Source organism: Erinaceus europaeus, chromosome 10, assembly GCF_950295315.1.
Source record: "Erinaceus europaeus chromosome 10, mEriEur2.1, whole genome shotgun sequence".
In the NCBI taxonomy this organism is placed as follows: Eukaryota; Metazoa; Chordata; class Mammalia; order Eulipotyphla; family Erinaceidae; genus Erinaceus; species Erinaceus europaeus.
Window position 1 is genome coordinate 33,908,940 of NC_080171.1, and position 144,179 is coordinate 34,053,118.

General features: G+C 40.7%; 1 protein-coding gene and 1 non-coding gene across 13 annotated transcripts; both read left to right on the plus strand.

Moving 5' to 3' along the window:
• The first annotated feature begins 3,088 nt into the window (after positions 1 to 3,088).
• On the plus strand, positions 3,089 to 110,657 carry TLE1 (TLE family member 1, transcriptional corepressor). Of its 12 annotated transcripts, none has more exons than XM_060199514.1 (21): positions 3,089 to 3,230; positions 4,001 to 4,101; positions 5,532 to 5,595; positions 5,710 to 5,754; positions 38,702 to 38,764; positions 40,437 to 40,541; positions 58,369 to 58,573; positions 59,308 to 59,324; positions 59,604 to 59,696; positions 74,380 to 74,496; positions 77,032 to 77,085; positions 77,497 to 77,649; positions 79,569 to 79,713; positions 80,736 to 80,926; positions 82,364 to 82,440; positions 100,429 to 100,678; positions 102,571 to 102,818; positions 107,096 to 107,243; positions 108,545 to 108,695; positions 109,795 to 109,871; positions 110,012 to 110,657. In XM_060199514.1, the coding sequence occupies exons 1-21, from the start codon at positions 3,207 to 3,209 to the stop codon at positions 110,117 to 110,119; spliced, it is 2,436 nt and encodes an 811-aa protein (XP_060055497.1). In that variant the 5' UTR covers positions 3,089 to 3,206; the 3' UTR covers positions 110,120 to 110,657. The 12 variants fall into 12 exon arrangements, with proteins under 12 accessions (XP_060055497.1, XP_060055498.1, XP_060055499.1 ...); XM_060199515.1 differs by having other exon boundaries at positions 80,739 to 80,926; XM_060199516.1 differs by having other exon boundaries at positions 58,372 to 58,573.
• LOC132541136 (small nucleolar RNA SNORA26) lies at positions 54,898 to 55,021 on the plus strand. Its single transcript, XR_009552309.1, has one exon. It is a non-coding gene; the product is annotated as a small nucleolar RNA SNORA26 (small nucleolar RNA).
• Positions 110,658 to 144,179: the final 33,522 nt, after the last annotated feature.

Genomic DNA, 144,179 nt, shown 5'->3' on the forward strand with positions numbered 1-144,179 from the left:
ATAAGGGCAGTGCTTTTTTTCTTTTTCTTTTTTTTTTTTGCATGTCTATGTTAACAAAATGAGTATATGTCTGTCTCCACTTAAAGAAAAACAAAACAAAACACTGCCAAGTCATAATGCCAGCGTGTTCAATAATTTATTGTGGCCTTGTACAGATGGGCTAAAATCACTCCTTTAATTCTTCATTTACAATTGATATTTGGGATTGAAGCAATTAGACAAATCAATATTATACATAAAGAAAACAACTCCAATAGTGAAACACATTATCTTAAATTATTCTTTTTTCTATTTCAATAAAAAAGAGCTTTGTAAAAGCAACAATTTGAATAAGCTGCATTTCTACTTAAATAAATTATTTTCCATTTAAATCTCTTGAAAGTGAAATAATGAGACTGTGGGGGTTATTCATAACCAAGTTTTGTTAAGTAGGCCCCAGAATAAGATGAATGCTTGTCAAAGTTGTGTTTTACTCATGTAAGAATTCACCACATTTTGGCTAAAAGGGCCATTTCACTGACCAATCATACTGGAAATAGGGCATTATTATTATTTTATAATAATATAAAGCAAAAAGTATAATTCTAACAACTCAGAAGATTTTCTATGTACATTGTGGTGCGTTTAGGGAAATAGACAAAAACTGGAGACTTACACAGTATGGCAGTTTACCAATGCTTCTCATTTAGCTTAACCCCAGAGTACCAGTGGAACCATGGGGGTGAGGAGGACAGGACAGGTTTTTCAGGTCTTAAGTGCTGGTTTATCCCACTTTTTCTTTTCCTTTTGTTTTCAGGAAATGGAAGTAGGCTTATTCATGGTCACTTTGCTTGAGAGGTTCCTAAAACTCTTTGGTACCTCCTAACTAACAGTGTGAAGTCCAGATTTTTTAGACCAGGATCCCAAAGACTTGTGCTACTGAGACAAGAGAACCCTATTTTGGCAGTATTTGGGAGCTCCTCCCGCCAAACGAAGCAGACCTACCTTTTGGCAAAATGGATTCACCAAGAAAAGCCAAATCCTACCACCTTGGGTGCAAAGGGGGCGTGGGCAACAAACGACCCCCCCCCCCCCGCGCTGGTATACGTGTACCAGCCTGTGCGTAGCCTACTTACGCATTTCCCACCAAGTGCACAGTGCACTCCTTCCAGTGCTTCAGCGGAAAGGCACCTCAAGGCGGGGAACCTCAGAGAAAAATCTGAATGTGACTTCACTTCAAAAAGAGTAGCATCAAACAAGGCGCCAGCACCGAAAGACGAACTGGGCTCAAACTACTAAAAAAAAAAAAAAAAAGCAAAAAGTCAGCCCTCTCCTCCCATTACCCCGTCTCGTAATAAACTACGCGGTCAGCCTAAGAGTGACTTCCACCGACAGATTTGTAAATTTTAATTGAAGGACAACTGAACAAGTGGCCAGGATCTTGTAAACTCAAGCCCCGGGTATGCGCGGCTGCACACTCGCTGGTTCCGCCCGCCTGCAAACGCGCGCGCGCCCCGCCCGCGCGCTCCCTACTCGGCCCCACGTTACTTTGATTGACAGCCCAGCCGCCGCTCTCCTTCCCACCGACCTTCCCATCCACATTGCCAATCTCCGCATCTAGCCGCTTCCTATTGGCTGGTTTCGGCGTCCCGCGGCTCCTCCAGGAACGGTTCTTCTTCGAGCCTGAGAGGACGCGGCTGGAGGAGGAGGGGTTGGGGTTGGGAGGAGAGACCGGGGAGCTGGCGTAGATGGAAGCGAGTGAGGTGGGAGGGAAGAAGGGGGGGGAGGGACGGCCCGGTCGCTGCCGCGCTGCCATTGGCTCCTTGGAGGCTACACGTAAGCGCCCCACGTTGGACGAGACGCCCGCGATTGGCTGACGGGCCCTCCCAACAGCCCGGACCCACGTCCCCCGCCGGCTGGGCGCTCGCGCCCTCCGCCCGCTCGGGGCTGGGCGGGGCCGGCGCTGGTTAGCTCCGGAGTGTGAAACCGCGTGTTAATGTAACCGGCGCGAGAGGCGCGGGCGGCGGCGGCGGTGGCGGCTGCAGGAGCGGCAGCGGCGGCCGGTATCCTGTGCCCCGCGTCCCCCAGGCAGCCGACTGCGACACCCCTACCCTCGCACGGCCGGGCGGGACCCGCGCCGCCAGCCCTCGGCGACTTCGCTCCCGCCGGCCGCCGCCACCCTCACTCGGGACTCGCCCGCGGAGTTTGCCGGCCGAGGAGGGAGGCCGGGCGGCGGACCGCACTCCACTCCTCGCCTCCATCTCGTGGATATCGTACCCCCGGGTCGAGAGAGAACTTTGCAGCGGGCCGGAACGCCCTTTGCGGGGAGAGAGAGCCGGGAAGGAGAGAAGGGGGACCGAGGAACAAGGGTCCGGAGCGGCCGGGGCGAGTGCACGCGGGGCTGGGCGCCCGGATGCGCCCCCGGCAGGAGGAGCAGCGTGCGGCCGCGGGACTGCCCGCTGCCGAGTAGCCCTGTCCGACCGGCGGGGTTTTGTGCAGCCGCGGCGAACCCCCCAGCCGCCTCCCGGCGCGCCCTCCGCACTTTCCCCGCCTCGCCGTCCGCCCGCGCCCCCCGGCCGGGGCCAAGGCTGCGAAGGCACCGGGCGCGCGCGGAACCTCTGGCGAGGCCCTGCTCTCGCCCCCCCCCCCCCGCCTCCCGGGAGCCGCCGACCGCCCCGCTCCAGACGCCGCTGGGCCCGCGGGGGTCGCCCCGGACGTCGCCGGGTTTGTGTGGGGTGAGCAGCGGGAGGGACGCCGCGCCACCTGCCCCTCGTCCGCGCCGGACGCCGCGGGAGCAACCCGGCGAGGAGGCGCACCGAGGGGACCGAGGGGAAGCGGCCGCCGCCTGGATTTGTGTGCCCGGGACGGGCGCCGCGCACGCGGATCGTTGAGTGGAGCGCGGCGGAACTCTGCGCCCCCGCCTCCCCTCCCGGCGGCCGAGGCCAGCGGCTCGGAGCGCAGCCCCGACGTGGTCGCCGCGCAGGTCGTCGGTGCAGCGGGGCCCGGGCTGCCCCGCGATGTGGCCCTGAGCCGGAGCCCGCGGCGGCGGGACGAGGAGCGGGCGGCCGGGGCGCCTTGGCGGAGCGGAGCGCGCCTGCGTGCGTGGCCAGCGCGCCCCCGGCTTCGGCTGGGGCTTCCCGGCTTAATTGTCCTCGGCGGGATTAAAGTTGGAAATTGAGCGGAGAATTGAGTTGCCCGGGAACAGAGCCGTGGCCACCGCCAGAGTGATGTTCCCGCAGAGCCGGCACCCGGTGAGGCGCGGCCGGGAGGCCGGGGTGTGTGTGTGTGTGTGTGGGTGTGATGGGGGCGCCCCCGGGCCGGAGGGACCTGGGTGGCGGCTGCCGTGGGGGTGCCGGGATGGGGGGCCCGGGGCCTCCCCTCCTGGGTGAAGGGAGTGGGCTGTAACTGCGTTCCCTTCTCCCCTCCCTTCTGGTCCCCCTCCTGCTTGACGTCTAGACAGGGCGGGCGGGGGCGCCCGGGGAGGCTGGGGTTTCGCTCTGACAACCACATCCTCTCCCCTCCCCCCCCTTCCGAGGGGAGGCGGGTAGGGCGCCCCCCACCTTTGTTTCTGGTCTCGCCTATTTACATGTCAATGTGGACCTCTTTCGGGCGCGCCCGGAGGTGGCCCCGGCGTCTCTGGGAACTGGGAGCTCCGGGAGTTGTTTTTCTCCTCCGGTCCCCCGGGTCATTATCGCCACCCCTGGGGGAGGGGGGTGGGGAGTCCCCGTCCTTCCAGTCCGATGACCCGCTGCACTTAGCGCCACCCGCCCGGAGGTTGGAAGCGGTTTTGGCCTTTTTAGAAGCTGGCGGACGCGGTGAAGGGCCACTTTGCCCATCTCCCCAAAGTGAAGTGCGAGCTAGAGTTTGGGGCGGGAGGGTGGCGTCACTTTTCTGCGTCTTCTAACTTTATTAATATTTTGTTTGTTTGTATACCACCCACTCCTCTGCCCTTTGATTTATTGTTGGATCCATCCACCCGCATTCCCTCCCTCGGCCCCCCTTCCTCTCTGGTCGCCCCCAGACGCCGCACCAGGCTGCAGGCCAGCCCTTCAAGTTCACTATCCCAGAGTCCCTGGACCGAATTAAAGAGGAATTCCAGTTCCTGCAGGCCCAGTATCACAGGTGCGTGTCCAGTCTTGCCGATCAATCGTGTGGTCCCCCGGGCAGCCTCTTGCCTCCTGTCGCCCAGGCTAGTGTCGGTGGCTGTACTTAGTACTTGCGTCCAGGCGGTGGCGTGTGGAGTCGCAGTTACCGATCTGTCATTCACCGAACCCCCCTTCCTGGCTCTTACCCGGCCGCCTCCTGTCTTGTGTCTCCTCCTCCATCTCCTCCCCCTCCACCCATTGTTTCTTTTTTGCCCATTAGCTGTTGTTCTGAGAAGGTTTTTTTTCATGTATTTGGTTGATGCATGAGAACCGTCAATATTTGCACTTCGTCTATTTATTTTGCAATAGCCTGAGCTGAAACCTTGGTTTATTTGAAGCCCCAGTCTTGAAGAGCCATGCTCTGGGAGGCAAAGTAGTGTTGAAATTGCTGTTTGCCATACTGGAGAATTGGGTTGTTTGAGGCAAAGTCCATTTTGGAAGGCTACATGCTTTTTTAAATGTGCCGGTTGGTGGTTAGTGGTGGGTAGGTGTGTAGTGTAAGGTAAAGATCCCCTTCCTGGGTGTCCTTCTGGGTGTGTTTGGACAGTACAAGAGATTTGAATCTCATCCATCTTGGTTTCTTAATAAAAAGACACCTACTTTAAAAGATTGATAAGTGAAAACTGTTTGCAAAGTACTGTTCCATTTGTGGGCTTATCAGAAATGGCATTCTACCCTAGGTGCTATGAACTTTTAAGCTGACTAGAGCTAAGAAATAACTGTAATGACAATTATTATTTTTGTTATGCTTGAGAAAAAGCACACAGATGTTTGGGTGTGGAGTTGTCAGGGATTTCTGATTATTGACCTTTTGTCTACTTGACTATAAGCTGTAGAACTGAAGGCATACCTGCTCACACTATATTTACTGAGTCAGGAGTACTTAACTTCACTCTGCTTCGTTGCAGTGGCTACTTAACATATTTTGGCAGGAATTTAAAATCCAAAGATTTTGAGAGGGACCAACAGTTGTAGAAGTAACTTTAAGTATGGTTTCTGTTCAAATCTAGAGCCTGTTTGAGTTGGCAAAATTGGTATACAGCCATCTTGGGTACAGCCCAAGAGTGGTGGTTGTACAAGGGGATTAGGAATGAACTTGAGTTCCTTCCCTAACCAGAATAGTCTTCTGGGTAGATCGTAGATCTTGACAAGACTTTGCATTATTAACATTTGCCCAGGTTATTACTACACACACACACACCCAAGAAAAAAAGTAGTTGAATGGATACCCTTTAGTGTTCACTTTATTTCTTTTCCCTATAAAATGCAAGGACAAAGTTTTAGAGGTTTACCTAGTTTATGACTTTTCCAAATTGGTCTGTTTTTCATTGAAGTGCAAATATGTGAGGCAGATGTTAAAACAAGTGACATAATGTTTACATTAAGTTGCCTGTTTTGTTTTCATAGCCTTAAATTGGAATGTGAGAAACTGGCAAGTGAAAAGACAGAAATGCAGAGGCACTATGTGATGGTAGGTATCAACAATTAGTTTCCTTTTTAACATAGTATTTGTAAATAAATATTCTTAGCAGTATACAACATGGACTAATGAAATGCTTGATTCTTCCCCCTTTTCTTTTTCCAGTATTATGAAATGTCATATGGATTAAACATAGAAATGCATAAACAGGTAAGTGCTAGTTAAATTTCAAGTTGAAAGGAGAGGGCAGTTGCTAGATTTTATAAATCTGGTTTTGTCTTCAGTTTTTTTTTTTTTTTTTTTACTTTGGTATCCCTTCCTGCAAACTGGTGGCATTCTGTGACAAAGGTTTCTTTTTGGCATTTATGGGATCTTTAAATGAGTTAGATGAGAGGTATTTTGGAAGTCTGAGCTAGTTTGTTCATAAGCATAGGGATCAACATCCTTGAGATCCACCCTGAGTTTTGACTTTTTAGCTGGATAGATTTTCTTCTCAAAAGAGCTAGGGATTCCTTAGAGTTTTGAAACAAGAGAATGTTTCTGTCTGATTTGCAAGGAAGGAGGGGGTGGGAAGGAAGATAATTGGGAGTATCTTTAATATGACAAAGTAAGATACATGAAACTGGTGTTCCTATGCTTTGGGGGTACAACAATTAGACTTGGGAAGTCATGGCTTATCAGAAAGCGTATTTTTAAAAAATTCCTCAGCTAGTACAGGTTTGGAGGCGAATAAAGCATCCTTTTGTGGCCACAGCGTATGTTGTGAGTTGCTTTATAGTTCTAGTGGTTTTAAAAGCATGAAAAGATTAGTGACTGGAAAGCTCTAGCTATGACTATGAGTTTGCAAGTTCCCATAAAATTCACACTTATGGCTACTATAATGGTGTATAAAAAGAGTATTGAGCTGGAACAAGGCACTAAGGACCTCATAAGAGAAGAAAAGCTAAATGATTGCTCAGCCCAAAGGACCCTCAATTGAGTAGTCATTGTCTGCCAAAGAAAGCATTAATGGCAGGGTGTAAGTATTCTGGAGATATGCTGACATTCACTTTTTCATCAAGACGCTGGTACAATAAGTCTTTTAGAAATCGATTGCCTCTTAAAAAATTATCATCAGATGAAGTTGCACAGTTGGACACATTTCAAAGTGCAACAATACAATTCTTACTTGATGTATATGTGCTATTTCATCTCAAACCCTTGTTTCATTAAATTAAAGAGCATGGCTGACCGGCTAGGGCACAGTGGAGAAATTGATTAGTTCAGCCTTCAGATCTTCCCTATATTCAAAGACTTTCATTAAGCAACTATGTTTCAGAGTTGAGTTCTGCTTTTGTAACTCTACACTCTTTGATTTTTAATTCATTATAGATTTCATAATGTAAAATTATCATCATGTACATTAGATCTCTGATACGTGCTTGGAAAGAAAGTTTAAGGTGAGGGCCATTCCTTGATAATATAATTGAGCCTTTAAAAATGCTGATTTAAAAAAAATTTTTATCCTGATTTGCAAAGTTAGTAGACTGTTTTATGTTGGATTTATGCCTTTGTTTTTGTGTGTTTAAGTGACTAGTGCCTAACAGAGGCAATTGTAACTTGTTAGCAACTGGTCTTAGATCTATGGTCATTTTAAATTGTGTAAATGAGCTTGCTCCTTGCCTTAAAGTAAGTTATCCTGCAGCCCTCCCCCCTTTTTTTCTTCTAGTGATACTTTGGAAGAGTAAGAGAATTGTTTTCTCTTTGACTCATAAACTCAAAGGTTTATCACTTCACCTACTCTTTACAAGGGCAAACCTCTGCGTGCTGGTGCTTGCTGGTGCTGGATTTATTGGGGAGCAGAAGGTGGTTTGTAATTCTTCTGGGTTCTTGTCATATGGTGGAGTGACCTCTTCTTTATCTGGAAGGAAGGAGGATGAAGAAGTCTTTAAACAGAGCTAGGAGCCCCTGTGGTGTGAAGATAGTTTCTTAATGAATTTCTGTACTCCATCAGCTATTTGTGGGTACATATTATCCAGTCATAAGCCAGTACATCATTAAAATATGATGTGTATAGTTGGCTCTGTAAGTTGAAAAATGTTAAGAACTGAGAGACACCATGTTTTTTATAGAATGGGAGATTAAGCCCCCTGAAATGTAGTTTATATTATAAATGTGGAAAGACCCTTAACTAAAGAGTGGTGTGCAGAGCAGTGCTATAATTCAGTTGAAAGTGGCCTTACATTTGAAAAACATCCTTCTGAATGTCACACATTAATAATAAGTTCTGAGGAGGCATTTGGTGCAGCTAGTAATCATAATTCTTATTAAAACTGGTGACGTTTGGCCCCCAGGGTGTAGCCAGGCTCAAATTGATGCTTTTTGCCGCCTGATCACCAGCATGGCCTAAGTGCTCATTATATTGTAGAGAGGGCCTTTGGAGCTCTCATTAGATTTGACAGGAATTCTCTCTAGGGGGAAACTGGGCATTAGCAAGACTCCTGACAGGCTGAAATTAGTCCTGCTTTATGGCTTATAACCAAATGTTAGCAAGGCATCATCAGGGGACACAAAAAATTGTCATTTCTGACAACATCTTTGTTACTGAGAAAAAAAATGCAGTGATGAGGAAACTTTCCTTGGAGAGAGCTTTAATGCTGTTAAGATTTGTTTCCAGTGTGGTGACCGCTCTCCCTCCCCACCTTTCATCAGGCTTGTCCAAGGAATGGGTTTTAGAGAGTTCAGTGTCATATCTTACCACTGTCTGGAAGCTTTAAAGTGGAAGTGTGTCTAAATCAAGAATGGTATAATTGTGGTTTCCTTACTTGGTTTAGTGCCTGCAGCCCATGTTTATGTTGTGTCAACACTTCCTGATAAGCCTTTCCCTTTCTCTGCTCCCATTTGTGGCTGGTGACCAAAAGGCAGAAGGAATAGGGGTTAGTAATGGATACTTAGATCTTTCATGCACCTTTAATTTTTTTTTTTTTTTTGGTCTTACTTACCTCTTGAGATGAAAACCTCATAAAAAGAGGAAACAGTTTTGATACTACCAACATATTTAGAGTGTGTTTTAAAAAAATAGGTTGCTGTGAGTCTAGTTGATTAGAGGGCTGCAGTGTGTTAGGCAGAGCTGTTTTTATAAAGTTCTTTCTCATTTCAGTGGTTTGCTGTATTATTGCCTCATTTTTTACTTTTTGACCTTTTTATTTAGAGGGAGATGGAGCAACACTGTATCACCAAATCCTGCTCCCAGCACTGTAGCACTTCTTTGGGATGTACTGATGGCTCTAGGTCTTACACATGGCAGAGTAGCCACTCACCCAGGTGAACTATCTGGATTGCCCCATAACAGTTTCCAATATTGATTTGCTTCATCCTGTGAAGTAGCTAAGGACCGATACACTTTCAGAGTCTGGTACTTATCATGAGTGAGCACCCACTAAAGCTTGAGTTTGGGTCACTTATTCCCCAAATCAGTGCTACTTCTCTGTGTCCACTCCTCTGCCATTGGGAGCAAGAAGCCAGAGGCCAAATCACCCTTTGGCCTGGGTATATTGGTGAAGCTGTTCTTCCCATTTTACTATCAACAGATTTAAAGGTATCAGGAATTAGGGTCAGGGAGATAGCATACATAATGGTTGTGCTTTCATGCAGAGACTAAGGTCCCAGGTTCAATGCCCAGCATCACCCACCATAAGCAAAAGTTGAGCTTGTGCTCTAGTGGAGAAAACAAAATACAAACAAAACCAAGTAGGGGCTTGCCATGTGTTTTAAGAATTACAGAAATTAGGCAGACTGGTCTGTGGGGGCTATAGGTAGGTAAAAATCTGTGTCCAGCTAAGCAGTACTTTCTTTAAGTTCAAATATACCTAAGGACAAAAGATTAGAAACCTGTTCTTCACTACTGGTGAGGCCCAGTGATGCAGTAAGCTTGATTGTTCATCCCCCATGTCACTTTGTGGAAGTATTTCTGAACAGCTGAGCACTTGGGGTGAGGAATTAAGTAATGAAACAACAAATTTTAAAAGTGATATATTCTATTGCACCAAAGTAAAAGACTGGGGTGGGTGGGTGGGGAGAATACAGATCCAAGGATGACAGAGGACCTAGTGGTGTAGGTTATTGTTACATGGAAAACTGGGAAATGTTATGCATGTACAAAAACTGTTGTATAATTCTGGCTGCAAAGTAAAAAAGGAGATGAGAAAGAAAAAACTAGTAAGACTCACATTTCTAAGCTCCTTGTGACATTTAAGCAAGCACAGCACCTCATTTTGGAGTAAAACTGCTTTAATTTTTTTTTTTTTTTTTTTTACCAGAGCTGTTTAGCTCTGGCTTATGGCGGTGTGGGGGATTGAACCTGGGACTTGAGAGCCTCAGGCATGAAAGTCTCTTTGCATAACCATTATGCTATACTCCCACCCTAATTTTTTTTTCTTAAAGGAACTAGGGAAACAACATAATGGTTATGCAAAAGACTTTCCTGCCTGAGGCTTTGAGGTCCCATGTTCTATCCCCAGCACCACCTTAAGCCAGAGCTGAGCAGCTGGTTTCTCTCTGTACCTCTTTCATTAAAAGTAGAAATAAAATAGTTTTTATTCTTTTTTTAAAAAGTTTGCTGATATATGTGTGTGTGTGTGTATATATATATATATATATATATATACACACACACACACATATATAGCTTCCAGGGCTGTCACTGGGGTTCAGTGCCTGCACTACAAATCCACTGCTCCTGGAGGTCATTTTTCTCATTTTGTTGCCCTTGTTGTTCTTATTGTTGCCATTGCTGTTGTTGTTGGATAGGACAGGGAGAAATAGAGGAGGGAGAGAAAGATAAGACTCCTGCAGACCTGCTTCACCGTTTGTGAAGTGACACCCCCCACCCCCCAGTTAGGGAGTTGAGGGCTTGAACTGGAATCCTTAAGCTCGTCCTTGCACTTTGCTTCATATGCACTTAACCTGCCCCCAGTTTTTATTCTTTTATTTATTTATTTTATTTTTTCTCCTTTTTGTTGCCCTTGTTGTTTATCGTCGTTGTTGTTATTGTTGCTGTTATTGCTGTCGTTGTTGGATAGATAGAGAAATAAAGAGAGGAGGGGAAGACGAGGGGGAGAGAAAGACACCTGCAGACCTGCTTCACCACCTGTGAAGGGCACCAACTCCCTATAGGTGGGTAGCCGGGTGCTTGAACTGGGATCCTGATGCTGGTCCGAGTGCTTTCTGCCGTATGTGCTTAACCCACTGCTTAACCCGCTGCGCCACCGCCAACTCCTCTAATTTTTATTCTTAAAGAATAAATTATTCTTTACTGGTATTTTACATGTGTTTAGGTAGAACTGTTGAGTTCATCTGTGGGTTAATACTTTAAACATTAAGTCTTAGTGCCGGGTAGTGGTACACCTGGTTAAGCGCACGCACACTACCATGAGCAAGAACCCAAGCTCGAGCCCCGACTCCCCACCTGCCAAGGGGCACTTCATAGGCAGTGAAGCACATCTACAGGTGTCTTTCTTTCTCTCCTCCTCTGTATTTCCTCTCCCTTCTCAATTTCTTTCTGTTCTATCTAGTATAATAGAAAGGCAAAAAAAGAAAAAAAATGGCCATTGGGAGTGGTGAATTCCTAGTATCTCCATCAAGCCCCAGCAGTAACTCTGGTGGTAATAAAAAATAAAACAAAAGTTAAGTCTCACTAGTTGGCAAATTTTATGTATTTTTAACCATGTGTTTTCTGTCTATGGTGTTTCACGCTCAGGCTTTTAAGTCTCAGAATGAAATGTAGCTGGAGCATGTAGGCACTTAGAAGTTAAACACCACCAGGTGTTAATAACCTTTGTACAAAGGGGATAGCTGTCATCAAGATCCCGAGTGGTTTGCAACTTTATTTCCACTAGCCAGGCTTGTCCTTTAAAAGATAAAACTGCTGTGTATTTAGAGACTAGATTCTGAGGTGCAAAATTAGTCTTTGCTGTGCAGATTACTATATACTTACTGGGCACCTGCTTCAACCCTTCACCATTTGATTTAACAGATAACAGTAATTGGGACATTTTGTCCAGTGCTTGGAAGAGGCGAGACCAATGAGCCACTTGCCTTGGGTACAGAATTTAAGGTGTCAAGAATATAATCTCAGGGGCCCAGTGGTGGCATACCTGGTTGAGCACACACATCACAGTGTATAAGGGCCTGGGTTCAAGCCTCCAGGTTCCCATGCAAGGAGGAAGCTTCATCAGTGAGGAGGCAGTGTTGCAGGTACCCTTCTTTCTCTTCTTTTTTATTTATTTATTTTTTTAGAATATCTTTGTTTATTTGATAAATAGAGGTGGCCAGGAAACAAAAGGGAAGGGGGTCATAGAGAGGGGGAGAGACAGAGAGACATTTACAACACTGCTTCACCGCTTGCAGAGCTTTCCCCCTGCAGTGGAGACCAGGGTCTTCAACCCAGGTCCTTGCACACTGTAATATGTGTACACAACCAAGTGTGCCACTGCCTGGTCCCATCTTTCTACTCCCTATCTTCCCCTTCCTTCTCAACTTCTGTCTGTAAATAAACTATATCTATCTATCTATCTATATATATATGGCATAATCTTCAAGGCAGACTATATTTTAAAGTTCAAAGTTAGTACCTAAAACTCCAAGGAACAAAATATCAAGATTTTAATTTTTATTTATTTAACTTTTTTCTTTATTGAGGTGATTAATGGTTTACAGTCAACAGTAAAATACAGTAGTTGGTACATGTGTAATACTTCTCAGCTTTCCACATAACAATCTAAGCCCCTCTAGGTCCTCTGCCATCATGTTCAGGACCTGAACCCTCCACCCCCACCCCAGAGTCTTTTACTTTGGTATAGTATACTACAAAACACCATTTTTTTTAAGTTTCTTTTTTAAAGAATTTTTTGCTATATTTATTTATTGGATAGAGACAGAAATCAAGAGGGAAGGGAGGGTTAGAGAGGGTGAGAGACACCTGCAGCACTGCTTCACTGCTTGTGAAGCTTTCCCCCTGCAGGTGGGGACTGGGGGCTCAAAACTGGGTCCTTGTGTATTATGACGTGTGCTCAACCAAGTGTGCCACCACTTGGCCCCCTAAATACCAAATTTTATAAAGAGAAAATCCTACTGGGTTGGTAACAAGGTGAGGCTGCTCAGGCAGGATTGGGCAAGCATAGGGTCAGATGACTCCCTCACCTTTTTTTTTTTTTTTTTTTTTTTACCTCCAGGGTTATTGGTGGGGTTCAGTGCTTCCACTAAGAATCCACTGCTCCTGGAGGCCATTTTTCCCCATTTTTGGCCCATGTTATTTTTATTGTTGCCATTGCTGTTGTTCGTGCTGGATAGAACAAAGGGAAATGATAGAGGAGAGAAAGATAGAGGGAGAGAGAAAGACACCTGCAAACCTGTTTGACTGCCCATGAAGTGACCCCCTTGCAGGTGGCGCTGGGGCCTCGAACCAGGATCCTTACACTGGTCCTTTGCTTTGTGCCATATGTGCTTAACCTGCTGCACTACTGCCAGGCCCTCACCTTTCCATTCTCTAGCTGGAAGTTGGTTAAGTGATGGAAGGGAATCCAGTTAGGAGCTCTTGGGAGCTTAGGGTCTGCCTTGATGTAACACATAAAAGTTGAGGAATTTCAATTAGTGACTGAGTGAGTCATTAACGAGTCATTAACGAGTTACCTGGCCTTTGTCCTTCTGCTTTTAAGAGGGGCAGGTTTTTTTGTTTTTTTTTTTTAAAGTTTGGTTATGAGAGGAATCAGCCAGCTCTCCACACTGCACCCACACAAGTGTTCAAAACCCAGCACCTTGTGAGTGTCAGTTAAGGAGTGTCATAAACCAAAGGATTTAAGATGTGCTCCAACTCGTGTTTATTGGCTGCAAGGGATGTGACTCAGTGATAGAGCACATACTGTGCATGGTGTCCTGAGTTACATTACTGATGCCTCCTCAGTATACCCCCTCTTACCGCCAGTAAAAGCCCTGTCCCCATCTTTTATAAAATAAGTGTTTTTTTTTTTAATTTTTATTTATTTCACTTTCACGACAGAAATTGAGGTGAGTGGAGGTTGATGGGGGGAGATGAGAGACAGACACCTGCAGCCCTGCTTCCTCACTCTTTCCCCCTGCAGGTGGGGACTGGGGGCTTGTACCCGGGTCCTTTCACACTGCAATGTGTGCTCTTAACCAGGTGCATCACTGCCTCATAAAATAAATGTTTTTAAAAGAAAAATTTAATATTTTATTTATTTTGGATAGACGGAGGTTGAGATAGAAAAGGGAGATTGAGAGGTAGGAGGGAAAGAGAAAAGAGATGTTTTTATAGCACTGCTTTACCACTTGTGAACCTCCTGTGTTGTCACGTGCTCTCTGCCAGGTATGCCATTTTGTGGCCCCTAAAATACATTCTACTAGCAAATACTGAAATCAGCTTGTGTGGCAGTTAAACTAGAGTTAGTTACTAGTTTATGTATGGAACTATTTTAAGTTTGCATAGGCATGAGTCTTCACAGTCCTGTTATATTTTTGTTTCTAGAAGTGTATTAGAGAAAATTGAAATACTAACTGGATTTTTTAGGTTTTAATTGATTACTTCCCTGTGTCCCCCCCCAAGTTCTTATTGTTTATTGTAGCTACCAAGTTTTGAAAATTGAAATTCTTGCAACTTGCTATGATGGGCTTAAATTAAACTTTTGAAAACCCAGTTTCTCTGTTGGCTTATTGACAAGACTAGACATGTTTATGCTGCCAAAACAGTCCTCGCTAATAGGACAGGTGAGTTATGTTTATTTTAGTTTATTTATTACAACTAGGAGTTCCACGTGGGAGAGAGAACCCAGAGCACTTCTGGCATGTGCAGTGTCAGGGATCAAACCGAGAATATTGTGTATTCCTGTCTAGTGTTCTTCTAGGCTAGGCTCTTTACTGGCCACAAAGGCAGGTGAATTTTAAGAAATGTGCTGAAGTATCATTCCATGACTTTGCTTTCAAGGCTTAATCAGAGAGAAGAAGTGTGTGTGAGAGAGATTTTCTTTCTTTCTTTATTTTTGAAAAATTTCTTTTTAAAAAATATTTTATTATCTTTATTTATTGGATAGAGATAATCAGAAACCAAGAAGGAAGGGGGTGATAGAGAGGGAGAGAAACACCTGCAGCCCTGCTTCGCCCTGCAGGTGGGGACTGGGGGCTCGAACCTGTGTCCTAGAACATTGTAATATGTGCACTCAACCAGGTGTGCCACCACCTGGCCCCCTCTTTCTTTTTTTGAGGCATGATTTGATTAAAAAAACTATACTGAAAATTTAACCTGCCAAGCGAAGATAGCATAATGGTTATGCAAACAGACTTTTCATGCCTCAGGCTCCAAAGTCCCAGGTTCAATCCCCCACATCACTATAATACACCAGAGCTGAACAGTGCTGTGGTAAAAAGGAAAAAAAAAATTCTGAAAATTTTAACATTATCAGAGATATTCCTGTTGCTGTATGCTGCTTGGGTTAACAACAGCAACAAGTTTTCTGAAATTGCTGGCAAAACTATTTACAGAGTTGCTCAGTTTGTAAGCTGCCTAGGCAGCATAACACTTTTTTGTGAAGCTCCAAGAAATGTTGCCATAAAGTTTTATTAAATGACCAATGATTTCACAGTTTCATGTTTCCTTATTTTACATTTCAGTATTTTTTTAAAAAAGGTTTTATTTATTGATTAATGGGAAAGATAGGCAGAGAGAAAGAGAGAACGAACCAGACATTACTCTGGTACATGTGCTGTCTGGGATTGAACTCAGGACCCCATGCTTGGAGAGTGCAATGCTTTGCACTGTGCTACCTCCAGGAGCACTCCAGATTTCAATGTTTAATCACTAAATTTAGTTCTGTTACCTGCTCTGGAACAACATTTAAGTATAACTCAGTAAATTGCTTTTTTCCCCCCACATACCTACATTTTAACTAGGTAAAATACATTTTTAAAGCTTCCCCCTCCCCTTTACAATGTTATTTGCTAGTTAATAGTTTTTGATTACAAAATATTTATGCAGAAAAACTGTAAGGGACATTTTAAACATAAGGAAAGATAATCACAAGGAAAAAAGGTTTGGTAATTCTGTCAGTTTCAATGGTTTTCACCTACAAAGTAGAGAAAAAACAAAACAAAAAACTTAACTCTGCATATATATACTGTTTTGCACACTAGGAGGGTTGGTTTGTATATGCAGTCATTTCTGTAAACTAGTGGGTATTTGCTAGGTACTCAGTATTCATTAGATGAGGTAGAGTCTGTTCTTTTTCAGAATGTAGATGGATATGAACTTAGTTGCAAATTATGCCATTTGTCAAACCTCTATAGTACATACAATACTAGCCTGGGTTTGATACTAGTGCCAAGACTGAATCTACTAGTTTGCAACCTGTTCACAAAAAGTTCTAAAACATAACCAGAGTCTAAAACATGTGTTAAATGATGGTTGTATTATCATACTCTATTGTGTGTACTTGGATAGATGGAATTTTTTAAAATTATCTTTTATTTTATTTATTGGATAGAAACAGCCAGAAATCCAGAGGAAAGGGGATGATAGAGAGGGAGAGAGACAGGGAGACACCTGCAACACTGCTTCACCACTTGCAAAGCTTTCCCCTTGAAGGTGGGGACCAGGGGCTCAAACCTGGGTCCTCGCGCCTTGCGACATGTGCGCTCAATCAGGTGCGCCACCACCTGGCCCCCAAGGTGGATGGAATTTTTAAACAGACAGGTTAAAATAAAAGTTCCTGTTCTGAGGGCACCCCATTGGTTTGCCCTTGGTGGTCCCCACCATTCTCCCACTAACCAGTATTTAAAGCCAGTCAGCACAATGGAACTGTAAGCCTGGAAAAGCTGCATTATTAAGGTAGGGAATGTAAAACATCCTCAGGTACTTGAGCCTTGTGGTTTCTAGTATATCTGTTCTTGCCTGCCACTCAGTATTGTCCCCCTCAGCCTCCTCTTTCAGATCCTTTTAATTCAGCCAAATGGGTCTCTTTTTTGTGTCTCAAATGTGTTGTTTTTCTATTATTATCATCATTATTACTACTATTATTATTTAAAAGTCCAGGCTTTTCTGTCAAACTTCAAATGGCTTTCCTCAGTAGAGATACAGTTCAAATAACAGCAGGGCCTGTTTCCCTCAAGGCCTTTCATGCCTGCCCCAACAGGAGGTTGTCACACCACTTACTTTTGCTCTGTTTTCTGTAATAATGGCTTTTCATGTGCTTCTTTTGTACTCCAGCTAGTTTGCAATCTGTTTGATTGCTGTCTGGGTGGTGGTGGCTCCCCCACCCCCTTAATAAGAGATTTGCATTTAATGCTGTTGTTATAAGCAAAGTTATTTCCTTAAGCAAAAATCCCCCTTACTTGACATTTAGAGAGAACATTGAATTTCATAACCATAGTTGCCTTTCCTAATAAAAAAATCTTTAAAAAATTATTGCAATCAACTCCCATAAATCTTTTTTTTTTTTTCACAGTTATGCGTGCTCTGATCTAAGTTAAGGATTAAAAGAAATGCAAACAAGTTTGAGACTTAGATCTACCTTTCCCAGTGGTTTCTGTGAAGTGTAGGTACTTCTTAAGTAAGGTGTTTAATGTAGGCCTTGTGTAGGGTGGTAGTTGTAGTTGTTCTGGATTCTGAACTCTTATTTTTTTTAATATTTATTTATTTATTTTGCCTCCAGGGTTATTGCTAGGGCTCAGTGCCTGCACCATGAATCTACTGCTCCTGGAGGCCCATCTTTTCCCCCTTTTATTGCCCTTGTTGTAGCCTTGTGGTTATTGTTATTCTTAATGTCGTTCGTTGTTGGATAGGACAGAGAGAAATGGAGAGAGGAGGGGAAGACAGAGAGGGAGAGAAAGACAGACACTGCAGACCTGCTTCACCTGTGAAGCGACTCCCCTGCAGGTGGGGAGTTCGGGGCTCGAACTGGGGTCCCTGCGCTTTGCACCACGTGCGCTCAACCCGCTGCGCTATACCGCCCGATCCCCAACTCTTCTTTTTATATTTATATAAATATTTTATATTTTTTCTTATTTTTATATACTCCAGGGTTGTTGCAGGGGCTTTGTGCTGGCACTGTGAATCCACTGTTCCCAGCTACCACTATTTCTCTTTCCTTTTCTTTTTTCTTTCATTCTATTACACTTGATAGAGCAGAGAGAAACTGGATGGGGGAGGGGAGAGAGAGAAAGAGAGAGAAAGATAGATACCTGAAGACCTGTGTTACCTCCTGGCTCCATGATTCTGAAATTTGTGAAAATCAAGTATGCACTACAGTTTCGACCATCTAGGCATGTTAGGGTTCTTCAGCAGATCTATGGCTCTAGATTAAAAAGTTAGAGAGAGAGAGACAGAGATAGAGAACACAAGTATAGTGGCATACTGGATGAAGTATTGAACTCTTATTAAGTCTTGAAGTATTGGACATGAAGTCTTGAGTTAAAATCTTGAGAATCACTTCTAGTCTCAATTTCTGTTTCTGTTATTACTAAAATACATTTAAATTTTTATTTTAGCATTGTAAAATGTATTTTATTAATTTTAATGAAAGAGATGAAGAGAGAAAGAAACAGAGAGAGAAACACCAGAGCATTGTTCAGCTTTAGTTTATGGTGGTGCTGAGGATTGAATCTGAGACCTCAGAGCTTCAGGCACGAAAGTCTTTTGCATAATTTTTGCAGCATTATGCTGTCTCCCCACCTGATTTTTATTTTTATTTATTTTTTAAAGATGGTTTTTAATAATTTTTAATGTTTATTTATTTATTCCCTTTTGTTGCCCTTGTTTCATTGTTGAAGTTGTTGTTGTTATTGGAAAGGACAGAGAGAAACGGAGAGAGTAGGGGAAGACAGGGGGAAGAGAAAGACACCTGCAGACCTGCTTCACAGCCTGTGAAGCGACTCCCCTGCAGGTGAGGAACCGGGGGTTCAAACTGGGATCCTGATGCAGGTCCTTGCGCTACATGCGCTTAACCTGCTGTGCTACCGCCCGACTCCCCTTATTTTTATTTTCTAAGGGTGGAAATGTGAGATCTTGTGCTATAACAGCACAATTTTTTATATTTTGGGAGTCGGGCGGTAGCGCAACTGGTTAAGCGCACATGGCGCAAAACGCAAGGATTGCAGGTGTCTATCTTTCTCTCCTCCTCTGTCTTCCCCTCTCTCCATTTTTCTCTGTCCTATCCAATAACAACATCAATAGACAACAACAATAATAGCTACAACAATAAAAATAACAAGGGGAACAAAGGAATAAATAAGTAAATATAAAATAATAAAAATTTTGAAAAATCTTTTTTTATTTTATAAACTTCATTTCTAAGTCTCATCCAGCATGACATTTTGCTCAGTTTTTAAAAGATGATTTATAGTTCAAGTGTGCACTAAGACTTAATGAGGAATTTAATTATAGTAACATTTGGATTTGTACTAAAATGATAGATAACAGAAGTAGCATGTTGCTGAGGCCTGGTTTCTGTGCATATTGAGTGTGCATGCATCACTGCTTCTATACAAAGAATGACCACTGCCACTAAATTAAGTTGAGGATAAGTTGCTTTAGAAGCTTTTTCTAGGGCATTAAAAGAGACTGAGTCACCAGCTTTCTTAGTAATAATTTTTAAAAATTTCTTTATTGGGGAATTAATGTTTTACATTCGACAATTTATACTACATAATTTATATAGTTACTTTGCCTTTTAAACATTTCTTTATGAAGAATTTCAAATACACAGAAAAGGAGAAAAGTACATAGTGGGTATTTTTACCATACTTGTCTATCAGTATATAATACTAGGAATCTAACTTAACATTGTATAATATTTGTCTGCACGTACCTTACATAAAGTTTTGAAAGAGCTCCTTTTCAAAAACTTCCCTTCTGTTTCCCCTTCCTACCCACCCACCCACTCAGGTAGATAAATAACTCTGGAAAACTTGTAAAGGTTTATTAGTTGACCAAGCCTTTTTTTTTTTTTTTTAACTATTTCTTTTTTAATTTTTTATTTACTGGATAGAGATGGAAAGAAATTGAGAGGGAAGGCGGAGAGAGACACCTGCAGCACTGCTTTACTGCTCATGAAAGTCTCCTGTGGGTGGGGACTGGGGGCTTGAACCCCTTCCTGGGTCTTTTCGCATGGTAATAATGTGCCCTTGGCCAGGTTTGCCACTGCTGGGCCCCCCAGACCTTTTTTTTTAATTTTTAAAGCTACCAACCCTATTTAAATGAAGTATTTTCTCTAAATATGGCTTTTAAATACCATTGTGATATGTGTTAGCAGTTTTCTTCTTTCCATGCCTTTGAATAGTAGTTGATAATTATTAAAAATACTTATTTGATAGGACAGAGACATTCAGAGGGGAAAGGGAGATAGTGGAGGGAGAGAGAAGAAACACTTGTAGCAATGTTTAACTGCTTGTAAAGTTTCCTTCCTGCTGCAGGTGGGGACTGAGGTCTTGAACCCAGTTCCTTGTGCTTGGTAATGTGTGCACTCAACCAAGTGCACCACCCCCCCGCCCCTTAGTAGTTGATCATTAAATCAGAGTTCATAGCATTCTGCTTCGTCATTTTGAGCTTAATGAAAATCTTTGTATTTGCAATTAATTGTTGATTTATTGCAGTAAATTATCCATGTTCTGATCAACCTGTAGCCCTTCTTTTTGAGTGTAACCTTTCTCTCCCTCATCTCTCCCTCTTCCTTTCTTTCTTCCTTCCTGAATGTAACCTTTTATTTTGTAGACATGTTTTTTGTGTTTTTGACATGATTATATTAGGTGATTGACCATTATATTGTGTTGAGGTGTTTACTTGTTCAGCTGCCACCTAAAAGCAGACATTTGTATTTAAACAGAAAAGTGGGACTCACCATTCCCAAGCCCTGTCTTATCTCCTGACTCTTATAATAAACCATTATGATGTGATTAGCATAACCATGGAAGCAAATGGCTTTACTGTTGATTGGTAGGAAATCAGGAAATAATGATTCAAAAGGACTCTGATTTTGAACTTGTAGAGATAGAAATAGTCTTGGTAGGAATTTAAAATTATTCTGCCTGTGGGTGGCACATGGGGTGAGAAGTACCAGAAAACAAAACCTCTTTGAGGACCCCAGTGCATGGAGGAGGCTCTTTAAGGTTCAGGCCTTTAAGAGTGTAGCCTTTGTCTCCTCTCAGAGCCCTCTTGATGCCTTGAGCAAACAGCTGGTCAGAGCCTCTTAAATGTAAGGTGACCAGCCAGTGTATTGACACACAGAGACACAATAGAAAACTGCATTAGGAGGCTAGCCATTGGGATTTGCAGTAAATATATTACAGAACACAAGTGACTTGCCGATACTGCTTGTTTAGCAGTTTGCAAGGGCAGTGGCAGTATATGGATTTTTGAATTAGGAGGGGAGGGCTGTTCTTTCTCTGAGCAGGAACATCTAGTTGATGGCTGGGGAGAAAATTGATTTAGAGAAAATGCAGCTGCCTTTATTTGTGCCATTTGAAAGGCTTCTATGGATTAGTGAGTGAAAATAAAAAGGTTACTTTCAGTTTAGGAAAGGGGGGTTTTAACATTGATCTGCATTGTGGTCTGGTATGGAAAGAATAAAGGATGGGTCACCAGAGTAGGGGATGGGCTCCAAGTCTCAGGCACCCTGTAACTACACGTACTCTCTTGGTTCTTAGTAGTCTTTACCGTGTGTGTGTGTTTGTGTGTCTGTGTGTATGTATGTGTCTGTGTGTGACTTTCAGTAGTCCGTCTCAGGTTTGTTGTTGCAAATCAAGCATATTCAGGTGGTCAAAGATCCCATCTACTCCTGTCCCATGTGATTTAGGGATTGTGCCGTAGGCACACTAAATCCTTTGAGCCTCCTTTTGTGTAGGTCTTCATCATTCCTTTGAAATGAGAAAATGGGTTAGAAGGTTAGGGAGGATAGTTGTACTCACCACATTGGGTACTTGGAGTATATGTATGTCTCCAGGAGCAGTTACTGAGATGCCTGGCACATGAGCACTCTGCAGGATGGCTGATACTGAAATCTAGTATTGGTCCATTTAAAAATGTATTATGATGATGGAATTCTAGGCCATGATCCCATGTGGCTCTTCCAACTCCAGGTTTTTTTCCTCACTACATCTCAAGTTTTTTGCTTCCCTGTGTGATCAGAGCATTTATGTTTAGGCACAAGAGAGAACTTTAAACAAATAAATAAGTAAGTAAATCCCCCTTGGCAGCCTCGGCAGTCTAAGGAATTTAGAGGAGGCAGAAATTACTTATTTAGACCAAACATCAAAACAACCTTAAGTAGTTAGTAGAACCACCAATGAAAATGAAGCTGAGGTTTTTTTTTCTTCACTTAAGGGGATGGATGAACTAGAATTTCACTAATTTTAATGATGTGGGTATTGGCAGCATAAAGGAGAAGCACAGTTCTGATTTTTCCTTTTTGATGTTAAAAAAAAAAACAAAACCCAAGTCTAAAATTGAAGAATTTATCACTCTGAAAAACGAAGAGGTATTGTGCAGAATTAAGTTATTTGGCTAGATCAAGAAAACTTTGAGAACCTTGATGAGGCATGCATATAGGTTTTGACTACAAAAATATGTAAATTGCAGTCAAAATTTGAATAAATTTTGTTATGTTTGTCCTTTTAATCTGTGGGCTGAAGATGTCTGTGGACCATCACATTCACAGCTATTGCTTACATACAGATATTTGGGGAAGCATAAAATAACTGTCATGATGGAGACAAGCAGGACCACTGGGATTGATTTGGACATACATTACTGGGACATTGTGTGCTTTTTTTGCCTTGCATATCGCAGCGGAAATTCCTTCTGTGTTTTTATAAGTTTTGGGGATGAAAGAGGACACAGCTCAGACAAATCCTGCTAGTACCTGGTCTCCTGCTTGCTTATTAAAAGTTTGGCCACGCCGGCTGACTTGGGTTTGCTGAGAAGCTCTACATTGCCTTCTCTTTGTGTGAAGCTTGAGAAGCTGCTCTGGTCTATCTATGGGAAGCACTCAGGACAGCATGAGGTTCTTGACAACCCGCTCCGCCTGCCAGTTGGCCTGGGTTCCAGGGCCTTTTCCTTTTGTAAGCTGGCTGGCACTATAACTGGGCCTGGGCCTTGAGATCCTGCGGAGCCAATCTTCTTGCACAGCTACTGAGAAGATTGGAATTGGACCACTGAAATGTATCCAACTTCTGTACTTTTTAGCTGACCAAAGGCCAAAATCATACCATTCATTCAAGAGGGGGAACTGATGACTTCTGAATCTTACAAGAAATCTCTTCTGCCCTAGGTGCTGTGATACTTGTGAATTAAATGAAGGGGAAGGAGGTGTCAGATTTTCACCATGTGCGGTTCTCTAATGGGCACATGGATTTCTGAGTTGCTTGTTAAATTTGAATTCATTTTTTTTTTCTTGACTAATGTCTTTAAGTATGGCCAGCCTATGTAAAGAGTGCTAGATAAATCAGTCACCATATTCTCAAATCTTAGGCAGTCATTGTTTTGTCACAAAGACAAACTCCTCAGAAGCTGTGCTTTTTATTTTATGTGTTTATTTTTTCTGACTAGCCTGTGGGATTAACATTTGTAGATTTTTCTCAAAGATACGAAATTACTCAAAAGTTTACATAGAATGAATGCCCGTTATTCTCAAATTAACGCAGTTTAAAAGAGAAATAAACAGACTTTACATTGTGAGACTATTGATATTGACACCACTTATAATTTGGAGTATGGTTTGAAGACCAGAGTTTACTGTATGTCGCATACTGGTTAATATGGCTGTAAAGAGGAGATGAATGTGGCTACTTTTCTAAGTCTATTACTCAGGAGGACTGTAAATTTGATTGGCTGTTACAATTCTAGCAGAATCATTCGATTTGAGAGCAATAGAAAGATAAGATATCCAATTACCCAAATGATTTGCAGGACTAGCCAACGTTGTCATGGAGACACGAGTTGGAACAAATTAAATTTTAAGCAATAAAATAATCTTAAAGCCCGTCTGGGAACAAGAAAATTTGGCAGTGGCACTTACCTGAATTGAATCTTAGCTTGATACGATGTTGTTTGACATTGATATACTGTGGGAGCCTAAACTTATATATGGCACAACATTACATAAAGAAGTAGCTTGGCCAAACAAGTAATAGGGAACATTAGTATAAAGTCAGGGAATATTAACATTTATACCATGGCTTAGATGATAATTAGGCTCTGGGTTCCCAAGAATATTTTGTATTTAAGAATTGAAGTGCCTTAATGATTAAAGCAGCATTAATTGGAAACTTGGGGGGGGAGATCTCGGCAGCATGCACCTCTTGGAACTGCTGTCCCTTGTGTGTGTGCACACGCACGTGCGTGCGCAATCATATGCCTACAGGCTGTAGAAGTTTGTGTGGAATTCTTCTGGTGGGGGGGGTGGAGGTGTAAGTGTGCATTTATTTGCATGTACACATAAGGAGATTTTGGCACATGCCTCTGCATTGCAGATGATTCCCTGTGCTAGTTAAAATTTCTACTTTCCAGTCTTGCTTGCAGACTGGAAAATTGCTTTCCAAACTTCAGCTGATGACCTAAAACCTGAATAAGTGTCGGTGTGGGCTAAGAAGGTTCTTTTTTCCTATTAATATGTTGTTTAACTGGATCCTGGCTTGTACTGTGGATTTGAAAACAGCCGTGTAGCCAAGAAAGGAGGAGGGAGGGAGGGTTTTTTTATCCACATGTCTATTAGACAGATGGAGATGAAAATTGGTCTGAGGTCAAGCCATTTGCAGCGTCCTCATAGCCTTCGATTTTTCTCTCATCCTCACCACAGATCATCTCAAATGATTCAGTAATGACCAAAAGTGCAACATTGACCTTTATTCCCTTGTGGATTACTGTGTTTCACAGTCCAAATGGCAGGAAGTCTATTCTGTTCTTCCAGAAGGAGCTCAGCAATATTGAGCCAGCCCAGCCCTGTGGGAACCATGCATGAATGCAGACCACTGTAACACAATACGGGGGTTGAATTTGGTTTCTGGTGCTCTGGGAAACAAGAATTGACATGTCCTGAACCCACATAATTAATGGAAGAATATCTAGGATGCTTTCTAAACACATACACACAAGGATATAAGTTGATCTGTCCACTTGTACAGTAAGTGGTGAATTACTGGAGTGGTACGTTATGGTGGCTTCTAGTTACAAATTGTTCTCATTTTTAGGACCCTTGGTTGGTCTCCCTTTCTTAATAATACTTCACCTGGTTAGGCACACATACTGCTATGAGCAAGGACCTGGGTTCAAGCCCCCACTCCTCACCTGTGTGTGGATGGGGTGGTCACCACTTTCCAAGGGGTGAAAGTAGGTCTACAGGTTCCTTCTTCCTTTCTCCCCCCTTCCCTCTCTCCTATCAAGTATAACAGAAAGAAAAAAGGAGGGGATGACCTCAGGGTTGTGGTGGCTTCATCTTTTCAGCACATCGTAGCCCCAGCGATAACCCTGGAGGCTAAAATAAGACAAAGAATAACCAAAATACTTTAATTAAAAGTATTTTGGGCAGAGAGGTACCTCAGCCTACTAGAACACAGAGGCCTTTGGTACAATCTCCACTGCCATAGTACATACTACCTTATGCCAGAGCTGAGCTGTCTTGTTCCATAGACTTAACCTTTTTTCTTTTTTTAATATTTATTTACTTTTGTTGCTCTTGTTGTTTTTTTGTTGTAGTTATTATTGTGGTCGTCGTTGTTGGATAGGACAGAGAGAAATGGAGAGAGGAGGGGAAGACAGGGGGAGAGAAAGATAAACACCTGCAGATCTGCTTCACCGCTTGTGAAGCGACTCCCCTGCAGGTGGGGAGCTGGGGGCTCGAACTGGGATCCTTACATCGGTCCTTGTGCTTTGGGCCACCTGCACTTAACCCACTGTGCTACCGCCCACCTGCATTGAACCCACTGTGCTACTGCCCGACTCCCCTTAACCTTTTTTCTGAATCCAGCAAATGGTGATGGGGCCGACCGGGAGGTTACCTGCTTTTCAGTACATGTGGCCCAGATTTGAACTGGACCCTACTGATTTGGGGAGAAGCAATTTGGGTGCACTGTGCTGTCTCTGTCTCTTTTACTCTCCCTACCCCCCTTTTTTTTTTCTTGAGAGGGATTGGGGAAGATGGAGAAAGAGAGGCAAAGAGACACACTTGCAGCAATGCTTCACTGCTTTCCCCCTGCAGATGGGGAGCAGTGGCTTGAACAGTGGGGGTCTTTGCACATGGGAATGTATGCGCTCAGGCCGTCTCACCCTCTTCCTCTTTTTGCCTGACCTGGAGTGGTGACCTGCTATTACCAAAAAACAAAAAGAATAGCAATTTTAAGTTGCAATTTTTATTGTCATTTAAATACATTTTTACATTTTATTTATTTTGATCAGAGACAAGTTGAGAGAGAAAGGAAAGAGAGGTGGAGAGAGACATCTGCAGACCTGCTTCACCTCTCCTGAAGCTCCCAACTCTGCAAGTGGGATCTGGGGGCTTAAACCTGGCTCCTTGCTTACTAACGTGTATGCTTAGTCAGGTGTGCCACCTCTCTGCCCCTAAAAGGATAGCAATTTTTTCCTTGTGCTTAGATCATTGATGGATTTTATTGTGAGGGAATAAGTAGTCATTTTTTTTTAAATAAGTAATTTAATTTGCTTTTTAAACATTCCTGTGTGCCTGTACTTACATACCTGAGCCAGTATCTGACTCTTTAATACTTGTGAAATCTTGGACACATTTGGGATTCTTGTACTTAGTAGTCTTTTAAAATTTTTTTAAAAAAGTTTATTTTCCTTTTTGTTGCACTTTTTATTGTTATTGATGTTGTCGTTGTTAGATAGGGCAGAGAGAAATGGAGAGAGAAGGGGGTACAGAGAGGGGGAGAGAAAGACACCTGCAGACCTGCTCCATTGCCTGTGAAGCACCTCCCCTGCAGGTGGGGAGCCGGGGGCTCGAACCGAGATCCTTACTCCTGTCCTTGCTCTTTGCGCCACGTGCACTTAATCAGTTCTTTTTCTACTTCAGTAGTTTTCAACCTTTGGTGCCCCTTGCTGGATTTATCAGTGCTGTGTTTCTAAGACAGAGGTGCCAGCTAGCAGTGGAGTCCCTTCTAAAACCTTTCTTCTGGCTACTGTGTCAATAAGTTTTATCCTGGAGCTCTCCAGGCTTCTAGGTACGTGATGTTGATAGGCTAGGAAGACCCTGGTCTTCCCAATGGGCCACCTCTCTAGCAACTCACTCAGGCGAGAACAGGAATAAGACCCAAGGGTGAACCCTCTCAACTCTGGCTGAGTTTCAGAATCATAAGGCTTTGCCCCTTGGGGCCTTTTACTCCCCCCCCAAACATTCTGCTGTCTTGACAGTGATTGCATTTTCTTCTGATGGTGGAGCAGCTTTCTGTGAGAATGTCCTCTGGAAGGAGAGTGGCAGCTATCACTCATGTATGTTTAGGTCATCGACTGTAGCATGCTTTTAAAATTAGAGAGGTAACTACTGGATTGTGGTCATCTCAGGCAGGGAGTTCCTCTCCCATTAGCGCATTGACTGGAGATTCTAACCTGTTGAGATAGTGATTGAAGACCAATGGTTTAAAGACTGGTTGTTCAGGCAGGTCTAAAAAGGTAACTAGCTAAATTATAGCGAGTGTTTCTAAATTGTTTGCAAAGAAAATAATGGTAGAAATTTTGAACAAAGAACATCTCATACAGCTGGTTTTCAGAGGTTAACCTGACTTTTGCGGTGCAGTCTTTACCTTCTTGTAGGCATATTTTATTTTTGTAATGGTAAATTTAGCCTTCATGCCATGATGATGTAGTTGTTTTTTCCTCCCACTAATCCTGCTATTGTATGATATCTAATTTCTCATGAGCTGCTTAATGACTAAGACCTGTGAAGAGGGTGAAGGGTGTCTGCTTGCCGGGTTAGTTCCAGGAGATACTTGCTTTTTCTCCATTCTGAGAACAATACTGATAACTTAGTGGTAGTGGTCTTCTGTGATTTACCTTGCAGTTTGTCTTGAAAACCTGTGGCATATCAGAGGGCTTATTCTTTTAAGGGCCACTGCAAGCTGTCTCTCCTTTCCATCATGGGACAAGTCAATAGCGCTTTCTGAACTCTATTACAAGGGTTTTTGAATAATGGAAACAATGCAGTCTAGGCACAGAAACAGCTGTGACGCTTTTGTTAAGGATGCATCTTTACCAAAATGACAGATTAAAGCCCAAATGCTCTGCTTGGCAACAGTTGGGTCAAAACATTTAAGTCATTAATTTGAAGAAACTGAAGGGGGAAATTTTACACAAATACACAGCGTTGCAGACTCAGCCTCATCTTGGAAAATGTGACTGAATTCTTTAAAAAAAAAAAAAAAATGAGGGCAGCCCTCAAGTGGAGCCTGCCAAACTTGTCATTTGCAAATAAATCAAAAGACCATCATTGCAGGAAGAAGAACAAATGAATAGAGTTGCTTTGTCATTCTTTGATGGGCCCCACACTCCAGCCTGCTATTAAAAATGAATGCATTCAAGAGGCTCTGCATTAAGAACATAAACAATTAAGGGCACTTGAGTTGCTGTGCTGAGAGCTGGTAGAAGATAGAGAAGATAGGAGGGAGGAGGGCTTTCTCCGGAGATGCAGGAGCTCAAGCAATCTGCTTTGCAGAGCCAGAGAATGGGAGCAATTAGTGTTGCTATCTCTTCCCAGACAGCCTTCTGCAGGTTTTTTTTTTTCTTCCTTTTTTCTTTTAACCCCCTCCTTGTTTTCACAGAAGCTGCAAGTGTATGTAAAGATGAGCAGTGCAGGTATAGAGTGTTTGTGCCCAGTTGGAAAGGATTCAGATTTAGAATGCTGTAGGAGCTGCCAAATGAGGAGAAGATGGAACATAAAAGTTATTATCTACCAGTAATTGGTGACTTATGTTCTGATTAATTGAGCCACTAAGAGACCCGTCATCTGGTACTCTGCTTTGCTTTAGTCACAGGGTTTAGGGAGGGGCGAGGTTTACATTGCCATGGGTGGAGTCACTTGAATATTGTTTGAGGATTCTCACAGTAGGCAGATGTGTACTTACACTCTTGATTTGTGCACACTTCTTGCTCTTGTTTTATTAAAAAAAAACACACACAAAAAAAACTTGTGGTGAGGTGACCATCACATTCTGGCAAGACTTGGGGAAATGCAGGCCTGACCTCTCTTGCCAATTGTTTCTTAACCTGGGCAGGTTGATTTTAACCTTTTTCTTTTTTTAAAATGAACTTTATTCATTTTCCCCTTTTGTTGCCCTTGTTTATCGTCATTGTTGTGGTTATTATTATTGTTTTTATTGCTGTTGTTGTTGGATAGGACAGAGAGAAATCAAGAGAGGAGGGGAAGACAGGAGGAGAGAAAGATAGACACCTGCAGACCTGCTTCATCGCCTGTGAAGTGAGCCCCCTGCAGGTGGGGAGCCAGGGGCTCGAACCAAGATCCTGATGCTGATCTGTGCACTTAGCCTGCGTCTCCCAATTTTAATCTTTCAGTTCATTCTCAGTGGAGACCTGACGTGTTGATATCTATATAGCCTGGCTGGGGGTTTGGAGGCGCATCATTGGTGGTTGGCACTGTGTGGAACTGTGATCCTATAGTTTTGCAAACTGTTATTAAATCATTAAAAATTGAGGGGGAAGGTTAGTTGGTTGTGGTTTGCAAAATATGGCCCCTAGTTAAGCAGCTGCAGATCACCATGTTATAAGTTTAGATTTAGTGTGTGAATTTATTTATGTTTCAACAAGCCTTTTCAGGGATCTTAGTGCCGTCTTCCTTCCCCAAACACAAACATACTTTAATGGGGAGGGTGATTAATGCTTTGCAATAAAGTTATTGGGAATAGGTGTGGTCTGTTGGTGCACTCTTAAATTTGATAACCACTTATAACTTAACTATCATAGCCTCAAAGATAACGCTCGGACAAGTAAAATAACTCACTTGGATAGTGTCCTGTTGAGCCATGTGCACTACCCAGGTTTGAGCCCTATCCTTCTTCCTTGAAGGAAGCTTCAGTCTGTCTCAATCTTTAAAAAAAAAAGATGAAAAGGACTAGGGCCATCTTTTTAAAAAAAATTTTCGTTTGTGTTTACCCAAAAATGTTGAGTTGCTTTACCATTGTAATCATATGCATGTATATATATATATTTATTTATTATTGGATAGAGACAGAAATTGAGAAGGGAGGGGGAGATAGAGAAAGGAGGAGATAGACACCTGCAGCCCTGCTTCACCACTCATGAAACTTTCCTACTGCAGGTGGGGATCAGGGGCTTGAACCTGGGTCCTTGTGCACTGTAATGCTTGCACTTAACCAAGTGTAATGCTTGCACTTGCGCCACCGCCTGGCCCCGTAATCCTATATATGTATGTATGTATGTATTTTTTGATAAGATTGGGAAGGGAGGGAAGAGAGCTAGAGACACCTCCAGCACTGCTTCACTACTCATGAAGCTTCCCTGCTGCAGGTGGAAACCAGGCACTCCAACCCAGGTTTTCATGCGTGGGAATGTGTGCTCTCCACCAGGTGTCCTAGCTTCTCAGATGTTCTTTTCAGGGGCTAGAGACGCCTTAGTGAAAGTGTTGGTATGGATCTTACTGTACCCTTGGTTTAGTTTGTCTGATGTTAGATCTGATGTACTTACTCTTTTTGCCTGTGAAGGAGAGAACTAAAATGACTGCAATTCATTTATTTAAAATAAGCAGTTTATCTGGGAAATGCTACACATGTACAAACCACTATATTTTACTGTTGACTTGTAAGCCATTAATATCCCCAAGAAAGGGGGAAATGCAGTTTATAATTGAAATTTCTTATAAAATGCCTACTTTGTTCTGTAGAGCACTTGCCATTAACTCAGTGGAACTACATCTTGTGGTATTATTGGCTGAGGGAGGACTTGGCCTTGGCCTAGTGCTCCTGAAGTCAGTCCTGTTCAGGCTATACTGTTGTGCAAACAAAGCTGAGTTATCTCAGCTTTGTTTCTGGTCTCCAGTCATGTCCCAGTTTCCTACTTCCTGGAGAAAGGATTAAGCAGAGAATGTGGTTTATAATCTTGCTTTATGATCCATCACTTGTGATTTAGGATTTGCCAATGTTGTGACTTACTACTACTGTCAATCACAGGTGTAGTAGGCCTGACCATTCATCTTTCTTGCCAGTTTAATAATACATTTGAAGAAAGCATCAAGGGCAGTCTGTTCACAAGGTCACTGGAAGAAAGCAAGAAGTCCCTGATAACCTTACCACTCCAGCAAATAATCACTTTTTATTTTGGGTATCATCTTACAGTGCTTGGCTACATGGTTTTTATTATTATTATTTTACCCCCTCTTTCCTTATACAAACCACAGGCACACTAACACCACATCCTTTGTTCCTTTTCCCTTCTGCTTCATTTATTAGTAAATGTGTTGGTCATTTAAGTATCATTATTCATAAATATGACTTAAAGATTAGTGGGTGTGCCTCTGGATTGATTGTACTTAAACCACTCTCTTAGTATTACACAACTGATTTATAGGAGGGCAAATGTTAAGTTTTTCTTTTTAAAAGATTTTATTTATTAATTATTTAAAAGATAAAAGAGAGAGAAAGAACCAGACATTACTCTGTCATGCCGGGGGATTATTCTCAGGACCTCATGCTTGAGAATCCAATGCTTTATCCACTGTGCCACTTCCTGGACCACTATATGTCCTTCCTTCCTCCCTTCCTTCCTTCCCTCCCTCCCTCCCTCCCCTCCCTCCCTCTCTTCCTCCCTTCCCTCCCTCCCTTCCTTCACTCCCTCCCATCCTCCCTCCCTCCCTCCCTCCCTCCCTCCCTCCCTCCCTCCCTCCTTCCTTCCTTCCTTCCTTCCTTCCTTCCTTCCTTCCTTCCTTCCTTCCCTCCCTCCCTCCCTCCCTCCCTCCCTTCTTCCCTCCCCGGTTATTGCTGGGACTTGGTGCTGGTACTCTGAATCCACTGCTCCTCGAGGCCATTTTCTTTTTTCTCTTTTCTTTTCTTTTTAAAATTTATTTTATTTATTCCCTTTTGTTGCCCTTGTTTTATTGTTGTCGTTGTTGGTGGATAGAACAGAGAGAAATGGAGAGAGGAGGGGAAGACAGAGGGGGAGAGAAAGATAGACACTTGCAGACCTGCTTCACCGCTTGCAAAGCAGCCTCCTACAGGTGGGGAGCCCGGGATTGAACCGGGATCCTTAGGCTGGTCCTTGCGCTTCGCCATGTGCGCTTAACCCGCTGTGCTATAGCCCAACTCCTCCCCTCCCCTCTCTATTTTATTGAATAGGACAGAGAACTTGAGAGGGGAGGAGAAGATAGAGGAGAAAGTTTTGACACCTGCAGATCTGCTTCACCACTTGTGAAGTGACCCTCCAGGTGGGGAACCAGGGGCTGGAACCTGGATCCTTGCACAGATCCTTGTGCTTTGTACTATGTGTGCTTAACCCAGTGCACCACTGCCCAGCCCTCAAATGTTAAGTTTTTCAAAAACTCTACAAGTGATGTGTTGTTAACACCTTTAGCTGACACCCCCCTCCACCCCCCCACCCCCCCACCCCCCCACCCCCGCTTTGACTCAGTGCTGCAGTGAAAAGTTCATGAACAGAATGCTTTTCATTTGAACTGTTTCTTAGGACAAATTCTTAGCTGTGGGAAGCCTTACAAAAGGGCTTGAATTATTTCATGTTCCTTAAACACATTCTTTCTAAGACAACTGTATCAGTTATACTCTACCATCAGTAATATATGATTACTTTAGTTTCCTGGAGGATGCATCATTGTTGGGCTATTACAATTAAGTTTTTTTTTTTAACTAACTGGTGCATAATGACCCACCTTACTTACAAATAAGTTTCATTTTGGTTTCTGGCAAAGTTGGATTTCTTTTTTCTTTTTTCTTTTTCCTTTATCTATTGCTACTTTTTATCAGCACTCTACTGTATTTTTCTCTTGGCTTCCTACTTGGTTCAAGGAGACCAAAAAGATCAACTTGTCAGCCCTCAACATAAGCAATGTGTTTTTTTTTCTTTTTCTTTTCCCTTTCTTTCTTTCTTTCTTTTTTTACAATCCATCAATTTGCATCAATTAATGGTGATGGAGTTTCCCCTAAGCTGATTTTGGGCAAAATGCTACTGATTTGCTTTGAGACCTATGACAATTACTCTTAAGTAATCTTTGCCCAGTTTTGAGCCTCAGACACTCATTGTATATCACTGTGTCTGTAGTAAAGTAGTGGGTAGAGATCAGGGCAGGGCCTCTTCAGTCTTACAGTTAGACAAGGCGTAGAGAGTATGAAATTGTGTTAACATCAAGCTTTTAGGATTCATAACATCCTAAAACTACTAAGTTTAGATACCTAGAAGAAAAATGCTTCCGTTTAAGAGCTCTGTAGAGTTTATTGTAGGGTCTGATTCATTGCTAACATTTGAAGTATTTTACCATGTTTGACTCAGTGTACATGTATATGAAGTTTTTCCCTACGGCAGTGTGATTTCTCACTGTAGGGCCACAGAATACTTAGTATTTTGGGTTATGAGGGCTAGCTCTGTTACCACAGGTTAACAGTTAGGGGAGTTAGCTTTATCCAGAAGAATAAAAGATGGATATAGACAGGTAATTTGGGCTTTTGCTTTATGTTGCCTCATTGGGTGGTAGCTGTCTGAAGTCAGGCTTGTTGGTAGGGCCTTTTTAACCCAGTTGGTAGTTTCTGACAAACTAGCATTCCCTGCACATCTGATCTGGGGATAGCTCCTAAATGCTGGCTTAATGTATCATCTTATATGGTGCCAGGAATATAGGTATAGGGAAGGTTGTTTATAAACATGGCTAGTGAGCAGAAGTGAGTACATTTTCAATTTTGGGTAGGGGAATGCTTTCTATATAGAAAATACAGTTAGCCTGCAGTTGTCTAGCTTTCAGAGAAGACAGTCTGAAAAGGTTACAGAACTTTCGTAATACCTGCTTATTAAGCAGGGTCAAATATCCAGTTTAACCTGCTTGCAAACTCTGTGGTCAGGAATAGAAGTACTGGTGGAAAACACTACTGCTTGTTAATTTGTGCTAAATTGAAGGTCTTAGCCAGAATACCCTTGTGTTGAAACAAGAGATAATACTAAAGAATTATTGTTTTTTATGCTGTCATCCAAACTATTTTAAGGGATGAGGAAAACATTCATGAAACTGCCCTGGGGTGGCAGTGATATTTTAGAGCTCTCAAGCACTGTTAGGAAAATATGCACCCTCACACTGTTAGGAGATTGGTATGTTTGTTACTCAGTACAATGAGTCTTGTGATCTTTACTAGATCCTTGGAAACTGTGACTTGAGGCCCCCAACCTCCACCCCAAATCCATAGTGAAAGCAGATCCTCAAATAGTATCATTTCCTTCAACTTGGGCCAAGATCTACTTTTTTTTTTCCTTGTCAACATTAATAACTAGAGGAGGTTGAAAGAAATGACATTCTGAATTCTGTATAGGATGGAGAAGCTAGAGCACTTGAAGGCATATCAGAGGCAAGGCCTTCTGACTCAAAACCAAGCTCTCTTAAGGCTTACAGATCTGTCAGAAGAGAGGAGACAGCTGACAAAAGGTCATCATCTGTTGCTCTTCCGGTTGTTCTCAGAATGGAATCTCTCATTTTGAATTCCCAAGACAGCAAGGAGGGCTTTTAATTTTATTCATGGATTTTAGCTATCTTCATCCCTCTTTTACCCATTTCATTCTTACCTACTTAACTAAAAAATGTTTATGTATTTTTTGGATAGAGACAAATCAGCAAGGAAGGTGAAAATAGAAATAAAGAAAAAAAAAGACACCTGCAGCACTGCTTCACCACTTGTGAAGCTTCCCCCCACAGATGGTGACTGGGGCCTTGAACCTGGGTCCTTGCACATTATATTGTATGCCACCACCCGAGCCAATCTTAACTACTTTAATCCAACTTACGATCTGCTTTTATTTGTATTTTTTATTTTCTTTGTAATAACTGTATAATGAAGCTTTATGAGTTCATTCCACTTAAGCATGCTTTTTATTTTTGATTGAGAGGCCAGAGCTTTAGACTTGGGGCCAAGAGCTTTTCTGCTGATCCACTTCCTCCCCAGAGCTCCCCTGACTGTTCTAATAGTGCTCTGACCAAATTCAGCCCTACATGTAAAACCCTTTATGTAATGACATTTATAATTAGTAGGGAGATCATATTTCTTCTTACACCAGGATAAATCCATCTAGATCAAGTAATTAATCATAAAATGCAGTTGTAGTAGCAGAAGAAGAATTTTAAAGAATTGTTGTGGTCTTGAGGTGTTCTAGTACTGAACCATTAGCCAGAAACAAGGGGAAAAGATCTTTAGTTTGAATATATCAAACAAAAGTTTTTAAAAATATTTATTTATTTATTTATTTATTCTTTTTTGTTGCCCTTGTTTTTATTGTTGTAGTTATTGGTGTCGGCATTGTTGCATAGGACAGAGAGAAATGGAGAGAGGCGGGGAAGACAGAGATGGGGAGAGAAAAATAGACACACCTGCAGATCTGCTTCACTGCTTGTGAAGCAACTCCCCTGCAGGTATCCTTATGCTGGTCCTTGCGCTTTGCGCCACCTGCACTTAACCCGCTGTGCTACTGCCGGACTCCCAATTAAAAGTTTTAAGCAGAAAAGGAACTCAAGTTCGGAAGACAACTGGCATGCTGGAAATACTATGAGAAAGGGTCTTTATCATGTGGAAAGAACTACTACAAATGAAAATAAATATCAATGGAAAAATGGTGTAAGGCAAAGAAACCAGGGGACTTGCACATATATGGAAAGATACCTGACATCAGGAGACTCTGAGAAATGCAAATAAAAAATTAAATTATGTTTTATCTCAGATAGGTAGAGAATTTTTTTTTTTTTTTTTGAAAAGGTCAACAGATCCTAATGTTGGTTCTGGGTCAGAGAGCAAGCATCTTACATACTGGTGATCTCATGTGCATTGTTAAGCTTCTTTGCTGGGTATTTTCTTAGCATGCATTGCAACTTAAGATGTGTAAACACTGACCCAAACAATTTCATTTCCTTGGAATTCCATTTGGAGATCTATGCAGGGTTTTTTTAGGCCCAGACTTTATGATAGAAAATTAGGTGTAAACTAAGTATTCACTGATATCAGGAGTACTTAAATACAGGCATCTTTGTGCAGTGGACTGTGTTGATACTGTATTTATTCATATTTGTACTTACTAAGTAGGAGACTGTCCATGACACATTTTTGAAGTGATATGGCACATGACAGAAATCAATATAATTGAATTGTTTGCTTGTAAAGCCTATGCTGGTATGTGAGATTGAACCTGCAAGCCTCAGGAACGACACTCTTTGCATAACCTTTATGCTGTCTTCCCCACCCTAGCTGTATAGATTTTTAAATATAATTAAAAAAAAAATCCAAGAGAAACAGAAGCCAGCAAACTGAAAGACTTGTGAGAACTATGGTGGTTTCTTTGGGAAGTTGGAGAGGGTGGGGATACAGAACTTTGGTGTGGTGGGTACGGTGTGGAACTATACATTGTAATTTTAAAATCTTGTAACAGACTATTAATAACAAATAAAAATTATTTTACAAAAAAACAAGAATAAAAGTTTGGGGTTCTAGAAAAAGCAAAAAGATTATCTTTTTTTATTATTTCTTTTATTATTTTTGAGAGAGAGATGCAGAGAGAGAGACACAGAGAAACACCAGAGCACTGCTCAGCTCTGGTTTATGGTGGTGCGGGGGATTGAACCTGGGATTTAGGAGCCTCAGGCATGAGAGTGTTTGCATAACGATTATGCCGTCTCCCCCACCAAAAGATTATCTTTTAAAATTAAATTTTAGAGAAGAGGAATATATAAAATGCTACTGGAATGCCTGGTAGTAGGTAATTAAAGAGTATGACCAAGGACCTGTCATAGTCCTTACCTAGAATTTGTCTAGGTATCTGTACCCTTTACATATGCTCAAATACATAGTACATACTCCTGGTACAAAGCAAAGGGAAACCTGTTCATGCTTTCGAGGAGAGCCATGTGACCTTGAGAGTTAGCTTCAGTGGGTGACAGCAGATGGACTGGGTGGGGTTTACTCAATTCTGCCTTTGCACCTGGTACAGCTGCATCCTTTTTACATCCATATCTGTTTTCCTCTTTAGTTAAAACAAGGTCATGGGCTTGCTCTCTCTACCAGCTATTTCCCCTTCCAATTCATTCTTCAGGTCCGTAATCCTGTCTCATTTTGGTGGTCAGAATTGAGTTTGCAGCCTAAATCTAACCCTATAACCAAAGGCCTTTTACTCATAATTGGAATCATCTCAGAAGATAAAATATAGCACCCCCTTTATTAAATAAATATGCTCGTGCAGTTCTTTATATTTCTTTTTTTAAAATCTTCATTCTGTTTTTCAAGTGCATGACTGCATTTCATATTTTTCCCCCTTCTGATCCTGTTCTTTGCCCAACTCATTAAACAGAGGTATTATTAAGCACTGACAGAAAATGATGAAATAGGGAGTCGGGCTGTAGCGCAGCGGGTTAAGCGCAGGTGGCGCTAAGCACAAGGACCAGCATAAGGATCCTGGTTCAAGCCCTGGCTCCCCCCCTGCAGGGGAGTCGCTTCACAGGCGGTGAAACAGGTCTGCAGGTGTCTATCGTTCTCTCCCTCTCTCTGTCTTCCCCCTCCCCTCTCCATTTCTCTCTGTCCTATCCAACAACAATGACAACAATAATAACAACAACAATAAAACAACAAGGGCAACAAAAGGGAATAAATAAATAAAAATAAATATAAAAAAATAAAAAGATGAAATAAACAAGTCAGTGCTGAAATTTTTTTTTTTTGAAAACTAGCTCTTCAGAATGAGTAAAACACAGCTACTTTGCATTACTGGAAGATATTAGAAGCAGGACAAGAGGGTGGTTCCTCTTCTATCTGGACTGGAAAGCACAGTCCATTGAACAGTAGATTTGGAGCTGAGCAGAAATGTTTACTATTTTCTTAGGAATCAGCTGTGCTGAAGATACTTGAGACACATTTTGTTAGGTCTCTTCATCTGTTGCTGCATTATGGTGAAATTTACAAGTACCCAGAACCATTTCTCACCTTGCTTGCCACTCCAACTTGCACTCTTGTTTTGGTAGTGTTTTCTTTACTTGTTTGAAAATTTTAAATTTAATTTTACTTATGTATATATTTTTCTGGATAGAGACAGAGAAATTGAGAGGGAATGGGGAGATAGAAAAGGGAGAAAGAGACAACTGTAGCACTGATTAAGCACTTGTGATGCTTTTCCCTTACAGGTGGGGACTGGGGACTTGAACCTGGTTCCTTGCATATTGTAACATGTGCAGTCCACTGAGTGAACCACAGCCCAGCCTCCATTGTTTGAAATTTTGAGACTTAGAAGGCTACTAGGATTAAAATTTGTTAAATCAAGATCCATAATTATTTCAGTTATTTAAGAGTTTGTATAAGTGGGTGGGAGGACTGTAGGCGTCTTTCTGCACTCTCACCCTACACCTGATCTTGATAGCTAGAGCTCACTGACAGTGCTATCTCCTTTTGTTTTTGACATCAGTTTGAATGCACTTATTAAAACTACATAAGGGACATGATGGAATGAGTATATGAAAGGGTTTGCTATCACCAGGTTAAATGATAATAGTCTTATGCCACATAAGTTTTTTTTTTTTTTAAATCTTTCCATTATCTATTTTATGTTATTTATACTTAATGAAAGAGACAGACCTGGCATTGCTCGGCTCTGGTTTAGGGTGGTGCTGAGGATTCATCTTCAGACCTCAGAGCCTCAGGCATGAAAATCCTTTTGCATAACCACTATGTAGTCTCTCTAGCATCTCCCCCACCCCATTTATCTTAAGTGACCAGCAACACATGCAGTTGTCTTTGCAGATGCAACTAATGTCTACTATACCTACTGTTTATCTCAAGATACAGACATTAGAAATTGGGATATATTATGTTCTGCCACCAAGTGTGAGGTGGTAGGAGGACTAAAGTGATTAGAGTGAATTATTTTACTGGACTGATTATACTAAACAGTTCCTTGACTTTGTCTTTGTAGACTGAAATCGCCAAGAGATTGAACACTATTTGTGCACAAGTCATCCCATTTCTGTCTCAGGAAGTAAGTAAACTGTTCAGCTGTTAAAGTGCAATTATGTTGCTTCTGTTTGCAAATTAGCTAGTTTTAAGATGTTAATTTTATCACAAAGAACAAGTGTGAAGAACATCTGTTACAGCTGAAGTGTGTAAACCCCCTGCTATTCTGTCTAACAGATCTGAGAGTACATTGTAGAATTGGTGACAATAGCTCAACCTCAAATTAGTTTTTTTCTGTGGGAAACTGCAAAGTGACTATCAAATACAGAGTTTTTGTTTTCTTTGATAAGTCGTATAAGCGTGATAGCTACTGATGATTCAAGTGTCCTTGCTATAGAGAGCTTTTCTTACCCAGTATTTAAAAAGAACAGGATTCATTCACCTTGAATCAGGCTTTTTCATTTGTACTTGAACATTCAGTACATGGGATGCACTATTAATGTAAGGAGTATATGCAGATACTTTTAAGGCTAAGGATAAATGTCTTAGACATACACATACATAAACCATTTTATTATGTTGCAAAGTCATAGAAATCTAATCATAGTAATTTGAGAGGGAGAAGTTCTTGTTAGGAGTTATCTGTGAAATTGAAATTGACCTGGAGCTATTATATATCAAAGTTTGTTTTATTTTTTAATACAAGCTAGTAAATGCTAGATAGACTGTACATTCTTCCCTTTTTAGTTCAACTAGAGCACTTTCTCTGGCTGTTGGTGGTCTGTGGACTTGAATCTGCAGCCTCTCACAAGAAAGTCCTGTGTACACTTGCATCATGCTGTCTCCATGGCACCTGTGTTATTTGTTTATTTTAAAAATCTGCTTATTTTCTTAGTACCAAGGACTAAACTGTATTTTAAATGGATGCATGTAGTTTGAGATAGGGAAAGAAGCTTATTGGACTACTTGCTGGAATACTGAAGTCTGTTGTAGTTGGCATTTAGTGCTCGGTGCCTGGATAGCGCCATTTCTGTTATTGTTGTAGCAATACATGGTGTTGCCATTTAAATTTGTTGGCCTTTTGAATCTAGTTGTTAGATTCTAGTAATCCCAATCCCTGCTATCATATCATACCTCCCAAAGCATACATGTGGCTATGTTTATATTTGTGAAGTTTTGAGAAGTGTGCAGAGTGAGTTTCCAGTCTATAAACTTAGGAAGCTAGGGAGCACTCATTCTTTTCTCTGTGTAGGGTGAAAGATTGAAGAGCTAAAGAGAAAAATCCCCAGTTTCCAAAAACCACTCATAGGTTGAGATGTGTTGACCAGAGAAGTGATAGCAGATCTATTGTTAACATGTTAAGTACAGAAGTGAATGTTTTTTAATGACTGCAAACTTTGCCTGTTCAAAGTTAGTGTGACAAACCCCTTTTGTGAACAAGTATGATCTTCCAATCTCCGTATTTATTCTCTGAGGACTCAGGTTCCCATTCCTAATGACCCTCTTGACTTTTCCCTTCCTGAGCTAAAAACCCTCAATGGGAAATTAAATGGCAACTGTTGGTTAGAATAAAGGGAAGCACTGTTATGCTTTTTTTTTGTGTGTGTGCCTATGTTTTGTGAAATAATGTGTGCTCAAGAAACTTTATATTTTAAGTCCTGACTCACTTTGCATTACATGTGGCATTTTTCTTTTGTTGTTGGAGAATACAATGGAATTCTTGAATACCTTGCTAACACTGTTTCTTGTTTTCAAAGCATCAGCAACAGGTGGCCCAAGCTGTCGAACGTGCCAAACAGGTGACCATGGCAGAGTTGAATGCCATCATCGGGGTACGTGGCCTACCAGGTCTACCTCTTACAGTGTGTATAACCAGCTTTCATTACTTATTAATTCGATGGCGTGGTCTTTATCTCTTTCTATAAATGTACATAGATAATTATAATCTAGTTTAATCTTGACCTTTTTGATAAGGGTGTGAGAGTGTGAAAGAGCTTCTGGTACCTCTGGTATATAGTAGGAGAGAAAATAGAAGAGAAACTAGCATAAGAAAGATGATAGGAAAAACTTTTTAGTAGGGAAAGAGAAGCAAGTCTTTATGGGAAAATAAATGTAATTTATGCTGAGTGACAATGAAGACTACACACAATCTACTAGTTAAGCAAAAGCTGTAGGTTAGAGTTCCTCCCCCCGCCCCCTCCCTCTTTACTTCTGTCTTATAGTAACTTTAGATCACAGTGGGGTCAAAGCATGTCAGGAATTATTTCACTGAGTTTTCTTTGCCTATGCCTTGCTTTCTAGTCTGGGGCCTTAGAACCTCTATAACTGCTTGCTCCTGTTTCTTGCACTTCTTTTATGATTTTTTTAAGCGGCACCCCATAGAAAGTATATGAAAGAGCCGATAATTGACTGTCCTAGTGCCCTCTGTCCTTGTACCAGATTTCTCCTCTCCTGTGTTGAGTTTAGTGTTCCTTGCCAGCAACTTGGTTGTCAATCACAAGTCATTTGCTCTGCATTAATGAGCCTGGTGAACTGTATAGTTCATCCCCTGTGTGGGTTCATCCCCCTACTCAGCAAGGATCCGGGACAGTTCTCATGTTTTCTGCCCTTCTAGACTATGCAAAAGAAATAGTTGAAACGAGATGGTCCTTTCTGATTTTATTCATATGTGAGTGCCTTGAGTGAATTCAAATCACTCATTTATCAATTTATGTTAATTGCTTGTGAGAGGATGCCCTGCTGGTCTTTATAGTTCCCTTAGACACTTTGTAATGATAATTAGACATGCTGCTGTACAGATTAAGAGTGCCATAGTCCAGTGGAGGCCACAGACAATGGAACCAGTTAATCCATCAGGGTTTAAAATTACATCCCAACTGGAGATGGGGAAAAAACATAAGAGCCAAGGAGGATTAAAGAATGAGCCTCAGCTTGAAAACTCTCCTTTCATCAGTTTCTCAATTGCAGATCTGCAGTTGGGTTGCCTGTGGTAAGCTATTGGCAGTCAATTAGGTGAAATAAACTGGGAGGGTGACCTTCATTTCCTTTTAATAGCTTTTTCCTCCCTGAAATGGGGAGCTTCAGTGGATTTTCAGCTTAAATTTTATTCAAGCTGCTTTATTACACTTGACAGCTTAGCTCTGCATAAACAATTCTTCCCTCCTCCTTTCCCCCAGACTCAGGCACTGCATTTCTCCCCCTTTGGTATCACATTTTGGACTGTTACTTAGTGGGCTCTCTAATCACATTCAACAAAAAACACAATTACATCTGCATTTGTCTACTGCCTTCTGTACCCTTTTCTTGTATAATGAATTGCTTTATTTCAGAGATCAAATCAAATATTCACTGGTACTTTTGCATGTACCATGTTTGATTAGCAAAGACTAATAGCAAATTGTACTTGTACTCAAGCACAGATTTTTTTTTTTTTTTAAAAAACCCAAATGAATGAGGATAGAAAAGCCTGTTTTGATTAAAGGAAAACATATGCAAAGCAGTTTTCAAGTACCCAGTTAAACTTTGTGGTACATGTTTGTTTTCTGATACGTTCTAAATTTTACATACATTTTCTTGATGGTAAAACTCCTGACTATGGACACTAAAAGACACTGCCCAGTCCTATACTTCCCACACTCCCCAGTCCTGTATTTTAGAAAGGAAGAGTTTATATTAGCCAACTGCTTATAAGGAACACTCATTTTTAGTTAAGTCAAATATATAACTATCAGGCTGTATCAGAAGGGCAGATGAGTTGTCAATTTTATGAATGGCTTTAGTCCAGGAAACATGTTGTTGAGATTATAAAGGCAGATTAGCTTTGATAGCTAGCAACAGTAACCCAAATCTGTGAATTCTTGGGCTCAGCACAAGAATTACTGCCAATTGCATTTCTTCAGCAAACTCGCATGTGCACTTTTTATAATTGTAATTTTTGGATCAGTATATTAATTTGTGTCAGCAGGCTCTTCTAAAGTTTGTGGTAATCGATAATTATCCTGCACCATAAGTTTCATGCTCTGGCATATGCTTGATTTTTGTTTGAAAGAAATTGTGTGCGTCCTGGAAAATCGAAGTAGCATAAAATTGGGTTGACAATTCAGTGGACCTTTGCACCCCTTCATTGAACATGCAGTGTGTCAACCTGTCTCCCCAGAGGGGAGGAGGCATTGGGAGGCTGTCTGTTCCTACAAGCAGCAGCTGCTCTCAGAGTAAATGCAACCCGTTTTGATAGCAGCTGTCAGTATTGTTCAGGGACTGACTTAGGGTAAAGAACAATGGGAGAGGCCATGCTCTTCTTCTGCCTCGACTTTCAGGCAAAGAAAAGAAATAGTAATTTAACGGTTTGGACATCTATTACAAGTGTGAAAGATCATGAAAGAGTACCCTTTAAAATGCAAATGAGCCAAAACATTCTCATTCATGTTAAGGTATAGGAGCTTACTGCTTGTTTGACAGGGCTAAAGATACTTTTTTAAAGCAAACCTGAAAAAAGTTAAACCTTCAAGGACACCAAGTGTAGGTAAACTGAACTTGTATATTAGATGTGTGGATGTTGTTTTAGGAGAAAGAGAGATTATATTGATACTTACACCATTCTTGTTGAGTGATGGCACCCATTTTTTACCAGCTTAGAAAACAGTTATATCTGGCAGAAAACAGTAAGTTTTTTAAACATTCTTCTGCTAGAACTCCTGCCTTCAACTGTTGAAATAGTTCTGCTGTACTTTTTTGAATAGTTATGAGTGATAGCAAATTTGATAATTGGCAGAATAATTCACTGCAAGCTGGTGAATTTTTCTTTTTTTTTTTCCCCCCCGTTACATATGTTATATTCTTGGAGCTGGAGAGATATCATAGTAGGTTATACAAAAAGACTTTGATAGCATAAGACTCTGAGGTCCCAGATTCAATCTTTGGCACCACCATAAGCCAGAGGTAAGTGATGTTCTAATAAGAGATGAAACAAATAGCAAATCAATAGGGGAAAAAATAAATATATGCTATATTTTTATAACAGTAGAAAGTATATATAATAGGGGCTAGGCAGAGATGCATCTAATTAAGTGCACACATTACAGTGTACAAGGGGAATCAGGTTCAGTTCCAGGTTCCCACTTGCAGGAGGAAAGCTTCACAAGTGGTGTGGCTGTCACTTCCCCCTCTTTTTCTCCCCTTCCCTCTCAATTTCTATTTCTAGCCAATAGAAAAGAAAAAAAGAAAGTATATATAATGGAGAATTTTTTTTTTTTTTGCTATTTCTTCCTAATAACAAAAATTATACTCTACAATAATTTCTTTTTCATAGTTCAAAAATAGTATTACAGTGAAATTTAATAAAGTTGTTATTACAAATATTACTGGCATAATTAATTTGTGCCTATCTTTAAAATTTTGATTTGAATGTAGAGATCCTAATACAAGATTTATTTGATTTGACACATTGCTCACTTTTATTTTAGGAAGCAAGCTCATTGTGGAAACAAAATACTCATTTGAGACCTGGATTTTTCATTTCATTTAATTTTCATTTAAAAACATCAGAGTAGTTTTTAAACTTGAGAAACTTTTCCATATAGAATCTTAAAATTTGAGAATTCTTCAATGCTCAAAACAAGCACAGGTGATCTAGTGCTTTATTTGTGGCATAAAGAGTACGGCAACTTGACAAACTTTTGAAGCTCTATACTGTAGGGTTAGGGGGACTTTGAACCAAAAGCTGTCTTCTACTCAGGAAATAATTTAGTTGAGATTGGAATTTATACTAACAGATTAGCTTTTAATTGGGCACATATCATCAGTGTATATATCCCACATGTTTCATTTTTCATATGCAGTATAATTACTATGTACTTAGTTGCCCAAACTCCAAATTTGTAGTTGGGTCACTTGGGAGAGTGAGATGGGAGATTCATGCACTTGGTAAACCATACTTCTTTCACTATAGAGTATATCTATCACTCTGAAAATTCTCTGTCCATTATTTCCCTCACCACCTGAAGAAAGGTGGTTAACCTTCTTACTGGAAAGGTAGTAATGCACTAAAAACATTATTATTTAAGGGAAACAATTGCATTAATGTATCTTTTTTCTTTCGCTTTTGTTGCCCTTGTTTGTTTTTTTTTTTAAATCATTGTTATTATTGTTATTGCTGTCGTTGTTGGATAGGAGAGAGAGAAATCGAGAGAGGAGGGGATAGATAGGGGGAGAGAAAGATAGACACTTGCAGACCTGCTTTACTGCTTGTGAAGCCTCCCACTGCAGTGGGGGCCGAGGCCTCGAACTGGGATCCTTGCGTCAGTCCTTCCACTTTTTGCTTAACCAGCTGTGCTACTGCCTGGCCCCTATTTTTTTTTTTTTCTTTGTCCTAACCAGTCACAAACTGCATAGGCTATGGTATTTGTAGTTTTGTTTTGCTTTTGTTTTCTCAGAGCACTATTCAGCTCTGGTTTATGGTGGTGTTGGGACTGAACTTGAGACAACTGATACCCCAGGCATGAAAGTCTTTTTGCATAACCATTATGCTGTCTCCCCAGCTCAGATGCTTTTTTATTAAAAATATATTTATTTATTTATTTATTATTGGATAGAGACTGAGAGGAATGGAGAGAAGGGGAGATAGAGAGGGAGAGAGACAGAGAGACACCTACAGCCCTGCTTCACCACCACTTATGAGGCTTTCCCCCCCTGCAGGTGGGGACCGGGGGCTTGAACCTAGGTCCTTGCGCACTGTAATGTGACCACTTAACCAGGTGTGCCACAGCCTGGCCCTTGTTTTTAAAATTTTTAAATTATCTTTATTTATTGGTAGACACAGTCAGAAATTGAGAGGGAAGGGGAGATAGATTGGAGAGAGAGAGAAGAGAAGAGAAGAGAAGAGAAGAGAAGAGAAGAGAAGAGAAGAGAAGAGAGAGAAAGATACCTGCAGCACTGCTTTACTACTCTGGAAATGTTCCTCCTACACGTGGCACCGGGGACTTGAACCCAGGTCCTTTAACATATGCGCTCAGCCCAGTGTGCCAACGAGACCTGATGCTCATTGGTTTATGAGAGCATTTACACTATATTATTTTCTACAAATTGTGGACCTAGGGCTAGATGACCTTATTAGGACACTTGGGACTGCCATATTTTTACCATTGTGATCTTGTGCTGATTAGTTAGCTTTCATCAATATCGTTATTTGTAGATGGATACCATCTACCTTGCATGACTTTTGAGGGAATGAGACTTTGACTGGAATCTTTACTTAGAATATTGTGATTCCCTGAACTTTCTGTATGTGCCTGTGGGAGATATTTGGGGTCATTTAATTGAATCCCTGAGAGGAATGTTTGCTCTAAACAGCAGATCACGACCTCCTTGCCTTTTCTTTTTTTCCTTTTTTAATTTCTTTATTGGCAAATTAATGTTTTACATTCAACAGTAAATACAATAGTTTGTACATATATAATGTTTTTTAGTTTTCCATATTATAATACAACCCGCGCTAGGTCCTCTGTCGTCCTTCTTGGACCTGTATTCTCCCCCACCCAGCACTCCAGAGTCTTTTACTTTGGTGCAGTACACCAATTCCACTTCAGGTTCTACTTGTGTTTTCTCTTCTCATCTTGTTTTCAACTTCTGCCTGAGAGTGAGATCATTCCATATTCATGCTTCTGTTTCTGACTTATTTCATTTAACATGAATTTTTCAAGGTCCATCCAAGATTGGCTGAAAACGGTGAAGTCACTATTTTTCATAGCTGAGTAGTATTCTATTGTGTATATATAACACAACTTGCTCAGCCACTCATCTGTTATTGGACACCTGGGTTGCTTCCAGGTTTTGGCTATTACCAGTTGTGCTGCTAGGAACATATGTGTACACAAATCTTTTTGGATGGGTGTGTTGGGTTCCTTAGGATCTATCCCCAGGAGACGAATTGCAGGAATATAGGGTACGTCCGTTTCTAGCCTTCTGAGAGGTTTCCAGACTATTCTCCACTGTGGTTGGACCAGTTGACATTCCCACCAGCAGTGCAGGAGGGTTCCTTTGACCCCACAGCCTCTCCAGCATTTGCTGCTGTTAACTTTTTTTTTTTTTAATAATTTATTTCTTTATTGGGGAATTAATGTTTTACATTCAACAGTAAATACAATAGTTTGTTCATGCATAACATTCCCCATATTCCCATTTAACAATACAACCCCCACTATGTCATTCATCATCTTTCATGGACCAGAGTCTTTTACTTTGGTGTAATACTCCAATTCCATTTCAGGTTCGACTTGTGTTTTCTTTTCTAATCTTGTTTTTCAACTTCGGCCTGAGAGTGAGATCATCCTGTATTCATCCTTCTGTTTCTGACTTATTTCACTCAACATGATTTTTTCAAGGTCCATCCAAGATCGGCTGAAAACGGTGAAGTCACCATTTTTTACAGCTGAGTAGTATTCCATTGTGTATATATACCACAACTTGCTCAGCCACTCATCTGTTGTTGGACACCTGGGTTGCTTCCAGGTTTTGGCTATTACAAATTGTGCTGCCAAGAACATATGTGTAAACAGATCTTTTTGGATCGATGTGTTGGGTTCCTTAGGATATATCCCCAGGAGGGGAATTGCAGGGTCATAGGGTAGGTCCATTTCTAGCCTTCTGAGAGTTTTCCAGACTGTTCTCCACAGAGCTTGGACCAATTGACATTCCCACCAGCAGTGCAGGAGGGTTCCTTTGACCCCACACCCTTTCCAGCATTTGCTGCTGTTACCTTTTCTGATGTGTGACATTCTCACAGGAGTGAAGTGATATCTCATTGTTGTCTTGATTTGCATTTCTCCAACAATCAGAGACTTGGAGCATTTTTTCATGTGTTTCTCGGCCTTTTGGATCTCTTCTGTGGTGAATATTCTGTCCAAGTCCTCCCCCCATTTTTGGATGGGGTTATTTGTTGTCTTGTTGTTGAGTCTGGCAAGCTCTTTATATATATTGGTTATTAAACTCTTATCTGATGTATGGCATGTAAAGATCTTCTCCCATTCTGTGAGGGGTCTCTTGATTTGGGTAGTGGTTTCTTTTGCTGTGAAGAAGCTTTTTAATTTGATGTAGTCCCATAGGTTTATAGTTGCCTTAGTCTTCCTTGTAATTGGATTCGTTTCATTGAAAATGTCTTTAAAATTTATGCGTTAAAAAGTTCTTCCAATAATTTCCTCTAAGTATCTGATAGTTTGTGTGGTCTAACATCCAAGTCCTTGATCCACTTGGAATTTACTTTTGTATTTGGTGAAATACAGTGATTCAGTTTCATTCTTCTGCATGTTTCAACCCATTGTTTCCAACACCATTTGTTGAAGAGACTCTGCTTCCCCCATATAATAGTCTGGGCCCCTTTGTCAAAGATTAGATGTCCATACGTGTGGGGCCTTAAAAGCCTCTTTTGTTCTTTTTCTTCCCTGTAGGATATGGGAGGCTGAGGGCTTTTAAAGTATAAGTAGGCTTCCTAGGTTAATTGTTGACTCCTGACCAAGAGATAAAGCTGGGTGGGTCAGGATAATTTAGTTATTATGCAAAGAGACTTTCACAGCCCCAAGGCTAGATCATCTAGGTATAGATCTTCTGAGTTTCCTGGTTAGTTCTCTGACCCCTGGTGTCAGCACAGGGCTTCCCCACCACTACTGCAGATTCTAAGGGCAGTAACAATGGAGACTCCCAGTTGCTTTTGGTGAGTCTCGGGAGTCCTCTCGTCCCCTTGTTGGTGAAACAGACTAAAGGTGGTGTCTCAATTGGTAAAGCAGGACTGTTCGCCTAGCCACTTATTCTCTCCCTAGTCTCCTGTCTGTCAATGAGCCACACGTCTTTGCACTTACCAGTGATTTGGTGGGTTCCTGAAGTGGTTCTAGTCCTGTCTTGTTGTGGTCCCAGGTGGTCTCCTTTCCTCCTTGACTTTTCTAGTGATTGCATGGATGTGTGTTTTAGATTCTCTGCTCCTGCCATAGACAGCAGTGAAAATGTACTATCTTAACTTTTGATGCTTAAATTGTAAAGTTCTGAACTGGGTTGGGTGGGGATAAGTATTAGGAATAAATGGAGAGAATTGAGGATCAAAAAGGTAAAAACAGTCATGGTTGGCTGGCTTCCGTAGTGAACCCAAAATAAAAAGGGGACAATTCTCTGGTCTCTGAGATGTGGGATTATTTCCATAGATGTTGAAGGAGTGATGGCTTAGAAGTGAGGTGGCCAAATGACCAGTATGGACTTTCCATGCCACAAGATAACAAAATTTTGATAGCTGACTGAATGCTTGTGTGTGAAACTTTTGAGGTTTCCCATAGTAGTGTGTAAGTTCCAGAGTTAAGACATATATTAGCAACCTTGTTTTCTTCCCCTCACTTGCCTTTTTTTAGTCATTTGGATAATCTGACTTATTTTCCACAAATATAACTTATGTTAAAGTCAGTGAGACTTGGCTATTGGTTTTATGTCTTCATTTCTGCTTTGTAAAAGGTGTACTTTTATACCCTAAAACAACTTAGTGTGAAATAGGTGTTTTGTGATTTCTGACTAGGTGTAGGTAGTTGTCTTTGTGTAGGTGTTGGTAGTGAATATAAATTCCTGATGTTTCTGTAGAAGGAGCCTTTCTATCTTCAAGAAATTTAGTTGTAGACCAGAAGGGACTCCCAATTGTTGTTTGAGATGATTGGTTTAAGGATTAGCAAATGCTGGATTATTTTTTTCTCTGGCTATAGCTGTCAGCTATCTAGAAGACTGAAGTGTGTGAAGTTTTAAGAGGTTGAGGTTCATCTCTTGTTCTTAGGAGTATGTAGTTAATCGCTGGAAAGCCCATCAATAACTCAGTTGTACTTTTCTTTATAAAACAAATTCACTCTAGGAGAGTAATACATAGCCTGCTACCAAGGGGAAAAGAAAAAAAAGATAGAGAAGAAAATGATCATAAGAAACATGAACTACCTATACTAACTGTATATATTTATTTAGTGGCATACCCTTCACTTAATTCCAGTAGTTCATCCCTTTTGTTTGTTGATTCCTCTCCCACTCCCACCCCCACAAAACAAAGAAGTTGTTTGCATCCCACTACTTTGGTTAAATTAGGGGTTTTTATTTGTTAGTTTTGTTAACTGACAGTACAATAGATAGATATGTTCCTGACAATCACAGGGCTTGCCTTTGATGTTGGGTTCTTCTAAGATCAATTAACCTGAGAATTATTGTTTACCTTTGAATTTCCCTTTATGTATTTATATGCTTTTTTTACTTGATTCCTTGGAAGAAGGCATTATATTGAGTTGTCTCTATGATTTGCCTTCTTGAGTGTTTCTTACAATAGAATCATAATATGTGGTCTTTTTTGTCTGGCACCAGCCACTTAGCATTACATTTTCAAGGCTTAATCCCCTTATAGCATGAGCATCAATCCTTTTTATTTATTTATTTTTTATCACTATACCATGTTACATCAGTTGAATGGACATTTAAGTTTGTTTTCTTTTTGTCTATTATGAATGATGCTGCTTATGAACATTTATGTACAAGTGTTTGTGTGGATATATTTTCCTTTCTCATAGGCCCTGTGAGTGGAATCATTGGACCATGTGGTAGCTCTTTTTAAGCAGTGCAAATTTGTTTTTAAAGTAGTGAGTTGAATTCTGCCTTTTTTAACCAGAGTACTGTTAAGCTTTTATGGTGGTCATGCTGGGAATTGAACCTGGGACTTCAGAACCTCAGGCATCAAAGTCTTTTTGCATAACCATTATGCTGTTTCCCCAACCTCTAGGCATTCTGATTTCTCTATTTCTCTTTTTCAAAAATTTGGACCTTTATTCTACTGTCTGTCTGTATATAGACCATCCTACATATATGACATGTTTTCTGGGTGGTCTTGCTTTGGAATATAGAGAGCCTTTCAGTGGATTGTTATTTATTATTATTTTAAAACCCCCCCCTTTTTTTTGGATTTTATACTTTTTTATCTTTATTTACTGGACAGAGACAGAAATCAAGAGGGAGGGGGTGATAGAGGGAGAGAGACACCTGCAGCCCTGCTTCACCACTCATAACGCTTTCCCCCTGTAGGTGGGGGCCAGGGGCTTGAACCCAGGTCCTTGTGCATTGTAATACATGTGCTCAACCAGGTGTACCACCACCAAGCCCCCTATTTATTATTATTATTATCTCCCCCTTCTCATTATTGTCTTCAAGTGACTTGAGAATTCTTGGCCCCAAAAAGCAGTTTCTGCCCCCTCTTCTTTAGCATTAAAGATGCTATTTGGGGGGCATAGTTTTAGTTTGGTTTCATTTAGTTTGGGATCTCTGTGACATAGTTTTCTATAATGTTATAAAGTGGGTTACATTTCAGAAACTCAAAGTTGATTCAGTGGCTGGTGGTAATAAACTTAGGCTAGCCACCTAATGCAGAAGAGGTGGGCATTGATCTTCACTTTAATTTTTGAGAATCCTTGGATAGGCAACTCTGTGGCGGTAAATTTCTGTGTCATATCTGTTCTAGAGACACAAATGTAGAAACCACTTCAACTTTACATTAAAGCAATGAATGTAAACAGCAAAGTCAATCTCATTATAGTTGCATAATTGACCCACTAGGTAAAATGTGACTTAAAATTCTAAACAGGTTGCCTGCTGCTGTTTAACATGGATGAGGGTATTTTGTGCCTTGTGGGTTTTCAGCATCATTAACTCAGGTTTGGTGTTTGTTTTACTTGTCTCACTCAGTGTATTCAGATTGCTCGGGTAAGATCAAGTGCATCTATCGTCTTATCTCTCAACCCAAGTTACCTTTGAAGCATAAAATCCACTAGTATGTAAAAGTGCCTGGTGTAACGCTTTGTACAATATGAAGTGTTTGTTTTATTTTGAAGTTGTTGGTGTCAGCTCAGTAAGCAGAGGACCCTTTGGAGTTCTAACAAGGTAGTTGGTGGCATTGAAGGTACAGTGAACTGTTGAATGCTGAGCAATGTTTCTATTTTTTATAAGCAACTATTTAGTAAGTTCATTGGCGTTCAGTAACGTGAATTATATTGTTATAGAACAGAACTGCCGTTAGATTTGGATCCCAGATTTTCAACCTTAGTGTTTATTGACATTTTGGATTTAATAATTCTGTATGGTGGAGAATGCCCTGTGTTGTCTGTAGCCCTCCAGATGCCAGTAGCACTCTTCTCATCTCCCTGATTGTGATAGCCATAGATTGAATGGATATTGCCAGATGTCCTTGGTAGGGTAAAGGGTATATTTAAGAATGACCCAGCCAGATAGATTGTATTTATTAAAACAAACAAAACATTGCTCTTGAAAAGTTACCACTTCTGGACTTTGAAGATAGCACATTAAAGCACAGGATTTTCATACCAGAGGGCCCAGGTTTAATCTCTGTCACCACCATGTGCCAGAGCTGAGCAGTGCTCTGTATTTGGTCTCTGTGTCTCTTCCTCCTCTCACCCCCTATCCCCTAATAAATCTCAGCTGAGAGAGGATATGCCTATTAGAGCATACTTTTTATGTATGAGGACTTGGCCCCCACCTACAGTTGGGAAGCTTCACAAATGGTGGAGCAGTTCTGCAACTATCTCTTTCCCTCGCTTTCTGTGTCTCTCTGTCTTGGCCATATAAACTAAATATTCCTGGGAAAATAAGTCTTTATGAAAAACAGCCTTTCCTGAGCTTTATAATAACTGTTTTGTATGTATGTTCTGTGCTATATAAATCTGTGCGTAGACTTAAAAAATAAAATATGTTAACATAGTATAAATTCATTGGAAGCTGGTTAAATTCCCAAACTTACTGTTTTATATATAGAGGACTGATGCTTATAAATTTCCATAATAGGCAGAACCATTTGGTGTTTTGAGGTTTTGCTGATAATGCACATTTTGATATGTATAATTTTACCTTAATTTATTTTTTATTGACACCAGGGTTATTTCTTGATGCCTGTGTTGTCAAAACTTTAAGTGTCCATAGCCCTCCAGATGCTAGTGCACTCTCCTCATCTCCCAGATTGCGATAGCCATGGATATAGACTGAATGGATTTTACCAGATGTTCTTGGTAGGGTAAAGGGGTTATTTAAGAATGACCCAGCTGCTGGTGGGGACCAGTGGCTTGAACCCAGATCGTTGTGCGTGGGGGAACGTGTTCACTCAACCGGTTGTGCACTGCTTGGCCTCACTGTTGATATTCTTTTTTTTTTTTTTTTTTTTTTTCCTCCAGGGTTATTGCTGGGCTCGGTGCCTGCACCTTGAATCCACCGCTCCTGGAGGCCATTTTTCCCCCTTTTTGTTGTCCTAGTTGTTGCAGCCTCATTGCGGTTATTATTGCCATTGTTGACGTTGCTTTGTTGTTGGATAGGACAGAGAGAAATGGAGAGAGGAGGGGAAGACAGAGAGAGAGGGGAGAGAAAGATAGATACCTGCAGACCTGCTTCACCGCCTGTGAAGCGACTCCCCTGCAGGTGGGGAGCCGGGGGCTCGAACCGGGATCCTTATGCAGGTCCCTGCGCTTTGCGCCACGTGCGCTTAACCCACTGCGCCACCGCCCGACTCCCACTGTTGATATTCTTTAAGGTAGTATTTTAATTTATTTTATAACTGAGCTTGAGAAGACTTGGTTAGGAGCTCTGGCATATGCAGTTGAATAATGAACCTGTATTTCCCCACATGTAAGCCCTGCACTCTACCTTTGCTCACTTCCCTGGCCAATAAAGTGTGTGTGTGTGTGTGTGTGTGTGTGTGTGTGTGTGTGTGTGTGTGTGTGTGTGTGTGTGTGTGTGTGTGTGTGTTTTAAATCTTTTAAGTAATATTCATTATTTGGATAGAGACACATAAACTGACAATGAAGGGGTATGGTGGGGGAGAAAGATGCCTGCTGCACTGCTTCAATACTTGTGAAGTTCCCAGGGACTTGAACCTTGGGTCCTTGTGAGTTTATGTGCATTATTATGTTTTTATAGCATTTATGTTCTTTCCTGTTGATGAAGGCCAACTTTGTTGAGAAAGTATTCTTCATGGTTACATGGGTAGGTATTGTGGATTACCCTTTGTGCATTTAATGTTTCAGTCTCCTGGATGTGGGTCTTTGTTTATTTCAATGAGTGTTTCAGAAGTGATGCTAAGTATCTGTGAAGCATCTTCTAAGAGAAACCAGTGCTATCTCTGTAGGCTTTATTCATTTTTTAAAATATATTTATTTCCCCTTTTATTGCCCTTGTTGTTTTTTGTTATAGTAGTAGTTATTATAGCTGTTGTTGATGTCATCATTGTTGGATAGGACAGAGAGAAATGAAGAGAGGAGGGGAAGACAGAGAGGGAGGAGAGGAAGACAGACACCTGCAGACCTGCTTCACTGCTTGTGAAGCGACTCCCCTGTAGGTGGGGAGCCAGGGGGCCTGAACCGCGATCCTTACGTTGGTCCTTGTGCTTTGCACCACGTCTACTTAACCCACTGTGCTACTGCCCGACTCCCTGTAGACTTCATTCTTTTTTTTTTTTAATTAAAAAAAATATTTATTCCCTTTTGTTGCCCTTGTTGTTTTATTGTTGTTATTATTGATGTTGTCTTCATTAGATAGGACAGAGAGAAATGGAGAGAGAAGGGGAAGACAGAGGGGGAGAGAAAGACACCTGCAGACCTGCTTCACCACTTGTGAAGCGACTCCCCTGCAGGTGGGGAGCCGGGATCCTTATGCTGTTCCATGTGCTTTGCGGCACGAGCGCTTAACCTGCTGCGCTACCACCCGACTCCCAGCTTCATTCTTATCTACAAATTTCCTTGGGCCAGAGCTAGAGTAAAAGATACTCTGTCATATGTAGGGACCTGAAGAGATAGTACCAAAGCATAAACCTAACAACAAATTCTTGTCTGTGCCTATAGATAAGGCTACATAATGAAGACAGGTTTGTCTTCAGGTAAATGTCCAACAAGGAAGATGAATTATTACCTGGGAAGAAAGAGAGGCTAGAGGTCTTTTATGGGACACATTGTCTCTTAATTCCTTGTAAATTGTGCTTCTTGCATCATGGGATAAATGCTGCTCTAGGGAATTGAAGGCTTGTAATCCTTATTCTGGCTGTGAGGCTTGTGGCAGGCTACTTTCTCATCTATGAAATGGGAGGTATGGTGTTGATTATCCTCCCTTTCTTAAGTGTGTTCTGAGCTAAAGCCAGGTAATAGGAATGAGTGAGGCAGGATAAATAGTAAGAATATGCTCTGTTTTAAGGTTGATGTAGTGCTTTAAGAGGCTAATACAGAAGGGTAAATTAATTCTCCATAAAGCCTATGGAAGAGATTGCAAAGCTCTTCTTTGGATTCAGTCTGGAGTAAAAAAGAAAAATTAGAATATGGTTTGTACTTCCTGGATTTGTATCTTCAGTAGGTTTGAACCATTTTGTTGCTACCCATTATTTTTTCTTGTTTTGTAGCACTTGCTGCCCAGGGCACCTTCCTGTTTCATAGCATTTGCTTTTTAAAAATAAGATTTCAGCAGTTTTCAACATGGCCAAACTCTAAGGGTGGAGGAAACCATTATGCTCTAGTAATGGGCAGTGAGCAGATATATTGCAACAGGGTAGAGACTGTATTGCCTATAGCAGTGGGGCTATTGGGTGTCCTCATTGATACTAACTAGCCTAACTGCTGTGTTTAACTACATTGGTTGACTTTGACGGTATGGCAAAGCACCCATTTATTATATAAGTCAGTCTTTTAAGTAGTACCTTAGAGAATGCTTTCTAGTTCATCTTTAGTTTGGCAGAACCTAGGTTTGGCAGAAAATTTCTACTTTCTCTTTGTTTATCCAAGTTATTAACCAAGTATGCCTTTGCTCTGAGATAAAATTCTACCTCTGAAGTTCTCTGATAGTGATTTCACTCTGGGTTTCGTGGGTAGTGGAAGGTACAGGGTGGTGCCCTCCACCCTGCAGTTAAATTTCTTCCCCTTTGCTTAGCCCCTATCTTCTTCTTTTAATCATTGCAGTGCTTAATTACCCCAGTACACTTGCTTGTGCATGCATCATTGCATCTGTCAAGTGTGCGACACCCCCTCTCCCCCAGCCGGACATAGCTCTTATTCTCCAAGTAATGATAGTAATTGCTGGTAGGGCAGACCTGTTCCTCATCCTTCTCTGAGCACATTTCTTATGGCAGGTGTCTAGTTCCTAATTAAGTGCTAATGAGCATGTCTAGTGGACCGTGATGCTGCTGCCAACTTCTTCAGTTTTATGTCTCGCTATTGCTGAGCTCTTAAAGGGTGACAGAGCAGGAATTAGTGTCTTTGGGATGGCAGGAAGGTGATTTTATGTGTAAAAGAATTGTCATAATCTTATATGGTGGAAGAGTAGTTTATAAATACTTTTCAAGACTACTATTAATGTTGTCCGTTCTGACCTTGCCCTTTCCTCCACTTTCCCTCTAATTAAAACTCTGTTCTCTTTGGAAGGAATGAAAGTTAAAAGAGAAGGTTGGCTTCTAGGTTTTTTATAGGATGCTAAGAGTGGCAGAAAATTCACTGTAAAATATTTATGGACACTGATTTTTGCTCATAAAATTCTGGTTTTTTTTTCTTTTTTCTTTTTTTTTTTGTTTTTGCTCTAGAGAATGGGAAGCATGTTTAGTATTCAATTAGAGATCTGTGGTCTGAGTGGAAATTACTAAAGATCTGTTAGAAGATTTAATACAATCCAGTACACACAAGGGGCTAATACATAAAAGAACAGTTGAGTCCCAGGGAAGTGAACACAAACCCGAATCTTGAGAATTTTCTGGCGTTATACCTTAGAAATTGTGCTTTAATAATTTTTACTGTCCCATCAATAATTAGTTTTATGTTGGACAGCTGAAATGTGGCCAGACTTATGGTGCAGGGGCTATTTTTTTTTTTAGATAATGTGTGAGTAATGTTATTTAAAAGTGTTTATTTTTATGAGAAAGATACAGGGCAGAGTGGGGATGGGGTGGAGAGACACACAGAAGACATACAAATACTGCTGCTGTGCTCACCTCTGGGGATTGAATCTGGGACCTCAGAGCCTCAAGCACGAAAGTTTTCCTCCCCCCTTCCTATTTTTTATTTTTATTTATTTATTTCTTATCATTTAAAATATTTATTTATTGGATAGACAGCCAGAAATTGACAGGGAAGGGGGTGATTAAAGAGAGACACCTGCAGCACTGCTTTACCACTTGTGAAGCTTTCCCCCTGCAGGTGGGGACTGGGGACTCGAACTTGGTCCTTACACTCTGTATTGGATAGACACAGCCAGAAATTGAGAGGGAAGGGGGTGATAGAGAGGGAGACAGACAGAGAGACACCTGCAGCACTGCTTCACCACTTGTGTAGCTTTCCTCCTGCAGTTGGGGACCGGGGACTCGAACCTGGGTGCTTGCGCACTCTAACGTGCACTCAACCAGGTGCGCCACCACCCGGCCCCATCCTATTTTTCTTATAAACAAGATGGAATCTGCTTCATTTTTTGGAATAAAAGTCTTTTTGCATGATTGTTATCTGTCTCCCCAGCCTGCATTGATTTACCCCCCCCCCATGTGAAGAGATTTATTACCTTAGGAATGTGTTAAGTGATAAACAGTAAGGGCATTTTGTAATGAATAGGAACTTGGGGGTTGTCATGATTATAGTCTGGTGATGCTTTTCTCCTCAGGGCTCTTAGCTTTTTCCAGTATTGTACTTTCCTTTGTGACACTGAAGTAGCATAGCAGGCTGGGCTTGAAGTGGGGCTTCAGAAGAAAGAAAAGCCTAAACCAGATTTCCTTTTAAAAGTTTCTTTCAGTTGCTATTTCATGCATCCTGCTCCCCCCCCACCCCCCCAGAGATCATAGAGCAGCTCTTAAAGAGTCCTTCCCACAAAATTCCTGTCCCCTCCCTCCTTGAAAGGGACAATCAGCAATTTCCTAAGTACCTTTAAATCTCAGTTCCTTCTGTAAAACGAGAAAAGTAAAGAACGCCTTCCTCACAGTTTAGTGAGTTTGATGAAATAAAGACACACTGGGGGTTCATAAGATTTACACAGATTCTTCCATCTTTTAGTTCTGTCAAAAATGTAATTTTGGTTTTGTCATATACCGTTGTGGTAAGTTAGCAGAAGCTTTGCTGTGAAGTGGAGTTACCTGATTACTTGCTGACTAGTAGAGTTAACTGTGTTATAGGATGCATACCTGTGCATTCACATTTTACTCTTTCTGGAATTGAGATGAGTCTCATATATATATGGAATCTAAAACTCAGACATATACTGAATTTGATCCTTAGAGGTGCTTCAAGATGCAGCTAACATGCAAACAGTAATACAAATAATAAACAGCTGCACAGGATTGGCAGGGGTGGGGATGTGGGTTGTAGGGGTTTGTTATACCAGAAAATGTCCATGTAAATCTGAGTATTTTATTTTGGCAAGATGGGCAGTGGTGAGTAGGTGAGAGAAAACTTTGTGATGAACTGAAAATACTAATCACGTTTTTCCCCCCTCCCTCTGTCTTTGTTCCTTTTGTGTGTATGTCTTATCCCCTGTTCTGTTTCTTCCATCCTCACATGTCATGTTTACTTCTCCTGGATGATGCTACCACCACCACCACCACCACCACCACCACCACCACCACCACCACCACCACCACCACCACCACCTCCCTTCCTCTTCCTCTTCCTCTATCACCACCACCAACAGCAGCAGCAGTTGCAAGCTCAACATCTTTCTCATGGCCATGGGCCCCCAGTCCCCCTAACACCTCACCCTTCGGGACTTCAGCCTCCTGGAATCCCACCCCTTGGGGGCAGTGCTGGCCTCCTGGCACTGTCCAGTGCTCTGAGTGGGCAGTCTCACGTGGCAATAAAAGATGACAAGAAGCACCACGATGCAGAGCACCACAGAGGTGAGAGGCCAGGCAAACCTGATTAGGACTTTGCCCTAACATTCATACAGTGCTGCAAAGTTGTGTGCACCACTAAAGAAAGCCCCAGTCCAATCAGAGAGCAAACAATGAGCTAAGAGGAACTGTCACAAAACTTGGCCACTGAATCACAGTTTACTCTGGAGGTTTCCAGAGTTTAACATGGGCATCTGTAGATTTCTTGATCTCTTTAGATTGCAGGCATCTTGACATCTTGGCAACTGCCTGGTTAATGCCAGTGGCCTGTACCATATTATGGAAAACTGTTAACTGCTTAATTGGGTAATTTTCAAAGAAAGTAATGTTGTTAAATGGGGCGAAATAAGAAGTTAAATTTGAAAGTGAATATGTTCAAATGAAAGGTTGGATAATTGCATCTGTTACTACTTAGCTTCATAGGCTTTAATTCTAGTATGCATTAAATATTGGGCAAAATTGCACTTGACTAATTTTTTGAAGGAAAGTAATTTATTCTGTCAAGAAATTAAAAAATAGGCTTTGTGTATGGTTAAACTGTAAATCTTATGTTTACAAAATACTGTAATTTTCAGGAAATCACTGTATTAGGAATGTGCAATGACTTATATAAATAAAAGCCATTTTTAAAACTGTTTGGGGCTTGTGTTCTAATTATTCCCCCCCTTTTTTTTATTTCTGTTCTTGCCTCTGTGTCTGAACGGGCATGTCTGTGCGTTTCTTGGTAACTTCGGGAGCAGACAGAGAACCAGGCACGGTAAGTACTCAAAGCACCTGCTGCACATAAACACCCTCTTTACTGCAGTGCACCCCAAGCCGCCTTTCCTTAAACACAGGCACAGACATATATTCCCTGCCCCTCTAGGTGACTTGGGTTATTTTTATTTAACTGTGTACAAACACTCCTGCCCACCCCTGTTTCTGTGTTAGATAAGAGGGACATGAGTTTCTTTGCAACTGTTACTTACTTGAAATTACATTTTAATCTGTATGTGCTCCATACCTTCTTAAAAAAATGTTTATCATTGCATTCTAGTCCAGAATACCTGCGGTTGAAAAGAGTACTCATTTTAAAAAAAGTCTTAAGCCAGTTGTACAATCAAGAGGTCACAATCCATATGTGAAATTGGTTAGTAATTGTATTATTTCTACCTACACCATTCATTATCTTTTGAGAATGTATCCTTGTTGCTAGGTTTCCATATTCAGTTCTTTTCATAATTGCCCTTGGAATGTGAACTTGAACTAAAATTTATTTTAGATCAAAGAGCTGAGCATCAGAGCAAGCTCATTGAAACAAGAAAATTCAGCGGATGGGGCTGCTTTGTGCTTAGTGTCCATGTTGTCACAGGACGGAATCTTAAACCCATTTTACATAATGTACATTTGGACTACATGCATTTGCCAGTTAGCTCTGAGAATATCTGTATCTAAAATGCATCTTTCAAAAGTTGTGGGAGCAATTAAAGTGAGAAATTAGCCCACTGTTTTTGCTTCTTTCCCACTTCTTTTTCTTTCTGAATCTGATAGTCCTTTGATAGTCTGAAATATCTATTTAAGAAATATCTATTTTTAGGGGGGCCAGCTGGTGGCACACCAGGTTAAGTACACATAGTACAAAGCATAAGGATCCCAGTTCAAGCCCCCCAACATCCCACCTGCTGAGCTCCCCACCACCTCACAAGCAGTGAAGCAAGTCTGCAGGTGACTTATCTTTCTCGCCCTTCCTCCCTCTCTTCCCTTCCTCTCTCAATTTCTCTCTGCCCTATCTAAAAAAATAAAATTAAAAAAAAAGAAAAGAAAAAGGCCACAGGAGCAGTGGAATTACAGTGCAGGCACCAAGCCTCAGCAATAACCCTGGAGGCAAAAAAAGAAAAATATGTTTAGAAGGATTCTAGGATAATTTTTTTTAATTAATTAATTAATTAATTAATTAATTGGCTAGAGACAGCCAGAAATCAAGAGGGAAGGATGTGATAAGAGGGAGAGACACCTGCAACACTGCTACACCACTTGCAAACCTTTCCCCCTGCAGGTGGGGACCAGGGTCCTTGTGCATTGTAATGTGTGTGCCACCACCCAGCCAGCCCCAACAATCTGAAATTTAAACCTGGTTTTCAAAAATGAAAAACTGAGTTTTAAAGTCATTCTTATATACAATTAGTAGCTAATTTAAATTACCTGTTTGAGGTAGAACTTAGTACCTGCTATGGATGAAAATGCATTGGAATAAATGAGAATGTTGAAAGGATGAGGTAGTTATAAACTTTTCTATGTGGAGGAGAGAGAAATTAGAGTATAAAATATCCTACTTCCTAAGTGCAAGATTTGCAAACTGATTTAGTATGTTGTTTTGCTAGCTCTGTTGAGTGTCTTCTTTTCTGTCATTCTCACTCAGTAGTTTCAAAGCCCTAGTTTTGGACCAGAATATCAAGAGAAAGAAAGTGGTGTTTGAGTCCCCATGTCCTTTGATCTACTGCATATTTAAATTGTTATTTACCTAGTTTACTCTAGGCTGTGACTTTAATATTTTGTTTTTAGATCTCCTGTCCCACTTTTTTAATTCACTCTTTGTATATTGTGTACTTCTTATATATATGCCTGGTAGTGTTAGGATATATGCCTATGGTTCTGGAGACTTAGGTTCACAGATCACAAACTTTTTCAAAGAACTTAGCAAAAAACAAGTGCACTATAAGATTATAAGACTGTAGGACTTTTCTGCCAGCATGCTAGACAGTTATGGAAAGAGTACACACTTCTTTGAAATGGCTATGGCATGAATGAGTAGAGGTGTACATGCTTAAACTACAACTACTTATTCATACTCTGTATTTCTCAGTGTGTCTTCTGTTTATGTTTAATGTAAACTTCGGGGGATTGAGGGTGGTGTGGAATTAGGAAGATGAGTAGTGCTATTACAGAGAGGTACTGAATCATTCAATTTTAAGCAGTTTTGGATTGTTTGCTAACTCCGCATATAGAATTAGTGATGAGCTTTCAAGTCCAAATGTGGTGGATACATTGCATAAACCAGTCTATAGGGAAGTGTAAAATTAATGGTTACCTTTGTGTTATTTGCATGTTTTTTCAGATTGATTTTTTTTATAAGTTTTAGTTTCAACAAATATTTTCAGTGTAAATACAGATACAGTATTTCTTGTCTAATCACAGGAAAACTTTTGATATAATTTATAATTATAAAATTATGCTACTTTATGATCTAACCATTTGATTCATTTGATAGCAAGGAATTCAGTTGTTTACTGTTCATGTAAGTGGTGTTTTCCTGCAGTTATAAAGCTAAATAGCTCTTCATAGTTTGTGTAAGATATGAGAAATAAGTTATGAGATGATTTGTATTATTACTGTCTATGATATTGCAATACTTAATCTATTTAATACAGTTTTTTAAATTTATAGGGAGATTAATGGTTTACAGTTGACAGTAAAATACAATAGTTTGTACCTGCATAACATTTCCCAGTTTTCCACATAACAGTTCAACCCCACTAGGTCCTCCTCTGCCATCATGATCCAGGACATGACCACCCCCTGCCCCCAGTCATTTACTTTGGTGCAATACACCAACTCCAGTCCAAGTTCTGCTTACTGTTTTCCCTTCTGATCTTGTTTTTCAACTTTTGTCTATGAGTGAGGTCATCCCATGTTCATCCATTTGTTTCTGACTTAACCTTACTCAACACAGTTTCTTCAAGTTCCATCCAAGATTGAGTGAGGAAGGTGAAATCACCATTTTTAATAGCTGAGTAGTATTCCATTATGTATATAGACCACAGTTTACTCAACCACTCATCTGCTGTTGGACACCTGGGTTGCTTCCAGGTTTTAGCTATTACAGGTTGTGCTGCTATGAATGTAGTTATACGCATTTCTTTTTGGATTGGTATGTTTGGTTCCTTAGCATATATTCGCTAATACCGTTGTTTTATCTATGAAGTTGAATTTTTCTTGGCAGATAGTTAATTGACAGCTCTCAGAATTGTTACTGTTTTCATCCATTAAATGGTTACAAACAGTTCCTACTAGACTGGTTTTCCAACATTATGGTCTAAGGATTTTTTTATTTCATTTTATTACTATTTTAAAAAATATTTACTTATTGGATAGAGACAGCCAGAAATTGATTGGGAAGGGAGTGATAGAGAGGGCAAGAGACAGAGACCTGCAATACTGCTTCACTGCTCACAAAGTTTTCCCCCTGCAGGTGGGGATTGGGTCTTGAACTAAAATTACTGATGACCTCAAAGAATTTTTATTCGTGTAGGTTTTATGTCTTGAAAATGTTCTGTATTTGAAAATAAGACAATATTTGCTTCACTCAAAACAGCTAAAGTTCTACTTAATTATGTTAACATAATAGTGTTTGTCAAAAAAAATGCTATGTATTTATTTAGGAAGAAGATAGGAGGAGAGAGAGAAAGCACCAGACATCCATCACTCTGGGACATGTGCTGCCGGGGATTGAAATCAGGACCTCAGGCTTGAGAATCCAAGTCCTTATCTACTATTCACCCTTCTGGACCACTAGATATTTTTCCTCATATTTGTAATTTATTTATTGCCTGGCTTCTAAATTCAGAGCACTCTTCAACTTTGGCTTATGGTGGTATGAGAGATTGAACGTGGGATTTCAGAGCTTCAGTCATAAAAGTTTTACATAATCATCCTCCCCCCCCCCCCATTGCCTGATTTTGTCAGGATAACTGAATTCTCATCAGTTTGTGCATTCTATCTGTTGTAATACCTTGCTTTGGTTGAAGTATAGGAAGAAAATTTGGCCTCAAGATTTTTTTGTAAGAGAGTCTGGAAACCTCAGGAATCCTTGAACCAAACTTTTGAGAATCTCTGCTATAAAGTCAGCTTGAAGGGCGGTAGTGCATACAATTCAGCACACACTGTATTGTACTCAAGGGCCTGGGCTCAAACCCCTGGTCCCCACCTGTGGGGAGTTGGGAGAGGAACTTCACAAATGATAGAGTAGAGCAGTGTTACAGATAGATCTCTCCCTTTGCCCTCTCAATTCCTATCATATTGAATTATATATATATATATAAAATAAATTATAAATGATTATATATAAAAAATTTTAAGTTTATAAATTATATATATAAAATTTATTGATATATATTTAAAGTTATCTTGAGGGCTAGGAAGATAGCATAATGGTTTTGCAAAAAGGCTTGTCTACCTGAGGAATTAGAGGTCCCAGGTTCAATCTTTAGTACCACCATAAGCCCGAGTTGAGCAGTGCTCTGGTAATAAATAAAAATGATAAAATAAAAAAGAAAGAAAAATGATAAATTAGTAGCTTGAAACATCTGTAATTGGCAAATAGTTGTGTGACTTTAAAGAAAATATGATAAGAGGGGGTGCTGGATGGTGGCACACCAGGTTAAGTACTAAGTGCAAGTGCCTGTGAAGGAACTGGGTTTGAGCCTCCACTCCCTACCTTCCTCTCTCTCTCCCTCTTTATTTCTACCTCCTCTCAACTTCTCTCTTACCTATCCAATGAAATGGGAAAAAATGTCTGCCAGGAGCAGAATCGTAGTGCCAGCACCAAGCCCCAGTGACAACCCTGGGGTCAAAATAGAAACCGTGATAGAGGGAGCTGGTTTGCGGTGTACGTGGTTGAGCGTATATGTTAATAGTGCTTAAAATCAAGTTTTATGCCTCCCGGTCTCCAGATGCAGAGAAGAGGCATCATGAGTGCTAAAACAGTGCTGCAGGTGTCTTTTCTCTTCCTCTCTATTCCCCCTCCCCTCTGAATTTCTCTGGCTATCCAAAATAAAATAAAGAAGGAAAATATGACAGAATACTGCTTTGCTCACGTGGCAAAGCACACAAGTTACCATGTGCAAGAATCTGGGTTTGAGCCCTAGGTTACCACTACACAGGAGGAGCTATAGGCTGGAAGATAGCTTTCTAAGTGATGGAGAGGTGCTTTGGTATCTATCTCTCACCTGCTCTTCTTGTCTTTCACCTTTTACCTAGAGCAAAGGGTGGAAAAATGAGAGAAATCCAGCAGGTACTAAATCCCAGTGATAACCAAGGTGTCAGAGAGAGAGAGAGAGAGAGAGAGAGAAAGAAAGAAAGAAAGAAAGAAAGAAAGAAAGAAAGGAGGTATATGTGTGTTTAGATACTTATTAACAAAAGAAGTATTTCTTGAGCATTTACTAGATGCCAAGTAAGAATTCTGAGAGAGACTACTTCATGTGTACTTCATGTTTGCAATGATGTCCTTTATTTTTTATTTTATTATTTTTTTGTACTGGGGGGATTAATGGTTTACAGTCAACAGTAATATATAGTAGTTTGTACATATGTCACATTTTTCAGTTTTCCACATAACAATTCAACCTCCACTAAGTCCTGCCATCATGTTTCAGGACTTGACCCCCCACCGCCATCCCAGTCTTTTACTTTGGCACAATACACCAAATGCAGTCCAAGTTCTAGTTTAGCTTAGTTGTCTGAGTAAGTTGTGGTATATATACACAATGGAATACTACTCAGCTATTTAAAATAGTGATTTCACTTTCTTCCTTTTATTTTTATAAAATGTTTTTTCTTTAGTGAGGGATACAGAGAGACCAGAGCACTGCTCAAGTTTGCCTTATGGTGGTGCTGGGGATTGAACCTAGGGATCTTAGAACCTCAGGCGTGCAAATTGTTTTGCACAACCATTATGCTGTCTCCCCAGCCCCATGAATTCACTTCTTCACCTCTTCTTTCTTGGATGGAATTTGAAGGAATCATGTTAAGTGACATAAGTCAGAAAGAGAAAAATGAGTATGGGTTGATTTCATAGAAGTTGAAAATACGAACAGAAGTTTGGAAAACACAAAACAGAACTTAAAGTAATGTCTTTTAATAGCACACTTATTTTTTAATAGGAAAAGTGCTAAAATCCCAAGCCAGATGTGATCACTGTTTAGAAAAATGGGCTGTCTACAGGCTGTCTGGGAGAGATTGCAGAGAAAGGATCTTTCCTTATAGGTGTAACTCAACAATGGGCCTCAGAAGATCTTTGAAGCCCACTAAAATTCAGTAGAGTATTGAGGGTCTTTGCTCTTTTGCATCATATTAGTATGAGATCATCAGTTTTGCAATTTTCAGAAGGCATTTCTGATCCTGAAAGGTCTAGGCACTGCTCCTCTACTTTAGAGGTGACAATGATGGAGCCATCACCATTTTAACCTTCAATGGGTAGTTAATGCAATGGAGATTGGATACTGTCTTTTCAAGGGGCTTGTCACTCATGCAACTGGTTTCTAAAATTGACAGCTCATTTTTTTTTTAACTTATTGAAAGTAGTTACTATGATCTCTATATTTAGCACAAGGTAGTAGTACTCCCCCACCCCATTGTGCTTGAATAGTTAATTGACAGATAGAGCCAGATCCTAGGTAAATAGCTCTCATGACTTTTTCTACAAAAAATAAAGAATAAATAATGAACATTGTTTCACATAATACGTTTACTATTTCAGCCTTTGTCTGAAATTTTTTTTTTTTTTATTATCACCTTAAGTCATAGGATTCTTTATTTTCTTTTAACAAGAGCACTGCATAGCTCTGGTTTATGGTGGTGCAGGGGCTTAAACTTTGGAGCCTTAGGCATGAGAGTCTCTTAGCTTAACCATTATGCTGTCTACACCCGCCCACACCTAGGATACTTTAACTGTGGCAATTTGAGGGATGGTAGAAGCAACACTGATTTGGGATAAAGGTGGAAATCTGAACTTTGGCTGTGTTGGCATAGATTTTCATCCTTTTGAACTTTTTCCCCTCTAGACTCATATGTAAATTGTGAGCAACTGCTTTGCAGGGCAAGGCACCAGTGACTACAAATGGCAAGTCGTCAAAGTTGTAAACCTTTAGACATGTCTTCCCCATCTCATCCTGCAAGGTAGCAAGACAGTAGTAAATGCATTATGTCAAGCTCAGCATAGAACTTGCATTTTTCTTTTTTGAAAGTACAGTGCATGGGGCAGTTGTATAGATAAAGGTCTGTTAGACAGGTTGCCCATCACTGATGTTTTTTCCATGTCAGCTCCATGAAACCAACAACCCCAGCTTCTTAACCTAATCAGTCTCATGATGCTTAAATTCACCAAAGGTAAGCTAGGACCAGAAAGAAGTCCTTTCTAAAACACTTTCTTCTTTTCCCCCCTCTCCTCCTCTCTCTCTTTTTTTAAAATTTCTTTATGGGGGATTAATTTTTTTTTTTTTTAATTTAAGAAAGGAGACATTAACAAAATCATAGGATGGGGGGGTACAACTCCACACAATTCCCACCACCCAATCTCCATATCCCCTCCCCTACCCAATAGCTTATCCATTCTCTATCCCTCTGGGAGCATGGGCCCAGGGTCATTGTAGGTTGCAGAAGGTGGAAGGTCTGGCTTCTGTAATTGCTTCACTACTGAACATGGGCGTTGACTGGTCGATCCATACTTCCAGTCTGCCTCTCTATCTCCCTAGTAGGGTGGGTCTCTGGGGAAGTGGAGCTCCAGGACACATTGGTGGGGTCTTCAGTCCAGGGAAGCCTGGTCGGCATCCTGATGGCATCTGGAACCTGGGGGTGTTTCCAGGAGTTGTTGGGAATCAGGCCAGTAGCTCCTTCTCAATCGCCATCTTGGCTCCACCTCCTGGGGGATTAATGTTTTACAGTCAACAGTAAATACAGTAGTTTGTACATGCATAATATTTCCCAATTTTTCACATAACAATACAACCCCCACTAGGTCCTCTGACATCATGTTCCAGGACATGAACTCCCCCCCCCCAACCCCCACCCCAGAGTCTTTTATTTTGGTGCAATCCACCAACTCCAATCCAAGTTCTGTTTCTCCCCCTCCCCTGCTCTTCCTCTTCCTTTTCCTTAATTTTAATGAAAGGATAGAAGACTGGCTACGCAAGAAGGGCAAACGCTAGAAGAAGAAGAAGAAGAAGAGGTATATAGGAATTGAACATGGTTCTTCAGACATACACTGAAATGTCTCCTCAGCCCCTCTAAAACATTTTCTAAATGTTTGTGAATGTATCTAGATATAATTTCTACCAAGGAATTGCATGACAGTAAGGGATAAACTGAAATGAGCCAGGCCTTTGATTCATTGGAAAGTAGTACCCTGTCTTAAGCAGTTGCCTCAGCAGATACTTTGAGTTTGCAAAGGTAAATCAGCTGGGAAAATGGGCATCTTGTCTTGAGAATGGTGAGCTCTCAAAAGAAAGGAAAGCCGGCCCCTGTGGTTTCCAGATTTTGGGGGAGTGGTATAAATCTAAAAAAAAAATCATAATCAGAGAAGTTTTTCCTTCCACAAACCTTTTTTATTTTTTAGATTTCAATTTGTCTACTTTAATTAGAAAACTTAACGCCCACCATTTGGAATAGGTGTTCATTCCTTTTCCTCTCCAGTCATTTTTTACCTTTCCTTCTGAAACACAGTTAAGCAGCAAAGTGTCTTCCTCTTTCAGATAAACAGAGGTTGTGGGAAGTGTTTCCATGTAGTGAAACAAATTAGTCAAATTGTGACCCAGTGCTTCAGGCACAGTAGCAGTGTTTTTCTAAAGGCTGGAAGCTGGATATTTTCACTGTGACCAAGGTTCTACTTAGGAGAGTCAGATCCTTAAGGTTATGAGGTCATTTGAATGTTATTCTATTTATTTTCAACTCTATGTATCCTTTTTGTATTAGTTTGCTTTGCTGGGGAAGGTGAGTTAAAAGACAAGCTTGGGGTAGAGAAAGTAATGCCAAAAATATTTATCTCATAGTTAAATTTCTCCACCATTTTAAAGTATTTTTTGTGTCTATGTCTTTTACATTTTCATTTCAGGGGGTTGTCCCGACTACATGTGACAGTACTGAGTTCCCAGGCTAGGATGCAAGAATACAGTTTCTTTCTATGTTTTCTATTTAGGCTATAGGAAAAATAAGATGTGTCACTTTCAGACCCTCATCACAGCTACGACTTCCCACAAGTGATACAGTTTCATGTGGACACATTGTCTTATTCCTGACCATTTTTTTCTTAAACCATTGACAAAGTAGGTGCCCCTTTTGTGGGTTATAAAATTCTTTGTTGAAATGTGAGGCTGAATTTAATTGACCAGTTGGACTGCAGAAAAATGTACAGCATAGGGTGATGGCTTAATTGGTACCAGGTGTAGATGGAGAAGGCACACAGATGTGATGGGGTGCTTCATTACCTAATTGTTTTAATGTTCACAGAGAAGTTAATTGTCAGTGTAGAGTGTGCTAGCAAATTAGGTTCCCCCTACCTTAGTGTAACTGAAGATAAATGAGGTGTCATGAGTTTCCAGTCTGTACCTCTGACACAAACACTTTTACTACAGGGAGGAGAAAGACCCCCAAGGGGAATCTGCATGGCAGTGAAAGAAATCCATTTGAATAATGTGTATTATTTTCACATTAGGGAAGCCTGCCTAGCTTTTGCCTCATTCACAAGTGAGTTTTCCCCTCATATTTGCTGCTCTTGGCTTCAAGGTTTAGACTGGTTGGGAGGAAAGTAACTTTGAAATCTCGGAATAGATTGATTGATAGATAGACAGATAGATAGATACATGAAGGTTGTGTAACAAGTCTTCTGCTAACACTGACAGTGTAGTGTTGCATTAAACTTGTTTCTTTGGTATTTTCTGGTTTTTATCTTCTGAAATATCTCTGTCTGCATGAGCTGTCATTACTGTTAAATTGCCAAAGAAAAGTAAAATCCTAGGGGCAAGACATAGTAAGCAGCTGGTCTCTCCCTCAATCTTGAGAGGGTTTCAAAGCGTCACTTTCAAGTATCATTGTCTAGAATGGTCAGAATAAGTTCATATTAATTCCAAATCTTGGCATTTTCTTTTGATTCAATTGAATGTTCTCTAACGACCAAGAAACCAATGTCCCACTTACATTGTACGTTTGTAATGGAAGATTTTGATAACGCTTTGGGTGTTGGTTTTTATATTATTTCAGGAGAATACACTGTTTACTTCTGCCCACTAGGTTTAAATACTGGAAATGCTCTAGCTCATACCCATGGAACTCCAGCTGGGAATGATCCTAATATGTATTTTTATAAAACATTATTCAATTAATGTTATAAAATTTGACCATTCAAATTGGATGCTACTTTTTCTGTTCTATACTGGCTAAATCTTCTACTTATTCAAAACTGGTTTTTCTCATCTCAGAACTGTTAGTACAAGTAGAAGAGATTCTCAGGAAGCATTCTGACAGTTGACCTGTTATCAGTGGAGATGCCCATTGAAATTTTATGTTCTCAGAAAATTATTGACTTTCTATTTTTTATGTTTGTTATTGGACAGAGACAGAGAGAAACAGGTGGAAGGGGGAGATAGAGAGGGAAGGAGAGAGACACCTGCAGCCTTTTATATCTAGGGATATAAAGAGGAGAAAGGAAAGTAGAGAGAACACACACACACACACACACACACACAGTCCACTGAGTCAGATTTCTTCCCCAAAATAATAATAATTCACAAGCAAGTATCAGTGAATTCAGAAAACAAAAGGAGGAGGAAGGAAGGAAAAGAATTAAAAAGAAAAAAGAAAGAAAGGAAGAGCAGTGAAAGGAAAGAATTTTTTTTTTTTTTTTTTTTTTTTAGCTAGGAGGAGAGAAAAAGGAGAGTGGAGGGAAGAGGTAGAGAGAAACAAGTTCCTCTGACAGTGGATAGGACACTCACCCAGCAGTGGAAAAAAACAACAGTTAATTTTGGTTAACCTGAAGTAGGTGGTTGGAAAAGGGACACATGTCTATAATAATAGTAATAATAAGATAAAATAGAGAAAGAAAAAAAAAACCTCTAATAGTCAGTCTGCAGCTTGGACTGCTCTGGATTGGCTGCAGGCAGTCTGAGCAAAAACAGCCAATTGTAAGAAGTATTAAAAAAAAAACAAAAAAAACCTCCAGGTAGTCTTTCCCAGGCAGGCATGAGGCTCTGATTGGTCAGGATTTTTGTCACTCAAATAGAGCTTCAGCCACTTAAAAATAAAGAGAAGTTAAACAAAAAGGAAGAGGGTTGGAATGACACCACTAGTGAGCCAAGAATCTTGGTAAAGAAATAGCTCAGTGGGAAGCCTGCTGGAAGTGGTCGTCCATCCCCTGGGGGATGGCTCTGGGGTTGGGGGGTGAGCTCAGAAATAATCAAAAGATTTTCCTTTGTTCCCCTGGCCTCCGTTTATAAGCCGAACAGAGAGTTATGGGACTGTATTTTGTTGTCACTCTGACCAGCCCGTGTTCACCCTCCTACAGACAACCCAGTATCCTACCCTTTCCACAGAATCCCGGGTTGCAAGCTGCTGCTGCTCGGAGCTCACAGCAGCTGTAGCTCCAAAGTCACCATCTTGGCTCTGCCAAAATCTTAACTTTTGAAGCATTCAAGGGATATTTAGTCAGTAATCAGGTGTAATTTCTTCATTTTTAAAGTATGTATAAGTAGTTCATAATGAACATCAAAATGACTATATTCTACCCTGAGCCATAGGTTAAATGAGATGAGGGCCAAGCACAGCATGAAAGAGAAATACATCATAGTTATGGAGTTACTGTTGGGTTTCTGGAGAGCAGATGCAGGAACCATAAAGATTAGGGTAACCTAAACTGTAGTTAACCAAATTGGTGGTGGTGTTGCAGATAATGAAATTCACTAGGCTTGAGTTGTTTGCTTAAGTCAAGAACAACCATGGAAGGATGAATATGGGATAATCTCACTCACAGGCAGAAGTTGAAAAACAAGATCAGAAGAGAAAACACTAAGCAGAACTTGGACTGGAGTTGGTGTATTGCACCAAAGTAAAAGACTCTGGGGTGGGGGTGGGGGAGAACAGGTCCTGGAAAAGGATGACGGAAGACTTGGTGGGGTTTTGTTGTTATATGGAAAACTGGGAAATGTTATGCATGTACAAACTATTGTATTTACTGTTGACTATAAAACATTAATCCCCCAATAAAGAAGAGAAAGAAAAGAAAAAAAAGTGAAAGTATGAGCATCAAGGCTGGGAGATGAGAACAGTTACACACAGGAAACTGGTTCCCTGGGAACAAAGGTATAAAAGGCAGTGATGCTTTCTGGGTAGGACTGCCTAAAGTAGAAAGCTTGCCTGGTAGGTGTGCTATTGTGTGAGCCAGCACCGCCTGACTCCACTGGGGCTCTCCCATACTCTTCTAGCCACACTCTGCTGCCTTGTTTTGAGTCAGTTTTACAGCATCCAAGGGTCTGATGAGGTACTTTGTTTTGCATCTTGTTGAATCTTGTCATTTGAATGGGACCAATTTTCAGATAAGCAGGGTTGCTAATTACTAGCCCTGTCCAAATTTAGAAGAACTTTCAAAGCATTTCAAAACCCCAGTCAGATTCTAAGCCTTATTTAAACTACTCAAGTAGGAATTATATGAGTTTTCACATACAGAGTGGAGGCCTCAAATCTTGATATGCTTACTCATCCAGCCGCAGAAACATTGTTTCTAACAGAGATGACATTGTTCCTATTGGAAATGTGGTTCACTTTGTGTTTTTAGTATCACTTGACATCATTAGAAAAATATTACTAAAACACTGAGTGCCTGAGGGTTTGAATGTCCAGTACTGGGTTTTATGGCAGGGCTATAAAGGTTACCTTGTGCAGAGATTAAAATTAGCAATGGACAACTACACTATCATCTTCTGGGTATATGGACAGATGTAAGGTTGAATACAACACAGCTCTGCTCTCAACGCATCTGCTGAATCTGGAGGTGAATTTTTGACTGTAACACTCACACAAGCAAGTATATCTGGATACTTTTACATGTGAGCACATACTGTTCTTTCCTTCCTGGTTCATCTTTTCTTAATACTGTGCAGTTTCAGGTCTATATTTTCTCACTCACCAAGTCTGGGTTGGAAGGGTTCAGTTTTGCTTAATGGGGGATAGACAATTACAAAGGTTATTAGTCCAGTGATCTTGCCAGCTCACTTTTCAGCACCACACATTGGTAAAAGCATTATTCTGTATTGAATAGGTTGGGCTTTCCCCTCTTATGTAAGCCTTCTGGCATCTTTGTAGCTTGAATGGTCATGAATGAAAAATCAGGCTTACTTCAGAGTCTGCCCATGAAGTAGGCAGAGACATCTGATTGCCTTCTATTCCCTAGGTTATTTTCCTTTTTTTTTTTTTTTAATATATATTAGGCTGTTGGACCAGGGAAATAATTCATACAGCAGTTTATGTAATGAACTTATATGCCTGAGACTTCAAGGTCCTATGTTCAGCCCCTGGCACCACCATAAGGTGGAGCTGAGCAATCCTGGTTTAAAAGAAAAACAAAAATAACAAAATTTATTTTTATGAGAGGGAGGAATGTGAAGAGGGAGGGGTGGAGGGGGGGGAGAGAGAGAGACTGACTGACTGACTGACTGACTGACTGACTGACTGACTGACTGACTGACTGACTTGACTGACTGACTCAGACAGAACACAGAACTTAGGACTTCAGTATTAGTAAGTACTGTGCTCTAACTTCTGTCTCTGTGGGCTTGAGCCCTAGTTCCTCCTGCATGTAGTTGAGCTGTAGACACTGGCATGGGAGATCGTTGAGAAGCTGCCACCTGGCTGATTACCTTTGGCTAGTTAGGAGCTATGACCCATGACTTCAAAATGTGCTGTGGAATTGCTCCTTGTGTATATACCATTGCATTAGAGGTGGTCTAACAATGTGTCTCCTACTCCTTTTAGTTGAAATTATGACAGGAAAAAAGGTAACATACTTGTCTGTTGGCCCTGGATACCCCTCTTTTAGTTCTCCAACATCCTTCAGAAATGGGAGTTATCTGAGCTTTTTGAGAGGTCTTTTTGCACAATTTCTTAAGCATTGTACAAGACAGTAACACGCCACTGAACAAATTGCCCCCTTGCATATGTTAATCCTCCACTTAAAAGAACTCATTGTTACTTGTTCTGATGCTTTAGCCTGAGGGGAGAAGGGAATTAAAGGGATGTCAGATCTTGTCATGTGACCCTAAATATCTAAAATGGCTGTTTTCTTTGGGTCAGCAGTTCCACACTGGCACATAGGAATGAAAGTATCCTGTGTGGTTTGTAGAAAAGATTAGTTTTTGTTCCTGCTTTTGTCTGTGGGAGCTGCCTCACTGTTGAAGATCTATTGGCTGAAATTTCCTCTTTGGGTCTTAAATTTCAGTGCTATTGGCGAGGAACCCCAAATCTTATTTTCAACAGTAAATTAAATGAATTCAGAATAGTTCCTTTATTGTTGCTGTGGAAAATGTGATTTTGCCTTTTAGGAAATCATGCTGTTAGTCCTACCTGATCTCTCCCCACCCCTTCTGTTTCTCTGTATTTTAAGAGTCTGTAGGGAACATTGACTTTTATAGTCAGAAAATGTCTGACACGGTAGTCTCAGGTTTTGCTCATAGGCCATTTATATTCCTGACCTAGAAGTCAGTGGGAAAGGGTGGTGGTGATGGGGGGTGGGTAGCACTATATGCACATATGAATAGCAGTCTCATTTCTTTAACACTAAACAGAAGAACATTTGAAGTGAGTAGGGCCTGAAGGAGTTACTAGGCATTGGAAGGTTTGACTTTATAGTTAGACCCCTCCTTAAGTGTTTGCTGTCAAAGTCTTGAGAAGAGATGAAAGTGGAATGAAAGACCCTATAGGTATCTCCTTTTCTAGAAAGTTGCTGCATCTAAATTGGGTGTTCATGTGTACAGATACCTGGAAAGAAATCTTTTAATTTTTATTTTTTTGTCTTGCAGAGTAATTCCCTCTTGGTCCCAGATAGTCTCAGAGGTACAGATAAACGCAGAAATGGACCAGAATTTTCCAACGACATCAAAAAAAGAAAGGTTGATGATAAGGATTCCAGCCATTATGTAAGCAAATAAAGGAATTGAAATATTTGTTGACTTATTTCTCATCTTCGTGTACTTTTAGATCTTTGTGAGAGTTTTGCTTTTCTTAAAATAGGCCATGGTGAGGATAGATTCTTTCATTGCAGGATATTATTCCTTGTTAGGATTATAGTATGCTTCTTCCAAGCTTCTTAGTCTCTTACATTTTAAACTTTCTGCCTTAGTCCTTCCAAGCAGGACAGAGCCCCATGGGTATGAAGTCTGTGCAGTGAAAGGCATGTAACTCTCCTTAGCTGAACACTCTGCTCTCATTGCTTTCATATTCTCAATATTTGAAACAGACACTACACTTTAATTTTGTTCTTGATTCTATCATAATAAAATACTCAGAGTGAGAATTTTGATGTCAGAAAATACCTTTTTGCATACTGTTCTAATGCAGTCAGGCATATATTTGGATTAAAGACAAGTTTCATCCTCTTCCACAGCAAACCGGTTAGTGATGGGAGTTCTTATTTAAAATGGAGCAAACGCTGTAGGCATCTAGTTCAAACTGAGTAGTTGAAATCATATGACAGGTTAATGGAGTGAGGACCTGTGACTCAGATCTTGCTAGAACCACCTTTAAGAAAGTAAACCAAACTAAATTGCCATTGGCTTTGGTCTCAGGACCATAAATATGGATGCATTCACAAATTAGTTAGCTTACCCTGTATTTTTTAATATTTATTTTTAATATGTATTTATTCTTTATTCCCTTTTGTTATCCTTGTTGTTTTATTGTTGTAGTTATTATTGATGTCGTTGTTGTTGGATAGGACAGACAGAAATGGAGAGAAGAGGGGAAGACAGAGAGGGGAAGAGAAAGATAGACACCTGCAGACCTGCTTCACCGCCTATAAAGTGACTCCCCTGCAGGTGGGAAGTGGGGGGCTGGAACCAGGATCCTTCTGCTGGTCCTTGCGCTTTGCGCCACCTGCGCTTAACCCGCTGCGCTACCGCCCGACTCCCTACCCTGTATTCTTAATGCCTAAGAACATTTATACTTTACTGTAGACTCACTATGAGAGAATGGACTTTCATTAATGCTTTTTTTCTTTATTTTATTTCTTTTTAGAGATTGTTATTTCTGAATTATCCAGGTTTCCTCACTTGTTAATTAATGCTACTAGTGAAGCATGTGGTGCCTTTTTAATAGTCACTAAATATATCTAGTATCATTCTTTAAAAAGGGGAGGGGGAGGTTCCTCCCACTTGTAATGTTTTAGGTGCCATTAGAAAAATTAGTTAAGACCAGTGAGGTAACTCAGTGAGTAGAGAACCAAGCTTACTATATGTAATACTCCGGGTTTTTTTTTTTCTTGAGCACTGTATTAGAACACAATATAAAAGAACTGGATGGTGGAGCTGTAGTTTGGTATCTTTCCCCAGTAAAGCTAAAATTAAAAAGAATAAAATATTGTGCTGTGAAGTCACTCAATGCTGTGGTATATGTATGAGGCCCTGGATTCATTTCCCTAGCACCATATAAATAAAGAATAAAAAACAGTGAAAATGGGGGTCAGGTGGTAGTGCAGCAGGTTACTTTCTCTGAATACCCACTGTATGATTCTGTACTGGAATACATAAGGCCTGGCTTCTGGCTAAAAAGTAGGCAGTTTTGCCTGATCTGAACTTGTATTTTCAAACTCATTGCAACTTTAGCATTTTCTCTGATCAACAAATTATCTGGGTTTATGAAATTATGAAAATTATGAAATGAGACAAAGAGCCTTGCTGCAGGATGCCAGTGTCAGTATTTTCATCCTGTCTTCCTTCCATCTCTCCACAAACTTTCCAAAATGTTTGCTATAGAGGTTTACTCTTGGCATTAAGTTAGAACTTGTACCATATTTCAGCTAGTAGCTAGCTTTGTTAGTATTTTGTTTATTTTTTGTGGGAACTACTAGGGAATGTGGTTTTTCTTTGTAATTATGAACTGTCTTCGAACATTAGCTTGTTTGACTATCTTCAGTGTGATAAACATGGAAACCATGATGTGAAATTATGGTCTTTTTTTTAAATTTTTTTATTGGGGAATTAATGTTTTACATTCAACAGTAAATACAAGTTTGTATATGCATAATATTTCCCAGTTTTCCATATAACAATACTACCCCCAAGATTATGTTCTTAATATGAAATCCACTAGGAAAAGAACACTTGACACGTGCAGATTACTAGAGGGATTGAGTTATTGCAGGCATGTATTGAACCCTGACTTTGTGCTAAGTGTTTGCAACTCGTCCTCACCTATATGCAAATTGAGATTGTGAAACTGGTATGCTTCTGCTACACAATTTCTGCCTGGGGCTTTTGTAGCCCCAGGTTAAACTAGAAGAGTAGAAGGTGGTATTCCCAGTAATATATAAAGGTTAGTTCAGGCATGTCCCAAGCCTCTTCCTTTATTCCTTCCCCCCTCCCTTCCTCCCTCCACCTCTTCAAGTCTATTGCCAAGAGCTATACACATTTAATTGAACTTCAAACCACTTAATAAGTGGCTTTTTTTTTTTCCAGGACAGTGATGGTGACAAAAGTGATGACAACTTAGTTGTAGATGTGTCTAATGAGGTAACTATTCTTTGCATTAAACTTACTAGTGACTTACTAGTCTTGGTGTGTTGGTCTCATATGCCTTGATATATTAAGAATTTAATGTTGGATTTTCATGAAAAGAGAAGTAATCTGACACAGATTTTTATTTCCTAGTCATTGTGGGTTTCTAATTTGGGAGATTGGTGCCCCTTCCCGTGATGTAATCTTTAGGCAAAGTATTTTAGTATGAACTAGAATATATGGTTCCTAGCCTTTTCTTTACAGTGTCTTTATGGATTACAGTGAGATGCACACCTTGGAATCCCACAGATCTAAAAGACTTTTATCCTTCCCCTCAATTCAGAGAATTACTGTGGAAGTAGAATGTTAAAAAGAAAAGGCCTGCCCTTGCTAAGCAAAATAATGAGTATTTTGTTTATACTTGAGGACCCTTCTTCTCCAAGAGCAAGCCCCGCCCACTCACCCAGGGAAAATGGAATTGACAAAAACCGCCTGCTGAAGAAAGATGCTTCAAGCAGCCCAGCATCCACAGCCTCCTCAGGAAGTTCCACTTCTTTGAAATCCAAAGAAATGAGTTTGGTAGGTAAAAAGAACTGTCCTGTGCCTACTTTAGCTTGCTTTTCTTTGTGGCTCAAAGAACCTAACCTCTACTATATTTGAAATGGGGGACTTTACTGATGATGTTTTATGGTGTTTTGTTTGCTTGTTTTGTTTTGGATTGGGGCTTTTCACATGTGCTATTCCACTGCTTGAGTGACCCCCCCCCCCATTTCATATAGAGGAAAAGACAGAAAACAATAGAGACACCACAGTAATACTTCACCCTTCACAGAACTCCTCCAAATGCCATGCATGGTGCTCCCTTTCATGTAGCATTCTGGAATCCATGTAAGCTAACTTCTGGCCCCTTTTTAAGTGCTTAAAACTCCTGACTGCCAGGGAAGTGACTCAGCAGGTGGACTGCAGGACTTGCATGTGTTAGGGCCCTGAGTTAAATCCGTGATACCACATATGCCAAAGCATAATGGGGCTGCTCTGTTCTCTCTCTTTTTCATAAAGTAAGTATGAATACATCTTTATTAAAAGTATAATTTGGGAACTAAGAGTTCACTTAGTAGAACTCACTGTATTGGCAACCACATGGGAGCATCATGCAAAGGAAAGTTTCATGAGTGGTGAAGCAGTACTGTGGTGTCTTTCTTCCTTATTTCTTTGTCTTTCACCTGCTGTCTTGGGGAAGGGGGGGGGGTCGGTGGCCGACTGCTGAGAGTGGTGAAATTGTGGAGGCTCAAAGCCCCAGTGAAGCCCTGCTGAACAAAAAGAAAAGAACAAGCACTGCTCTTCTTTCTGTACTGCTCCAACACAGTGTTTACTCCCCCCCCACACACACACCCAGAGTTGGTTTTGAGCCACTGTGAGAAAGAGATCATAAAGTTGCATGTCCTTTGCCCTCTTACTTGGGGAATCTGTCCTTGGTAGAGGCAGATTTCCCAGTTGGCAAACAGTTTAAGTCTCCTGGGCTCTCAGAAGTCTTCATTTTCTTAAGTTGCCTGGTTTTCCAGGTTTCTACCAGGTGGTACTTGGGGGTAAGCCTGGACTGACATAGGGACCTGCATCAGAGCCCCCCTTCATGCTTTGAGTCATTTGCCAAACATTGTGGAAAGCATTATCTCTTAGCTTCCAGTAACTGAGCCATGGCAACCCTGCACTTAATTCTTAGTACAGTTTGCCGTTTTACCCATGGGGAGGAGAGCCTGAGAAAATTGCCAAATTACACAGCCTGAGGCCATAGCTGTGATGTCCCTCTAGTCCAGATACAACATAGCATTTTTCAGACTCTGACTTAAAGGACCTGAAAGGTTGATAAACAGAGCTGTAAAGTCCCAGCTCCTGAAAGTCCCTGCACTAGTGGGTTTATACTGATTATAGGCAAGTGGGTGCTATAGCTCTACTCTTAAGGGAATGTTCTCTTTAGGGGAAATTCACAACAACCAAACTGACGCTAGGGCTCTGCTTCTGAGATAATGCTTTGCTTCTCTCATCAAGTCAGTTGGCCCACCTGCCTCTCCCCATTCTCAATCCAACCACTGTTAAAAGACAAGATTAGAACAGGGTTTTCCCCCCTCTAACACTCCTGGCTACCAAGACGTTTGTTTCTGAGTAACTGGGAACTTTTCTCCTGGTGGTCATCATTCTAACTTGACATTGATCCAAAGTCCACAAGGCTGATGGAAAAATACTTTTTTTAAAATAAAAATCTGCAGAGGAAGAAGTGTGATCATGTTCTGTGTCTCTAGCTAGAGTTTTAATTCTGGCAGGAAGAGGAAAGGTCAACATTACTCGCTCACAAGTTAATGCTGTCAACATTGTGTGGATTTATGAAAATTGGCTGAGGGAGTAGCTAGAAGGTGCCCAGTGTCCCAGCTGCTGTTGTGATAAATTGTGTAATATGGCTTGGATTAAAAATAATACTCATTTAATTTGTTTAATGATACCAGCATGAAAAAGCCAGCACGCCTGTGCTGAAATCCAGCACACCAACGCCTAGGAGCGACATGCCAACACCAGGCACCAGCGCCACTCCAGGACTCCGTCCAGGCCTCGGCAAACCTCCAACCATGGACCCCCTTGTTAACCAAGCCGGTAGAGTGTTGCCTCTTATGCTTTGTTTGGTTTCTCCCTTTTCCAGCTTGATTCTTCGTCTGTTTATCTCATGACACAATTTCTTCATGAATATGAAATGCACTTACTGCCTGCCTCCCCCCTTCTTATCGCTGTAAAGCCACGATAAGAAACAGATGTTTGTCCTTGGGTTTCAGCAGCTGCACCCTATTCTCTCTCTGACTGTTTACATTTGACTTTTCTTTATTTCCAAATAATCCAAATGCTAGGTACTTCAATAAAGTTTCTGATAATTATTCTGAATGTAAGCTCCTTTCCAAACTATCATTGTGTGTCTGAGTTTGCTAATATTGACTGAAACAGCTAGACTGACTGGCCCAAGTTTGCTTCTTGCTTACTTTAGTTGGATGGTTTTTCTGTCAATTCCTCCCTCAGGAATCAGGGGTCTCTCCTTCAGTAGAAATTGGGAGGGATATACTTAGTTTCCAACCCATGAATGAACTCATAATTTAAAATTTTATCTTCCTCACTGGGGAAGGGAAAAAAAGTAACATTCTGGGTCCAAAGGGAACAAGGCACCAGACTATCCCTCATAAACACGTGCTTTGATTTACATAAATCCAGGATGGGGTTTTTGTTTGGAATTTGAACCAGGGAATGCAGAGTTCAGATTGAAGGAGAAATCTTGGATTTTATCAAGAAAGCCTTTTGAGATTAAGTCAGGTAAACAGTTTCTGTGCCTTGGATGCCTTTCGTGAATTGGGTGCAATAATGCTGCTTAAATCCCCTGGCTTCCCAATGCTGCCAAGTGTACCAAGGAGGAAATGTGTGGGCAGTGCTTCCCTTGGGTCTGTTGGGGAACCAAGTTGAATTCAGCTTTGGGCAAGAAGGAAGCCTCTGTATGAACTGGAGGTGATTCCCACACCCTAGACCTTTCTCCTTCTCCATTCATTATACAAATATTCAGAACGACACACCTGGATAGCCAGTCAGGGTGAACCCAAGCAGCCAGTGGACTCACAAGGGCCTGTGCTTCCTTACAGCAGCCGGCCTGAGAACACCGCTGGCAGTACCTGGTCCCTACCCTGCACCCTTCGGGATGGTGCCCCACGCGGGCATGAATGGAGAGCTCACCAGCCCTGGTGCCGCCTATGCCAGCCTGCACAACATGTCCCCTCAGATGAGTGCGGCAGCCGCTGCTGCCGCCGTGGTGGCCTACGGGCGTTCCCCTATGGTAGGTGGGTCAGGATCGGGTGGGCTGGGTATGGTAGGGAATAATAGCAGGAGTGCTCCCTCCAGATCTCAAGGGCTGGGATGGACCCCTAGTGAAGATCCAGGGGTCCCTTCTCACCACCCCCATCAGCACGCTGCTTCATTATGTCAAGGCCAAGTGCCTTTTTGGTATTGCTCTTTGTGCAATATGAAAGGCAAATGTTTAGGAACTACTTTAGTGGTTCAGGGACATCTGGTTTTCTCCCATCAAAACAGACTTTTTTTTTTTTTTGGAAGCTGATGAAATAACTCAAGTAGCCCACAGAAACCTTTTCATTTGTTTCCTGGTTTTTGTTTGTTTTTGTTTTATCTCATAGGAGAAAGTTCTTGAGCAGTCATAACTTTCTCTTTCTGTGCTTAGATTACTCTTTAACCCCAATATTGTGGCTTATGTGTACATAGTGATTTCAGTGGGACAGATAGAAGCACAAAAGGACTGTGAAGTTGTGGAGTAGCTTCTTCTGACCCTGTCTCTACCTTTATGCAAAGACCTTATTTTTTTTACCAGAACTGTACCCAACTATATGGGAAAGGTACAGCTGAGTATGTAATCACTGATTGCATCAGGAAATTGAACAGCAGCCCAGTGCTAATAGGAGTCCCTAGTCATTTCTATTGGCTGTTTGACATAATGGCCTATGCATTTTTCCTCTCAGCCATAGCAGTGCCTCCAATAGTTTTGGACTGATATTAAAGTTTATTGTCTTTTCCCTTATGACACTTACTGTAAATGCCAGACAGTGAAGGACAAATGATTTCAAGCAAATGGGCAGTTGAGGGACAACTACTTGTGTCTACTAAGGTATGCAAAACAGCGAATTCCTGTAGGAATCCTTAAAGGGTTTCCTTAGACCAGTGGTAGGAAACTTAGTGTGATTTTTGTCCCCTTGTGACATTTGGTAATATCTGGAAATATTTGACTGTCATTGTGGGAGTTGCTATTGGTATTTATAGAGAAGAGGCTAAACATGCTGCTAAACATACTGCCATGCTCAGTACAGCCCCCTGGCAAAGAACTCTGGCCCCCAAATGTTGATGGTGCCAAGGATGAGAAATCTTAAGACAATAGACTGCTCTGCTCTGTCTTTTTCCTTGGTTGGTCAAGACAAAACATCCTATGTCCATGGGCATTTACCCTGGTTCTCAAGGCACAAATACATCACATTCCACTCCATTTTCCTCCAAAAGATATGTGTCTTGTGTGTTTAGATGTGGTTGTGCTACTTCTTGCATTATAATTTTCTTTTTGAGAACTGCTCACACCTGTTACTGTTCCATTAATGTTGCTTCTGGGATCTCTCAGTTCCTAGTGAAGTAACTTGTAGATTTAAAAAAAAAAAAAAAGCTCCTGTCTCATATAAACTGAATCCATGATGCCTTATCTTATTTTTCTCCCCAGGTTGGGTTTGACCCTCCTCCTCATATGAGGGTACCTACCATCCCTCCAAACCTGGCAGGAATCCCTGGGGGCAAACCGTAAGTACCTCTAACTCCTTAGTTTTATTTTAAAGGTAGTTACTTAGTCATTGGTATTAGCAGACTAGAATTCCAAAGGGAGCACAGACTTGGGTGTTTCCAAGGAGATTTCTCGTGTCTTTTCTTGAAGAGTGTTAACACTTTCTATAAATAGGCACTTTGTAGGTGTCATGCCTCTGTCTTCTCACTGTGGGTGATGGCAAGCATTTAGTTATTTCTGGAGAGAACCTGTTGGAGATGAGGACAAGGAAGTAGGCAAGAACTAGAGGTAGTTGACCCTCTTTACTTGACCCTTTTCAGAAAACTGCTGTGCTTTGCCAATTGATTTGAGGTTAACTGCTGTGGATTTTCAGCAGTACAATGTTGTAGACTGTGAGCTGGCACAATCTCTTTGAAATTCCAGACATATGGAATGTGTTGCCTCTTTACCTAGCTCAGTGCCACCTTTCCATGGTTTTGATGGAAACACAAGTCTTATGAAATGTGGATGTAGATTCTGTTGGATACTACATCTTAGGCCAACCTAAGTAAAGTTGTAATGACCACCTTACTATGTACAAATTATAAAACGCAAGGCACTTTGTAGGGAAGCAAGAAATAGTAATAGTCCAAAGAACATTCAGAATTGGAAAGACGTGACTGGTTGGTTGTTCTTTCAGTGTCACTTAAAATCACTTGTTTTCCATAATGTTGGTACTTAGAAATGTTGTTTTAGGAAATCCTAGGGGTCATAATTTTCAAACAAAGCAAAACTGAAATATAAAGATGTTTTCCTTCCCTGCAAATATTTCTCTAGACGACAGGAAATCTGTTCAATTTTATGATTTTTTTTCCCTAAATGTAAGTTGTAGATGTTCCATTTATTTTTTGCTATATCATTTACTTTCATGTGATTGCTTTCAACTTCCATGAGTCTCTTGAATTACTGCATTATTTTCATGTTTCATTCAATGACCATGTTGTTCTTGGGTGGTTTTGATTAGAGCCTTTCTCTGTCTCTTCCCCCACACCCCACAAACAAACCAGTAACCTGAGGAAAAAAGAAATTCCTTTTTGTAATTTTTGTAATGGAGTACATCACTGACTTTCAGGAAAGCAGATTCCTATTATTCTCTTAGGTGTTAGAATATCTTTCACACGAACTTGAGGATAAAATGAATCTATTGTCTACACTGGCAACTAATAGAGACAGTATGAATTTAGGTGACATTTAGGCCCAGCAAAGAACAGAGTTGGGAAGTAGGACAGTTGCAAATATTTATCTATCTGGTAAATCTGTTCTACTTGAATACCCACAAACTGTTAGGGCCTGTGTTTTCTTGAGCATGCTCCTCTGCCTCCAGCCTGGGATGCCCCAGGGCACTACCTCTAGGTATTTCCTATCAGGTTACTGGCATTGTTGCTATTGTGTCTTGCTGACTGATCAGTAGATAAAAGTCATATGAGTAATGTTGTAAGAAGAGGAAATAATAATCGTAATTCATGAATCTTCCAGAGATAATAAGTAAGGTTGAATTCTACTGATGGATAGTTTCAGTTAGTATGGAGGTGAGTCCAGCTGCTAAGACCCCACCTTGAATGTGATATATGAGGCAGAGAAGTGGGGTGCCCAAACCGAGCTATAATTCTGGGCAAGGCTGGAGTGCAAGGGACAAGTCACCTCAGGCATACTTCCTTGTGATGTGTGTATTTGTGTATGTTAATAATGTGATTGGAAACAGTTTAACTCTTCCATGAAAAATGGTTCTAATGCCAGTGCTTACTTGACAAAATATTCTTGATGTTGGTTTTGTTTTCTTTGTTCACACACTGTATAAGTTTAAAGTGTGAAATGTTTGCTCAGCAACATGGACAGTAGACATCACAGCATAGTTGTAAGATACCTCTATTTAAGGGTGGTCACTATGACTTTGAGCTGTCTCTGCTCTCTTGTTAAGACAGTCAAACTTTAATTTTTAGGATTCTCTTTTTAAAATTTGAGGTGATCGCTATGTGTGAGGAAGTTTGGATATATGAATGTAAAAAGGAATGATGAACTTTCTTAGCTTTGTCAGGATCTGGGCCATACAGTTGTATTTACTCTCCTTTTCCCTCTCTTAATTAGTTTGAATGGACACTGTGTTCTTACTGTTTAGAATAGTAATATTGCCCAAGGCAGTGCTTTTAAACACTCTAGGATGGCAGGCCCATTTCTTCCCAGTATGTCCCAGATTGATACTCTAATTATACCAACACAGATGAACAGGGGGAAAGTGGTCCAAAATGCATATCAAAATCTTTTTATTAAAAGAGTCAAAAGTTAAACCAACTTTTATCAAGTCACTACATAAGCATTTCTTTGCTTACTCTCCCTGGAGGAGTTTGTCTTATTACAGGCAGCAGCAAACATTTGCAGACCACACTTTGAACATCAACAGCCTGAGGCACTAAAGAGAAATGGTGACTAACCAGTATATCCAGACTAGGGTAATAAAAGTGTCATTTGCAGATACTGTAATAGGTAGGTATTCAAAAAAATACCGCAGTATTTGGGTAGGGCGGATGAATGGCTGACTGTGCCATCCAATTCAAATCTGGATATTCAAGTTTGAGAGAGGGGAATTGTGTAAACTCTATGCCTGTGACTGACATCATGCTCCAGGACAGGGACTGTTCATCATCCCTGCCTTGGGATGGAGATGGGGGCTACTGATGTGGTGGAAGCACAGTACCATAGTTAGATTTGTGTTAAGTGGTACCAGTCACTGTGCAGACTGGTACTTGGTGACTGGCAGACAAATAAAGAATGAACAGAGGGAGGAAAAGGAAGAATTCCTTGAGGTGGGACATTCCAATTAGAGAGGATGGAGCACCCCATGCTCCTGGCACAGAAGGAATTTGAGAAACCTGTGTGTGAATGAGCATTTGCCTTCTAAGTGAGACAACTTGAGGAGTTCAACTGGCACTGGAGAGACCTTGAAAGTGTCTCCAATGAAAATGTTCATCTGTGGTTCAAGTCTCCTGTGACTGCCTCGCCAGGTGGCTATGCAACTCTGACTGAGCCTGACTGGCAACAAGGGTTCATGGCTGCCAGGAGCAATCTATTTTCACTGCCTCTGCTAAAACTCTTTAAGCCTTTGAGCTGAAAGCTGTCACCCTGGAACTCTCACTCATCAATCCTGGTTTCTTGCCTAGTCCCCTGGGACCACACAGTATGCCCCTAATTTATCATCCTCATGATAACTCTTCAGGTATTTGGAGACCACCATCTTGCCATGAGGCTTCTTTTCTGGCTGAATATGTCCATTGCTTCAACCCCGTCCAGTGGGCTGTGATTTCAGGTTCCCGCACCATCTGCTCGCTTCTCTCCTGTCTTCTCCCACAGATTTAGTAGAGACCTGCAGCGTAGGCATAGTAGACTCCATTGAAGCTCACAGCCTGTCACTGGAGAGACAGTGCTATTTAAATAACCACAAACAAACAAAAAGATTGTAAAGTTATAATTGAGATGAGACCTGTGACTAAAAGAAATAGTGCTTCTGTGAAGGTAGATCCTGTCTTAGGAAAGTTACAGAAGGGTTCTCAGAAATGTGTTCTGGGCTTCATTTATTTCTTTTCTTTTCCTTTTTGTTTGGGGGTAGGGCAAGGCATGTAACTATAGGTTAAACACACACACACACACACACACACACACACACACACACACACACGCATGAAAGGCTCTGTGGTCCTTTTCTTTTCCTCAGGCATTTTAAACTTTATTCAGGAAAATTGAGAACACTCACATGTTCGAGTACATGTAGGCAGAGAGAGAGAGAGAGCCCTTTACTCACCTAGGTATTGCTCTTTTTTAAAAAATCTTTTATTTATTTATTTATTTATTTATTTATTTATTATTAGATAGAGACAGAATATGAGAGAGGAAGGAGGAGATAGAGAGGCAAAGAGATAGACACCTGCAGCCCTGCTTCACCACTCATAAAGCTTCCCCCCTGCAGGTGGGGGCAAAGGCCTTGAACCTGGGTCCTTGTGCTTTGTAATGTGTGCGCTTAACCAGGTACAAAGTACCATTATTTTCCTAGTCTTTTTTTTTTTAAATACATTTACTTTTTTTCTTCATCTAAGGTGGGTAGAAAAAGGGATGGTTGACATTAACTCCATTAAATTCAGCCACACTTGAAAAACAGAGCTATTGCAGAATGTCACAGGTTTGGGGGCAAAGAACCAAAGGGAACTGTTTTGGTATGAGCAAGGACAGTCCTGCAAAGATGGGTGTAATGATCAGATAGAGATAAATGTTCTGGATCCACTGACGTAAGTTCTAGGTAGTAGTGTGCAGTCCAGTTTGAGGCAGCACCCCTGGCCTCTACTGTTTTGCCCTTGTGATTTCCACCAGTGCACAGCTCAAAAGTTTCTCAGGCTTCTGCTTCATCTTACATTTATGCTTCAGCATTCACTCTTTCCTCTACTTGGCTACTATGTGCAGAGACTTAATAGAAGATCACACTACTGCAGAGAGAGAGAGAGAGAGACTGACTTACATTTGTCTACAAAATCCTAGATGATCCTTTATAAAGTTCTTAACTGGTCAAGTCCATTTCTGGTCCAGAGATTTGGAGCTGCATATAAACTGCTGATGTGACTTTTAAGGTCCACTGGTAAGACCACCTCAGCTTGCTTTTTCAGGCTGCTTTTTCTGCTTCATGTCTTATGCTTTTGCATTTTATGCTCTGGCTAGTTGGGATAACCTACTAGTCCCTGAAGATTCCTTCCCCTCCTACCTCTTCTTGTCAGTCTTCATTTCTTACTGCCCTTCAAAAATATTTGCTGACTCCTTTGTTTAGCCTTCACTCCCATGACCTCTCTCCAGTATCGTCCTGTCACAGCTTAGGACAGTTACCAACACTGGCCTTGAACTAAAGTCGTGTGTTTGTTATATTTGGGTCTTCCCCACTAGAGTTGAAGTTCCTAAAGTTTCACTGAGCACAGATGTCCAGTAAACAAATGTGTGTTGCATTGATTACGTGGGAGATGAGCCCAGTGTTATGTAAGACCTTGTGAGTCATCTTTTTTATAAGAGTCACATTTTGCCATTCAGAGTTCACTAGTGCTCTTGAAGAGTTAGCCCTGACTGCTTTCAACCTCCAGGCATGATTTAATTGATCATATTGGTCTGCTTAACTTGACTCATTGCTAGTTTTAAGAAATCCATCCCTTGAGTTCTGTGGAGAGCACCAGTATGAAAAATGCCAACATTTAGTCAGATTGTCCTCTCTTTGTGGTATCACATCTCCTTGCATCCCCCAAGATATTTTTCTGGCCCATAGCACTGCCCGCCCCCCCCCCCCCCCCAATAAATACTTGGAGGCTGTGCTCTACCTGTCTGGTATACTGGCACCTAGAGGTCAGTAATAACTCAGACTAATAACAGTTTGGTTGAAGATTCCAGGTTTGTTCCAGATTCTTTTACCCTGTATTTTAATGCTAGACATGTAATTGAGAAATCTTCCACCCACTTGTTTAGTGTTTAAATAAATCTTTAAAGTACCTTTTTGGAACTAAAAGGAAAAGAAAATCTTAACATCTGGGGTAAAATTGCCTCTTAGAAAAAAATTTCTTGAGCAGTAAAAACCATCCCCTGGTTGTTCACCAGGAAGACATTTTAGAGGTTAGAAGATCCTCTGGCATTTTTTTGTTTTTCATCTTGCTTCTGGTTCTTCTGTTGACTGTGTTTGGATTCTATAGCTGGACTATATAATGTACTTGAAAATTAATTGAGCCCTGCTTTTTACTTGCTACACTTGGGTGCTGTCCATTAAATGTGAATGTAAAGTGCCTACTTTGTGTAATCACCATGTGGATTTTAGTTATTTTGTCTTTTTTTTTTTTTTCCTCCAGGGTTATTGCTGGGCTCGGTGCCTGCACCATGAATCCACCACTCCTGGAGGCCATTTTTCCCCCTTTTTGTTGCCCTAGTTGTTGCAGCCTCGTTGCGGTTATTATTGCCATTGTTGACGTTGTTTTTGTTGTTGGATAGGACAGAGAGAAATGGAGAGAGGAGGGGAAGACAGAGAGGGGGAGAGAAAGACAGACACCTGCAGACCTGCTTCACTGCCCGTGAAGCGACTCCCCTGCAGGTGGGGAGCCGTGGGCTCGAACCGGGATCCTTACGCTGGTCCCTGCGCTTTGCGCCACGTGCGCTTAACCCACTGCGCCACCGCCTGACCCCCTTATTTTGTCTTTCTGCCCTCTGGTAATCTGAGAATTTACAGCTAGTTTCTTGAGATTACACTGAAAGGTGAGCTCCTTTCTTTTGATGGGTTACAGTTAGTGGATGGACAGTTGTCCCTCTCTTGACTTCCCTCTTCAGAAATGACCTTTATCTTATAATAACATAAAGGTTATATATATATATATATATATATATATATATATATATATATATATATATATATGTATGTATGTATGTATGTATAACTGGCTGACCAGCAGTTAAAGTAAGAGCCTTGATTCCACATGCCCTCCCTGTACTCATCCTCAGTCATGAGCATTTCATAGCAGCACTGTCATTTTTCTGAAGGCCCTGTATATGTCATAGCCATGGTGTGAAGTATTTTGCTGTTTCACATATATATATATATCTCTCTCCCTGATACCAATGTTTGCATATAGTAATTGGTTCCTTTGTTAGGATTTTCAAATTGAACTCTGAAATGCATTGTTTCAAACTTCTCATTGTCTTTTTGTTCAGTTATTTTTTGGTTTACATCTTTGTCCTACATAGTAGTCTTGCTGCTACTCAGTAGATTTGAAAACAATTAATGGAACAAGTAGGACCTAGGACTCAGTCATATGTGCTGACTATCAAGTAGTTATAGTTGATAACAGTGGGCCATGTACCATCCTAAAGAAATGTAGGGTGAGGTAGAATCCTGGGACAAACCACCCAGCCAAGGGGAGGAAGTGCTATTCTAGGCCAGGTGTGGGGTGGGGGCAGTTTGTGTACAACTTGAAGATGTAACAGTTTGGGGGACTGTCCTGTTGTTCTGTGTGACTGGGAGTTTAGGGCATGCAGACATATGAACTAACATTAAATTGTGAAGGACTGGGTAAACCCTAAAGAGCCTGAAAATTAAGTGAAGGCTCTTACCATGGCCAGAATTTTGATATCTATTAAGATATAGCAAGAAACGCTATGTGGGATCTTACCCGTAACCATTATCTCCAGGGCCGTGGTCTTTCATTACTATTTACTGGATCCAGCCACTGCTGTTTCTATTTTCAGCAAACCAACAACTCCATAAACACCTGTTTCCTTTGGCCGCAGAACACAGCATAGTTTTATTAACAGGAGCCAGTCTGCTAGGGAAAGCAACCTACTTCCTCAGAAGGCAGCCTTTTTTTCCAGCTTGCCTCCATTGCTGCTTGAAATCCCACTGGGGAACTTTTCTTTGAGTCCCTTCACCTCTGTTGTGTGCCAGTGAATGAAGAGTCCTCTCTGCTCCAAACCAGTTTGATTTCTTTCAATTTAAATTTGTAGTGTCTAACAGCCTTTTTTTTCCTTTATGATTCTGCAACTAGATTGTAGAATAAGATCCTGATCTGTAGGGACTTGACTCAAGATGCTGGGTAGACTGGGAGCTCAATCCTCTGGGATTTTCATGGACATGGGTGCATGGTCATAGCAGTTTGACCTTGTACTGAGAGCTTCAGGGACTTGTTCTGTCTCCCTGATAGTCTGCCATAGCTCTAGCCAAGCATTCTCCTTTTCCCTTTTGCTGAGTACCATCTCTCTACCCTCCCCATCAGGATTGATACATTTTCTGACTTATCCTTGTCTCATCATTGCCCTTTGCTTTTCTTGCCTCCATCTAGCACCTTCTTCCATTTCCACATTCCCTGACCCTACACTTGTGTACTGGCTGACCACCAGTTAAATTAAGAGCCTTGATTCCACATGCCTTCCCTGTACTCATCCTCAGTCATGAGCATTTCATAGTAGCACTGTCGTTTTTCTGAAGGCCCTGTACATGTCAGGCATTGTGTGAAGTATTTTGCTGTTTAACATCTGTTGTCTCTTTTATCCTTACAATCATCCTGAACCTTCCATTATTTTATTCTTTCCATTTTGAGTATCGGGAAGCTGACAGATTATATTCTACAGGTAGTGAAGCAAGTTAAAAACTTAGACCACAGTGAGACTGGCAACCAGTGGCTCTATCTCAGCTCCATTTCACAAGAATCTGGGCTTGTGACTGCTATGCTTCTAGGTTCACCTATTGATTAGTTAGAAACTCACCTCTCAGCTTCTTCTTGACAAAACATATGAATAAACTTTTAAAGTTGAGATACACATACAGAAAAGTACACAAATCATGTTTTTGTTTTTTTTTTTAACTCTGTGACTTTTCACCAAGAACATCCAACAAGCCCCACTTGAGTCCATTTTAGTTATAAGGAGAAACACTACCTTGGCTTTCAATGCCATTGATGAGTTTTGTCTGTACATAAATTGCCATTATGCATCCTTTTGTGGTTACTGTCTTCAGAAATTTAGGCGTGCAAGACATTTATCAATACTCATTGTTTCTAAATTCCCTTTCCTTTTCCTTTTCCTTAATCAATAGAAAAGCTAATTTTTCTTTTGTCTCTTGAATGTCAGCATGCTATGCCATCAAGGTGGCCTTTAGTCATAGACATACTACCTGTGGGTGAATCATTAATTCTGTCTATACTGTATCCTTTGCTCCTCTGTTTTTTTCTTCCAGTAGATCTCTCTTTAAGACCCTCACCCCAGCCCTTTGTGCTGCCATTCTGGCTTGTTCATTTGATTAGGCTCTCCAACACAGCAGGCAGTGCCAACTTCCTCCCAGGCCCCCTGTGACTGAGGTATTAACATCCATATGGGTTTCCCCTGGGACAGAGGAATGTTCACAGCTTTGGCAGCAGTTGGTTGTACTGTGAATCAATTTTAAATTGCCTCAGTTTGATGATCACAGACCTCCTGCATGGTTTAAACAGGAGGACACCTGGGAGAGAGGTGGGTGTCTACCAGAGACGAGCAGCATAGAGCTCTCCGTCTGTACTCTGTGTAGCTATTTTAATCTGGAACATTTAACTCTATAATAAGCAGGTTCCAACTGAAACAAAAAATTTCCTTCCCCTGAAAAATCTGCTAAGAGGGTTCCTAGTAGAAGGTTTGCTGGAGGCTGGGTGGTGCTGCCCCCAGTTAAGCAAACATAGTACTGTGCTCAAGGACCCATACAAGGAAACTGGGTTTGAGTCCCCACTCCCCAGCTGCAGCAGGGACGCTTCAGAAGCACTGAAACAGTGCTACATGTGTCCTATCTTTCTCTCTCCCTCTCTGTCTCCCCCTCCCCTCTCAATTTCTCTCTGTCCTATTGGATAAGATGGGGGGGGTGGAGCTGCCAGGAGCTGTAGTGCTGGCACCAGGCCCAGCAATAACTCGGGAGATGCCCACACAGCTTCATGACAGACAAGAAGTTTGCCATTATTCACAGAACACACAAAGATTGTTCTCTCCCTACACCAACCATCACTCTTACAAAACATGTTCAACTTTGTTATTTTATTTTATGAAAATGCAATGGCTCTTTTTTTTTCTTCTTTTTTTAAAAAATTATCTTTATTTATTTATTGGATAGAGACAATCAGAAATTGAGAGGGAAGGGGGAGATAGGGAGAGAGACAGACAGACACCTGCAGCCCTGCTTCACCACTCATGAAGCTTTCCCCCTGCAGGTGGGGATCAATGGCTCTTTCTTGAGCCTCACCTGACCCAGGTTATTTGCAAACCCAGGTCACAGTGCCTGATATCTGCATCATTTGACTTGCTATTACAACTGGAAGAATTCTCCTAAAATGAGAACAGGTTTAAACCCTAATTCTGTGGTCTCATCTTCAAGGACAACGAAATGGTACTTGAATCCAATTCCAAATCCCCATAATCAGTAACATAGCTTAAATGAAATGTAATGTATATTACTAAAATATCACACAGAGACAAATCACTATAGACACTAAAGAATAGATATTGTTGGGCTGGGGCTATGACTCAACCTGCCAATACCCATGTCCATCAGAGAAGCAATTCCGGAAGTCAGACCTCCCACCTGTTCCTCAAAGAATTTTGGTCCATACTCCCAGAGGGGTAAATGACAGGGGGAGTAAACCGGAGAGTTCTGTACCCCCATTCCATCAGGACCTGAAGTATTTGTCACCAAGAATCTTGTTTTTATATCAGCAATGAAAGGGTAGCAAGTCTGGATAACAACAGAGGAAGCTAGGCATGATTTTGCTTATTTAAGAAGAGAGGTAAAAAGGAAACATAGCCAGAAGTAGTAATAGGTTTAACGTTGAACTAGAAAGGAAGTGAAAGCAGAACCGTTGAAAAGATGGGGGTGGGGGGGGCATATAGATAGATAGATAGATAGATAGATAGGGAATCAGTCTATATCAATGACCTTGGAGAACTACCGCAGTTACTAGTTGAGGGGATGGAATACAAATCTTTGGTGGTGGGAACTGTATGGAATTATACCCCTACTAACTTATAATTTTTTAAATTAATATTAAATCTCTAATTTAAAAAAATGGATACTGTTGAATGAAAAATGAGACCTAGTGGTTTGGTGGTGTAAAGGTTTTGAACTGAGGTCATTTTATATGTATTATTTATTTCTTCTATCATACAGTTGCCCCCGTTTTACCTGATTTACGTACTCCCCCACCACCTTCCCTTTTGGTAACTGCTAATTGTTCTTATAGTCTAAAATTTTATTTTTGTTTAATTTTTTATATTTATTTATTTTACTTATTCTCTTTTGTTGCCCTTGTTGTTTTATTGTTGTAGTTATTGTTGTTATTGATGTCACTGTTGTTGGATAGGACAGAGAGAAATGGAGAGAGAAGGGGAAGACAGAGAGGGGGAGAGAAAGACAGACACCTGCAGATCTGCTTCACTGCTTGTGAAGTGACTCCCCTGCAGGTGGGGAGCCAGGGACTCGAATCGTGATCATTAAGCCGGTCTTTGCACTTCGAGCCAATTGCACTTTAACCCACTGCACTACCACCTGACTCCCTGTTTTTGCTTAATTTATTTCATCTGTTTGTGTTCTCTGTGTACCACATATTAGCAAAATCATTGTTTCTCTCCAGCTGTCTTTTTTCATTAAGCTTATAGGTACATCCGTTTTGTTTCAAATGGCAGGACTAACTAACTACTTGCCTTCCTTTTTTGGGGGGGAGGGGGAATCTTTATTTTCAGAGTTCTAAATCTTCAGTCTCTCCACTGTAATCCACCACAGTTTCACTAAGGTTATAGACATGGACCAGCCATCTTCTCTACAACTATCTGTCCACATTTATTCATTATTGCCGTCCCCCCCCTTTTTTTTTTTCCTGATTCAGTCCTCTCTTCACTTCCAAGCCACTCATGACAACATAACTACCTCTATATGTCACTCTCCTTTTCCTTCTGTCTCTCTGGGTGCTGATGGAGCTGGAGTTCAGAGCCCTCTTATCTTTATCCCGTCACTTCTCCCCCACTAGGAGTATAGATCATGGTTGTTTTGGGGAGCAGAAGGTAGCAGTTCTGGCTTCTGCAGTTGCTTCTCCTATGAACATGGGCATTGACAGGTCGATCCATACCCCTAGCCTGTTTCTGTCTTTCCCTAGTGGACCAGAGCCTGGAAGTGTGAGTGTCCAGGACACATTGGTGAGGTTATCTGCCCAGAGAAGTCGGAATGGAGTCATGGTAGCATCTATAATTTGGTGTCTGGAAGGTGGCATGACCTAAGTTGAGATAAGGTGGTTAATGAACAGGAACCAAACAGTAGTATTAGAGCAGATGAGATTAGGGATTCTAGGGTAGAAGAAAGCTAGGAAGTCCATTTTAGGCATGTTCCTGGGTGCACACAACTATGGTAGTTTTGCTTGAGTTTAATAGCTAGCCTGAAGTTGGGTAAGAATATTGTGTGAGAGAATGGTGTCAGAGTAGAGAAGATGGGCTAGCAAGTTGGACTAGGGTAAGGAGTAACTCCCATTCTTGGAAAAAAAAATTCTGTGGATAAAATTAACTATTTACCTCCATCCACCTGACCTAGGGCCATATATATATAGTTTATATTTAGCACCAGAGTCTGTGTAACCTCTAGGTCCCTGTCAATCTGAGCTCACAGCTCATGGTCATAGCTGGGGACATTGCAGGCTGTACTCATTTCAGGACCAGCCTTTCTTGAGTGGTAGGGCAGGATACCCCACCCTCCCTTCAGAGACTGGGGATATCCCTACTGTCAATTGCTTTATGGTGAGGACAAGGTCCTGGGTGGGCCCACAGGATGATGCCGTTCCTAATGGAAGCGACCAGTCTGCCTTCTTTCCCTTTTTTCCCCTTCCTTCCTTTCTTTTTCAAATAGCTGAATAGTATTATCTTCATCCATCTATCAGTGAATGAACACAGGCTATTTCTGTTTCTTGGATGTTACAAAGAATGCTGAAATAAAAGTAGGGATACATATACCTCTTTGGATTAGTGTTTTTGTTTTTGGCAGTAAATACCAAAGTGTGGGATAATTAGAGCTTATGTAATTTCCATTTTTAGTTCTTGAGGATCCTCCATACCACTTTCCATAATGGCTGTACCACTGCTACTTTCTCCAGCAGTGTGTAAGTGGTCCCTTTGCCACATCTTTCTGTAATATTTGGTTCTTATCCTTTGGATAATTATTCTTACAGGTGTGAGGTGCTATCTCTTACTTTTGTTTACATATCCAGAGTTGTGAGAGATAGTGAACATACTTTCACATTTCTGTTGACAGTTTATAATTCTTCTTAGAAGTCTCTATTCAGATTCTCTACTCATACTTTAAATGAAGCTGCTTGTTTTATTATTGAACTTTATTAATGCTTTCTATACTTTGGATACTAACCTCTTGTAGAATGTGTGATGGACAAATATCTTCTTCCATTCAGTAGGATGCTTTAGGATTTTTTATCTATTTTGCTGCTGGAGTTATTACTTGGGATTAGTGTCTGCATTGATTCCACCACTCCTAGCAGCTTAACCATAAAAAAGAAAAAAGAAAGTGAGAGAAGACAGGGAAACAGACAGACACTGCAATACTGCCCCACTGTCTGTGAAGCTTCCCATGTGCAGCTGCTCCCATGTGGTGGTACCAAGTGCTTGAATCTAGGTCCTCACTGGTAAAGTATATCCTGTGTTGGGTGAGCCACCTCCTAGCCTCTGGGATGTCTTAGTTTTTGTTTTGTTTTGTTTTGTTTTTTATTTTATTTATTCCCTTTTGTTGCCCTTGTTGTTTTATTGTTGTAGTTATTATTGTTGTTGTCGTCATTGTTGGATAGGACAGAGAGAAATGGAGAGAGGAGGGGAAGACAGAGAGGAGGAGAGAAAGATAGACACCTGCAGACCTGCTTCACCGCCTGTGAAGCGACTCCCCTGCAGGTGGGGAGCCGGGGTTCGAACCGGGATCCTTCTGCCGTTCCTTGTGCTTTGCGCCACCTGCGCTTAACCCGCTGCGCTACAGCCCGACTCCCTGGGACGTCTTAGTTTTCACACTGTTTTTACTCTGTGCAGATTTTCATTCTGATGTAGTCTCTCTCACTTGTCTACTTTTGCTTTTGTTTCCTTTGCCTTGGAATCAAGTCCCTAAATATGTCAAGACACTGATGTCAAAATGTATTGCCTAAGTTCATTTTATGTATTATATGATTGTTTTAATTAAAAAAAAACTTTATTCGTGATTTAATATTGATTTACAAAATTATGAGATAACAGATTTAATTCCACATGGTTCCCACCACCAGAGTTCTGTGTCCCCATACCCTCCATTCCATTGGAAATTGTAGCATGTATAATTTACCTGTTGGATATGGGGCAAAATTGGTTGAACACAACAAATGACACTTAACACTTTAACAACTGGGAGCAAGTCCAAGCTCATCATATAAAGAAAAAGGCTACAAAAGCTGGATAAGGGCAAGAGACTGGCTGACTTAATGACTACGATCTTTTTTGGTCAATACCAAACCACCTCATCAGGGAATTCTTAGATTCCCCCATAGATAATATGGGCCTAGACCTCTAATAGATCCCTCTCTTCCACCATCACTGGCCAGTTCTATCAGGAATGCCATCATAAGCCCACTTGTGGGCCTTTCCAGGACCTTGCCCTCACTATGAACAAGCAGTGGTAGGAACTGCCCCATTCTCCGCACTTGTTTCTTACATCCTTTTAAGCGTGTGTGTTTACGTGTGTGTGCAAGCATATATTCTTAGTCATGTTAATGATGCAATTATTTATTTGTTTATTATTTTTTAACTATTTATTTATTTTCCTTTTTTGTTGCCCTTGTTCTTATCATTGTTGTGGTTATTATTGTTATTGTCGGATAAGACAGAGAGAAATAGAGAGAGGAGGGGAAGACGGGGGAGAGAAAGACACCTGCAGACCTGCTTCACCACTTGTAAAGCGACCCCCCTGCAGGTAGGAAGCTGGGGACTCAAAGTGTGATCCTTAGGCTGGTTCTTGAATTTCGAGCCATGTGCGCTTAACCCGAGCACTACAGCCCGACCCCCGCAATTATTTATTTTTCTGAGAGAGAAGAGAACACAGAATCACTCATCTGACCCATGCTGTGCCAGGGATCCAACCTGCCTGGGACCTTGTATGTGCAAGTCATATGCTAAATCACTGAGCTATTTCCCCTGCCACTTTGTGTATGTTTTCTAATATCTGTAACATATTTGTGGTTTGAGTTTCGATTATTAAGAAAAAAAATTGTTAAGAATTTGGTGTGAAATCGCACCAAGATTAGGCTTATTTGTGTTTAGTAGAAAAATCAAATGAAAGCTTACTATCATGATGATCTTTCTCACATAAAGATACTGACTCTTCAGCAACCCTAGTTCAGGTGTCATAGCCCCATAGGGCCATGAGAGCCTCTTCCATCTTCTCTTTCTCCCCTCCCCTCCTTTCCCTTGCCTTCCCTTCCCTCCCCTCCCCTCCCCTCCCCTCCCCTCCCCTCCCCTCCCCTCCCTTGCCTTCCCTTCCTCTCCCCTCCCCTCCCCTCTCCTCCCTTCCCCTCCCCTTCCCCATAGCAGTTAATTCCCATCTTCAGAACCACTGGAGCCCCCACCAGCTTGTTCATACTTCAGACAACAGGAAGGAGCAAGAGAAGGGCCAATCTTTGTGTGTACACACACACACCTCTTCTTGAAAAGTTATGTTTTCTTCAAGTGCATAAATTTCTTTAATTTTGGTGTTGTTTTAGGTTAAAAACAACAACAAAAAAAACTGAGTGGAAAGTTCAGAGATCCTGTTTATCCCAGAGTTCTCTTTATTTTGAAGTCTGCCTACATCTTTTCAGTGAGAAGACAGACACATTTGACCAGGAAGCTGGGAAGAATCATTTTTTTAGCTGGGAGCTTTGGTCTCTTCTGTAAATGTAGGGTTTGTGGCCAAGGTAGACCGGGAAATAATTGAAGAAACTGGTAATCTCCGTCACAAAGCCATTTAACACAAGAAAATCTTACCGTTTCTTCTTGGCTATGCAGAAACGAAGTCTAAGCCATAATCTGTTGCTTTTAGAGAACTATTTTTTTGTTTGCTAGTGTTGAAATAGTCAAGGACTCTGTTGTATATATAGTGGACTCTTGAAGACTTTATCTTACCATTGGAAACAGTCATTTTATGTTAAACAAAAAATACATGTACACAAGTACATATGGGTATTTTACATTAGTATGCAAACATATTTAGTGTTTTTTAATGGAAATTGAAGGAATGCTTTATGGAATGGATTAGGACATGTTTTAAAATCCTTTACAGCCCTGTATGTATCTTTTGGTACATGCTACATTTCTGCTATTATTATTTTTTGATTAATTTTATTAGTGGTTTAGTAATGATTTAACAAGATTGTAAGATAACGGGTACAATTCCACACAATTTCTAATATCAGAGTTCTGTGCCCCATCCCCTCCGTTGGAAGCTGCCCTTTTTTTTTTTTTTCTCTGCCTCCAGGGTTATTGCTGGGGGTCAGTGCCTGCACTAGGAATCCACTGCTCCTGGAGGCCATTCCCCGCCCCCTTTTTGTTGCCCTTGTTGTTTATTGTTGTTGTTGTTATTGTTGTCATTGCTGTCACTGTTGTTTGGATAGGACAGAGAAAGGAGGGGAAGACAGAGGGGGAGGAATGATAGACATTTGCAAGCCTGCTTCACCACTTGGGAAATGATCCTCCCTGTAGGTGGGGAACCAGGGGCTCGAACCTGGATCCTTAGCAACACTGACAAGACCATAGGATAAGAGGGGTACAGTTCCCACCACCAGAGCTCTGTATCCCATCCCTTCCTCTGATAGCTTTCCTATTCTTTATCCCTCTGGGAGTATGAACCAGGGTCATTATGGGGTGCAGAAGGTGGAAGGTCTGGCTTCTGTTATTGTTTCCCCGCTGAACGTGGGCATTAGCAGGTCAATCCATACTTTAGCCTGTCTCTCTCTTTCCCTAGTGGGGCAGGGCTCTGAGGGAGCGGAGAACACATTAGTGGGGTCGTCTGTCTAGGGAAGTCCGGTTGGCATTGTGCTAGCATCTGGAACCTGGTGGCCAAACTTCCCAGTTTTGAAGCAGCCTCCTTGCAGAGCTCAGGCCATGCATTGTCTCTATGTCACCATCTTGGCCCCAAAAATCTTTTTTTTTTAATATTTATTTTATTTATTTATTCCCTTTTGTTGCCCTTGTTGTTTTATTGTTGTAGTCATTATTGTTGTTGTTGTTGGATAGGACAGAGAGAAATTGAGAGAGATGGGGAAGACAGAGAGGAGGAGAGAAAGAGAGACACCTGCAGACCTGCTTCACCGCCTGTGAAGCGACTCCCCTGCAGGTGGGGAGCTGGGGTTCGAACCAGGATCCTTACGCTGGTCCTTGTGCTTTGCGCCACCTGCGCTTAACCCACTGCGCTACAGCCCAACTCCCCCCAAAAATCTTTATGAAGTGCAGGAGGTGGGAGGTCTGGCTTCTGTAGTTGCTTCTTCACTCAGCATAGATGTTGGCAGGCCGATCCATGCCCCCAGCCTTTTTTTTTAAAATATTTATTCCCTTTTGTTGCCCTTGTTTTATTGTTATAGTTATTATTGTTGTTGTTGTTATTGATGTCATCATTATTGATAGGACAGAGAGAAATGGAGAGAGGAGGGGAAGACAGAGAGGGAGAGAAAGATACCTGCCAACCTGCTTCACCGCCTGTGAAACGACTCCCCTGCAGGTGGGGAGGTGGGCTCCAACTGAGATCCTTAGGCGAGTTTTTGCGCTTTGCGGCACATGAGCTTAACCCACTGTGCTACTGCCCGACACCCCGCCCCCCTTTTTCCCCTCTTCTTCCTCCTCTTTAAAGATTTTACTTATTAATGAGGAAGATGGAGGAGAGAGAGAGAGAGAGAGAGAGAACCAGACATCACTTTGGTACATGTGTTCATGGGATTGAACTCAGCACCTCATGTGTTTAGAGTCCAGTGCTTTATCTACTGTGCTACCTCCCAGACCACACCCCCATCCTGTTTTATCTTTCCCTAGTGTAGTAGGGCTCTGGAGAGATGTGGTTCTGGGACACATTGGTGAGATCATCCATCCTGGGAGGTCAGGATGACATCACAGTAGCATTTGCAACTTGGTGGCTGAAAGGAGGTATTATATAAAGCAAATTGTTCAATAAACAGGCACCCAAATGTGGGAATAGGGCAAATGAAACTAGGGATCTTCGTGTGGGAGGAAGCTAGGCCTGTATTTTTAACTTGTCCTGTCAGTAAATCTTTATTCTGATTTCAAAAGGAAAGTAGAACAAGAGGATCTTTTCTTTGTCTTTCTCATAGTATATTGATGTGATGACTAATTGTGTTATTATATGTGTTTTGGTTTTTTTTCTGTCCCCTTTCTTCCTTATCTCTGCTCTTTAACCATCCTCTCCTCCAAAGTGCATATTCCTTCCACGTCACTGCAGACGGTCAGATGCAGCCTGTCCCCTTTCCCCCCGACGCCCTCATTGGACCCGGAATCCCTCGACACGCTCGTCAGATCAACACCCTGAACCACGGGGAGGTGGTTTGTGCAGTGACCATCAGCAACCCCACGAGACACGTGTACACGGGTGGGAAGGGCTGCGTCAAGGTCTGGGACATCAGTCACCCAGGCAACAAGAGCCCCGTCTCTCAACTTGACTGTTTGGTAAGTGAGCAGGAACTGGTGCACAAGGGTAACTTCTCCCCTGGGGACTCAATATGGCAATAGCTGTCCAGGCCTGGATTTTATTCTCATTATGAGGAAATGGAAGACCATTCTGTTTCCTGTGTTCACTCTTTTGCTCCCCCACCCCTTTCCCTTACAGGGGAAGGTTTCATTTGTTGCTATTTCAGTGATTAAATCCCAGAGTTGACAGATTTCTTTTAAAGTATACTTTGCAATAATTTACAGAAGCTCTCTTTATTTGAATGTGTATTCAAGAGGGTGTTTCCCATTTAATGGATGAAAGTACAGCTAGGTCTGGACTCTGTTCCCTACAATCCACTCAACTTTTAATTTCCCTACAGCCTTTAGATAAATATTGAATAGTAAACATTTGATAATGTGCATAAAACCCATTCTGAACAGTGTCTGTGTTTTCAGGGTGATGTGGGAGGGTGGGTTTTACTACCTTAGTTTCAAGGAGTTCATAGATCACACTAAGGAATCAGGGCAGCTGTCAGCAAAACAGGCATTGTGGGAATGCTTTCCCAAGGCACCTTTTCCACCTTCTCACACCATATGAGAATTCAGTTTTGCATCTTTTAGAATCATAGAACACACCAACACATGTTTCAGTATTTAAACTGTATCCTTAGGATTTATGGTCCACATACCACTGGTCTTAAGCAGACTAAACCCCATTCTGCCCATGGTATGGCATCTGCCTCTACTTTGTTATTGCAGATAGTGCAGTTTGGCAAATGGTAAGGATTCCAGAGGGAATATTTCTAAAAAGAAAAGTAACTTATTGTTTGAGACACAAGGGAGCCATGTTGATGCATGTTGTAATGCATTTTTTTTCTTTTTAATGATTTATTTTCATCTACCTCCTAGAGAGAGAGTCAAAGCATCACTCTGGAGCATTCAGTACCAAAAATCAAACTCAGGACCTCATGTTTGCAATTCTAACACTATCTGCTGTGCCACCTCTCAGGCTACTGGTTTATTTTTAAAATCAGATAGCTTTAAAATATCTTCATTAATTAAACTTAAGCATACCAAGCCTAGCCAATTCTGACAGTAGTTGGGGCTATTATATAATATTTACCACCCTCAGGGATGGCGCAGGGTTTTCTTCCTTGCCCCTTTACCCCCCCCCCCCCAAGTTCTTGCTCTTTCTCTTTTTTTTAATCTGCTTAAGCATTATTTGTTATTCAGAGATTTTAGAGATCAGTTAAAACTTGAGTTATACCTTTTTAGACTTGAGAATTGCAGTTATTTCAGGAGAGAGAGGTTTTTTTTTTTTTTTGGTCCTACCCCCTTTTTAAGTATGTGTTTGTTGGAAAGATGCCCTCCTGTATTGGTTTCTTTGACCTTAAATAAACAGTCTTAAGTATGACAGCAGCCATGTTAGAACTTGAGAAAGTAGTCCTCTTAAATCCATCTGTTGAATGAAGACATAGTGTACACCTTAGGTAAGGAGTCATGAAAATTAAGACAGGCAAGGCCGTGTCTTCAATTTTCAAATAATAAATTATGGAGGCTGATTAGAGCAGAGATATATAAGCTGGTTCAGAAACTGTTATCTTCATGGAGAAGTACATGTACACCTGCCTTATACTACTAATAATTTTAGTTCTGTGTCAGGAATTGGTGGAGCAATTATCGAAGTGTTCACACATACCAACACAATCTTATGAATCTTTTCTATTTTGCTGTTTTGTGGGTGACGATTAAAATCAGATCTTAATCTTCACTGGTAAACCCTTGCTTTGTTGGTTTTTGTGAAATGCCACTTTTCAAGTCCAAAACCAAGACAGCAGCTAGAGAACATGGCATCATTACTGCTTGTTGTAATGCATTATTTTAACAATTGAATTATATTCATTTCACAGAATAGAGATAACTACATCCGTTCCTGCAAATTGCTTCCTGATGGTTGCACCCTCATAGTGGGAGGGGAAGCCAGCACTCTGTCCATTTGGGATCTGGCTGCCCCGACCCCTCGCATCAAGGCGGAGCTGACATCTTCAGCCCCAGCCTGCTACGCTCTGGCCATCAGCCCTGACTCCAAGGTCTGCTTCTCGTGCTGCAGCGATGGCAACATTGCCGTCTGGGACCTGCACAACCAGACACTGGTGAGGTAAGCAAATGTGTGTGTCTAAGGATGTCCTTTAGCACCTGGGACAATAAGCCTATTATCTCTGCTTTTCTGTGTATGCCAACACACACACACACACACACACACACACACACACACACACACACACACACACACACACACACACACCTCTACCTTCTGGCTAGCTAACTGTCCTTACCCTCTGAGAGCTTATTGCCTTTCTGCTGTGCTCAGCCATGACTAAGGCTTTATATTGACATTTGTATGTTCTTCAGCCATATACAAATACCAAACGTGTTTTAGAAATATCTCTAGCTTTTGCCAAAAGGTGGCACATCATGTATGAAGTGACAGTATGAAGGGTGCTAAATACTACAGATTTTCTTTGACTGATGATGGAATTAAATCTGGATAAATTCATCTTAAAGCCAAAATGGATTTAGTGCACCCAACCTACAAAGTGTAAGCCTATGTTAAATGTGCTCAGAACACTTAAGTTAGCCTGCATTCAGGCAAAATTATCTTTACACAAAGCTTATTTTCTAATAAAGTATTGACTGTCTCTTGAAATTTATTGACCTCTACATGTTGAAAAGCAGTCTGTAGATGCTGCTTACTTTTGGGGTTCTGTGGCTGACCAGGAAATACTGCTCACTGCCTCTACTCAGCATCCTAAGGATATAGCATGCTGCCTCTTACCAGCCTGAGAGATCAGAATTTGGGAACTGGGAAACCTAACCATATTTGAAGTTCTGGGTTCAGTCCAAAACCCCTTAGGAGCACCTTGAAAATGATACCAGGGTATCAATGAGCTCATTGTCATAGAGATTATAGCTGTGCTGTGGTGTCTTTCTTCTCTGTATGTGTCTCTCCTCTCTCTCTCCCTCTCTTTCTCTCTTAACATTAAGAATTGGGCTTAGGAGGCCACTTAGTAGTGACATTCACATGCAAGTGCCGCATACTGGAGCCATGGTGTGTGTGTGTGTGTGTTTGTGTTTAAAATTAGGCTTTTCTACTGAATGCTTGCTACTTTCACACCATTTCTGAAGTCAAAAAGCCATAAGCCATGGATCATCTGTAGATGTTTTTTCTCTAGAAGCTTGTTTGTGCAAACAGAAGCTAAAGAATAAGAGAAAATCAACATAAGGATATTAGAAGGGGAGATTCCACAAATTTTGAACCACAGAAGGATTTTAAAGTATCTGTGTTTCTCAGTAACCAAATATTCCCTGTCTAGGGGTCATTCCAACTAGAAACTAGCACAGGTCCCTGGAATCTGCCTTTCTAATAACTCCAGTGATGGGGTTCTGTCCCCCTTTGCTTCTCTACTTGGCTCTTGCTAGCTCATCCCCTCTGCGGAAGCTGTTGCTTCTATGAGTTAGAGGTTATAGAGATCTTAAATGGCCTGTTAGAATTCACACATTACTATGTATAAAAACCTGGGCTCAAGTTCTCAGCTACCACATGAAAGCGGTATGCAAAGGGGAAGCAACAGGAGCAGTGGAGCAGTGCTGTGGTATCTCTCTGTTTCCTTTCTCTCTCATTCGCTAGAGTCTAACATTGTGCCTGGGGAGAGAAGATAATGGTTATACAAAAAGCCCGCCGTGTCTGAATCTCTGGTGTCTCCAGGCTCAGTTCCCAGCACCACCATTATCCAGAGCTGAGCAATGTTCTGGTTAAAATAAAAGAATCTGCCAGCTGGTGCAAAACCCTGGTGTAAAAACAAACAACAGCATCAGAAGGAAACACCAATTGCAGGTGAAAGTAACCTGTGGTTTGCCTCTGTTTTACAGTTCATCTTCATTTGGAAACAGCCTTTGCTTATGATACAATTCGAGGCACCTGCGAGCAGGCCTCTGACATTTTGGGGGGGTACATGTTCCAGAGACAATAATATTCTTTACTGTTGTCATCATGTTACTATCAGCTCATTCTTCAAACCTCTCTCCTATGAAAATCCATTCAGTAACACTGAGCCAGGTCTTGGGGTGGGGAGTGGGGGGCTTACAGGTTGACAGCCACTTTTCTCTAGCTGCTCACCGGATAGCTTAGAATGGACAAGGGAACTGGGGCTCATAGTCCCTTCATACTTATAGTCAACAGGTATTTCCCCTCGACTCCCCCTCCCAGCACACACACATACACAACCCATAGAAACTAAAGCACCTTAATAGCTTTCAACATTTTTAATTCTTGGTGCTTTAAATATGAATGCTTCTAATCTTAGAACACCTGCACTGCTCTTATGTTGATTTTTCTGGCTAAGGAGCCTGAGATTAAGTTTACATGTGCCAGGTCACAGAGTCAGAGTTAATGGAGCTGTGGCGGGGCTCAGACTTGCTGCTGTCTTAGCTCTCTCGAGTCCCGCTCTGTAGCAGTACCTGGGGAGTCAATACCTCTGGATGCAATGGGGCAGCACTTTGTAGATCTTGTTCTCAGTTCATATTGCCCACATGTGGCTGTCAACTGCTCTGTGTGACTAGGCATTGGAGAGGCTGAGTGGCTTTGTATTTACTGTGACCTAATGTGTTCTAAACAGTTACAGGATCTGCCTTCTAGGAGTCTGAGAGTAGTGCTGAGGTATGTGGCTAGAGGGGTGGAGCATCACCCACCAGCTCTGCTAGAAGTCATCAGAGAAATTCATTTATAGTTGAGGAGTAAAAGTATTTCATGAGTTCTACAGGTAAAAAGAAGTCAGAAGGTATTGAAGGGGAGGTCACTCAGCTTCAGAATCTGTTTGAAGGAAAGCAAAGTGGCATTTTCAAAGGCCAACCGACACTAGGACTGCTGCCAGCTGGGTGCCCTTGGGGAAGTCTTAGAAGTGAGTTGGAATTGTTTAGGTATATGGATGTGGTGACAATTGAGAGAGGAATTGGGGATGCACAGGGTAAGAACTGAATTTCAAGAAAGGTCAAAACAGCTTTTGGAAGGAGTTTTAAAGTGATGCCTTATATATAACTTGAGCAATTCAATTGAGGTGTGTGTGTGTGTGTGTGTGTGTGTGTGTGTGTGTGTGTGTGTGTGTGTGTGTTTCCTTCCATGCTTTTACTGTTCCAAGCTTAGCCTAATAATGTAAGGGAGGCCTAGCAGAAGGATAGTCTTGGAAGCTTGCTTGTTTGTTGTTGACATTCCCAAGCTCTTCTTATAGTGAGCTTATTTACCAGCCATTGGGCACCTGAACAACTCTAACCAGTTCTCAGTCCCCTGTCTGTTCCTTGTTAGTGTGTGGAGCCAAGTCTGGGTCCCTGAAACCACCAGCTCTGCTGTGGATTATGTTAACCTAACCTCCCCTTCAGCAAGCCCCTCCTGGTGTCTGCAGAGCATCTGCTGTCAGCAAATCCCTGCTGGGTGACTGTTTTTTGACAGAAGCAGGAGGTTTGCCTTTAAGAAAACAACCTTGTGCTGAGCTTCAAGGCTGGGCCTTGCTGAGGTGCCCATGTGTCAGCTTCAGCAATTAGCTTTGTCTCAGCTTAGTGCCTCTGAGTCAGGAGGCTGGCATGACCCTTTGTCTCTGGGAGGCCAGATTTCCTAATGCAGGGCTCTTTCTAATACAGAAAGCAAGGTTGAGTAAATACATGAGCTCATGCTTTGTTGGCAGGAAGGGCATGGCTATGTTGATTCACTCATGGAAACAGGAGCACTTCTGGACCCCCAAGCTTGTAATGTAGTGATTCAGGTCCCACTATAAAGGGCAGGCTTTCTTCTGTTTAGAAGGAATACACTTGAGATTTTGTGCTTATCTTCCCACTCCCACCCCACCCCTTTCTTTGTTCTGTGCCATAATACTTTCCCAGGCCTGGTAGGACTTTTACCTTCCAGATGAATTTCTAAGAATAGCCATAGAGGGCCAGCAAAAACAAGATAGTTCACGTGGAAAGGGGTCTGCTTGGCTGTGCAAATGATCTGGCCTCCACCACACTGGGGGAAGCTATGGTGTCTTTCCATGTCTGTCTTAAGTCAGCCCAGAGCTGCGAAGCCCCAGTGACAACAAAAAGAATAGTTATTGAAGTGTATTTTTGACTTCTCCTGTGTCATAACGTAAAGTGGTGTTCCATTTCTTTAGCATATGGATCAGAAAAAGAGAGAAAATATCTGCAGGTGCTGTTTCCTCTACTCCTCGGGGGGAGGTTAGTTTGATCTTGCACATCAGCAGACACTGAGGAGATCACACACACACACACACACACACACACACACACACACACACACACACACAATGAGTCCAAAACTAACAACACAACAGTGTTTACCTTGAGCTCTGGCAGGAAATCATTATTCAATCTGGTTTGTTTTATCAGGCAATTCCAGGGCCACACAGACGGGGCCAGCTGTATTGACATTTCGAACGATGGCACCAAGCTTTGGACTGGTGGCCTGGACAACACGGTTAGGTCCTGGGACCTTCGAGAAGGGCGGCAGCTGCAGCAGCATGACTTCACCTCACAGGTGAATGCTTTTCCACCCAGTGTGTGTGTGTGTGTGTGTGTGTGTGTGTGTGTGTGTGTGTGTGTGTGTGTGTGTGTTGTCCTGCTTCCTCCCCACTCTACTCCAGGGTGGTAGTAACCAGACAAACAGACTAGGACTAAACTTGATATGCCTGTAGGGGAAAGAAAAGCGTGGAGAGGAGAGTCCTTGAGATACTAAGCGGGTTTTTTGGGTTTTTTTTTTTCTGAAATCTGTAGGTTTAAGGCATATTTGCTATTTTATTTACCTACAGTTCATTTAAAGAATTCATTCAGTGAAGAATATAAAATTTCCCTCCAGCAGTGTTTGATCTGTTGTGTATAATCTCACCATCTATTGTGGGCATGAGAGAGGATTATTTTATTCACATTTAAATAGAGCTTGAGAAATATGTGATGATATCAGAAGGGAGTAGAGTTACGACAGTCCTAAAAGTTAATTCATCTCCCTTGCATCAGAAGACTTAAATGAAAGCTTACTTTATAGAAGCTAGACTCATAGTTGGCTAGCCCGTATGAAGCTTAGAAATGATATAAGATGGCTCCTAATGGTAGACTCGCTCTTTTGATCATTATTGTTTACCTATTAATAATTCTACTCAAAAAAGTAGGACAATGGCAGAAACAATATACATATTACCATATTTCATGTCCCTGTTAACTTGTGTTGAGTCTTCTTATAGTCTGCTGTACTCTAGCCCTTTTCTCAGTATGAATAGGATTCTTGCTTAGATCTGCTTTTCTTTTTTCTTTTTTTGCCTCTTAGAGAATTTTCCAAATATATATACAAGTACAAAAAAACAATAATGTTCAAACAGAGAATTGTACAACAACCTCTCTCCCATTCCCAGCCCCAAATTTGTCAGTGATGAACAGCCTGCAGTCTTTTCTCATGTTATCCCCACCCCTAAACATTAGACTGTCTCAAAGTAAATCACAGATATTATCATTTCAACCATAAATGTTTCAGTCAGTGAGTATCTAAAAAAGACATGACCTCTTTAAAATAACACACAAGCATGTCATTATACTTACGAAAAGAATTTCTTAATGTGATCACATGATGTAAGTATTTAGTTGTTCCACTTGTTTCTAAAAGTCTGTATGTAGCGCTTGGCTCCTCTGGGTTGGGTTGGGCAGCATATCCCATAGACGTTTAGCACAGTGTGGAGTTTGCTCACTACACCCCCCCTTCTTCTATCACCACCGACCCCTTCTTCCTGTCATTTTACTTCTCATGTTTACTTGGCCAAATAATCGGTGATTATGCTTTGCTCCTGGTAGATCTTCTCCCTTGGATACTGTCCCACTGGGGAGTGGCTGGCTGTGGGCATGGAGAGCAGTAATGTGGAAGTCCTCCACGTAAACAAGCCCGACAAGTACCAGCTGCATCTCCACGAGAGCTGTGTGCTGTCTCTAAAATTTGCTTATTGTGGTGAGTTCAACTGACAGGAAACCAGAGGATGTTGATGGCCTAAATGGAAAATACTTTTAAGTAAATATCATAGAGATTGTATCTGGGAAAAATGTTCTTGAGCAGCTGGATGCAATAACTCTCTTGTCTTAATATGTCCCCTAGAGCATAGTGATGCTTGTTTCAGTCTACTTTTCTAATTTGAGAAAAGTCAACAGACGATGAAATTACCTAATCCAAGTTTTTGACATGCATTTGTTTTCAGTGGGGTGAGGATGGGTGAGATGGGGTGTAGTTAGTTAGCACTTTGTTGAGGGTTGGGAAGGGAGTTGTAGAATTATAGAGACGGGCAAGTTATTATGAACTGATCAAGATAAGGAACTCCTGGTCAGAGGAGGTAGTGTTTAGTTGCACTTGGACTACTATACTTTGCAGAGGGCTAAAATCAAATATTTGTTCACTTGGTGGATGCCTCTGTGGGTAGATGAGAAGTTATTACATACCAGCACATATTATACATTATGTTTTCTTTTTTATCATTTTTATTCTGGGGGAGTTTGTGAAAGTTCTCTGGAGAACAAAGTCTCACCACAACCTTTGGGTCCTTTTACATTGTTCTGCACCAGGACCCCAAGGTTCTCTGTAGCCCTCTACCACCCCTTACCTAAGCACCCTGTTTTCTGTCTAGCATTTTATTTAAGTCCAACATTTAATTCTCCCTAATACTTTTTTATCATGAGAAGATAAACTAGAGAGAGCAATCTTGTTGATTATTTGAGAGCCTGTAGTGTGTATGATGTCCTAGCTCTGTAGCTACTAGGCCTGACCCAGAACCCCTATCACCATTTTATTAAACCTGAGGTCACAGATGTACACTGCAGACGATGTGATGTCCTATCTCCTTAGGTAGTGGGGCTGATGGCAGTCCCTACCACTTTGATTAAACCTAAGACCACAGATGGTTCACAGTGAAGCCCAGATTTTAAAACCTGCTCCTTCCATTCATGCTATGCCAAATCCATTGGGTAAAGTAATTATTAAAACTGCTGTATATGACTAAGTCCAAGTTGCTCATAGTATAACAGAAGTTTTAAACTTGAGTTCCTTTTGCTAATTCTAGGTAAATGGTTTGTGAGTACTGGAAAAGATAACCTCCTCAATGCTTGGCGGACCCCCTATGGAGCTAGTATATTCCAGGTAAGTCAGTGCTCCAACTTAGAATCGTAACTTGCCACAGTGTACTGGCTGACATCAGAAGTGAGGGTGCTTTGGAGGGAGTAGGGCTCTTGAGCATCTCTGTTCCGCATTAAACACACTCCCATTGTTTTCTCTTCCAGTCCAAAGAGTCCTCATCCGTGCTTAGCTGTGACATCTCTGTGGATGATAAGTACATAGTCACTGGCTCAGGGGACAAGAAGGCTACAGTCTATGAAGTCATCTACTGAAAACATGTCATTTAACATTTATAGTTGATTTGGGCCAAAATGGTTTGAATTTGTAGAAATAGGAAACTTGTAACTTAAAAAAAAAAAAAAGAAAAAAGAAAGGAAAAAAAAAAAACAAACATGAAAACCTATTTCCAAGCCTCGACACAGAATGACTTTGAGTTGACAAAGAGGCGGCGACAGAGTCCATCAACAGAAGGGTCGCTATCTACCTAGACCAAATGGAGCGTCAAGATGAAGTGGACAGAGGGCCAAGGGTTGAGGCTTGAGGGACAGACGGACCCTGCTGACCAACCCAGGCAGAGCCCTTTTTTCCCCCCTTCTTCCTGTGTGACCTGCCCAGTAACCTTTCTGTTCCTTGAGCTTACCCTCTCGTTCCGTTCTTGGTAGAGCAGTGGTGTCTCCAATGAACTTGTTTCCTGGTTTTGCATCTTGTGAAATGTTTTTTTTTTTAATTTGTATTTTTGTTGAAGGTTAAACATTTGTATAAATTGTAAATATATTTGGTTTATTACAGTAAAGGCTTTAGTACCAGTAAGTGGCTTTCCTTTTCCTTCATTGTTGTTAATCAAAGCTTTGAGATTACTGATGTGGGTTCTATCAACAAAGCCTAAACATTTATAGAGGAAGTTCTAAAACACATTTCTTATTTTATAAATATGTCTGGTTGTGAATTCCTGTGTACTAGGACCTAATCTACACTCTTCTGAGTTACAGAACACTCTGGGAGTTATAAATAGCTAAAGGTATTGTTTTTTTTTTTTTTTTAGCTTTAGTAATTTTTTGTATTTGTTTATTTACAAAAAGGAAACACTGGCAAAAACCATAGGATAAGAGGGGTACAACTCCACACAATTCCCACCACCAGAACTCAATATCCCATCTCCTCCCCTGATAGCTTTCCTATTCTTTAACCCTCTGGGAGTATGGACCCCAGGTCATTGTGGGATGCAGAAGGTGGAAGGTCTGGCTTCTATAATTACTTCCCTGCTGAACATGGGTGTTGACAGGTCGATTCGTACTCCCAGCCTTTCTCTCTTTCCCTAGTAGGGTGAGGCTCTGGGGAAGTGGAGCTCCAGGACACATTGGTGGGGTTGTCTGTCCAAGGAAGTCTGGTCGCATCCTGCTAGCATCTGGAACCTGGTGGCTGAAAACAGAGTTAACATACAAAGCCAAACAAATTGTTGATCAATAATGAACTTAAAGGCTAGAATGGTACAGATGAAGAGTTGGGGGGATATTCCATTTTGTAGATAACTAATAGGCATATTTTAGTTAAGTTTCAAAGGGCCTGTGGCTATACTAGTTTGCTTCCCCCCCCCTCCCCCGAGCCTGAAATCTGATACACAGGTGGATCCAAGTTATTGTCTGGAGACATGATGTCATGGCTGGAAAAGGAACAGAAAGCTGAATCAGGGAAGAGAGTAGCTCCCTAATATTGGAAAGGGGTATAAATATTGTTGACTGTAAACCCCATCTATTTGATTTGGTCTGGGGCCCATATTCAGCTTAGGAGCCTATGTGACCACTGCATCCCTGTAGATCTGAGCTCACATTCTGTGTTGGTTCTTTGAAAAATTAGACAAGATTGACAATCCCCTAGCCAGACTCACTAAAAAAAAAAGGGGTGGGGGGGAGAAGACTCAAATAAATAGACTTGTAAAAGATAGAAGAGATATTACAGCTGACACTATAGAAATCCAGAAAATCATGCGAAACTTCTATGAAGAACTATATGCCACCAAGCTAGAGAATCTGGAAGAATTCCTAGAAACATATGCCCTTCCAAAACTGAGCCAAGAAGAACTACAAAACTTAAATGCACCAATCACAGACAAAGAAATAGAAACAGTTATTAAGAATCTTTCCAACAACAAAAGTCCTGGACCAGATGGCTTCACAAACGAATTCTATAAAACTTTGAGGAAATACCTATTATTTTTAATATAGGTATTAAATACCTATATTAATACCTATATTTTTAAAGCTCTTCCACAAGATTGAAGAAACACTCCCTTCCACCTTCTATGAAGCCAACATCACCCTGATATCAAAAGCAGATAGGGACACAACAAAAAAGGAAAACTACAAACCAATATCTCTGATGAACACAGATGCCAAAACATTAAACAAGATCCTGGCCAACCAGATAAAGAAGGATTGTTCATCACGACCAAGTGGGACTTATCCCAGGTATGCAAGGCTGGTTCAACATATAACACTGATGTAAGTCAATCAGTGTTATTCACCACATCAGTAAAAGCAAAACCAAAAGCACATGATTATCTCATCAGATGCAGAGAAAGCCTTTGACAAAATCCAACACCCATTCATGCTCAAAAACACTACAAAAAATGGGAATAGATGGGCAATTCCTTAAGATAATGGAATCCATATATATCAAACCTATAGCCAACATCATACTCAATGGACAGAAGCTGAAAGCATTCCCCCTCAGATTGGGGACTAGACAGGGCTGTCCATTATCACCATTACTCTTCAACATAGTATTGGAAGTTCTTGACATAGCAATCAGGCAAGCGAAAGAAATCAAAGCAATGATTGTTTTTTTTTTTTTTTTTAATTTAAGAAAGTATTAATTAACAAAACCATAGGGTAGGAGGGGTACAATTCCCACCACCCATTCTCCATATCCCACCTCCTCCCCTGATAGCTTTCCCATTCTCTATCCCTCTGGGAGCATGGACCCAGGGTCATTGTGGGTTGCAGAAGGTGGAAGGTCTGGCTACTGTAATTGCTTCCCCGCTGAACATGGGCGTTGACTGGTCGGTCCATACTCCCAGTCTGCCTCTCTCTTTCCCTAGTAGGGTGGGTCTCTGGGGAAGTAGAGCTCCAGGACACATTGGTGGGGTCTTCAGTCCAGGGAAGCCTGGCCGGCATCCTGATGACATCTGGAACCTGGTGACTGAAAAGAGAGTTAACATACGAAGCCAAACAAGTTGAGCAATCATGGACCCAAAACTTGGAATAGTGGAGAGGAAGTGTTAGGGGGGATACTCACTGCAAACTAGTGTACTTCTGCTTTCAGGTATATGTTTTGCAGTAGTTTATGGATACGTGTGAACATATGCTCTCTCTCACAGAAACTAGTGTATATCTAGGTTTTGGGACTTTGTTAGAAAGTGAACCACCTGAGATGGAATTAGAGTATACTATAAAAGGAAAGGTTTCACCCGAGTAATGAAGCTGAAGGGTTGTCATTCCACATGTGTAGTCTCTCGACACAGTCTGAAGTGAAGCATGTTGAGGTGGCAATCGTGTTGGTTAGGTTGTGATCATCAGATGCAATATTATTTGATATGGATTAGGAGAGGCATACGGGAAAGTGGGCCCTATCCAATGGTTCCAGGACTGGGGGAAGTAGAGGCTCTATAGTGGAGATGTGAGGTTCCTGCTGTCTTAGGGTTAGAAAGACAATCGATAGTTAATGTTATCATCACATTATTTGGTAATTGGGTTAACTTTGAAAGGTCCTTTTGTTATGGTTTGCTGTACAGTACCCAGTATCTTGTATATAGCTGTGCTATTGGTTGCTTCTGATCTACTTGGTCTAGGCTTTTGAGAGAGTCTGCATATCAATTACACTGCATATACTGAGAAAAGATTCCGTTTGTGTTTTGAAAAACTTCGAGACATACAATTAATTTCCCCCCTCTCGTATTAATTAACTAGTGATGTATATGAGTACATTTTACTAGGAGTGTACATAAACACCATTCCCACCACCAAAAGACTGTGACCCATCCCTCCCACCCACTTCCACCCCCCACTGGCCCAGGAAGCTGCATGTCTACCCCTCACCTCAAGGTTATTACTTTGGTGCCCTAGCAATGATTGTTTTTATTGGAAGAAGCCAGAATAATTGTCAAGGTTCATTTTTTTAGTATATTCTTGTGATTCAAGACTACCAGCTCAAGCTCTGCTTCTTGATCTTTTGGGAGATACATACTCTCTTTCTCTCTTTCTAGTTATTTAATTTAACTAATTGATTTATTTTAAAGGATTATCTCTTAAAGATTTTATTTATTTATTAATGAGAAAGATAGGAGAGAGAAAGAAGGAACCAGGCATCACTCTAGTACATATGCTGCCATACTATTTTCTCTAGGAAGACCTAATTTTTTCAAATCTACATATTTCTCTCTTCACAAGCTTCACTCTTAAGGCATATAAATGAGTTTAGTGTTTCGCTGATGGTGTCCACAAAGCTGTAGACTTAATAACCTGTAAGGGAAAGGTGGGATATCAACTGGTTTTGTCTCATTAATACCCATTTGATCTATTATACTAATTTACTTACACCAATCATACCCAGCATTTAGCTCTTTCTTCTCAAGGCTTACACTGCAGCTATGGCATTTGCTATCATTAGTTTGGTTTTTATCTTTGTGGACACACTTACTAATTTGATTAGATGGGACCTGTGTCCTTAGGCTTTTAGTAAGTTGCCATGCAAATTTTTTCCTGAAATGGCTTCATGGCTCATTTTTTATATACCTAATTTGTTACTCTTATATTTTAGAAAATAATCATTTATAATTTCAAGCTAAGCTTCCTCATTTTAAAATAGCATCTAAGGAATGTTAATATTCTTGTTTTCATATGATCCAACGAGTTGTTGGCAGTTTGTCTTAATATTTTTCATTTGTTATCCAGGCCTTCTTGATTTTATACATTTAGTAGTACTATTTTGTTTGCTTTTTGACAAAATAGTATTTATGTACAGAATCTGTTGAATATTTTTCTCTTCTTACTAAGTGAATGGCAAGACCCTAATTACTGATACTGATTTCTCCTTTTCCTTGTATAATGAAGCAAATTTCCATACTAGACTCTTGACAGCTTATTAATGTAGGGTTCACCTTGTCTAGTCTTTCTTCTTCTCTACCTTACTTCCCTGTTTTCTGTACTAATCAGGTAGAGATTAAGTTGCTCCAACAGAACTTAGACAATATGATGGTTTAGAGGTTACAAGAACTTGGTTTCTTGCCCATGTAAGAGCAAGGACCCCAACAAGGAAATGCAATTCTTGTTTCCATGATTACTCCAGTTGTCTGCACATCCAGCCAGCAGTGAGAGCAGCAGAAGTCCAGGGAATGGGATGTGCTTTCAAACGAATGAGAATTTGTTCGTCACTTTCATTACAAGTTCATTGGCAGAGACTAAAGTCATGTGGTAGGCTGGGAAAATGTGGCCTCTTGCTGTGTGTCCTGTAACAGTAGAGAAGAGGAGTTGGGGATGGGGTGACAGACCATGGTGCACCTGGTTAAGTGCTCATATTACAGTGTGCTCTAGGACCCAGGTTCAAGCTCCTAGTCCCCACCTGCAGGGGGGAAGCTTCATAAGCAGTGAAGCAGGTGTCTCTGTCTCTCTCCCCTCCCCTCTTAATTTCTCTCTCTCTCTATCCAATAATAAATAAAAATATTAAAAGAGAGAGAGGGGAGTTGAGGACACATTGGAAAGGATTCAGAGTTAAAGAAATAGTCCTCTGTTTCTGTATTCATCTCTCCCAACACACACTTTTTACCTAGTTCTCATTCTTCCAATATTCTTTCTCTAATGGTATTTTTTCCAAAGGTCTTGACTTTATAGATTATCTTGAGTCTGATGAAACCACTTCCATTTCCTTTTGGTTAAGATACTGGTTGGTTGGCAGAAAATCTGGAAGTGGCATTCTAAAATGGCTTAGTCCTCTGCTTAAGAGTATGGACTCTTAGGGGCTTTCCCAGACAATTGTTTCATCACTTCCAGAATGGAAATGATAAAATTGTCATGCCTACGCCACAGTCGTGAGGGTTTGAGAGTAACGTTTCTCGCTAAGGCAATATGAATCGGAATAATCTTGTCCTTTGGAGTCACCCCACCTCTCTCTCAGAAGTTTTGTATCGTGATTGTTGAGGTACATGTAAGCTACATTTGTGTTATTAACTTAAATATGGGTTCAATAAGTTCACATTCAAATAGACCTCACCACCATGTTCCAAGAACAGTTTTACACACAAACACCATAGGAATTCTCATATACAAATGTAAATTTTGTATATCAAAAAGTAAATGTTGTGATCCCTTTTAAGTAATCATGGCTCAAGGAATCTCTGTCTCCATGACCTTATAGGAAGTAAAAATCAAATTCAGATTTCACTGTGTATACTGTTTTTGTACTTCCAAATCTCAAAAGAGGGAGCTGAGATTTTACCTGCCTATCCAGATTTCCTCATATATTTATTTGAAACAGTTGATGATTAGAGAACTCCTTTATCCCTTTAGTGAAAAATCATAGATATAATCATAGATTTGTATTCACTAATAATTGAAGCAAATACTTGTTTTTTATTTTTAATAGATTTTTATTTCAGGTGTATTTACTCTTGTTTTTGTGGTATTGTCCTTTTACACCTTAAATATATATTCTTGACATAGAAATTGAAGTTCACTGACTAAAAATTGAAGTCCTAGTGAAATCAATACTTTTTCCATAACTAGATGTTTCTTGTACCTATTTTATAGTAAGGGCAAACTAGTTTAGCAAGGTGATAATTGGCACTTATAGAGGTTGGACGGTGGCACACTGAGTTAAGTACACATAGTATGAAGCGCAAAGACCCATGCAAGGATCCTGGTTTGAGCCCCTGGCTCGCCACCTGCATGTAGCTTTATAAGCAGTGAAGCAGGTCTGCAGGTGTCTCCCTCTTTGTCTTTGCCGCCCCTTTGAATTTCTCTCTGTCCTTTCAAAATAAATAAATAATTATAGTTGGCATTTGTTTAATTAACTGTCTCCAGTGTTATCACTGGGGCTCAGTGCATACACTGAATCCACTGCTCCTGGAAGCCATCTGTTAAATTTCTATTATCCACCAGGTAATGTGAAGTATTTAATACAAATTTTCATACTCAGTGACTAAAAGATTTGGAGACTAAAAGATGGAGAGAGGAGGGGAAGACAGAGAGGGGGAGAGAAAGACACCTGCAGACCTGCTTCACCGCCTGTGAAGTGACTCCCCTGCAGGTGGGGAGCCGGGGGCTAGAACCAGGATCCTTACTCGTGTCCTTGCACTTTGTGCCACATGCGCTTAACCCGCTGCACTACCGCTGGGCTCCCTAAAAGATTTTTTTTTAATGGGTCAATAATTTTAAGGTTTCATAACTGGTAAGTAGTAGCAATTGGCTCCCAGGCCATGAAACATTCATATTTGAAATTTTTTAAATTTCATTTCAGCTAATGGCATGCTAAGAAGTTTTTCAATAAGTTGAGGGGAATGAATTATTCATTTCAATGTGCTGTGCAAGAAGAGACTGCTGCTTCTGTCATCAACCTGAGCTTTTGACATTTCACACCCCTCTTTTCTTACTTTTTTAAAAAATGATTTAATAATGATTAATAAGATTATAGGACAAGAGGAGTACAATTCCATACAATTCCTACCACCAGAGTTCAGTATCCCATTGCCACCACCAGAGTTCAGTATCCCATCCCCACCACGGGAAGCTTCTCTATCTTTCTGGGAGTATAGACCAAAATTCTTCATTGGGTCCAGAAGGTGGAAGGTCTGGCTTCTGTAATTGCTTCTCTGCTGAACATGGACGTTGTTGGCAAGTGGATCCATAACCCCAGCCTGTTTCTGTCTTTCCCTGATGGGATACTGCTCTGGGAAGGTGAGATATCAGGACACACTGGTGAAGTCGTCTGCCCAGGGAAGTCAGGATGGCTTCATGTCACACCTCTTTTATTTTTTATAGATTGAGGATTATTTGCTTCTCAAGGATATCACCTCTTAATTCTTGGCAATGAAGTCATCAGATAACCATAGTTTCAGGCTTCTCTTAGTGTGATAAAATTTGTATAATGGTTTTCTGCCCCAGGGAAGTTACTCTCCAGACATCCAAAGCAGCTTTGGTTCTAAATTTTGTACCAGCACAAAAACAGTTAAATAAAAGATATGGTGTTAATCGGGTTTGTATTTTGAAGAAATTGTCCAACAATTTTAAAGTGTATCAGAAACACTTGGATGACTGATACAGGTTTCAGACTCAAATTTGGGTTTTTTGGGCAGGAAAATATTTCTCATAAAAGTAATCTAGAACATTTTTTTTTTTTGCCTCCAGGGTTATCGCTGGGGCTCAGTGCCTGCACTACAAATCCACTGTTCTTGGTGGCCACTTTTCATTTTTATTGGATAGGACAGAGAAATTGAGAGAGGAGGGGGAGATAGACACCTGCTTTACTGCTTGTGAAGTGAACCCCTCCCCCCCGTAGGGATCCTTAAGTGGGTCCTTGTGCTTTGTACTATGTGTGCTTAACCTAGTCTGCTACTGCCAGACCCCTAGAACAATTTATTCTTTACAATAAATCCATCAATGTATAGTAAATCCATTATGAGACTGAAGCAACAGGACCCAGGTTCAAGTACCTAGTTCCTACCTACAAGGGGGTGGGAGCTTTATTGAGTGATAAAGCAGTGTTGCTGGTGTCTTTCTGTCTCCCTCCCTTATCTCCTATTTGTCCTATCAAATAGAAAATTTTAAAAAGGGAGGAGAGACTTCAGCTCTTCGTTTCTTGTTAAAACAAACTGGAACCCATATTTTAGAAACAGATTGGAAGTAAGATGACAAATCACAGGTGCACTGTCTAGAAGTTGTTCTTACAAGCCTCCATTCCCAAAACCAATTTTTGAAGTAGAATATTCTATATAAACTAGAATCAAATTTTTAAATTTATACTTTTACTGTATTGTTTGTTTATTTTTTAAAGATTATTTGTCAGTAAGAAAGACAGTGGGGAGCCGGGTGTTAGTGCAGTAGGTTAAGCGCACATGGTGCAAAGCACAAGGACCGGCATAAGGATCCCAGTTCGAACCCCCAGGTCCCCATCTCTGTCTTCCCCTCCTATCTCCATTTCTCTCTGTCCTATCCAATAACAAACGACATCAATAATGATAAAAACAACTACAACAATAAAACAACAAGGGCAACAAAAGGGAAAATAAATAAATTACATATATATATATATATGAAAGACAGTGAACTGGTCTTTAGCTTAGCATGCCAGGTATTAAGCTCATGCATTAAAGTCTTCTATCCTAGAGCTGCACCGTCTCACTGGCTGCCAAAATTGAGCTGGTTTTGTTTGTATGGATTTATGAGAGAGAGAACCAAGACTCACTCTTGAGCATATGATTCTAGGGATCAAACTGGGGGGTTCATTCCTGAGAATTCAACACTATCCATTTCATCCCTAACCTCCTGAACCAACAAAATTGAACTCTTAATGTTCTTTTTTTAAGTCATAACTCAGTAAGTTGTGTGAATTTTGTAAGATTTAGAAAAACCAAGATAATGACCATATGTAGATGAAACCTCAAAAATGTACAGTTTAATTGGTGTTATGCATAAAACTTATAAATCATTTTTCAAATAAAAGAACTGTTAACTTTATGAAATACATTCTTCAAATTATGTTAGTTTCAATCAGTAAGCATTTATTGAGTGTGGCCTCAGCACATAGCATGATGAGCCCTTCACTGGTCGCTAAAGTTAAACCAGAGTGAGGAAGAGTCTGCTGATGGCAATGAAAGGGGCTGTGAGTGAGGTATTGTCCTATGGGAGCCAACAATTAGCAAAAGGGCAGGCAGTTCTCAAAAGTCTTTAAAAGTTAATTACTGTTTTGACCTTAGCAAGCTAAGGAAACCAATGGTGCCATTCCAACACATGTTTGGAAGAATTATATGTCACACACTGTTTGGGGCATATATTAAGCTTTGTTTCAAATACCATATAGGTGTTTGGTAATAGTGAACACTGGCTAAATGTTTACTCAGTTCCAAGAACAGACAAATATTCTGTGTTATCTATCTCATTGAACCTTCAGGGAGGTGCGGTGAGATAGCTATTGGTTTAATCTGTTCTGCCTTCTTGCATACATGGTTTCATTACCTTCATCTCACTTTTTTGTTTTCAGCTTATGATATAATTAACAAAGTGGTGAGATATGTAAAACATATCTCATTACATTACATACAATGTAATGATTGTGTATTTGTACACCCTTTGAAAGGATTTTCTTCCTTGAACTAATTAACATCTGTCACTTCACTGTGTATAAGAAAACAAGTTCTACGTGTTTGGCAGATTTCAATTATGTAAGAGTATTATTCTCACATCTTACTCAATTTGTGACTGAAAGCTTATATCCTTTTACCAACCTCCATCCCCCATTCCTCAGCCCCTCTTAATCACCATTCGACTCTATGAGTTTATTTGATTTTTAGTCCATATGTAAGGGACATCACGTAGTATGTGTATTCTTCTGCTTGTTTTATTTCACTTAGCATAATGCCTTCTAGCCTATTACATCTTGCTGCTGGATAATAGTATTTCCTTTTCAAATCTGAATAATATTCCATTATACTGTTTATTGCTTGCTGGTGTTTCCATCAGTTACAAACTGCGTGTATAAAGATGGTCACAATAGGCTATACCATATAAGCTAGGTATTTAGAGGACTATACCATGCAGGCTTGTGTAATTATACTCTGTGATGTTCACACATTCATGCAATCACCTAACTGCAATTTTTAGAATGCAGGCCTATCTTTAAGCAACATGTGTATGAGTATGTTTTTTGAAGCCTTTGCCTCCAATGGGACAGGGCTACCTGACATAACTTTAGAGGGAAGAGATGACCTAAATTGATAAACTGGGTTAAGCCAAAGATAACTCTAAAATTTCTGCTGGAATTGTTTTTCAAGAAACAGTTAATATACTAAAGAAGAATTTGCAAAAGAAAGGACTAAGTAACCCATCCTGTTCCTGTTTTCCTTCAGAGCAAACAGCAAAACTTGTCAGATCAGTTAAAAGTTTTGTTCTAGGAAGAATGCACAGGAAAACCCATCATGATTCAGGTTTGATGACCTAATGGCCTCAAATCACCATGTTATTTGCCATGGAACCTGCCTCCTGTTTTTCCAGACATTCTATCTATAAATAGTCCTTAAAGAAAAGGAACTGGGGGAGTCGGGCGGTAGAGCAGCGTGTTAAGCGCACGTGGCGCAAAGCGCCAGGACTGACAGAAGGATCCCAGTTCGAGCTTCTGGCTCCCCACCTTCAGGGGAGTCACTTCACAGGCAGTGAAGCAGGTCTGCAGGTGTCTTTTTCTCCCTCTCTCTGTCTTCCCCTCCTCTCTCCATTTCTCTCCAACAGTGACGACATTAATAACAACAACAATTATAACTACAACAACAATAAAAATACAACAAGGACAAAGGGAAAGTAGATAAATAAAAATTAAAAAAAAGAAAAGGAACTGGGAGATAGATTTGAATGAGACTCCTGCCTTCATTACCTTTGCACTGCAATAAAAGGTCTTTCCCTTTCAGCAAAAGCTAATATAGTAGTGTTTTATTTTCTTTGGTATAGAACAGCAGAGTTTGTGTCTCTGTGTCTGTCTTCTGCCTGTATGTACGCTTTCCTTTACACATTCCTTTCTTCAAATAAACACTTAAGTTATTTCCATTCCAGACTATGGAGGTGCCAGTAAGGCTTCAAGATAATGATTTTTCTTTCAGACTGGATTTGTTTGTTAGTTTTCTATGTTCAGTTTCTTTTCATATATATATAATTTATTTTCCCTTTTGTTGCCCTTTTTTGTTGTTGTTGTAGATATTATGGTTGTTGTTACTGATGTCGTCGTTGTTAGATAGAACAGAGAGAAATGGAGAGGGGAGGGGAAGACAGAGGGGGAGAGAAAGTTAGACACCTGTAGAAATGCTTCACCGCCTGTGAAGTGATTCCCCTGCAGGTGGGGAGCCGGGGGCTCGAACCGGGATCCTTACTCGTGTCCTTGTGCTTTGTGTCACGTGCGCTTAACCCACTGCGCTACCACCCAACTCTCTATTTTCAGTTTCTTATGAAACCTCCAGAGTGTATTTCATATGGCTGTGCCACTTTAAAATTCTATCAACAAGTGCATCCACAGGTTTTTTTCTTCTTCTTTTTCTTATCTTTCCTCACATCTTCACCAATATTAACTCACATCTCTTTGGAATAGACTTCCAAACATGTGAGATGAAATTTTCTTGTGATTTTGATTTGCATTTCCCTTGTGATGAGTACCTTTTTGTGTACCTGTTAACTGTATTTGCCTTTAGAAAAATGTCTGTTCAGGTCTTTTACCCATTTTTTCTAAGAATTTATTTATTTATTTATGAGAAAGATGGGAAAGAACGAGCCATCACTCTGGTACATGTGCTACCGGGGATTGAACTCGGGACCTCATGGTTGAGAATCCAATGCTTTATCCACTGCGCCACCTCCCGGACCACTCTTTTACCCATTTTTGAGTTTGATTATTTTGGTAGGCTTTAGTTCTTTTGCTTTAAGTTGACTTTATTTTTCTTTAGTATTAGCATTTACTTACAAGCAGTTTGTAATGTTGGGTTTACTCTAATTTGCTTATTTCTCATTTATTAGCTATGAAGACTATTTGAAATATTGATACATTATTATAGTCCTTGCAAAGAAAGTGTCAAGATAATTTTGTCTAACTTATTTTTTTTTCCTTCAGATTTTCCCAACGGATGGAAACATATCAAAAGATAGGATTATTCAGCTCTTTGATATTATATAAAGCCAAATTGCCTTCCACAAATACTGTTACATTACTCGCAGCAAAGCATGAAAATATTAGCTTGTTAGAGTACATTCATATTGTTATTATTCTAAAAATAAATAAATACTTGGTAAAGATAAGCAGTCATTAATATCATGGTTTAGATTCTCTGAAAGGCTCCTAAGCAAGACCATGTCTTTCTACACTTCAGTGTCTCTTAGTCATCTGAAGTGGTAATCTAGTTTTCTTACAATAAATGTCTGGCACATCTAAGCTTGCTTATTTTAATTATTATTAGAGCCTACAGTTTTTGAGAAGTATGCTAATTATTTTTCATCACTCTCCTTTTCTGGCCTTAAAAAGTCTCTTTTAGTGTCTCCAAAGAGAATCGATCTTAATGAGTTAAAATGCAGGGTACTTATCCTACTTCTATATACTCTTATTTATTTATTAATTTTTTTAAAATGAAAGTTTTTCTGTTATAGGAGTAAAATCCTGCTTATAATAAAACACAATCTGACAAAGGTCACTGGACACTATGGGATAGAGGAATACTGCTCTGCAAATCAGATAAAGTGCCCAGGTGAGAAAAAAATATAGAGGAACTTAGGGAAATTTATTAGCCCGTCTCAGCTCTTTCTTCTTTCTTTCCATCTTTCTTTCTTTCCTTCTTTCTTTCTTTCTTTCTTTCTTTCTTTCTTTCTTCCTTTCTTTCCATCTTCCTTCCTTCCTTCCTTCCTTCCTTTCCTTCTTTCTTTTTTCCTTTAGGAGAGAGAGAAAAAAAACAAAAACAGCATCACTGGCACATGTGATGCCAGGAGTTGATCTCAAGACCTCATGCTGACAATTTATTGCCTTATCCGCTATGCCAGTGCTCAACCTGCTCAGAATTTTTTCTATGCATAATTGGAATGGAAATGTCTTCCATTTTAGGGTTTTTAAGGGTGATTAAAGCGCTTAATCTGTAAGTGCTTTGAGCTGTGAGTAGATGGTCTCAGAGTGGACTTTAACACAAAATTGTTCATCAGTAACTGGCCACTAGTGATTCTAGTTTAGTCTTTAAGCATACCCTTCCCTTCTGAAGTTACCTTCTGAAAAGGCTTCTTCTTAAGAAATTTGATATTGTTGGGGGGCAAGGTGACAGTGCACTGGGTTAGGCGTACATGGTGAACAGTGCAAGGGGCATAAGGAACCCAGTTTGAGCCCCAGGATCCCCACCGGCAGGGGAGTCGCTTCACAAGCGGTAAAGTAGTTCTGTAGGTGACTCCAAAGGACAAGATTATTCCGATTCATATTGTCTTAGTGAGAAATGTTACCCTCAAACCCTCAAGACTGCGGCGTAGACATGACAATTTTATCATTTCCATTTTGGAAGTGGTGAAACAATCGTCTGTGAAAAGCCCCCAAGAGTCCATACTCTTAATACTAAGTAGAGTGGACATGCACTGGTTGTCAATTGAGGATGTTAGGCCTGAAATAAATAATATCTCTATAATCTGAGTGTGATGCAAACCAATCAAATTTCCTTCTTTCTTTTTCTTCTTTTTTTTTGGTGCCTGCACCACTGCTTCTGGAGGCTATTTTTTCCTTTTTGTTTATTATTTTATTATTATTGTCACTGTTGTTCTGTAGGTGTCTTTCTCTCCCCCTCTCTGTCTTCCCTTCCTCTCTCCAATTCTCTCTGCACTTAACCTGCTGTGCTACCGCCCGACTCCCCTTTTTACCTTATTTTCTTTACTCTAGTTAGAGAGGTAACTTGTACAACAATCAACATTGCTATGCTATGAAACTGATGTAGCAAACAACAGTTGGCATATAAAGACACTTGAGAAAGTGAGGTAGGAAGCATCCAGTAATCAAATGACTGATATATTATTGAAAAAGGGGCTCCAAAGAATTAAAATACCCCCAAGTACGTCTTTAGTCTATTTTTGATGGAGTTCCTGTAAGTCTGTTTCTACATCATATGGAAGCGTGGCACCTGTTCCATTCTGCTCTTTTCATTAACCTACACAAGTCATTTTCCACTCCCCAGTATTTCTGCATAGCCTTCAGATTTTTGTTTCGTTTTTACCAAAGCACTGCTCAGTTTGGGCTTATAGTAAGGAGGATTGAACCTGGGACTTTGGAGCCTCAGGCATGAGTGTCTCTTTACATAACCATTATGCTAACTAACCTCACACAGTTTATAATATCAAATGACAACCACATTTTATTTCTAATAATATATTACATTAAAAATCTTATATAAAAGTCTTTTGAAGTACTTCTTTGGAATAACATCAAGAATGCGATTGTTAGATACCAGAATATGACTGTATCATAAATCTATTTTTTTAATCCTGGACTTGACTTCTTTGTTTGCCTCAAAGTAAAATCTGTTATTTCCACCCAACAGGCATTGCACTCAAGAGTTACGTTTTTATCATGTGTTTTGGGTGTAATATTTCATGGGAATGTTTAATATGGAAAAATTAAAGAAAGGAACTCTTTCTCTTTCCATAATACAAAACACTAGTCCTCAAATGAGGTCACATGCCAAAGTGTATGCCCTTCTGGTTCTCTTTCTGATATTGTATGAAGTGACCCATATCCTACTCTTGCATAAGACAGTTGATGAGAATGACAAAGCTCTCGTTCTTCGGGTGAGTGATTCATTGGTTGATTGCCTGGAGTTTTCCACTTGGGAGCAAATTCCTTTTGTGGTTTCCAGAGCTTGAAGAAACATTAGTTTGCTTTTCAATTTACATGGCCATTCTACTGAATCCACTGCACAGCACTCTGCAATTGTAATAGCCCTGATTCATAACTTCACATTTGAAATGTAAAGTGCAACCATTCTTAATGGTTTAGTTTAATGGCCACTCTTTTCTCTCCCCTATAGCTTCTTGTATATTATTATTTTTTAGGCAGACAGCCATTTTAGTGCCACCACACTCTCCATTTAACATACTCTGTGCAGTAGAAATTCTTTTAAAAACAACAACCATCCTTTTGGAAAACATCACTGTGAGAAAACATCAATCTATGGGGAAAAGTGACCTGGTGAACCCCTATTTAGAATTTTCTCTTTTCTGTTTTCCTCTGTGAGAAAAGTGAGTATGATATAGAAGGAAATGCATGCGGAGATGGTCTGAACCTGGGGGAAAGGAGCTGTGTAAACCAGTGAGATTACATAGTCACCTCAAGTGATGGTGCTTTTTAAGGTCTTCGACAAACCATCTCCACCTCTGTATTTATTATACTTGAATGACTAGATTTTGAAATAGAGAAAACCGTGTGGTCTGGGAGATGGCTCAGTGGATAAAGCACTGAACTCTCAAGCATGAGGTCTTGACTTCAGGCCCCAGCAGCACATGTACCAGGGTGATATTAGGTTCTTTTCCTCTCCTATCTTTCTCATTAATAAACAAAATCTTTAAAAAAAAAACAAAAAGAAAAGAAAAAAAAAGAAATAAAGAAAACCGTGTGTGTGTGTGTGTGTGTGTGTGTGTGTATAACCTTTTAAAGTTTTGAGTCATTTACAATTTCTTTTCTTCCTTAGACCATTTCAGCAGGTCCAATGAATCCTGACCTTACTGAATGTCCCCTTCACTGTAGCCTTTGGAGATCAGCAAAGAGCTCCTGCTCTGAACTCTTTTGGGGGTTGCAGGGGGGTGGCATCCCTGATTCTGTTACCAGGGAAACCAGTTTCAGATGAGTGCAAAAGAGGTAAAAGATTCAAATGTCTTATTCAAAATAATGAAATATGAACACAACCCTTAACTTTCCCTACTCCCCACCTTCACCCCACTATCTAAAGTTAATTTCCATGGAAACAGGATCAGGAAGGCCGTTGACAGCCAGCAACTGACAGTAAACTCAGGAATCTCTCTAGGTGGCAGGTATCTTTTTGATATCTGCAAATGCCAATTTGTACAACCCCATGACATATCATTGGACTGGAAAGGCTCTTCTATTTGAAGAGTGAATAAAATAGAATCTACCCAGTCAAGATGTCCAGTTTAATGTTTTACCCAACAAATAATTCAGAAATATAGTTCAAGTGATTACTATTGCTTTCCATGACAACCACTTTGTTGGTTTGCAAGCTTCCTTATCTATCATGTTGGCCTAATTTCTGGACTAATACTTGCCAAGATGATGCAGTAATATATAGAGTGTAAGTGTGTTAATTTTTTTTTTTTTTTTTTTGCCTCCAGGGTTATTGCTGGGGCTTGGTGCCTACACTACAAATCCACTGCTCCTGGAAGCCATTTTTTCTCATTGTGTTGCCCTTGTTGTTACCCCTGTTGTTGTTGTTAATGTTGTTGGATAGAACAGAGAGAAATCAAGAGAGGAGGGGAAGACAGAGAGGCGGAGCAAAAGACAGACACCTGCAGACCGGCTTCACCGCCTGTGAGGCTACCCTCCTGCAGGTGGGGAGCTGGGGGCTCAAACGAACCTGGTCCTTGCACTTTGCACCATGTGTGCTTAATCCATTGCACTACTGCTCAGCCCCCTTAATGTTGTTTTTAATTCATATAATAGTGCTTAAACATTTGTTCACGTTATCTACTAATTTCTACTTATTTTTAGATGTTTTACCTTCTAGAAAACATGAACTCTCCAAATGAAATATGTAGAAATCCAACATACATATCTAAATAATTGAAAAGTTCTAGGAGGTTTCTAGCATCTGCAAAGCAAAACCCTCCAGTGGTAAGTGAGTTGCAATCAAAAATGTTTTGTCACTGCTGAAATTCAGCTGAACATATCAACACAGGATGGCTGAGAAAAAAATTAATAGCAGAAGGGAACAGACTTCTTTAATGGAATTTTGACTTTAAGAATTGCCTGTAAAGATACTGAATTGCTCAAATTATGTATCTTGTCTTTTCAGCTAGCTTATAAATTTCAGTGGCCCAGGAGGCGGCACAGTGGATAAAGTACCAGACTCACAATCATCAGATCCTGAGTTTGATCCCCTCATCACTTGTACCAGAGGGAAGCACTGGTTCTCCCTCTCTTATGAATAAATAAGCAAGTCTGGTTTTTGTTTTTTTTAATGCAGTTCAGTATGGCATCCAATCTGAGCTCCTCCACTGACATTAGACGTAAATTATTCAGATTAGGGGAAGCAAAGTTTCATTGTTTTCATTTTAAGAACCTCAGTGTTTATTTGCCCTTAATATAAATTATTATGTATAAATGATATAAAATATATGAGCTCTTAAATGCTTTTTTAATACAGACCTGCCTGTATAACAAAAACATCTGTAACACAAAATCCATGTATAACAAACTCAGTACTGAGTCCTTTCTGCCCTTGGCAGCCTCCTTCCACTTAGCATCAGTAACCAAGGGAGGCTTTCCCTGTAGCCACAACTCAACACATTTTCTGAAGGTGAAGTGATGAAGAGTTGGTTGGTTGAATGACTCACACAAGATAAGTGCTGAAATGGGTTTTGGTGCTGGCTTTTCTTTTGCCTCCTTGCAGAGAAACATTAAGATAAATCTCTGGTTAGCTAATATCACAAGTATCAAAAAAAAAAATTAAGCCTCTTTTCTTTCTTTCTTTCTTTCTTTCTTTCTTTCTTTCTTTCTTTTTTTCTTTCGCCTCTAGGGTTATTTCTGGGGCTTGGTGCCTGCACTACGAATCCACTGGTCCTGGAGGCCACTTTTTCCCATTTTGCTGCCCTTGTTGCAGTAATTGTTATTGTTGCCATTGATGTTGGTGTTGTTGGATAGGACAGAGAGAAACTGAGAGAGGAGGGGAGACAGAGAAGAGGAGAAAAAAACAGATGCCTGCAGACCTGCTTCACTGCCATGAAGCGATTTCCCCCCCACCCCGCGCAGGTAGGGAGCTGGGGGCTTGAACCAGGATCCCTATGCTGGTCCTTGCGTTCCGTGCCATGTGCGCTTAATCCGCTGCATTATTGCCCGATCCCCTAAGCCACTTTATTTTTTTCTCTATCTTTCCTCAAATTGGCTGTAAAATGAAAAAGGCTGACATTCTACCTGGACCTGACCTTGATGCACGTGCTACTTCTTTGAGTTCAAGTTGGGAAATGCAGAAATGTGTATAAATAAACCCTTGACTTGAACAGAAATTTCATTGTATATAGAGGATGGTTCCTTATGTTGGCAGTGAAAGCTTGTCAAAAGGACATTATTAAATGCCTTTCTCTGTGTAGCTATGAGAACTTTTGGAATAGTTTCATGGCATAGGCACAAGAATATCAGTGACTATCTTGTTGGAATGGGAAATCTTTCCTCCTGGTTTCTATTTTCATAAGACGTTTCACAAGATTCTCTTGTCACTACTGTCTATATCCTAAGCTACTCTGGTTTATGGCTATTACAGTTTTTAAAAATTAAAATTCTATAATTTGCCAGTAATTGAAATATTTAGAGTCATTTGTATTAACATTTCAATAAGTCTAGAATGTGAGGAAAATCACAGGACAAATAAATGCTGATCACATAAAATTAGAGATGCTATTTCCTCATGTTTGAGGGCTACTCTCTGGCGTAATCCAGCTTTCAAGCCCTATTTCCCCCCCTTTCATTGTTCTTGTTGTTTTATTGTTGTTGTTATTGATGTAGTCATTGTTGGATAGAACAGAGAGAAATTGAGACAGTAGGGGAAGACAGAGAGGGGGGCGAGAAAGATAGACACCTGCAGACCTGCTTCACTGCCTGTAAAGCCACTCCCTGCAGGTGGGGAGCTGTGGGCTCAAACCAGGTTCCTTAATTCTGGTCCTGGTGCTTAACCTGCTGCGCTACCTCCTGACCCCTTCTAGCCCTATTCTAAACTCTGACACCATCTTCCCAGACAATATTTTCAGTCCACCTGCATATTAGCTATCAGTCTCAAGCAAAAATTCCTAAAATCATGGGCCCCGTGGAACATAGCTAAAATAGACTTCCTAGCTTCTTCTTCTTCTTCTTCTTCTTCTTCTTCTTCTTCTTCTTCTTCTTCTTCTTCTTCTTCTTCTTCTTCTTCTTCTTCTTCTTCTTCCTCTTCTTCTTCTTCTTTCTCTTCTTCTTCTTCCTCCTCCTTCTCCTCCTCTTCTTCTCTCTCTCTCTTTAGTAAATCTACAATCTCCATATCAAACTACATAACTCTTTAATTTTGTCACATTATGTTGCATTGCTATTTTTCTTTTTAAATTTTATTTATTTATTATTGGACAGAGACAGAGAGAAATTGGGACAGGAGTGGATGACAGAGAGGAGAGAGATAGAGACACTTGCAGCTCTACTTCACTCAAGAAGCTTTCCTCTTTCAGGTGGGGACCAGGGGCTTGAGCCTGGGTTCTTGCACACTACAGTGTGTGCTTAACCAGGTGCGCCACCACCTATCCCCAAGTTCCTAGCTTCTTCCCACAAGAAGACTCCCTAATTTCATCTGCTCTATTACAACCTTTGGGTTCCTTTTTATTAAACAATTTGTTCTGCCTTATGTCTTACTGCCTTCCAGACAACAAGTTGCAGATGCTATTGTGATTCCATTCTGACTTCCCTGGGCAAATGATCTCACCAATGTGTCCCAAAGTCTCACCTCTTGAGAACTCTACCCACTAGGGAAAGATAGAAAAAGGCTGGAGGTATGGATCAACCTGCCAATGCCCATGTCTAGCAGAGAGGCAATTATAGAAGCCATACCTTCCACCTTCTGCACTCCATAAAGAATTTTGGTACAAACTCCTAGAGAGGAAAAAAGAATAGGGAAGTTCCCAATGGAGGGGGTAGGACACAGAACTCTGGGGGTGGGAACTGTATGGGGCTGTACCACTATTATCTTACACTCTTGTTAATTATTATTAAATCACTAATAATTTTTTTAGAATTGATAAAAAAATAGTGCAAACCCTAAAGTCTGTACTAAATTATACCTGAGTTTTTTAAAATTTTTATTTATTATTTATTTTCCCTTTTGTTGCCCTTGGTGGTTTTTATTGTTGTTGTAATTATTGTTGTTGTTGATGGATAGGACAGAGAGAAATGGAGAGAGGATGGGAAGACAGAGAGGGGGAGAGAAAGACACCTACAGACCTGCTTCACCGCCTGTGAAATGACTACCCTGCAGGTGAGGAGTTGGGGGCTCAAACCCGGATCCTTACTCCCGTTCTTGCGCTTCGCGCCATGTACGCTTAACCTGCTGCGCTACTGCCCAACTCCCATACCTGAGTTTTTGAACTTCAAGTAGAAAACAACCAGGGGTTCTGGCTATATAGCACAGCGGGTTAAGCGCACAGGGCAAGAAGCGCAAGGATCCGCATAAGTATCCTGGTTTGCGCCCCCATCTCCCCACTTGCGGGGCGGGGAGGGGGACGTTCTCTTCACAGGTGGTGAAACAGGTCTGCAGGTGTGTCTTCTCCTCCTTTCTGTCTCTCCTCCTCTCTCGATTTATTTCTGTCCTATCCAACAGCAACGACAACAGCAAGGGCAACAAAATGGGAAAAATGGCCTCCAGGAGCAATGGATTCATAGTACAGGCACGGAACCCCAGCAATAACCCTGGAGGCAAAAGAAAGAAAGAAAGAAAGAAAGAAAGAAAGAAAGAAAGAAAGAAAGAAAGAAAGAAAGAAAGAAAGAAAGAAAGAAAGAAAGAAAGAAAGAAAGAAAGAGAGAAAGAGAGAAAGAGAGAAAGAGAGAAAGAGAGAAAGAGAGAAAGAGAGAAAAAGAAAAAAAACAAAGTGACAAGTAGCCATTTATAAGTGGTGCTGCCTGGTATATATTTTATCGTTGAATCAATTTTATTTGAATCACAAGTAGAATCTGAGGTCAAATAAATACTTTCACTGCAATCCACAAGAAAGACAAAGAAAACAAACTTTTTCCCTAGCCTGAATAGAAGTTTTTTTTTTTTCCCTTCCCCATCCACTACTAAGCAGAAGCATTTACTACCTGAAAGCACTAGACTTGACTTTTTATAATGCAACCTTTGAAATGATTGAGGTGAATATAAAGATATGGACAGGCCTCAAATACCAAATTTTTTCAGCTTGACAAAACAGGCAAAAAATTGTTCCTTTAAAATATGTGAAAGGTCAGAGGATACTTCAGCTGTATTAAAAGCTATTACTGTGCAAGGACTGGCATAAGGCTCCCAGTTTGAGGCCCCTGGCTCCCTACCGGCAAGGGAGTCACTTTTCACAGGCGGTGAAGCAGGTCTGCAGGTGTCTATCTTTCTCTCCCCCTCTCTGTCTTCTCCTCCTCTCTCCATTTCTCTCTGTCCTATCTAACGATGACATCAGTAACAACAACAGTAATAACTACAAGGACAATAAAAAAACAACAAGGGCAACAAAAGGATAAATAAATTAAAAAAATAAAAAAAACATTTAAAAAGCTATTACTTCTTTCAACAAGCATTTACTATGTGTAGATAACTGGTACTACTTGGGGAACATGACTATAATTATTACAGTTATGTCATCACGTTGCTGAGTACTCTCTGGTTGCTGTACTTTATGTAATAATAAGACATGACTTTTAAAATTTTTTATATTTATTTATTCATTTATTTTCCCTTTTTTTTGCCCTTGTTAGTTTTTGTTATTATTGTAGTTATTGTTGTTATTGATGTCATTGTTGTTGGATAGGATGGAGAGAAATGGAGAGAGGACGGGAAAACTGATGGGGAGAGAAAGACAGACACCTGCAGACCTGCTTCACCACCTGTGAAGGGACTCCTCTGCAAGTGGGGAACCAGGAGCTTGAACCGGGATCCTTACCCAGGTCCTTGTGCTTTGCGCCACCTGTGCTTAACCCGCTGCACTACCCTCCAACCCCCAAGACACGACTTTTTACCATGAGGAGCTACATATCGATCTGGGGCCAGCTTGAGGGTGAGGTGAAGAAGGACTGTTGTTCACAAAGTTTAAAGGGATTCTCAACCTTTAAACAACAAAACAAAACCCAGTGCTGACTATAAATAGCATTTTACTGCAATACCTATCAAATTTTCAAACATCTATGATGATGTGCAGCAAGGGGGACTCTCATTGTTATAGGGATGCAAAGGTTTATAGCCACTTTGGAAGGCAGTTTGTCAACAACTTATAAGGCTTGACACATGCTTATCACACTATATAGCAATCACATTTTTTCACATTTATCCAAAAGAATTGGAAACTATGTCCACACAAAAAACTGTTACATTAGGGCCAAGTGGTGTCACACCTGATAGACTGTACTTGTTATTGTGCTCAAGGACCTGGGTTCAAGCCCCCAGCCGCCACCTCCAGGGAGAAAACTTTATGAATACTGAAGCAGGACTACAGCTGTTTCTCTTCTCCCACTTTTTCTCCCTTTCCCCTCTCAATATTCCCCTGTCTCTATCCAAAGAATACATACATAAATATTTTTCAAAACCTGTACATGGACGTTTATAATAATTGCATTCATAATTCTCAAAACTTGAAGCAACTAAGATGCTTCTCAGTAAGTGGGCTGAAGGAATAGTTAATTTTATGTGTTAACTTGAATGGACATCCAAGTTCCCAGATAACTGGTTAAACATTATTTTAGGTGTGTCTGTGAAGGTGTTTCTGGATGAGATTGCAAGCAGACTGCCTGCCCAGTGTGGGTCAATATCATTTAATCATTAAAAGTCTGAATATAGCAAAAGACTGGGTAACAGAATCTTCTCTCTGACAGCTTTGAAGCTAGGACAATCTTTTTCTGTCTTTGGGTTCAGATTGGACTGGAATAATTCCATTGGATCCCCTTGGATCTTCTATTTGCTGAATGTAGATATTTTAATTTCTTTGTTTATATTTCCACACAAACGAATTTCTAACAGTAAATCTAGATAGGTAGACATGCTAATTTGTGTCCTGTTGGTTCTGTTTACTTAGAGAATCCAAACTATCCAGTGGCTACAGAGATTAGTATGTGTGGACAAAGATATATTTTTTCAGCTGAATAAACTATGAAGCTATAGAAAATGATGGAGAAGGCTCTAGGTTGTGCTGCCTGCAGTTGAGCACACACATTAGGATGCACAAAGACCTAGGTTCAAGTCCCCAGTCCTCACTTGCAGGGGGGAAGCTTCACAAGTAGCAAAACAGTGCTGCGGGTTTCTCTCTTTCTTGCTCTCTCTCTATGTGGCCCTCCCTCTCAATTTCTCTATCCAATAAATAAGCTATTTAAAGAACAGTGATATAAAACGCAAAAACCAACCAACAATAACAGCAAAAAGATGGAGGAATCTTAAATACATATTACCAAGTAAAAGAAGCCCACTGGAAAAATACCACACATGACAACCAGTATATTACATACAGGTTGAGTAGAGATGGTACTGTTAAATCTGCTTTTAAATATTGGTAAGCCTGGCTTTACAATTTAAGATTATAAATTAAATAAGTGTGTGTGTGTGTGTGTGTGTGTGTGTGTGTGTGTGTGTGTGTGTGTGTTGCTACACCTCTAGTGGAACTTTTGCATGTGGTCCACATGTTCAGTTCTTAAGGAATCTTCAGTTGTGGGAAAGGCTGGAAAATGATGCCCTTATAGCAGGTTATGATGGGCTACAGATTTCATATGATGGTGAGGCTGATTTCTGTATTAAAACTTTATAGCATTAGTCTCTCTAAGTCATGTTTGATTTGAAGAATACTGTTTTTCATTAAAATGTTACTTATGTTAATATATAATGGACTTAGCACTAGGTTTTAGTAACATTTTTTTCCTTACCTTAACTTTTTTTGCAAGATGATAATAACTTCTCATGTTACTTCTTGACTACTTGTCCCCAGTCCCACCCTGAGTAGGGATTCTGGAATAGGCTTCACACTTATAAGGAGACTGACATTAACCCACATGTGTACATCACTGCATTTTTGGAAATCTCTCCCCTTGTCCCTTTCTCCAGGTAAAAAACTTAGACTGAAGTATAACACTGTTATATACAAGGTTATTGAGCTAAACAAAAATAAGCATTCCACAAAGGGAGTCACATGGTAGAAAGCACACACATCACCATGCACAAAGATCTGAGTTCTTAGTCCTTGGTTCCACCTACAGAGAGGAAGCTTCATGAGACATGGAGCAGTGCTGCAAATGTCTCTATTTTCTCTCTCCCTCTCTTCTTTAATCACTCACTATTTATATGAAAAAAGAGAAAAACTGTTACTGGGAATGGTGGAGTCATTGTACAGGTACTAAGTCCCAATGATAACTCTGGTGACAGAAAAAACAATTTTCCAGAGGAGGGCAGGACTGACAATGGAAGATGGGATGAAATCCAGGGACACTTGCAGGAGTAGTCAGTGAAAAATTAGGAAGGAAGATCTAGTCTGTCTTTTGAGTATATATTATCTATATGCCTATATTTATTACCTATATAATTGAAATAGGGCATTTGTTTTAGCACAAATAGGTTCTTAAACACCAGAAATATTCATTTAGAATGCATAGAGTATTTACTAATTGATTTTTATAAACATAATACAAATGACCTATTTACACATCTTCATGAGACTAATGGAAAATACTGACTTTGTATGACATAGAGATAACTTACTGGCTTAAAAATATTCAGGTATAGGGATTGAGAGCTGGCTTACCTGGCAAAGCATGCACAGCCCAAGGTTTGAGCCCCTGCATTACATGGGAGCATTACATGGACAGCACTTGGATCTCCGTAGGTGGTAGAGTGTGTTGAAGTCTCCAGGGTTTGGGTGGTTCAGTGGTGTTGCACAATCAGGAAGCCCAGGGTTCATTTCCTGGTCTAGGAGGCAGCATAGTGGCTCTGCAAAAGACTTTCATACCTGAAGCTCACAATTCCCAGGTTCAGTCCCCAGCACCACCATAAATTAGATCTGAAGAGTGCTCTCATTAAAATACATAAACAAATCAGATATACAGGTAACCAACATCACTCATCACTAGATAAATGCAAGTTACAACCACATTGCGATACCACTTCACACCTGTGAGAATATCCTACAGCAACAAAACAGGAAATGACAAGTGTTGGTAAGGATGTGGAGAAAAAGGAACAGTTATACTACTGGGAGGAATGCAAACTAATGTGGCCTCTTTGGGAAACTGTCTGGAAAGTCCTTAAAGAAATAAAAATGAAAATACCTTATGATCCAGAAGTATAACTGTTAGATATTATATTCAAAGGATATGAAAACACTAATTCAAAGAAACATATGCATCCCTATATTCATAGCTGCTTTATTCATAATTGCCAAGGAGTGGAAGCAACCCGAATGCCCATCAGCAGATGACTGGATGAAGAAATCATGGGATATATATTCAGTGGAATACTACTCTGAAATTAAAAAAGTTGATATGGTTTCACTTATATGTGGAGTCTAGAAAACTGATACATATGAACCTGTGGAAGACCAAAAAAATAGCAAGCAAATTGTTTCTAAGACTTGTGAGAACTATAGTGGTTGTCTTTGGAAGATGGGAGGGTGGGGACATAGAACTTTGATGGTGGTGTGAGACTATACTCTGTAGTACTATGATTTTATGATTCACTATAATCACATATAAAAAAATTTTTTTAATGATTATACTGTGGCCTTTGGAAACAAAATTATGCTTAGTGAAGTAAGGAAGGGAAAGACAATTGTCAGATGTTTTTGCTCATATATGAAATACAAAGAATGAAAACATAAGAACTTTTTTTGGGGGAAAGAGTGACCAAATCAGGGAACTAAAACACATGTACTATTTTTGGGGGGAAAAAGAGTGACCAAATTATCTCTAAAGCTTTGTGAAAACTATAGTGGTTATCATTAGCAGGGAGGTGGGAGGAAACAATTTTGTTGGTGGGTGAAATACAGAACTGTACCCCTGTTGTACTGTAATCTTGTAAACCATTATTAAATCACTAATAAAAAAAACAAATAAAATAGAGAGTAAACGAATAAATGTCAAATAAGGGCTGTGCTCTAAAAGTCCTGCTATTTCCTTTTTATTTAAATTTTATTTATTTTCCCTTTTGTTGCTCTTGTTGTTAAATAGGACAGAGAGAAATGGAGAGAGGAGGGGAGAAAGATAGACACAGACTTGCTTCACAACCTGTGAAGCGACTCCCCTGTAGGTGGGGAGACAGGGGCTCAAATCGGGATTCTTACCGGTCCTTGTGTTTTGTGCCACGTGCGTTTAACCCGCTGTGCTACCACCCAACTCCCCTAGTCCTGCTGTTTCTGTGCTGGAGTCTTAACCCCTCGTCAGAACTCAGTATAATCTCAGCAAGGCACACACGCTCTGAGTTTAGGCCTGCGCACTGAGTGGGGCGAGGCAAGACGAGGCCAGCGCCATCTGGGCCCCAGGAGAAACACCTGCTGTGTTGTCCATGCCTCATGGGAGGGAACCCAGTTACCCACAGCACCTGGGATTTTTCCTGGAAGCCGGGCAGTGGTCTACTTGAGAAGAAAAGAAATTTCAGGACATTTCATTTTTACAACAGGTTGCTGCCTCATTCTTAGGGATGGTTTTCCTCGCATGTTCTCAGTTTTCAATCTCACCCAGACCTCAGGTAGGTGTTTCTGCTCTCCTCAACATTGTGCTCACACCTGGGGGTGCCCCCTGGGGTGCACAGTGCTGGGGGGGGGCAGGTGACTGGGCATTCCAACATGTTTACATACTCCTGAATGGTGATTGCTCTTTCGCTTTTCGTCATTTCCGGAAGAGAATGTTGTATTTGCTAAGGTGTCTTAGCTTCACTCTTTAAAGCTGCAAGGTCCTCACATTTGATATTGTTATCGTTTGCTTTTCCACCTTTTTTTTTCTCCTTCTGTGGGGTTTGTGTTTAGAGCTCTTCTCTTGCTTTTTATTTATTGATTTATTTATAAATAATACGTGTGACGGTCTCCCTTTTGTATACTTCTGCTCATGTAGGTTGCCCTATTTCTAATGTTAAAACAAAAACTCGAAGTACAAAAAAAAAAAAGTGTTTCCTTGACTTTTTGACCCTAAGGTACAAGCCTTCTTATTACATCAGTTATTTTATTTTTTGCCTCCGGGGTTATCGCTGGGGCTTGGTGCCTCCACCACAAATCCACTGCTTCTGGAGGCTATTTTTTTCCCTTTTGTCGCCCTTACTTTTTTATCGTTGCTGTCGTTATTTATTATTATTATTAATGTCGTTGTTGTTAGATAGGACAGAGAGAAATGGAGAGAGGAGGGGAAGACAGAGAGGGCAAGAGAAAGATGGATACCTGCAGACCTGCTTCACCACTTGTGAAGCGACCCCCCCCCCCTGCAGGTGGGGAGCCCGGAGCTCCAACCCGGGATCCTTTGGCCTGTCCTTGCACTTCATGCCATGTGTGTTGCAGGCTCCCAGACCCAGCGATAACCCTGAAGGAAAAAAATTTAAAAATAACAAAAATTAAAAAATAAAAATAAATAAAAATATTACCAGCAGTCTTTATTTCTTCACCTGTTGCCTCAATTCAACACATTTATTGGGCTTTTATCCCCAACCACACACGGAAACTGATTTTTGCAAGAACCACTAGGCTGTCCTTGACCAATTCTTTGTTTTATTATTGTTTTTCTTTTTGTTGAATCTCTCTTGCATCTCTGAATAAATTAAATAAATTTAATTTTTAATTTAATATAATTTATTAGTGATTTAATAATGATTTACAAGATTAGAAGAGTCCAGGGATATAGTTGTGTATTGCACCCACCACCAAAATTCTGTACCCCCACCCCAACCTCCAACAATAACCCCCATAATTCTTACAACAACTTAGAGACAATTTGATTTTATTTTTCCCCAAGTTCATATGTTTCACATATGAGTGAAGCCATCCTGTGGTTAGCCTTCACCATGGTGACACTGAAACAAAAAATGTGTGTGTGTGTGTGTGTGTGTGTGTGTGTGTGTGTGTAGGGGGTACTGGGTGGTGGTGCAACTGGTTGAGTTCACACATTACAGTACTCAATGACTCAGGTTCAAGCTCCCATCCCCATACTGCAGGAGTAAAGCAGGGCTGTAGGCGTCTTTCTCTCTCTACTCTATGTCCCCCTTTCCTCTCTATTTCTGTGTCTATATCCACTAGATAAATGAAAATTTTATTTTAAAGTATGATTCACATCCAGCAACATTCTGGAAGTTTTATTTTAGAATAAAAGCCTTACCCAAGACCTAAAGAATAAGAATCCACATGCTAACAAGACCACCCCCTTCCATTCTGCCACCTAACTCCTATAGCCCCATAACTCTCATGCACATTAAAGTTTGAGAAGCATGCCCAGAGGAAAGACAGCTTGTGCTTTCATCAGCAAACTGAGCAAATACTGGATTTGCTGAGCACATCTGAGGTCAGGCAAGGCCTGTGTAGATGAGAGAATTCTTCTCTATGGTCAGCCCATTTAGCTTCATTGATTTTTTTTTTCAGGCAGAACATTTTTTTTTTAACTCATTGATTTTTTTTTTTTCCTGCAGCTTGAATCTTCCTCATCAGTTCTCTGCTGGTAATTTCAATTCATTCTGATTCATTTCCTCACCAGCTTGGCATTTCTTCCTTGGCACTAGGCAGTGCAACTAATTGTACTTGTCTGTGAGTGAGTAGATGTGATAGGACTATGGAAAACTGTAAAAGGTCAAGGGGATACTGCCTTGTGCAGCAGGAGAGAAACCTGGATGCCTTTTGAAAAGCCAGGGACTTTGAATGAGGGCCAGGCTTGGGTGCCCAGTGTTATTCATGCTGTTGGCTAAGTGAGGAGTAGATGACAAAATGAGCTTGTTTATCTGATGCAATGCTTTGAACACAACTGAAAAATTCTATACTAACTGGAGGAAGAATGGGTTGTCTTCCACTGGTGGTTACGGGATAGATGATGTGATATCCACTCCTTTGTTTTAGCCCAAGGAATTTTATCTTCTGCCTTTTCTGCTTACACAAAGGCCAAGCCATTCCCGTGAATATAGGGGGCTGCTGTGTCTGTCAGACACTGGAAGAAAATCCTGATTCTCAAATTTTCCTATTCCCAATTTCCTTTCCTTCCCTACTTCCCTTAAAAAATTGTAATTCCACTTACTATAATCACGCATTAGCTGCTTTTGTCTAGGAGTAACAAGCTCCCTCTTAAAAGGCATTTCCGGGGCCAGGGGCGGGGGCGGCTGTTAGCACAGTGTGTTAAACGCACATGGTGCAAAGCTCAAGGACTGGTGTAAGGATCCCAGTTCGAGCTCCCGGCTCCCCACCTGCAGGGGAGTCTCTTCAGTAGAGGTGAAGCAGATCTGCAGGTGTTTATCTTCCTCTCCCCCTTTCTGTCTTCCCTTCCTCTCTTGATTTCTCTCTGTCCTATCCAATAACAACAAGGGCAACAAAAAGGGGGAATAATAGCCTCCAGGAGCAGTGGATTTGTAGTGCATGCACGGAGCCCCAACAATAACCCTGGAGGCAAAAAAAAAAAAGGCATTTCATGGGTTGGGTACTTATCTCCAAACTCATCAAGCTGGCTACATTACATATGTACAACTTTTTTTATGTCAATTATACCACAGTAAAATGGTTTAAAAATGAGACATTGGATTCATTAGCAGACTCGTGTGTGCCCCCACCCCAACCCCTTGGATAAAGATGAATAAGATGATGCCTCAGGAAGGAGACACACTTATTCTCAAAATAGTGTGTTATGGGCTGGCTGTATGGATACTGCTGGGTTTATACAGTCATTCAGTTCTCTTAGGAAGAACTACCCAGACTTTCTATGTTTAAGACATCCTTTAATATTTGCTTAACTCTCCAGGCAAAAACAAAACATGATACAAACAAAGGAAAGCATCAGCAGTTCTACTTATTAAGTAGACAGGTTCAAAATAATCATACTTGTGTCCTATAAACATAGTTTTTTGAATGAATACGTGTAAATTAAAAGAAAAAAAAAAGGAGCCTGCAAAATAGCTTACCTGTATAGAGTGACATGTTTGAGCCAGGCCCCTACCACACCTGAGGAGGCTTTACTGCTATGTCTCTCTCTCTCTCTTCCCCCCCATCTGTAAAAGTGAACTCAAAGTGGTAATATCCCTGCAACAACAATTTTTTTATATAACCAAACTTAATAGGTGGGTGGATATGTCTACCATCCAAAAACTTCACAACTTCTCAAAGTTTGGAAGAAGATTAGATGCCACTGCTCATTTGCTGTTCCATATTGATTTTTGTGATCTAACATAGAAACTGGGAAATTGTTAGCTAATGCAAGCTCGTAGTTCCTGAAATATTTGCTAGTCATTGAGTTTTTCTGTGTTTCCCTTGAAAAATGTAAAATACCTCATTATGCCTCTGTGAGTTTGCTGGGGTGTCCCAGGGAACCATGACTAAGAGGCCTTAGTCAGTGTTGGAAAATGCAACACAAAACATGCCAGAGGGCCAGTGAGATAGCTGACTTAGGTATTGCACATGCATTCTCATGCACATGACCCAGGTTCAAGCCCAGACCCCTCTGCCCCACCCCCCCATACTGAAGGAAGTTTTGGTGTTGTGCTATCTTCCTCTTTGTCCCTCTATCTCTGTCTCTTTTTTGTCTGAAAAAACTGACCTGCAGTAGTAAAACTCCATTGGTGTCAAAATAAACAACCCATCCTTGACTTTCCTATTTCCTCCTCTCCTCATGCACTTTTAAATTTAGCACTTTCCAGTGAACAATGTAGTAAAGCACCAAATCCATTTCTTTTTGTGATGTTGTTGAGGTTTTTTTTTATTATTATTATTTTTTATTTAAGAAAGGATTAATTAACAAAACCATAGGGTAGGAGGGGTACAACTCCACACAATTCCCACCACCCAATCTCCATATCCCACCCCCTCCCCCGATAGCTTTCCCATTCTCTATCCCTCTGGGAGCATGGAGCCAGGGTCATTGAGGGTTGCAGAAGGTAGAAGGTCTGGTTTCTGTAATTGCTTCCTCGCTGAACATGGGCGTTGAGGTTTTTTTTTTCCTTTTTTTTTTTTGCCAGTTTTGCCTCTCCAGTATTACAAAATCATTTTTGTTCAGAATTATTGTCATCAATTTTATTTATTATACATGTACAGTTAAAAGGATATGCCAGCAAATGCTGACTTTTTTAAATGTAGTTGCCTATGACTTTTGCTGAATTTGAATTAGACAATGTTATTGACATTTGGCCTCATTAACTCTTTATTGTGGGGACTGTCTTGTGCAATGTAGGCTGTTTAATGACAGCTTTTTCCTCTCCATGTAGAGTAGCATTTCTGTCAGTGGCATGCCACCCTAAGTCACACCTACCCCCCAAAGCCTTAAAATATCTACTGGGACAGAATCACTCTAAAATGAGAAGTACTGGACGACATTCATATAGTCACTATCCTTGGGTTGCCAAGATTTACTAGTACAAATACAAAACACTAAGCTAAGTTTGAATTTCAGAAAAACTGCAAATACTTTTTTTGTGTGCTAGTTTGTCCTGAATACTGAATAGGGTGTATTTTATTTTATTTTATTTTATTTTATTTTATTTTATTTTATTTTTTATTTGCCTCCAGGGTTATCGCTGGGGCTTAGAGCCGGGGGCTTGAACCAAGATCCTTGCACCAGTCCTCGCGCATCATACTATATGCGCTTAACCCAGTGTGCCACCGCTAACCCTGGGTGTCCTATATTTTATCTGGCAAATTATACTACAACCCATATAAGATATGGACCATTTCCAGAGCACTATCACAGAGGGCTTCTTTCCATCAATACCCACTTTCCTAACATAAGCATGATTTCGAATGAAGCCAGTTTTTACCTTTATGCTCTTGAAGGTCTACAGCAACACTTTTCAATCAGGCTTTCTTGTTGCTCAATTCTAATCTCCCTGGGTTGTTCTCAAAGCCTCTTATTTGCTCAGATTGAAGACTCTACTAAACCTCACCCATTTCTTCTAAACCTCACCAGCCTTTGTCCGTCCTCCTCCCTCTGTGAACTGATAGTATTTTGCTCAGCTCTTTTCTGCCTCGCACATTCCCTCTGAGTTGCCCAAACTCTCGCAGAGAACTGATTTTTAAGCAGATAGCATCCTGCATTCCTGTTACCTCTCTCTTACCTTCCTGACATACATTTTCTTTATTTAGCATCACCACAAACAAACAACTAGGCTGGCAAAGACAGATTTCACTGTAGGGAAGAGGGATTCTTGGGAGGAATGGCTGACAGTATGTCCTCAACTAGTTCATCAGTAGCTCTCTCCTTGGCACCATCTGGAACCTTGGGAACATCCCCCACTAAGTCCCTTTTAGACCTTCCTACGGCTTTAGAGTCCTCCATTCTGAGACAGACAAACTATAAGCCTCCATCTTGTGTTGCCTGCTGTCTACATCACACTCATTATCATTTGTTCACACCCTGGTTTATTTTATTTTTCTGAACTTGTATAACTGATTTAAGGAATAAAATGAGGTAGAATTGAATGTTTCTGGAAGTGGCCATCATGAGCTAGGTAAGATCTTGACAGTAAGGAAAGAACTGTAAACTTTGCTCCAGTGGGAGTCAGGGAATTATGGGAATGAGAAAATGTGGAATGAAGATTTGGAAAGGCAACTTAAGAATGTGGTGTGGAGAAGAGAAAAATAAGGTTTGAGTTTTGGGCAGAAATAATATTTGGGTAAGAGGGGGATGTAGATGGAGGGAAAGTGGGTCATCAACATTTTCTGTGGGTTGTTGATAAGGTTTTATTTTAGATCACATTAGCAGCTCTGTCAAGGCGGACTGAAGGGGTGGGCTAAGAAGACTTATAATTTAGGTTGAAAGAAATTGTTCACCTCTCAGTATGAATCTATACACACCCTTTGTTTCCTTTTGAGGCTCTAAGTTGGTTAGCAGAATAGAGATGGGAGTTTCACTGAGACAGCAAGAAAACAACAAGACATTTTGAGACAGTGGATATAGACAAGGAGTTCAGGTTTGGTAGGAGAGGCCCATTTTTAGTCACTAAAGTCCTGAAATTGGAGCAGAGGTTGGGGTAGGAATGGGGAAAGAGTGGGAGGATTAGAATTGACCCATGCCATGAGTCAGCCTGGGGTTGGCGTCAGTCACTTTGATGGATATGCCAATATGGATCTGCTGAGTACTCTTGGGATCCGGAGTTACAGAGGTGTGACATCTCCTGAACATTTGTTCTTGTATTTATCACCATGTTCAGGAATGAGTCCAAGGTTAGGGGAACAAATCGTTTGGAGATTAAATAATCAAGCATTCTGCGGTGACAGTCTCGGTTGTGTCTCCTTTGATCAGTTAGTAGAAGTAGAAGCAAGGGCCTGTAGTTTAACTCACAAAGCACAAGGTTGCTCTAAGACAGTCCTGAGATCCTGGTAGGAGGGAAATGAGCTAGGAGGCTGGAAAGGTCGCAAAGGGAAGTTAACCCATAGCATAGCAAACTCAAAAATGACTTGTTACATCCCTTGTCATGGGTCTAATTTGTTTAAAATCAAATCCATCTGCTCATTTCACACCCTT

What these genes read in the sequence shown, in the direction of transcription:
- TLE1 (XM_060199514.1), top strand. Translation starts at nt 3,207, where the DNA reads ATGTTCCCGCAGAGCCGGCACCCG. An exon ending in AATCCAAAGAAATGAGTTTG is followed by an intron (nt 77,650 to 79,568) that starts GTAGGTAAAAAG and finishes TAATGATACCAG; the next exon opens with CATGAAAAAGCCAGCACGCC. An exon ending in CCTACGGGCGTTCCCCTATG is followed by an intron (nt 80,927 to 82,363) that starts GTAGGTGGGTCA and finishes TTTTCTCCCCAG; the next exon opens with GTTGGGTTTGACCCTCCTCC.